At 45.1% G+C, this 144,179-nt stretch overlaps 1 protein-coding gene across 1 annotated transcript; it reads right to left on the minus strand.

Annotated features, from left to right (window-relative positions):
- Nucleotides 1-1,401: 1,401 nt before the first annotated feature.
- On the minus strand, nt 1,402-85,187 carry FA2H (fatty acid 2-hydroxylase). The gene is made up of 7 exons (XM_070952964.1): nt 84,900-85,187; nt 36,160-36,252; nt 18,121-18,263; nt 15,952-16,058; nt 13,812-13,984; nt 3,808-4,060; nt 1,402-1,870 (listed from the first exon to the last, which is right to left on the minus strand). The coding sequence occupies exons 1-7, from the start codon at nt 85,173-85,175 to the stop codon at nt 1,794-1,796; spliced, it is 1,122 nt and encodes a 373-aa protein (XP_070809065.1). The 5' UTR covers nt 85,176-85,187; the 3' UTR covers nt 1,402-1,793.
- Between the last annotated feature and the right edge of the window lie 58,992 nt (nt 85,188-144,179).

A 144,179-nucleotide genomic window follows, 5' to 3' on the forward strand; every position in this document is an offset into this window, starting at 1 on the left:
ATAGACCACTCTCACCGGAAAAAGACTTTACCTGTCAGGAAATTTCTCCTTACTTCTAGGTAGCTTTACTCCTTGATTAGTTTTCAGCCATCATTTCTTGTCCTGTCCTCAGGTACTTTGAAGAATAGGCTGACTCCTCTGTGACAGCTCCTCAAAATTGGAAGACCTGCTATCATGTCACCCGTGTCTCTTTTTTTGTGTGACTAAACATACCGAATTCCCACAATTCATGTAGTTTCACCTCCAGCCCTCTAATCCTCTTGGTTGCTCTTCTCTGCACTCTTTCTAGAGTCTCAATATCTTGTTTGCATTGTGGTGACCAAAGCAGTATAAAGTGGTGCTATCACTTCATGTGACCGATTATTCTATATTCTCCAAAGAGCAATCAAGAGCTTCCAAAGTGTATCCATGTAGGTCAGGGGTGAAATGCTCCCGGTTCGGATCGGATCACTCGATCCGGTAACGATGAAGGCGGGTGGTTCAGAGAACCGGTGGCAAAAATCTCTGCCCCCCCATGCCCAGCTGAGCCACACAATCATCAGAGGCTTCTTTTTTTACTTTTAAAAGCATTTTTTCTACAACCTGTTCGGCCCAAAAATGCTTTTAAAAGTAAAAAAAAGAAAAGAAAGCCTCTGATGATCGTGCGGTTCAGCTGGGATCATCAGAGGCTTTTAAAAGCATTTTTTTACAACCTCTTCGCCAAAGAGGTTGTAGAAAAAATGGTTTTAAAAGTAAAAAATAAATAAAATTGGCCATGCCCACCATCACATTACCCCCCACCCCCACCAAGCCACGCCCACAGAACCGGTAGTAACAAGTTTTAGATTTCACCACTGATGTAGGTGGTTAAATCACAATCAGCCCTGAGGTTGACAAAGAGTTCCTCGTTTTCACCGGAAACCAGAACCTCTAAGAGCCAGGAGCCCCTGGCAAGACATGTTCTCCCACAAGATCTGCTTAGATGTCCTATGGATAAATTCAATCATTTAGGTTACAAAATAAGATTTTGGTGCTTGGAAAGGGAGCTGAGCAGTAGCTCAGCGAAAGTGGAAAGATTTGGCACAATCCGTAATGGGGGAATGGCTGGTGACGATGATGATGATGATGGAACTTGCTGAGATGTCTAAATTAATTTCTTTGATCACAGATTATCTATGTTTATTGCTAAGTGGAAAGCCCTTAGGGACTTTTTCTGTAAAATAGAAAAAAAATGAACTAACAATTTATGGTTTGGATGATTAGGATTTATATTTAACTTATAGGATTATAAGTTTTATAATTGTACTTATAACTGCTGCAAAATAGATCAGAAACTACTTCTTTGTATCTTATTTTTTTCTATTTTTCTATTCCCCCCCCCCTTTTCTTGCACTTTTAGCTTTCTCTTTGGTTTCTTCTTCGCTCTTTCCTTGCTCTCACTTTATATTAGTTTGCATTAGCTTTCATGTTCTTTCGTTTAAGAAAAATCTTTAATAAAATTATACTTAAATAGAAGGAAATAAAGCTGAGCAGGATTTCTGCTCTGACATCCGTCCCTGACTATGACGCTAAGATGCAACTGGCCCTTTCCCCACCATTTGCTTCTTCACAGCTGCAGGGTGTCTTAAGGCACTCTTCATCCCTGAGAACCTCCCAAAATAAGGCCACAAAGCAGCAGGAAAAGGGGACTCAGTTCTCTCCCCAGTCCAAGTCCAAGTCCAACTAAGGGTTGTTCCAGGCCCTGCAAAGTTCCATCAACGACAGCCGCTGAGACTCTGGTCGCAGCACCAGGGGCCAAGCAGGAACGCTGGACGCTAATCGTTCTTATTCTTTTCTTCTGGAATCAGCGTGTGGAAGGGACGGTCCCAGAATCGGCTGGAAATCCCAAAGCCTGCAGAGGGCAGAGGGGAAAAAAAGAACATACAGGGTGATAACACAAAATACAGAATAACAGAGTTGGAAGGGACTTTGGAGGTCTTCTAGTCCAGCCCCCTGCTCGGGCAGGAAACCCTATACTATTTCAGACAAAAGGTTATCCAGCCTCTTCTTAAAAACTTCCAGTGTTGGAGCATTTACAACTTCTGGAGGCAAGTCGTTCCACTGATTCATTGTTTTAACTGTCAGGAAATTTCTCCTTAGTTCTAAATTGCTTCTCCCCTTGATTAGTTTCCACCCATTGCTTCTTGTCCTGCCCTCAGGGGCTTTGGAGAATAGCTGTACTCCCTCTTCTTTGTGGCAGCCCCTGAGATATTGGAAGACTGCCCTCGTGTCTCCCCTAGTCCTTCTTTTCATTAAACTAGACATACCCAATTCCTGCAACCGTTCTTCATATGTTTTAGCCTCCAGTCCTCTAATCATCTTTCTTGCTCTTCTCTGCACTCTTTCTAGAGTCTCCAAGATCCATTTCACAGTTACTGCTATTGAGCCAGGTACCACCTATACTATGCCTGTGTATTTGGGGGTTTTTCAGCATTTGACTTTTTCCCCCTTTTCCACAAGTACCAGGCCCTTTCCCCCCCTGATCAATGAACAAAACTGATCCATTGGTTATAACATTGTGGGCTGAGAGAGACTGTCTGGCCCAAAGCACCAGTGGAGTTTATGCTGCTAAGTGAGAAATTTTTTTAATGGATTGTGCCCGATTTTACGACTTTCCGTGCCACTTTAAGTGAATCACTGCAGTTGTTAAGTTAGGGACAAGATTGTTAAGTGAACTTGGCTTCCCCATTGATTTTACTTGTCAGAAGGCCGCAAAAGTGGATCACATGACCCAGGGACACTGCAACCGTCATAAATATGAATCAGTTGCCAAGAGTCTGAATTTCAATCACGTGACCATGGCGATGCTGCAAAGGTTGTACATGTGAAAAAGGGCCATATGTCTCTTTTTTCAGTGCCGTTGTCACTTCAAACCAGGGGTGAAATCCAGCAGGTTCTGACAGGTTCTGGAGAGCTGGTAGCGGAAATTTTGAGCAGTTCGGAGAAACGGCAAATACCACCTCTGGCTGGCGCCGGTGTGGGGTGGGAATGGAGATTTTGCAATATCCTTCCCCCAGGAGTGAGGAGGGAATGGGGATTTTGCAGTATCCTTCCTCTGGAGCGGGGGGTGGGGAAATGGAGATTTTGCAGTATCCTTCCTCTGGAGCGGGGTGGGAATGGAGATTTTGCAGTATCCTTCCTCTGAAGTGGGGTGGGAATGGGGATTTTGCAATATCCTTCCTCTGGAGTGGAGTGGGAATGGGGATTTTGCAATAGCTTTCCCCTGGAGTGGGGTGGGAATGGAGATTTTGCAGTATCCTTCCCCTGCCACGCCCACCAAGCCACGCCCACAGAACCAGTAGGAAAAATTTTGGATTTCACCCCTGCTTCAAACAGTCAGTAAGTGAACTGTTGTAAGTCAAGGACTACCTGTATAGCCCACAGCAGGATAACAAGCAGAGCAAAAGCTCAGAATTGTATTTTTAATATTTGGGAGATTCTGTTCACGAAGCCTTCCAATTAAGCCGAATTAGCTCAACTGATTTCAAATTCTTATGTTAATGTTAGTCACTGCAAATGTCAAAAAATGCCAAGCGTCTGAATTTCAATCCTGCCACCACAGGGATGCTGCAAGGGTCGTAACTGTGAAAAACGGTCATTAGCCACATTTTTCGGTCCCGTTGCAACTTCAAACGGTCCCTAAGTGGACGGTTGTAAGTCAAAAACTACCTGTACTGACTTAGCTCGGCCCCTGGAAGCCAAGATGCTTGAAAGCAAAGACAGGGACCTCAATGCCCAGCTGCACCTTTCGCCCCCCCTCCCCTCCCCCTCCCCAGTGCCCTCCCTCACCTGCTTTCTGGTGTTCGAAGTGGTGTTTGATGTGGTAGCTCTTCAGACCGGAGAGGTAGGTGCCTTCTTCGGGCGAGCCATAGTGCAAGTAGTAATGCATCATGTCGTAAATAATGTAGCCAAGGATTCCTCCGCACAGGATGGAGAGTCCAAATTCTCCAGGGAAAACCACTTGAGCAAGAAAGTAGAAGAAGAAGAAGAGCAAGGAGGCCGGCACAGGTGGGAAGACCAGGCGGGAGCTGTCGAACGGGGACTGCGAGAGAGGAGAGGGGACAAAATGGGATCTCAGTCTCAGAGAGAACGGTGGGTTTCTCCGCTTCTGCAACTTTAAGCTCTGTGGACTTCAACTCCCAGAATTCCCCCAGCCAGCAGTTCTGAGAGTTGAAGTCAGAATAACAACAGTTGGAAGGGACCTTGGAGGTCTTCTAGTCCAACCCCCTGCTCAAGCAGGAAGCCCTTTGCCATTTCATATAAATTGTTCACCAGTCTCTTCTTTAAAACTTCCAGTGTTGGAGCACCCAGAACTTCTGAAGGCAACTTCTGTTCCACCAGTTGATTGTTCTCACTGTTAGGAAGTTTCTCCTTAATTCCAGATTCCTTCTCTCCTTGATTAGCTTCCATCCATGCTTCTGGTTCTGCCTTCAGGTCCTTTGGAGAATAAATTGACCCTTTCCTCTCTGGGGCAGCCCCTCAAATATTGGAAGACTGCTATCATGTCTCCCCTGGTCCTTCTTTGCATTAAACTAGACATACCCAGTTCCTGCAACCGTTCTTCATATGTTTTAGCCTCAAGTTGGCTTGGAACCCTGACACCAGTCCCCTAATCATCAATTCCCTTACAGGCTACATCCAGTATTTTAAGGGCATCTGTTAAGATGGCAGCCACTGGGCATGACTGAAGCTCACCTCAGCCCTTTTGTTCACATCAGGGGTGAAATGCTCCCGGTTCAGACCGGATCGCCCGATCCAGTAGCGATGGCGGCAGGTAGTTCAGAGAACCGGTAGCAAAAATCCCTGGGCCCCCCCATGCCCAGCTGAGCCGTGTGATCATCAGAGGCTTTTTTTTTTCCTTTTAAAAGCAATTTTTTAAAAAAGCATTTTTTCTACAACCTCTTCGGCAGAAAAAAATGCTTTTAAAAGTAAAAAAAAAAAGCCTCTGATGATCCGCGGCTCAGCTGGGATCGTCAGAGGCTTTTAAAAGCATTTTTTTCTGCAACTTTTACTTTTACTTTACTTTTATTGAATTTCTATACCGCCCTACTCCCGAAGGACTCAGGGCGGTGTACAGCCATGAAATAAAACACATAAATATACAAAATTTAAAATCGAATAAAATAGATTAAATAAATTTGGCTGAATTTCTACCCATAATTTAAAATACCCATAATTTTAAAATACAATTAAAAATTTAAAATTTTCATTTAAAAGGGAGAAAATTTAGGCGAGGCCCGCTTGATGAAATAAAAGCGTCTTCAACTCGCGGTGGAAGGTGCGCAGATCCGGGATCCTCCGTATCTCTGGGGGGAGCTCATTCCAGATCGTCGGTGCCCCCACAGAGAAGGCTCTCCCCCTAGGGGCCGACAGCCGACATTGTTTGGCCGACGGCACCTGGAGGAGCCCCTCTCTGTGGGAGCGTACTGGTCGGTGGGAGGCTGTTGGTGGTAGTAGGCGGTCCCGTAGATAACCAGGTCCTAAGCCATGGAGCGCTTTAAAGGTGGTAACCAGAACCTTGAAGCGCACCCGGAAGACCACCGGGAGCCAGTGCAGCTCGCGCAGGAGAGGTGTTACATGGGAGCTCCATGTTGCTCCCATAACCACCCGCGCGGCGGCACTCTGCGCCAGTTGGAGCCTCCGGGTGCACCTCAAGGGGAGCCCCATGTAGAGAGCATTACAATAGTAACCTCTTAAGGTTGTAGAAAAAATGCTTTTAAAAGTAAAAAAAAAAAAGTTGGCCATGCCCACCCAGTCACATTACCCCCCCCAAGCCACGCCCACGGAACTGGTAGTAACAAATTTTATATTAACCCCTGGTTCACATGATGCACATCAAAAGGCTTTTGATCCCACAGACCATCAGCTTGATTTTTGGGGCACCCCCACTCCCCCACTGAACATCTGGCACTAATAACCTTGCAGTAACTCCATTGGGGCGGGAATTGTGACAAATTCTACTTCTCTTCTGGATCTTGGCTTTCTCTAAAATGGAAACCCCCATCCTCAGCTGAGGTGGTAACATCAGGGCTGGGGAAGATCCAAAATTCTTTCAGCTTCTTCCTGCTTTGAGGATTAAAATGCCAAGCAAGGGTGTTGAACTTTGTGGAGAGTTGAGTGGCACGGAATGGCAGAGCCTTAACACGCCTAAATTGCAGAGAGGCTGGCCAAATATGATAGAAGACTGAGTCATAAGCAAAGCTAATTCCAATGATGTGATTTCACAAAAAGCGTGGGCCTTTGGATAAAATTAGGTGGGTGGAAGGTGCGACCGGATCCCTCTAGGACAGAGGGGGTCCCCTGTGAAGGGACAGCAGGTGCTGGTAGATCCCTACCTCCAGGGGCCACTTGGTGCATCTTGCTCTCCCCATACAGATCCAACTGGTCCAGAATGCGGCCGCGCGGGTGATTATGGGAGCGACATGGTGCTCCCATGTAATACCTCTCCTGCACGAACTGCACTGGCTTCCGGTGGTCTTCCGGGTGCGATTCAAGGTGTTGGTTACTATCTTCAGAGCGCTCCATGGCTTAGGACTTTGGGTACTTACAAGATCGCCTTCTGCTACCGATAGCCTCCCACCGGCCAGTACGTTCCCACAGAGAGGGACTCCTCGGGGTGCTGTCAGTCAGACAATGTCGACTGGCGACTCCCAGGGGGAGATCCTTCTCTGTGGGGGCACCTGCCATCTGGAACGAACTGCCCCGGGATTTACGGATGATCCCTGACCTACGCACCTTTCGTCGTGCCCTCAAAACGCTGTTCTTTCAACAAGCTGGGCTGGCCTGAATACCAAGATCAATTTTAAGTTATATGGGTTGTCTTTGTCTTAATTGAAATGGGCCAAATTATTTAATTCCTTTTAAACTGTTTTAAATTTTATATGTGTTCGTTTTTAATTTTGGCTGTGCACCACCCTGAGTCCTTCGGGAGAAGGGCAGTATAAAAATTAAATAAATAAATAAATAAATACAGGTAGAAAGGCAATTAATGGGAACAATGACCCAGCCCTGTCAAATCCAGCCGGGCATCCCTTAAATCAGTGGTTCTCAACCTTCCTAATGCCGCGACCCTTTAATACAGTTCCTCATGTTGTGGTGACCCCCAACCAGGGGTGGGTTCTAAATTTCTTTTACTACCGGTTCTGTGGGCATGGCTTATTTTCTGGGCATGGCTTGGAGGCCATGTGACCGAGTGGGCGTGGCTAGCTGGTCATGTGACCGGGTGGCCATGGCTATGTGTATAGGGACTACTCAGAGGGCTGAAAAAAAATCATTTCTGACAGGTCCTCACACTTTTGACTGGTCCTCACACTTATGACCATCCTCACATTTATGCCTGTGCAGCATTCTTAACAACCATGTCACTCATTTCACAACTGCTTCTCTTCAACATGGTATAAGATAGGGCAAAAAACGTAAAATGTGAGGACAGTCGTAAATTCGAGGACTGGTCAAAAGTGCGAGGACCAGTCAAAAATAACTTTTTCAGCCCTCTGAGTAGTCCCTGTGCACAAAAGGACTACCCAGAGGGCTGAAAAATGTGATTTCTGACAGGTCCTCGCACTTTTGACCGGTCTTCGCACTTATGACTGGTCATCATTTATGTCCATTGTAGCATTCTTAACAACCATGTCACTCATTTCACAACTGCTTCTCTTCACCATGGTGACAAGATAGGGCAAAAACGTAAAATGTGAGGACAGTCGTAAGTTCGAGGACTGGTCAAAAGTGCGAGGACCAGTCAAAAATAACTTTTTCAGCCCTCTGAGTAGTCCATATGCATAAAAGGATACAGCAATAGAGAGGGATGAAGGAAGGGAAGGGAAATTAGAATAGGAGTGAAGGTAAGAGACGGAGGAAGAGAGGAGGAGAAGGAGAAAGAGGAAGTAGGGAGAAGAAGAAGAGGGGGGGAAGAGAAAGTAAGTAAGAAAGAAAAGACAAAGGTGGTAGGTTTGAGGAGAAAGATTGCTGTACAATAAAAAAGATGAAAGGGAAGAAAGCCAACCTCAAACAAATATAAAGATATTAAGATAAAGAATGAATTGTTAAACTTTAAAGAATAAAAGAGAACAAATAGGAATAAATAGCAATAATTAGAAACACACATACAAACATACAACATATTTTCTTTGAACAGAGTATTTGGCCGGTCCACAAATTTAAACAGTTGTAGGAGGTTAGCAGCCACCCCTTTCCTAGAAGAATGAAATATTTTGGGAAATATTAAAAAGGCAGAATATTATATTTCCCTGGATTTAATTTAATTTAATTTAATTTCGAATTTATATACCGCCCTTCTCCCTGAGGACTCAGGGCGGTGTACAGCCAAGATAAAAAACATAAAATACAAATATTAAAACATTTAAAAATATATATAAAATTTGGCCCAAAAAATTAAGAATCGCAGACTAATTAAAAGAATTTAAAAATTTTAAAAATTTCTTCTTAAGCCAACCCGGCTTGATGAAAAAGATAGGTTTTCAGGGAACGACGGAAGGCATTGAGGTCCTGGATTCTTCTTATCTCCAGGGGCAACTGATTCCAGAGGGTGGGAGCCCCCACAGAGAAGGCCCTCCCCCTGGGGGCCACCAGCCTACATTGTTTGGCTGATGGCACCCTGAGGAGGCCCTCTCTGTGGGAGCGCACGGGTCGATGGGAGGTCATTGGTAGCAGCAGGCGGTCTCGGAGATAGCTAGGCCCTATGCCATGGAGCGCTTTAAAGGTGATAACCAACACCTTGAAGCGCACCCGGAAGACCACCGGAAGCCAGTGCAGCTCGCGCAGGAGCGGTGTTACATGGGAGCGCCATGTTGCTCCCATCACTACCCGCGCTGCTGCATTCTGGACCAGCTGGAGCCTCCGGGTGCTCTTCAAGGGGAGCCCCATGTAGAGAGCGTTACAGTAGTCAAGGCGAGAGGTGACGAGGGCGTGAGTGACTGTGCACAAGGAATCCCGATCAAGAAAGGGCCGCAACTGGCGAATCAGGCGAACCTGATAAAAGGTCCCCCTGGTAACAGCCGTCAGATGTTCCTCCAAAGACAGCTGCCTATCCAGGAGGACTCCCAGATTGCGAGCCCCTTCAGTGGGGGCCAAAGACTCGCCCCCAATAGTCAGTGATGGAGTCAACTGACTATATCGGGATGCCGGGAGCCACAGCCACTCAGTCTTGGAAGGGTTGAGCCTGAGCCTGTTCCTCCCCATCCAGATCCGCACAGCCTCCAGGCACTAGGACATCACTTCAAGGGCATCGTTGGGGTGGCCTGGGGTGGAGATGTACAGCTGGGTGTCATCAGCGTACTGGTGGTATCTCACCCCAAAGCCACGGATGATCTCGCCCAGTGGCTTCACATAAATGTTGAACAGAAGGGGCGAGAGGACCGATCCCTGCGGCACTCCACAAATGAGAGGCCTCGAGGTCGACCTCTGCCCCCCTGCCAACACAAACTGCGACCGGTCGGAGAGAAAGGAGGAGAACCACCGTAACACGGTGCCTCCCACCCCCAACTCTTCCAGCCGGTGCAGCATGATACCATGGTCGATGGTATCAAAAGCCTCTGAGAGATCTAATAGGACCAGAACAGAGGAATAACCCCTGTCCCGAGCCCTCCAGAGATCATCAACCAACGCGACCAATGCCGTTTCCGTGCTGTGCCCAGACCTGAAACCCGACTGGAACGGATCTAGATAGGATGTTTCCTCCAGGAATTGTGGAAACTGTTGCGCGACCACACTCTCAACAACCTTCGCAATGAAGCGAAGGTTGGAGACAGGACGATAGTTAGCCAATATTGCTGGATCCAGGGACGGCTTCTTGAGGAGAGGCCTCACCACCGCCTCTTTCAGGGCAGCGGGGAAGTGACCCTCACTCAAGGAAGCATTAATGACGCCCTGGAGCCAGCCTCGTGTAACCTCCCGGGAAGCCAGTACCAACCAGGAGGGACACGGGTCCAGTAAACATGTGGCCGCACTAAGTCTCCCCAAAATCCTGTCCACATCATCGGGAGTCACAGCATCAAACTCCTCCCAGATAACATTCTCAAGACTGTTCCTCGTCACCCTGCCCTGATCTACCCAGTCAGAGTCCAAATCCCCCCGGATCTGAGCGATTTTGTCATACAGGTATTGTCCGAAATCCTCCGCCCTGCCTTCTAAGGGATCCTCCCGCACTCCCAGATGGAGCAGGGCGCGGGTCACCCTAAACAGGGCGGCCGGACGATTCCCTGATGACGCAATAGAGGCGGAAAAGTAGTTAGACTTTGCCGTCTTTATCGCCACTAGGTAGGCCTTAATATGCGACCTTACCAGTGTTCGATCAGATTCAGCGAGACTGGCCCTCCAACCGCTCTCCAGGCGTCTTTTCCGGCGCTTCATTTCCCTCAGCTCCTCAGTAAACCAAGGAGCCACCCGGGATCGGCATCGGGTCAGAGGCCGCAAAGGCACAACTCGGTCCAAGGCCCCACCAGCCGCCCGATCCCAGGCGGCTACCAGGTCCTCGGCCGAGTCATGTGCTAGATCCTCAGGAAATGGCCCAAGCTCCGTCTGGAACCTATCAGGATCCATCAGGCGCCTGGGGCGGATCCATCTAATTGGGTCCGCCTCCCTGCGGCGAGGGGTCGCGGTTCGAAGATCTAGGCGAAGGAGTGAGTGGTCAGTCCATGACAAGGGTTCCATGTCTATATCCCCTATAACAAGACCACTCAACCACTGGCCAGAGACAAAAATCAGATCCAGAGTGTGACCTCCCCTGTGAGTAGGGCCATGAACTAACTGGGTCAGGTCCATGGCCGTCATGGAAGCCATGAACTCCCGAGCCACCTCAGACGTTTCACCGACAGATGGCAAGTTGAAATCACCCATGACTAAAAGCCTGGGTGTATCTACTGCCACCGTGGCTATCACGTCGAGTAGCTCAGGAAGGGCTGTTGCCACGCGGCAGGGAGCCAGGTACGTAAGCAACAAGCCCATCTGAACCCCACGGCCCCACCTCACAAGGAGGGACTCACATCCGGCTATCTGAGGCACAGTGGTCTCCCTCGGATCCAGATCCTCGTTAATAATAACCGCCACCCCCCCCGCCCCTCCCCTGGGCCCTCGGCTGATGGAATGCTCTGAAGCCTGGTGGGCACATTTCAACCAGAGGGACGCCACCCTCCGGGCCCAACCAGGTCTCCGTAATACCCGCCAGGTCCGCTCCTCCCTCTTGTATAAGATCGTGAATGAGGGGGGCCTTATTAACCACGGACCTGGCATTGCATAACATCAGCCGAAGGCCCAGATCCTGAGTATCTAAGCCACCTAGTCTCCAAGAGGAGCCATGGGGACCGGGGCAAGCAATTGCTCTCAAACAGCGAGTGCGAGCCCCCAACACATGATATGGTCCCCTGGATGAGAAATGGAGAAGCATATTTTACAGACAAAGCAGCTCCCACCTTCCTGCCCCCCACCCTTTGTTAATGGGCCAGAGGCAGAAAGTCAATCCTTTGTCAAAGGACATTTGCAACACAATAGCAACAGAAACTAACACAATGGGCCCCATCAAGCCATGTGATCCTGTCCACTATTAAAACATCTTTCCAAACAGTCTCCATGTTTCCAGTGTCTTTTTCCCCACTTGGAGCAGAACCCAGAAGGATATTTCTTCCAACACAGTATTTAGTCATTTCAATTAAATTTACAATTTCTATATTTCCTTTTTACCATATTTATTCCTCAACTATTTTTAAAAAAAAACAATATTACCCTTCATCCTCATCTCTAATCTTAATCAAATTCAATTTTTCCCTTCTATTCTATATTATACCCCTTTGCATTGTCATCTATTTTTATATCCATCCTCACATTGGTTAATTATGTAATACAGTTGTTTAATACAAATTCAACATTTTAATATAAATCAATTAGTTATATAACTATCTTTTTTGTATATTTATCAATATGAACATGAATATTCCAATTATTTCCATGCAATCCAATTTCTTACAAATCAATTAATTATATTTACCAATAATAACAAACCAAATAATTTCCCCCATATATTCCTCCAACCACAACTTAACCATTTCTGCTTTCAACACAATATACAATTAATAGTATCTCAATTATTACAATTCCCTAGTTAAATAGAGCTTTTTTTCTTTTGTGTTTTAAAATCTTGAACCTCCTCTTGCCCTAAATTTCCCATTGTTTGCAGTTTTGTACCTACCTTTTTTGGTGAGGAAAAAGAAAAAGAAACCTCTCTGCCTCATTTTGTCACGTTGCAGCTAAGACCCTGCTTTCGCTTTCTCTTTTCAGTATAGCTAGGGGGAAAAAAACTTGCTCCAGGAATTTACCTCTTTGCAGCTAGCTCTTTGAAGCCCGGGCAAGAATTTAAAGTTTTTTTCCCTCTAGCCATCAGCTGGGACTCCGGAGCAGCAATAGATTGGGAGTGGGCGGGGTAAGCGATCCAGCAGAGGCAGAGGGTGAGTGAAGGCGTGGGGGGGGGCGAGAGAGGGCTTTGGCGACCCCTGGGAAATGGCCATTCGACCCCCAAAGGGGTCGCGACCCCCAGGTTGAGAACTGCTGCCTTAAATAAACTTCAGGAACAGACTGGGAGAGAACAAGCTGAGGATATTGTACAGAATTGTCCTAAGTTGGGCAACAACTTAACCTGACACAGAACATTTTGAGACGCATCATGCCATTGACTTCCAACTCCCTTTGGTGCAGTAGAATAGGGTAATAACATCAAACAGTGACTTTTTATTTTTATCTAGTACGGGGGTCTGCAACCTTAAACACTCAAAGAGCCATTTGGACCCGTTTCCCGCAGAAAAGAAAACACCGGGAGCCACAAAACCCTTCCAGTTCCTGACTATTTCTTGAGCGGCCACAAAACTAGCATACATAGTTGAATTAAACGTTCTGTTTTTCTTCTGAAACTTTTCTTTTCTTGGATTTATACATGGTGGGCCCACCAGTGGTTGAAAAGCTCAATAAATCGCGTGCCGGTGGGAGTTGCACATTGCCAGTTGTGACGCATATTTTGAATGACAAGGAGCCACAGCAGAGGGGTGAAAGAGCCACATGCGGCTCCAGAGCCGCAGGTTGCTGACCCCTGGCCTAGTAGATTAAACTAGCCATTTCCGTAACACCACATCTATCTAATCGGTAAAGCCCAAAATCGAAGTTTCCTTGTTTTCTAACCTCAAGCACAAAGTCCAGAAGCGGTTTCCAAGTAGAAACAAAGGTATTTGTATTTTCCCTTCCCTATTTCTCCTTCTTTTTGTTTTTGCATATTTTTTTTGTTACTCCAAACTTTTATTGAGTTATAAGATAAAATAAGATAGAAAATAGGGAAGAAAATAGGAAAACAACAGAGAGGAAGGTGGGCGGGGGGAGAGAAGAGTGAGGAAGGATTAGGAAAAAGAAAAAGAAGCATTGGCTTCCGACTCTCTCTGTTGCAGTAAAATAAGGCATTAATCACAACTTTTTTGTTTTTTCATAATAATATAAAGTAGCCATTTCTATCAGGATCCATCAGTCTAATCGGTAAAACCCAAAATCAAATCAATTTTTTTGGTATGTTATATCATAAATTAATACAATTGTTATAAACTGTCAAGTTGACCCATCAAGTCAGCCTTGACTTTTCCACGGCTGACAGTTTTCCAATATTGGAAGTCCTCTTCAATGCACGAAATTGCTGAGCTAAGCCTCCCTTTGGGCTGCCCTTGAGCTGGTCATGTTGTTGAGACAGGCCCAGATGTTATCTCACCCCAAGCTGCCATCACCCCAGTTTCCCAGGGCTCACCTACCTTGTGATGCTGGCCATGCATCAGAAAATGCAACGTGATCAAGTAGTAGTTGCTGGCTGGAGGGTTCATGTGGAAGAGGAAGCGATGGATGAGATACTCCACCAGGGACCAGATGAATATGCCCAAGACAAAGAGCGGTGGGAACCAGTACTTGTGAACAGGAACGGCATAGGCTATGCAGAGAAAGGGAAAGCGACAATGGATGAGAACAGAAATGGTCCCCTGGAGCAGAACCATATTCAGCAGGTTCTGACAGGTTCCAGAGAACCGGTAGTGGAAATTTTGAGTAGTTCGGAGAACCGGCAAATACCACCTCTGGCTGGCCCGAGAGTGGGGTGGGAATGGGGATTTTGCAATATCCTTCCCCCAGGAGTGGGGAGGGAATGGAGCTTTTGCAGTATCCTTCCCGTGGAGTGGGGTGGGAATGGGGATTTTCCAATATCCTTCCCGTGGAGTGGGGTGGGAATGGGGATTTTCCAATATCCTTCCCCCAGGAGTGGGGAGGGAATGAAGATTTTGCAGTATCCTTCCCTTGGAGTGGGGAGGGAATGGAGCTTTTGCAGTATCCTTCCCCCTGCCACGCCCACCAAGCCACACCCACAGAACCGATAGTAAAAAAATTTGAATTCTACTCTGTTTTCCCCCCAAAATAAGATATCGCCTGATAATAAGCCCAATCGGGCTTTTGAGCACATGGTAATAAGGCCAAGCGTTTATTTCAGGGTTCAAAAAAAATAAGACCCTGTCATTTTTTTCGGAGAAACACGGTACCACTGAGCAGAACCACAAGCCAATGAAGGCTTATTTCCAACAACAGCCAGCCAGCAAGGGGCTCTTCTGGGAAGTCCAGAAACAGGACATGAATGCAATGCTCTGCTTGCCCCCAGCCTCTGGTAGGCAGAGGTAGACGGCTCGTAGAGAAGGAGGTTCAACTGAGCTACCACACATCTCAGAGCGGTGGAGAGGGCCCTCTCGGCTTCAAATTCCCAGCCATGCTGCCTTCAAGAGGGTCTGGCTGGGCTCTCCTTCAGCCTTCGAGTTGAGTCCCACCATGCAGGGGGGTCTCCAAATTGATTTGGCCTTTTTCCCTTCCCAGGAGGAGAGCCAAGGATGCTGGCTCTCTCCACTGCCAAAAGGCCTATTTGTTGCTAGGGATCGGAAAAGGCTGGTGTTTGGGGGCTTGGGAATCTGGACCTTCATCAAGGAGCTTCCAAGGCACAAGCGGAAAGGGGTGTGTGGCCCCCCCCGGTCCCCTCTTCTTTTCTCTCCAAAGTCTTTCTTTCCCCAATGGGGGCAAAAGGATGGAGGGCTCCTCCAATCTGGGAAATCAGCCAGGGCAACGTAGGTAGGACATAGAATAACGGGGTTGGAAGGGACCTTGGAGGTCTTCTAGTCCAACCCCCTGCTCAAGCACTTTTGAGACTTTATCCCATTCTGGAGAGATGGCTGTCCAGCCTCTTCTTGAAAACTTCCAGTGATGGAGCATCCACAATTTCTGAAGGCACCGATTAATTGTTCTCACTGCCAGGAGATTCTCTTTAGTTCTGGCTTGGGTCCCCCTTTAACTACCCTGTTTGTGCTTTGGAGAATGTCGACTGCAGAAAATACATCTTCGGCAACACAGTGGTCAATGCCTAGATTGCTCTATTCCAGGAGTCCGGTGGGACCAGAAGTCGGCAAACGGGCCATTTCCGGCCTCCAGAGGCCCTCCGGGTGTGTGTGTGGAAGGCTGTTTTCGCCCTCCCCAGACTCCTAGAGAGGCTCTGGAGCCTGGAGAAAGCAAAAAACGGGCCTACCGTGCCATTGTGTGCCAACAGTGGGGGGAGCGTGGGGGGGTCGTGTGCACATGGGCAGGGTGTATAGAATTATGGGTGTGGGCACCCCCCCCACGCTTTTGGCACGCGATGGCAAAAAGGCTAGCCATCACTGCTCTAGGCCAAACTGGCTGTTTGCTGACTCTCAGCTGCATCCATCCCCATCAGTTCCTAGATATTTGCCAACAGGGATTCCAAAGCTACTGGCTGAAAGGGGTTGGAGTAAGAGCCTACTTCCCAGGCCCTCTGCTGTCACCATTCTTGGTCCCCTCGAGTGCGGAGGGAGTTTTGTGTGAAAAAGGTCCTGGCTTGCACGGAAGCCTCACCTGATGTGAAGGAGGAAAACAGCTGGGTTTTGCCTTGGGCAAGGGTGGTGTAGCAGTGCCAGCTGAGGAAGAAGACCACTGGTAGCCAGACTATGCAGACAATGTGCCTGGAAGGGAAAAAAACAAGGGTCAAACTGGTTTTTGATTTGTGACGCATCCTGCAGTCGACATTTGGCTTTAGAATGGGGCTGAAGCAGCTTTTTCAGATTCTGCACTGAATCTCTCTCTACCCCAGGGGTGTCAAACTCGAGGCCCGTGGGCTGGATCTTAGATCTGGCGCACTGGGCTGCCCTGGAAACAACGAAGGACCAACTCACGGTGCCTCTGCCAGTGAAAACAGAGCTCAGGAAGGCCTGAGTCCTGGAGCTCCATCTCCCACCCGGAAAAGGGTCTCCAACGTTCCTCTCTCCTTTGGAAGCAAATCCTCTTTACAGCTGCTTGAAGGAAAAGTGGGACGGGAAAAAAAAAGGCACGAGACTTTCTCTACCCAATCAGGTAGAAAACTTTCTTGGCAAGTTTTTTGAGACCTGACCTGAAGAGGAAGTGACTGGTGACCAAGATCATCCAGCTGGCTTTGTGCCCAGAACAGGACTTTTAGGAAGTAAGAACTGTCACAGAAGGCAGCAGCAAGCAATCCAACCTCAGCTGATCTTGGAAATGCTAAACAGAGTTTGAAGTGGAGACCAACAGGAGATCTCAAGACAAATGAACAAGACTGGGAAATAGGAAAAGAGCAGCCTGATGGGGGTCCAGGCAGTCCAAGGAACCAAGTTTGCCTATGCTCTCCCTAAATCAGGGATGGAGAACGATGGGCTACTTCTGCTGACTGCTGGCTGCTTGCGATTTGGCAGTTCGAATCTCATCAGGCTCAGGGTTGACCCAGCCTTCCATCCTTACGAGGTGGGTAAAATGAGGACCCAAATTGTTGGGGGCAAGAGGCTGACTCTGTAAACTGCTTAGAGAGGGCTGTAAAGCACTGTGAAGCAGTATATAAGTCTAAGTGCTACTGCTATTGCTCTCACACTTTTGACTGGACCATGATCTCCAGTGACTCCCAATGATCATGGCAGCAGGATTAAAATACTCTGTCTTCTTCTGGCTTTTTAAGAACTTCTAAGTCTAGTTCTGCAGCCCATGTGGTCCTCATCCAAATATCAGCCAAAACCAAGTCTGCTTGCCATCTGAGATCAGCCATGGCCAGCTCAGTAGCCAGAAATGAAACTCAGCTTTATAGCAATAGCAATCACACTTAGACTCATATACCGCTTCATAATGCTTTACAGCACTCTCTAAGCGGTTTACAGAGTCAGCCGATTGCCTCGGATGTCCGGCTGTGGTATACAGCTTAGCATGAGCTACTTTCAAGACAGATGCAGCTCTGAAGATCTCCCTGAATTTTCAAGTTTTCAAGTCCATGGGAAATAGCAATCGCAATAGCACTTAGACTTATATATCACAGTGCTTTACAGCTCTCTCTAAGCGGTTTAAATTATCAGCCTATTGCCCCCAACGATCTGGGTCCTCAGTTTACTGACTTTGGAAGGACGGAAAGCTGAGTCAACCTTAAGCCAGTGAGAATCAAACTGCTGGCAGTTGGCAGAATTAGCCTGCAATTCTGCATTCTAACCACTGCACCACCACGGCTCTGCCATTGTTGAAGGCACTGAGTAATCCAATAAGAAAATATTTCTGAAACAATGACCCAAAGGATCATTGGTTGTCTAATTTTTACTCTAAATTCATTTTTATTTTGTCCTAGCCTTGGGCATCCAAGCAGAGTGGTAGTGGAGATAAAAAAGATTGCAACTGTGATCAAGGAATTGAAAACATGTTCCTCATTGCAATGCTCCCCAACCACATAGCAATAGCACTTAGACTTATATACCACTTCACAGTGTTTTCTCCAGCTCTCTCTAAACGGTTCACAGAGTCAGCCTCTGGCCCCCAACAATCTGGGTCCTCATTTTACCAACCTCAGAAGGATGGAAGGCTGAGTCAACCTTGAGCTGGTCAGGATCGACTGCCTGGCAGTGAGCAGAGTCAGCCTGCAATGCTGCATCACCACGGCTCTTTATCTTGGCCAGATCTGTTTTCTTGAGACACTGCTTGCATCACTGTGCCTTTTGGTCTGCACCCATCGCATACTCCTGCCCCACATCTGGCGCTTACCATGTTGCCCTGGAGAGGGATTCCAGGAGATCCGAATGGAAGAGGCGAATCGGCCGATCCACTGGCTGGTGCACCCATTCATCGTATTTCTCCCGCAGATGGCCCACTTGCCAGAGTAGAGGCTTTCCCCAGTCCACCAGGTCCTGGAAGGAGAGATTCCACAGCAAAGATCCCGTGATCTTTACAACTGCATTCTCAACAGTCAGAGTTATAACAGAGTTATTCCGACAACCTAGCATGTCAGAAAATTTGATGAATGACACTGCAAAGAATGAGACTCTAGAAAGAGTGCAGAGAAGAGCAACCAGGATGATTAGGGGACTGGAGGCTAAAACATACGATGAACGGTTGCAGGAACTGGGCATGGCTAGTCTAGTGAAGAGAAGGACCAAGGGAGACATGATAGCAGTCTTCCAATATTTGAGGGGCTGCCACAGAGAGGAGGAAGGGGATCAAGCTATTTTCCAAAGCACCTGAAGGCCAGACAAGGAATAACGGGTGGAAACTGATCAAGGAGAGTTTCAACCTAGAAATAAGGATGAATTTTCTGACAGTGAGAACAATTAACCAACGGAACAGAAGTTGCCTTCGGAAATTGTGGGAGCTTCATCAGTGGAAGCTTTCAAGAAGATACTGGACTGCCATCAGTCGGAAATGGTGTAGGGTCTCCTGCTTGGACTAAATGACCTACAAGGTCCCTTCCAACTCTATTAGTCTGTTAAGAAGCAGAACGGTGGGATGCTAAATTCAGGTTTCTAAAAATCCCATCTTTTGTAGAAAGACACAGATTTTCTAACAATTAGGCAATAAAGAGTTGATTTTTTTCCCTTTTAACTTCTTATTTATTTGCTAAATTTATTTGTCCCCATTTTGCTGTGGGGCTTCTCTGGGTGGCTCAAATAAGCACTTGAACCCTCGTGTCTCAGCTTAAGGAAACCAGATTTTATTTACCTGGATTTGTGGGCAAATATAAATTACACAGTCCAATAATATGTGGCCACCCTGTCTCACTCACACATTTAAATGTATATAATTAGCTTTGATTAGTATGTGAGAGAGAGGGGTGTAGCAATGCCAATTAAAAAAATATCCATCCCAAGTTTTTAAGTCCTTGAATTGCAAACAACTGATAGTTGTCAACCTGAGTTCTGTTTCCACAATGGGGTGTAGCCAGAGGGCCCAACACATAATTTTTATTTCGTTCTGCCCACAAGTTAAGACAACCCAGAGGAAAGGAAGCATCTTTTATAGTTTATAGCAGTGTTTCTCAACCTTGGAAGCTTGAAGATGGGTGGACTTCAACTCCCAGAATCCCCCAGCCAGCACTGCTGTTCCAACTGTTACTGTTACCTATCAATATCACTGCGTGTATTTGTGCCAGGCAGAAGATTTCACAGGAATCCTGGCTTCAAAAACCTGGAGCACCACTGAATGGCAGCAGAGAGCTGCGAATTTCTTCATCACTCTTTCTAAATTCTGGATGGCTGAAAGATGGCGGCTCTCATCTTTGCACCACAATGGAGTGGTTAAAATTAACCTCAGCTCCAATACTGGAACGGAAGACTGCTTACCACATTCATTCTTTCACAGGGGGAGGGCCTTCTCTGTGGGGGCACCTACCCTCTGGAATCAGCTGCCCCCAGAGATAAGGAGAATCCAAGACCTCGGTGCCTTCCGCCGTGCCCTTAAAACTTTCTTTTTTCAGCAAGCCGGGCTGGCTTAATATATATTTTAAATATTTTTAATTGGTTTGTTATTTTAAATTGGGGCCAAATTAATATATATCTTTTTAATTGTTTTTAATGTTTATATTGTATGTTTTTATCTGGCTGTACACCACCCTGAGTCCCTCGGGAGAAGATGCGGTATATAAATTCGAAATAAAATAAAATAAAATAAATATTTCAGGAGCAAAACTGCCAGAAGTCATATTTACTAAAGCTTCCTGTTTATCAAATCATATGAACATGTCATAATACACATACAGTAAGAAGGAGCTGGGTTTCAGTTGCACAATATGCACTTTTGTGAACCAACCTCCCACAGATGCCACCTAAAATAACGGAAAGTTCAAGATGCAGAATTGTCATGCAAGGAATTTGATCCCTGCCAGCTGTCTTGCCTTTGTGGATGAACTGGGCAAACTTTTCTGGTTATTTATCTTTTCCTCTGCAGATCCCAGTCCATTTCCAGCTCAATTGTCTTTTGCTGGCTTCTTCTCCCCATCACCTCCTTTGCACAATCCTGGTAGATGGACTTCCTAGCCCCTTCTTCCTGGCATTGCATTGGGGTAGAAAGGCCAACGAGGCTAAGCAAAATGGAAACTGCTGAAGAATAGTTGTGGTTCCCATCGCCAGGGGAAGGAAGAAGAAGGAGCTGCCAGCAGCATCTGAGCCGCTCCCCCTTTGGGGTATTTTAGGGAAAATGTTTTGTGGGTGTTATCCTGATAATGGATGAACAAACAGACAGACAGACAGACAGTCTGGAGGCCCTTAGCTTAATTCCTTTCCAACATTCTGTATGCATTGCATTCTACATGCAAGGTGGCAAAATGTATTACAACAAATTATGTATTCTGTGTCAGCAGAACAACAAAGACGGTGAACCTATCCTGCTCATGAATTTGGATAGCGAGATGGGCAGCCTGTAGACATAATAAATAAATAAAAGCAATAAATGTGTGAGTTCAGCAACTGAGGCATTCAAGATTCCTGCAATCTCACCATCTCTTTGCCAACTCTGGAGAAACTGCCAGTGAGGTGCCCGTGAAGTCACCAAGAATTGAATCCTCCCAACAAGAGACTTTCCCTTCCCCAGCTAAAATGAGATTTATTCCACGTTACACACACATGAAACAAATTCCTAATTTGCAAGAAGCTACAATTTAATGTAATGGAAAACACACTGTTATTTGATCAAAAGAGCCTTGATAGTACAGTGGTTTAGTGCACCCTGTCATTAACACAGCTGCCTGCAATTTCTGCTGGTTCGAATCTCTCCAAGGCTCAAGGTTGACTCAGCCTTCCATCCTTTCTAAGGTAGGTGAAATGAGGACCCAGTTTGTGGGGGCAATAAGCTGACTTTGTATAAAATATACAAAAGAATGAAGGCTATTGCTTAGCGCATTGTAAGCCGCCCTGAGTCTCCGGAGAAGGGCGGCATATAAATCAAATTAAAAAAAAAAAAAGGTTTTTTTTTTTTTTTTTTTTTGCTGGGGTGTCATATCCGCCTGCCATTAGATTTGTACTTGGAAGCAGTGGTGAAATCCAAATTTTTTTCCTACCAGTTTTGTGGGTGTGGCTTGGTGGGCGTGGCAGGGAAAGGATACTGCGAAATCTCCATTCCCACCCCACTCTGGGGCCAGCCAGAGGTGGTATTTGCTGGTTCTCCGAACTACTCAAAATTTCCGCTACCGGTTCTCCAGAACTTGTCAGAACCTTCCGGATTTCACCCCTGCTTGGAAGTCCCCTAAAACTGGCTTACCCAAGAAAACTACCAGAACTAACTTTATTAAATTCGCAGATCAAGTGATAGAGATGATCTGTGCGGACCCAGCCCTGGGGGCATTTTCCAGCTGAATCAGGATTGATCAGCTGTGTCTTTATTTCCTCGCTGTTTATGTACTCTTTCCCCCTATTTAAATGGTGTGTCATTACTATAAACTTCCTGGTGTGCCCTGCAAAATGCATCTTGCGACAGAGTTTTTAAAGAGCAGAGTTCGCATGGCTGTTTGTGCACATGGGATGCCGAGTGAGAAAGAGCTGGGAAGACGCATTTCTAGCCTCTTAAGATGTCATGCCCAGATAAAGCTCCCACTTCATTGGCACAGGGACCTAATACAAAGCTTGTTTGTCAATCCAGAGGGATAAAAATTGGTTTCTGCCAGGTCACTGCCCTGCTGATTCAGGGAGAGATGTTGTAAGAACTGCACAGTCAAGAGGCAACTAACTGATGACTAGCTCCCTTTTCAGAAATAGAGGGTGAAGTGTTTTTGTCCGGTGGGACTGGTTTACCAGGGCAACCTGGTCTACCCAATTATGGGACGGAGCCAGTGGTGGGTTGCCCCCGGTTCAGACCGGTTCGCAAGAACCGGTAGTAAAACTGGCGAGAGGCTCCGCCCACTGCTCCGGATGTCATCATCGACGATCTGTGCATGCGATCCCGTTGTGAATCGGTAGTAAAGGTAAGTAGAACCCACCCCTGGACGGAGCATACTGCTTCCGCTTCCGCCTTTCAGCCCCAATCCAGGAGCCTTCGCAGGCAGTCGCTTTCATGACAAACTATTTCTGTGTTGAATGTACGTTTTACCGATAAAGAATTTATTTATTTCTTTGAAGGTAAAACATAAATTCAATATCCTAGAGCAGGGGTGTCAAACTCGACTTCATTGAGGGCCGCATCAGGGTTGCGTTTGGGGCAGGGGGGCTGGGGGTGGCATGGCCAGGGTAGGCGTGGCCAACTTGACATCACCTGTCAAGGTGATGTCAGGGGCGCCTGTGATGGCCCGAGTGCTCTGCCAGCAAACGCAGGTTTCCCAATCTCCGTTTTCGGCTGGGCTGGCCTCCTGCAACCCTCTGCCAGCGAGCTCCATTTTCACTGGCAGAGGGTTGCAGGAGGCCAGCCCAGCTGAAAACAGAGATTGGGAACCTGTTTTCCCTGGCAGAGGCACCACAAGCTGGTCCTTTGCTATTTCCAGATCTAAGCACCCCACGGGCCAGATCCTGCCTGCTGGCCTTGAGTTTGACACCCTTGTGATTCACCAAGGTCAATTATCTTTTGGCTGATTGCAAAAGTTGAACTTCCAAAGATCCACTGGGGTGCTTCGAGGCTACAGAAAATTATCACCATGGTTTTCCTGCTTCTTTTGTCTTTAATAAACCCAAATTACTTGGTGTACTTTTCTGCCCAAAACAAAGCAGCAATTGGCCAAACAGAATGAGGCGGTGAGGACGTCAAGAATTGCACATTCATTTCCATATTTACAGGCAGTACAGGTAAGGAAAGAGAATGGCGAGAAAGAAGTCTCTCAAACCATTTGCAAACCATTTGAGTTGGGAGGGTTTCCAGCTGCAGGAGTGTGGCCCAATAATCAGAAAAAACTGATAATTTAGTCATTTGTTTAAATTAATAGTTTAGAAAATTAAGAATTTAGGGGCTGCCAGAAAGAAGAGGGGGGTCAACCTATTCTCCAAAGCACCTGAAGGCAGGACAAGAAGAAAAGGATGGAAACTAATCAAGGAGAGAGAAACTTTCTAACAGTGAGGACAATTAACCAGTGGAACATCTTGGCACCAGAAATCGTGGGCGCTCCATCACTGGAGGTTTTTAAGAAGAGAATAGACAGTCATTTGTCTGAAATTGTATGGGTTCTCCTGCTTGAGCAGGGGGCTGGACTAGAAGACCTCCAAGGTCCCTCCCAACTCTATACTATTCTATTCTAATCAAGGAGAGAAGCAACCTAGAACTAAGGAGAAAGTTCCTAACAGTGAGGTCAATTAACCAGTGCAATGTCTTGCCTTCAGAAGTTGTGGATCCTCCATCAGTGGAGGTTTTTAAGAAGAGACTGGACCAGCCACTTGTCTGAAATGATATAGGTGGGGGGTTTACATCCAGGCTCCTGGCCCTTTTACACGAGTTCCTGTCTTGCATCGTGAAACATTGCCTGCAGAGATGAATTAAGAATATCCCACACACTGTTGCTAAACCTAAGTGACTTTACCTGGTCTTGGAAGCAAAGCAGAGTGTGATTGGTAGATACCTGAGTGGAAGTGCTGCAGGTATGTTACGAGGTTGAAAAATATTCTCTGGAAAAAAGCATTGTCAAATCTCACCATGCTGCTATCACTTCCCTGGAGCCACTCAGGGGTAAGGTAACCAGATACCTGAACAGATGAAGGAGGGCATGGAAAATTGGACAGGAACAGAGGGGGTCGGGGAAGGAAGATACACTATAGATAGTCCTCCACTTATGCGATCTGGAGCGATTTGCAACCCAGATTCAAAGTTCCAATGTCTTCTCTCACAGGGTCACACGGCCACATTTTGGGCAGATTTACACCCGTCTGCAATGCCCCATGATCATGTGACTACAATTTACAATGCTTTTACTGGAAACTAATGATTACATTTGGTTTCTGGCCAAAACTGCTCCATAGCAAAGAATTATGTAGGTCAGGGGTGGGGAAATGTGGCTCTTTTACAACCTGTGGACTTCAACTCCCAGAATTCTTGAGACAGTCAAGCTTGGCTGTCTCAGGAATTCTGGGAGTTGAAGTCCACAGGTTGTAAAAGAGCCACATTTCCCCACCCCTGATGTAGGTGAAAGACAGGTAGAACCTTGGTAATGGTGGAGTCAAGAGAGGAGTAAGTCTAGAGTCATTACATATCCACAGTTTAAGTCCAACCCCTCTTGAATTCCATTGATTCTTATCTACTGTCAATTTAGTATTCAGCATTGGTTGGTTAAATTCTTGTGTACATGCGTAATAAATTATCTTAACTGGAACTTTATGTCTGGTGTTGATTCTTCTGCCTGACAAATAGCTTTATTTAACGACTGCAGAGTTTGCTTAACAACCACTCAAAAAAGGTCTTAAAATCAGGTCTGGTCATGTGGTCAACCGTGTTACAGCCGTTACTGAAACTGTGGGCTCAGTTAACGTGCTCACAGTGGTAAGTGGAGGATTTCCTGTAATCGTTTAATTTTCTTGGCAAACCATGACGAAATATTCAACGGAGCAACGGCAAAAAAAAAAAATGTACTTAGAGGTTCATGCCTATGAAATTCTTTTTTCAGCCTCAAAAAAACCAGTTTTTCCATCTCAGGAATGTGCCGGAGTCCTTAGGAGGCAAAAGCCTTCTGGCACCACTAAGAGCAGAACTCATTAATTTGCCTTTAGTGCTTATTGGTCAACCTGTGTTCTGCAAAAAAAAAAAAAACAGCTGCTCAGGAAGCTTTTTTGTTTTGCTAGATATATTTTTGTTAGATATTCAAAAAGCTGCGGAATGATTTTGCCTTCAGTGACATGGGCAGCTGTATTATGGTAATTAATTAATTAATTAAAGCAAGCAAGCTACACGAGCAGGACAGAAGACACAAAGAAGGATATGCCCTTCTTCAGTTGGATGTCTGTAACTCTTCAGCTCCAAGTGGCATTTATGACTGATGTCTCTCCTGGCAGTCTAGACCAAAAGCTTCCAAACTTGGCAACTTTAAGATTTGTGGACTTCAACTCCCAAAATTCCTCAGCGAGCTGTGTGTTTCTAAGTCTACAAGTCTTAAAGCTGCTAAATTTGGAGACCCTGTCCTGGTCTAGGCCAGAAGCAGTTACTGTAATCCAAGAACATGGAGTATTGGGTTCTACTAGGAGCAAGGTTGGGATTTACAACCCAAGAGCTTCAGCCAGTACCTTCCTTTCAAACTGGACACCAAGAGATACAGTTGTGCTCGTAAGTTTACATACCCTGGCAGAATTTATGATTTCCTGGCCGTTTTTCAGAGAAGATGAATAATAACACAAAAACTTTCCTTTCACTCATGGTTAGTGTTTGGCTGAAGGCATTTATTATCAATCAACTCTTGTATTTACTCTTTTTCAATCTTAATGACAACAGAAAACGACCCAAATGACCCTGATCAAAAGTTTACATACCCTGGTGTTTGTGGCCTGATAACATGCACTCAGGTTGACACAAAGGGGTGTGAATGGCTATTAAAGGTAACCATCCTCACCTGTGAACTGTTTGCATGTAATTAGTGTGTGTGTATAAAAGGTCAGTGAGTTTCTGGCCTCCTGACAGACCCTTGCATCCTTCATTCAATGCTGCATTGACTTTTTTGGATTCTGAGTCATGGGACTCAAATCAAAAGAATTGTCAAAGGATCTGCGGGAAAAGGTAGTTGAACCAGGGGTGAAATGCTCCTGGTTCGGACCGGATCGCCAGATCCGGTAACGATGGAGGCAGGTGGTTCAAAGAACAGATAGCAAAAATCCCTCCCCCCCTCACATGCCCAGCTGAGCCGCACAATCATCAGAGGCTTTTTTTTTTACTTTTAAAAGCATTTTTTCTACAACCTCTTCGGCGGAAAAAATGCTTTTAAAAGTAAAAAAAAAAAAGCCTCTGATGATCGCGCGGCTCAGCTGGGATCGTCAAAGGCTTTTAAAAGAAAAAAACCCTTTTTTTCTTTTAAATGCCTCTAAGGATCAGGCAACTCAGCTTGGATCGTCAGAGGCATTTAAAAGAAAAAAGTCTCTGCCGATCAGGCAACTCAGCTGGGATCGTCAGAGCCTTTTGAAAGCATTTTTTTACAACCTCTTCACCGAAGAGGTTGTAGAAAAAATGGTTTTAAAAGTAAAAAAAAAAAAAATGGCCATGCCCACCCAGTCACATTACCCCCACAAGACATGCCCACAGAACCCACAGTAACAAATTTTAAGATTTCACCACTGAGTTGAACTGTATAAAACAGGAAAGGGACATAAAAAGATATCCAAGGAATTGAGAATGCCAATCAGCAGTGTTCAAACTCTAATCAAGAAGTGGAAAATGAGGGGTTCTGTTGAAACCAAACCACGGTCAGGTAGACCAACTAAACTTTCAGCCACAACTGCCAGGAAAGTTGTTCGGGATGCAAAGAAAACCCCACAAATAACTTCAGGTGAAATACAGGACTCTCCGAAAACATGTGGTGTGGCTGTTGCAAGAGGCACAATAAGGAGGCACTGGAGGAAAGATGGGCTGCATGGTCGAGTCGCCAGAAGAAAGCCATTACTACCCAAACGCCACAAAGTATCCCGCTTACAGTACGCCAAACAGCACAGAGACAAGCCTCAAACCTTCTGGCACAAAGTCCTTTGGAGAGATGAGACCAAAATTGAGCTTTTAGGCCACAACCATAAACGCTACGTTTGGAGAGGAGTCAACAAGGCCTATGATGAAAAGTGCACCATTCCTACTGTGAAACACGGAGGTGGATCGCTGATGTTTTGGGGATGCGTGAGCTACAAAGGCACAAGGCATGTGGTCAGAATTGATGGCACGATGAATGCAGTATGTTATCAAAAGATACTGGAGGACAATTTGCATTCATCAGCCCGGAAGCTGCACATGGGACGTACTTGGACATTAGGACATGACAATGATCCTAAACACAAGGCCAAGTCGACCTGTCATTGGCTACAGCAGAATGAAGTGAAGATTCTGGAGTGGCCATCTCAGTCTCCTGACCTCAATATCATTGAGCCACTCTGGGGAGATCTCAAACATGCAGTTCATGCAAGACAGCCCAAGAATTTACAGGACCTGGAGGCTTTTTGCCAGGAAGCTTTATCATCTGAGCAGCTTTATCATCTGAGAAGATAAAGAGCCTCATCCACACATACCACAAAAGACTTCAAGCTGTCATTGATGTTAAAGGGGGCAATACACTGTATTAAGATTATGTAAACTTATGATCAGGGTCATTTGGGTAGTTTCTATTGTCATTATGATTGAAAAAGAGTAAACACGGTTGATTGATAATAAATGGCTTCAGCCAAACACTAACCATGAAAGGAAAGTTTTCGTGTTATCATTCATATTCTCTGAAAAATGGCCAAGAAATCATAAATTCTGCCAGGGTATGTAAACTTATGAGCACAACTGTACCAACGCATGGCCAAAAATTTGTTTCCTTTTGCTTCCTGGCCCTAGTTGGGAGGGGTAATAGTAGGAGAAACATCTGACTTTCTCAGGGAAACACAGGTTCCATGGGATGGCAACGGTTGCTCCCAGGTTCCACGAAAGTCTAAGTCGCTTTCTGGTTTCTATACATTGATTATTTATTTATGTATTTATTTATTAACTAGCGGAGTACCTGTGATCCACTACGAAATTATGTGATCAGGCTTGATAAATCGACACTTACAGCTCGAAAATAAATGAGTAGTTATGATCAGCCTCTCCTCTCCCCTTCTCTCTCCCAGCCTTGCCTCACAGAGGCCTTCCCTATCCTATCCCCCTTCTCTCCCTCAGGCTTTCCTCATAGAAATCTCTCCTATCCTATCCCCTTTCTCTCCCTGAGGCTTGCCTCATAGAAGCCTCCCCTATCCTATCCCATGCTTGCTGCTGTGAAAGTAAAACTGAAACTCGTCTCCTCTGCTTGTGTTTTGCATATGGAACAGATTTTTTTCAGGTGGGGAGGGGGGAGTAGGACTCTTTAGCATTAGAGCGTGTTAATAATAATATAGGAAATACTAATGCTTTGATGGTCATTTCGAAAAATCCTTTCTTAGTGAGCACCTAGAAGCCAAGAGGAACATATGTGGCAAATTTCAAGTTTGTAGGCTTTATTGTACTGAAGATTTTGTTATGATGTGTGAGTGATATCTTGCTTTTATGTACAGTATATATATAGATTAATGTTAAACTAAAGCTTCTTTTGGCAGCTTGTTCAAAGTAACATTTCCAAAAGAACTTGAGATAAAGGTACTTAGACCCAACATACTTTATTGGATTACAGATAGTCCTAATTTATGACCATTCATTTAATGAACATTCAAAGTTACGACAGTGCTGAAAAAAGTGACTTATGACTAATCCTTGCACCATCAACCTTCGGGCATCCCTGCTTTCACATGATCAAAATGTTGAGCACTTGACACTGGAATGTATTTACAACGGTTGCAACATCCTAGGGCATCATGCGTTTGCCACTGGTGTCCTTCCCAGGGGAGCTTCCAACAAGCAAAGTCAATGGGGGAAGTCTGATTCACTTAAGAACTGTCACATGCTTTATTTAATGACAGGTTGATTTGCTTAACAACCACAGCAATAAATAAATAAATAAATAAATAAATAAATAAATAAATAAATAAATAGGATTTTAAAAAACTAGGCACAACTCAAAATGGCTGCCTTGTTTACCAGAGGAAGTTCTGGTTCCATTTGCAATCTTAAATTGTTGAGTAGTATTACCTGTAGGAAGTGAGTTGTTGTGTAAGTTTGCACAACACTCAGCAAACCAAGTAACTGGATTGTATTTGCACAATAGATTCTTGTATATCTTGAGAAAGTTTGAGAAATCACTCTTCCTGACCGGAATTTTACTTGTGGTTTTGGGTTTTTGCACTTGAGGTTATGTTAACGTTAAATTCCTGTTAAGAAAATTTATTGCTCAAGTCTATTCATGTGAATCTAGTCAACCAACAGCCAATGCTCAACTGGTACTAGATAAGAGTTAATGGAACTGAATTGGGGCTGGACTTTGATAGCTTGCTGGACTCTAGGCTGCTTCCTCTCTTGACTCCAACCTCAGGCCCTGCCTCGTCTTCTCCTACATGGGCTTATGACAGTTGCAGAGTCCCAGGGTCCTGTGATGGCCACTTGCGACCTTCCCGGCCGGTTTCCAAAAACAAAGTCATTGGGGGGAAACTGGATTGGCTTAATGACCACGTGTTCACTTAACAATTGCAGTGATTTAACAACCATGGCCAAAAAAAGGTCATAAAATCAGGCATCTCACGGAACAACATTGCTTAGGAATGAAAATTCTATCATATCATAAGGGTCATAAGTCAAGGAGTACCTGTACACTTTTATTATGTCAATGTTTATACTATTACCTATTACAATCACCGACATGCTCTGCTCTGCTCTATGCTATTACTGTTATGCCTCAATGTTTCTTTCTTAAGCCTGTTCTGCCTTAAGTCCCCCCTCTCTCTTCTTCTTTCTCTGTTAATGGCCAGCATGTAGCACTCTTGAATCTTTTGTCCAGCTGGCCTCTCCACTTCTTTTCCTCTCTTATGGACCCTCCACTCCTTCTGAAGGAATAATGCCTTTTGTTTGTGTGCTGCCCCCTTCCCCCCTCTCACACAGACACATGCACACACACACAGCAAGAGTTCTACAGGTGTTTATTTAATGCCTCCCCACCATTCCCCCCAAACAGGTCCTCAGAAAGCCCCCCGGCTGTGCAGGTCCGGATTCCGAGTTCAGCACAGCAAGGGTCACTGGGTAACTGAGTCCAACGGGCAACACACAAAGTCCAGGAAAGGAATCCACAAGTCAAAATGGGTCAGGATACACAGCACAAGCACACAAGGCACAAAACTGGGCATGTTGCTCCAGCACATGTTGCTCAAGTCCTCAGGGCAGGATGGCAATGCCAGGGCAGCCCATCACGAGAGGCGAGGTTGCCTCCTGATGTGTAGCTTAGCTGGTCGGCATTGTGCCTGTCTCCTCTCTGGACTACTGTAATGCTCTCTACATAGGGTTCCCCTTGAAGAGCACTCGGAGGCTCCAACTGGTCCAGAATGCGGCCGCGTGGGTGATTATGGGGGCGACATGGCGCACCTATGTAACACCTCTCCTGCGCGAGCTGCACTGGCTCCCGGTGGTCTTCCGGGTACGATTCAAGGTGTTGGTTACCACCTTTAAAGCACTCCATGGCTTAGGACCGGGGTATATACGAGATTGCCTTCTGCCACCAATGGCCTCCTACCGGCCAATACGCTCCCACAGGGAGGGGCTCCTCAGGCTGCCGTTAGCCAAACAATGTTGGCTGGCGACACCCAGGGTGAGAGCCTTCTCTGTGGGGGCACCAGCCCTCTGGAATGAGCTGCCCCTAGAGGTCCGTATGATCCCCAACCTGCGTACCTTTTGCCGCACCCTGAAGACTCTCTTATTCCAACAAGCTGGGCTGGCCTAATAGGAATTTTTAAATTGGGTGTTTGTTAGTTTTTAAATTTTATGGGCCAAATTTTATATATTTGTTTTTTAAATTGTTCTTAAATTTTGTGGTTTATATGTGTTTTAATATGGCTGTCCTTTGGGAGAAGGGCGGTATAGAAGTGCAATAAATCTAATCTAATCTAATCTCTCTGCCCTACGTGTCCTTGGATCGGGAAGGTGTGTGGACTCTACCTCCTCATTGCTAATGGGTGGCAGACGCTCCCATCCTTGCCTGGAACTTCTTGGCTGACTTTGCTGCAGCTGTATCTCGCCTTGCTCGGTCTCAGCCTGTCACTCATCTGATTGACCCAGCTGAGGCTGCTCGTCAGGCTAGCCATTCTCTGAGCCCCGATCCTGACCCACACTTGGCTCCACACTTTCCTCTGCCAACGCATACTCACCCTCCTCCTCCGAATTGGCGTCCAGAGAGGAACCCGGGGGTTGGATCCATGACAGTTTTGACTGCTATAATCTGTTTGAAGGCGGCTGCAGAATTCCAAAACTCGCCTCTCCTCTGTTCCCCTCCCACACCCGTCTCAAAGTGGCAGTTTTACTGACCACTCTGCCCTGGAAAGGCAGCTCAAATGGGTGGGAGGGAAGGCAGGTAGGCAGCTGCAGTTTGGTTAAGCAGCCTGCTCTTCCAGACTCACTAACCACAATAGTGAAAAAAAAAAAAAACGACTCCCACTCAGTGCCTTGGCTTTTCTTCACGTACACACACACACCCCATTCCTAATTTGATAATTTGCAAAATGGAAATCTGTCCTAGGACAAGGGCATGATATGCATTTTCATGGACCTACAGCGACGGCTTGAGCACCAGGTGCCAACTGGGCCCAGACACATCTTGGGGGCCTTCTGAATTGCCACTCACCCCTTTGGTTGTCTCATGTGTGGACTACTATAATGTGTTCTACATGGAGCTGCCCTTGAAGCCCACTCAGATGCTCTGGTTGGTCCAGGATGCAATGCCCAGCAGTTCAGTTATGGGCATGCCTCACTATGCCCATCTGCAATGAGACTTCTGGATGCACTTAGGAGGTTAACTTAACTTCCCATTTTACGACCTTTATTTATTTATTTATTTACTTACTTATTTATTTATTTATTTATTACAGGTATTTATGTGCCGCCATTCTCCCGAAGGACTCAGGGCGGTGAACACAAGTTAAGAAACAAGTACAATAAAATCATAATTTAATCCAAATAATTAATTAGTAGTAAATAATAAAGCCCGGAATCAGTCTCAGCCTATTTGTTTGAAAAGCCAAGTCTTCAAGTCCCGACAGAAGGAGCGGAGATCAGGAGCTTGCCACAGTTGTTAAGTGAATCACTGCAGGTTAAGTTAGTAACAAGGTTGTTAAGTGAATCTGCCTTTCCCATTGACTTTGCTTGTCAGAAGGTCGCAAAAGGGGATCATGTGACCCCGGGACATTGCAATGGTCATAAAAATGAACCAGTTGCCAAGTATATGAATATTGGTCATAAGTGTAAAAAATAGTCATAAGTCACTTTTTTCAGTGCCACGGCAATTTTGAATGGTCACTTAATGAACTTTTGCAAGTCGAGGACTACTAATGTATTATATCTAATATATAATCAATATTGCATTATATTACATTGCATTCACAGTATAGAGTCTGTTTTATTATATTCTAAACTAGTCTAGAAGGCCTTAGAAAGTCCCTAGAGGGAACCTAGAACCTCACTCCTTTCAAGGAAATTTTTAGAAATGGATTATTCTGGTTGCGAATAGCTTTTGTTTTCCTGCCAATAAGAGTGTATGCAGCATTGTGCTTGTGTCAGTTATTTGGTGTTTTCTCTAGCGGCATTTGAATTTGAGTGTCGGTCATTTTGACCGCAGATCTTTGTTAATATATATTTTTTTTATAATGTTGGGAGCAGGTTTTCTGCCAAAAAGAGTGTGATTTGGTGATCCAAACTTCGAAGAAACTGTTCTAAAATGGTATGGAGAAGCAGAGAGAGATCTGAGTGAAGTGGAATCGGATTGTGACGATTTGTAATGAACGATGAGGAGCCCATCGCCGCTGCTGTTTCTGACATCAGCGATGATGAAGCTCCCAATGAAATTGATGACCAGTACAATCTATGTCGTGCAATAATTTGTATGGCAAGAAAACATTCAAATAGTCTTCTGCACCTTTTGGAAACAATAGATCCAGAACTGCTAGTCACAATATTATTGTGCAATGACCTGAATTATGGCCAGCAGCTAGAAATCTCGGAAATTCGCCTACTCCTCTAGAGATTTGGAAATTATTATTTTCTAAAGAAATTATTAGTGTCAATGTTAGGATATGGTTTGAGCTTAACAAGTTGTCCAGGCAATATATGTGTTCTGTGACTTTAATATGAATATGTATTGTGTGACTTTAAAGTTTTCCTGCTGATTCATTGTAATGCTGAGTCATGCTGTAATTAGTTGTGAATGTATTTAAGAAAGGTACTGTAAAGTATTCAGTTGATGATAAGCTACCATTGTGTGTGGAGTTGCAACCATTGTGCTATCATCGGTTGGATGGATCTGCTACCATCGTGGTTTGTTACCAGAGCGAGTTTGTTATTTTAACCAACTACTGTTTGTGTGGTAAGAAGATTTTGTATCACTGGACTGATTTAACTGGCAAAGACTTGGATTGATTTAAAGACTATGAGATTGTTTTTTTCACTATAAAGTAAACTTTTGATAAACCAGTTTGCACATCTCTTATTCATTGCTCTCAGCAACGTTTCTCTGTGCTCTACACTCTGCTGGTTGGTAACACAACAACAATATCCTTAACAGTCATCATTCAGTGGACCAATGTAAAAATTAGAGTAGAAAGATTGAAGTTCAAGGATGGAGAAACAAAAAGTGGCCTGCACAATGTGGATTTGATAAAGATCAATACATTTTTTTTGGTTTACGGCTTTATACATCAATTTTTAGATCCAACCATGAAAACATTGAATGTCTTTTTGCTACTGAGGTCATTATGACTTTTGTCTGTAGTAGCTTAGCCAAAATAGTACGTCTGTGGTTAAGGTTATGCCTTTGTAGATCTGTGGCACTTTTCAATGGACTCCCAAACAACTATGATTGCATTGTGTATTTCCATAAACAAACTTTGGACTCAGCCAGATACAAAGGGCCTGAAGATGGCTTTCCACCTCCTCACTAGAGAAGCTTCCAAGAAAGTATGTCAGCCACCCACAAAGAGGAATGCCAGCCCCATCCTACCAGTTCTTGTGTTATTTTGCAGGAGAGATTGAAAGGTGATGACTCAAGTAATGACTCACAGTGGGAAGGGAAGGGAAGGTCTCCTGATTTGGCCAGGTAGTGCACTTCAATCTGAAGAACCTGCTCCTCTTTCCCCATGACCTCCTTCCTGTAGGCTAGTCTATGATATGGCTAGTCTAGAGAACAGAAGGACTACTAGGAGGTGACATGATAGCTGTGTTCCAATATTTGGGGGGGGGGTTCACAAGGAAGAGAGGGTCAATTTATTTTCCAAAGCACCTGAAGGCAGGACAAGGAACAATGGATGGAAACTAATCCAAGAGAGAGGGCAACCTGGAACTAAGGAGAAACTTCCTAACAGTGAGGACAATTAACCAGTGGAATGGAAGTTGCCTTCAGAAGTCGTGGGCGCTCCATCACTGAAAGTTTTTAAGAAGAGACTGGACAACCACTTGTCTCAAATGTAGAGGGTCTCCTGCTTGAGCACGGGGCTGGATTAGAAGACCTCCAAGGTCCCTTCCAACTCTATTCTGTAACTAACTAAGGACTTGGCTAGACAGACTAGCATCCAGGTTTTTTGCTTTGCCCCATCTACCTTCTCCCCAACAGCTTCCTTGTCAGCTACCCTATTCATCTCTAGCTCCTTTTGTGTAGTGACCACCTGGATATGGGCCACACAGCAGGAGGCTGATTTAATTAGCTGAGATCACAACAGGATTCAGCAACAATCCAGAAGATCTCAGCCCCAACTGCAGAAAGGAAGGGCAATTATGCCAAATTGGACACTGCCATAAGGGGGGGGGAAATCAGCATCAGACTAAAAAAAACCCAAAAATAGAAACAGGGAAGGCATGGAAACACTATTATTGGCCAATTTTTTTCCCTTTTCCACAATGCGGAGCACCTTACTCAGCAAGGAAAGTCAGACAGAGATCCATCAAACATATTTATACAATTTATTTTAGAGAAAAGTTGCTGAGGTTTTATGAAAAGGATCAACAAAGTCAAGTTCCATGATCAAAGCCTCACCCCTTTAACCTGTGCTACAGGTGCCATTTTGACTTTTTGGGACACCCACCCTGTAAAATCACTTGCTGAATGGAGTACTGCAGGCGAACTCACTGCTCACTCCAGGAGTTTGATTATGACGGGGCTCAAGGTTGATTCAGCCTTCCGTCTTTCCGAGGTGAGTAAAATGAGGACCCAGATTGTTGGGGGCAAGAGGCTGACTCTGTAAACCACTTAGAGAGGGCTGGAAAGCACTGTGAAGCGGTATATAAGCCTAAGTGCTATTGCTATGGCTATCCCTCTCCAGTTATTGCTGTTCATCCAGTTTCACCTCTTTTGTAACTGTACATTTGGTTTTTCTTGCCTAAGTGTAAAACCTCACTTTTCTCACCACTGAATTTCATTTTGTCAGATAGGGCCGTGTTCATAATAGGGCCCGGTATAAGCCTAAGGGATATTGCTATTCTCCTCCCTCCCTTCTTCCCTCCCTCCCTTCTTTCCTGTGCACAATGATTAAAATCAGTGGTGGGTTTCAAAAATTTTTACTACCCGTTCTGTGGGCGTGGCTTGGTGGGTGTGGCTTGGTGGGCGTGGCAGGGGAAGGATACTGTAAAATCTCCATTCCCACCCCAAACCAGGAGAAAGTTACTGCAAAATCCTCGTTTCCTCCCAATCAGCTGGGACTTGGGAAGCAGAGAATAGATGGGGGCGGGGCCAGTCAGAATTTTTACTAGCAGTTCTCTGAATTACTCAAAATTTCCACTACCGGTTCTCCAGAACTGGTCAGAACCTGCTGAAACCCACCTCTGATTAGAATGCAGTATTGCCAATAGTTTGAATCTCACTAGGTTCAAGGGTGTATAACTATACGTCCAGGGTAAAAGGGTAATAGCCAGGGAGCCTATTTAAATCTGACATGGAGGAATGAAGCAGAAAGGAAATCATTTAATCTTTTTTCACTCTTGCCACTTTAATCGTTAATCTTTCTCACATTCTGCGATGATGTTAACAGGTTCTGCAGCTTGGCTTTCAATTGTCAGTGGAATTCCCCTTTGTCTTTCCATCAAGTCTCTTACCTTATCTTCATTGACTGATGCCAATCTAGGTTTCCCGGACACGACAGGAGCTGAGGCTTCAGAGGAGGTAGAGTTCGATGTCTTTGCACAAGTCTGCAAGAAAAAGCATAGGAACCAATTCAGTCCATTTTTGTGGTTGGCAACTTCAGTTTGTGATAGGACAATGAGTCTCAAAAATAGCCTTGAAGACCTTTTGCTTCTCATCCAAAAAGTTTCTTCAGTTCTGCTGAAGAAGTTTCTTGAATGAGACATGAAACATCTCAACCATGACCTGGATGACGAAGAATCTCCATAGACTTTGGAGTCCAGAATTTTTTCTCTTCCATTGATTCTTTTAAATTCAATCTTTCTATCTATGAAGAAAGGCTGCAATGCAATTCAAGTGGGCATCTCAGCTGCATCCAGAAACAAACCAGTGTACAGAGTCAAGGACCTACCAGTTGTATAGGAAATGGCTTGCACTGATCCTCAGTTGTATTCTGGAATTCCTAACAATAACGGTAGTTTGATCATGGTTACCCAGAGTTATACAGAGTGGTGGAAGCCTTCTTCTGTTGATGTTCTACGTTCAACCAGAAGACAGATGTCTATTTGTTGGACCAGCTTTCATTTAAACTTCACAGTGAGCGCTGCCTCTTTCAATTTTGAAATTCTATCACTCAAGATTTCCACTGTAACTTTAAAAGTCTTCAGCTATCTAAGGCTGTCTCCCTGAGGGGCCACATCGCATTACAAAGTTGCTCAGATGTGAAGTTCTACAGCAGAGGCCCTTCTGAAGATACCTCGCAAAGGTCTTCCCTTAGGAGTGATGATTGGTCCCCAGTCCTTCCAATTTTAGATGCACGCTTTTAATCAAGCTGTATTATTATTGGGTGTAACCCAATCAATCAATTTTATTATGGCCTTCAGCCAGCAAATTCTGCTTGTAATTTACAGCTCTGTACTAGCAATATTTTCAGTCTCTTTTCAATGCCTCCCACCCAACAGGCTTCCCCACCCCACCAAAAAATTCCAAAATCTAAATTCCCAGAAATAAAGAAAAAGAGTGAACCTTTCCAAAAAAAGCACAGCACAATCAGTTCACAGTCAGGTGCTGTTTGTACAGTTATGCGAGGAAAGGAAATCTTACAGATAGACCTCGACTTACGACCAGTTTCATGAATTGCTGAAGTTGGAACCCTACGGACCCTCCTCAGGTTTTAGAGCAGTGTTTCTCAACCTTGGAAGCTTGAAGATGGGTGGACTTCAACTCCCAGAATCCCCCAGCCAGCGCTGAAACCTGGGGAATTCTGGGAGTTGAAGTCCACCCATCTTCAAGCTACCAAGGTTGAGAAACACTGTTTTAGAGGAAGCCTGAAAGACTGCCAGGAAAAGGACTGTCAAAACAAGAAGGAAGCATTCACTTGTTCTCAACCACTTCATCATCCCTCAGATGGCAAACCTTTTCAGGACCGAGTGCCCAAACTGGCATGCACTGGAGCCCCGGAAACTCGAAGACCAGCTGGACGGTGGACATGAATGTGCTGGCTACCTGGTCTTTGGGTTGCCGGGGCTCCAGCACACATGAAGATCAGCTGGCAACGGCATGCGTGCCCACAGAGAGGGCTCTCCGTGCCACCTTTGGCATGTGTGCCATAGACTTGCCATCACGGCCTCAGGCTGTTTCCCCAAAAAAACTGGATTGGCGGACACTGGATAGTGAGTGGCCCAGAGAGAAAAGGGGGATTTTAATTTTGCAGCTTTTCACGCGAAAACTTCAGAACTGGCTTTGCTTTCTACTGTGCCTATATGGCTCTATCAGTAAAGTTAGATTCTTGGTAAAATGATGTTCCAGGAGTTTCCTCTGCTGCATGTTCCAACAGGACAGTTGAGAAATCCTGTTGCGGGATCACGTCCCATCCCCTCTGATTGCTTCCATCGGCCTATGTGTAGATGAATATCTTCTCCCTCCAGGAAATGGAGATATTGTATATTTAGGACATATACCTGCTCCATGCTCTGAGGGCCTGGAATGAAAGGTGAGCCAAGGGAATAAAAGAACTGGTTCTTTGCACTCTGTAAGAGTATCACCTCTAGAGCAGAAGGAACATCCAGTTCTGGGATCATGTCCGAAATATACCATAACTCAGTGGTGGGATTCAGCCAGTTCGCACCTATTCTGGAGAACCAATTGTTAACTTTCTAAGCAGTTCAGAGAACCGGTTGTTGGAAGAAATCTTATTTTGTTTTTTTTTTCCACTTTACATGGCTAATCCTGTAAGGAAGGCAGGAAGGAAACATTCTGGTGTTGTTTCTAGCCTAATCTTTATTGCCCTGCTTACAGAAACTGCCTCTGGTTAACCCTTATTACATTGTAACAGCTAAAGTGAAGCACTCATCGACGTGAGTGACGTTGAGTTGGCCACGCCCACAAGGTCACATGACCACCGAGCCACGCCTACCCAGCTGGTCATTAGGTCAGAGAACCGGTTGTTAAATTATTTGAATCCCGTAACTGCCATAACTCCATTCCCCGGACTGGAGGGAGAAAACTTCTCCCAGCTTCCTGAAGCAACCTTCAAACCATTCTTTGCTCAAAGCAGTGGCTGAGGCATTATTTCCACGAAGATCTGCAACACAGCTAAGTGTTTGAAAGGTAGAAGTTGTCCCTGTTCATTCCAGATGTTTGGCATCCTCCCACCAATGCACCGGTCGCCAAAGTCCTTTGGCAGCCCCTCCCAGTTTGCACCTCAGCATTGATGTTTGGTGGGGACAGGAGACAGGATATCTCTGGCTATCATCCCAGGCTGTGTTGTGGCTCCGTTACTTAAGCCTGTGTCATCAGCAGGAGAGGACTCCGAGAGTGAAGGAGAGGAGTTGGCAAGGCCTCCCTCTCCAGGACCCTCCTCTCTGGCAATGCCTTCGGTGTCCGCCGAAGGGCAAGAGATAGGGCCGGGGCCAAGCAAGTCCACGCAGCCACAGGTGGACAGAGATGAGGGTAATGAATCTTGGCTGGATCCTCGGCAGCATCGCAGAGATAAGCGCGCGCAACAGAAGAAGAGGCGTGCCAGAGATTAGGCTGAGTCACTGGACCACACCCCACAGGGTATAAAAGGGGGTGAGGTGGCCATTCAGACTCTGTGACGGACAAAACTAACTACTATCGAGTCACATTGCATCTTTGGAAACAACATTATCGGCCTTGGATTTATTTTATGAAATGGACAATTCTTGACTGTGTGTATTTTGTTTATTGAGTAAAAGTTCTTGGCAAGCAGATACTGGGTTGCTGCCAAGCATCTTATTGGAAGAATTGGTTGTCTGCCAGTTTATTTAACCCCTGGCTGTCTGTTTGTGTGCATGTGTGAGACGGGGACAGAACAAACTGGTCCAAACTCTTGCCTGGGTTCTCGACCATAGGGATTCACCTCTGCAAAGCTAGATGTACCACATGGCTCCCCCTAAGTCACATTTTCCCACTTTTAGTAGACTAGATTGGAAGCACTGGAAGCTCTCAGGTTGACAGCTTAATGCCTGGAGGGATACCTAGGCAGCAAAGGTTGCTGGGCTGCATCTGTGAACCCACCCCACCAAGGTGAGACGTCAGCATTCCTTCTAGGAAGCTGATCGGAAACCACAGTTCCTGGTAGCCCCAAGCTGATCCATGAAAAAAGATTCAAGATCCACAGCTGCAAAGTATGACAGAAGGTACCAGCTTTGGAGTCCTACAAAACTATTCCATCAGGCTGGATTTGAAATTTTGCTCTGGATCACATGACCAGGAAGGAAGAGATGGGGATGGGACGGAGGGAGGGAGGAGCCACAGACTGGAGAACTCATCTATATTTCCAGCACAACTTTCCCAACTGGGATGCAATTTCCTGATTTTTGCCTTCTTGGCAGCTGTGGTTGGATCCGGCCCATTTTTAAAGTTCAACTTTCTTTTGCCCACTTCTCTCCATATAGAGAATTTAGAACACAGAATAACAGAGTTGGAAGGAACTTTGGAGGTCATCTTATCCAATCCCCTCCTCAAGCAGAAGACCCTAGACCAGTGTTTCTCAACCTTGGAAGCTGCTGGCTGGGGGATTCTGGGAGTTGAAGTCCACCCATCTTCAAGCTACCAAGGTTGAGAAACACTGCCCCAGATCATTCCAGGCAAATGGCTGTCCAGTCTCTTCTTCAAAACCTCCAGTGATGGAGGACCCACAACTTCTGAAGGGAAGCCATTCCACCGGCTGATTGTTCTCACTGTCAAGAAATTTCTCCTTATTTCTACGATGCTTTTCTCCTTGATTAGTTTTCATCCATTATTTGTTGTCCTGCCTTCAGATGCTTTGGACAATAGGTTGACCCCCTCTTCTTTGTGGCAGCCCCTCAGATATTGTCCATCATGTCACCCCCCTAGTCCTTGTCTGTTTAATTTAATTAATTAACAATTTAATTTAATTTAGTCCCTGTCTGTTCAATTTTAGAAGCATTATCCTGCTGACAGCCAGCATTCTGAGCCCTTTCACCCAACTGTTTTGCAATATTTGGAATATTGTTTGGGGAAAAAAAAAGAATGAGGAAGAAGCAAAAAACAGCCAAGAGGTCGCCAGCTAATAGTGCAAGGAAAAGTGCAAGGAAAAGGAAAAGGAAAAGAAAAGCAGGGGGAAAATACAACAAAGTATCTTCTGGTTTTCTTTACAGAAGTTATAAATACAATTATAAATTTACCTGTTACTTTATGGTTACAATATAACGCTCTTTTTTCTATGACCTATCCTATCTATTCATCAAGCCATAAATCATAAGTTCATTTTTTTCCTATTTTATATAAAAAGTCCATAAATTGTTTCCAGTCAGCAGTAAACATATTGTCTTTTTTCTAATACAACGTGTCAATTTTTTTCTCCCTAGCAAGTTCCTTAGCAAGTTCCATATTTCTGGTCACGATTATATATAAATCTTTAAACTCCTTTGAATCAGGGTTTGCTTTCGAGTCCAGAATTTTTTTTACAAATCCACCAAAGATGATAAAATGACCCTTCTTGTTTACATTTCATTGTTGACCCCAATGGGTGTGTGTGTGTCAAGTTACACCTGGAATTTATGGGCAAGGCTGTTCCCTTGGCTATGAAAGCACAAAGTCCATGAATCCTTCCTTCTGTCTTGGCAAAGTTCACAAGAATTGAGCTCAGGAGCAAGGAGAGCTGGCTGTCTTTCTATCCAGAGACCGACAAATATTTTGGGGTGGTGTAGAAAGAAAAATCAGGTCAAATAGTCTGCAATGGCCTCTTTTCAACCACAGGAAAAGGGGTTTTTGAAAGCTCAATCAATCAATCAGATTGATTATCAATCAATCAATCAATCAGAACAGAGCTGGAAGGGACCTTGGAGATCTTCTAGTCCAACTCCCTGCTCAAGCACCATTTCAGACAAGTGGCTGTCCGGTCTTTTCTTAAAAACCACCAGTGATGAAGCACCTACAACTTCTGAAGGCCAGCTGTCCCACCGGTTCATTGTTCTCACTCAACCTTCTGACTATGAGCTAAGATGGAGGAAGCTCCTCCAGATACACCTGATGAATTCCAGCCTCAGGGGAGTCTCGTGGATCAAAGAATATTTCGGACAGCTGGAGACAGCAGAAAATGCGGGTTGGCTTCGTAATCTCCTCCCAACCCTAGATTACATAAGGCTGAGCGCAGAATAGGACAGAGGAAGTCTGCAGGGCTTCATACATGAAGGCCAAGCCTGGCCTTGGTTGCCTTCCCTGGGGCAGGCTCCATTTAAGAGCCACCGAGACCCAGCAATTTGCCTGACCCCCTTCGGGGCTGATATTCCTCTTGAGCATCTCCTCCATCTCAGCATCCCAGGATCTTCTCTTCTGGCCAGCCTGTGCTCAGAGGACTGAGCCTTCAAAATGCATGTCCCTCATCAATGTTGTGGAAAATCAATCAGAATAGAGCTGAAAGGGACCTTGGAGGTCTTCTAGTCCAGCCCCCTGCTCAAGCAGGAGAACCTATACCTGGCCAGACAAGTGGCGGTCCAGTCCCTTAAAGACCTCCAGTGATGAAGCATCACTGATCAAACTTCTGAAGGCAAAGCTGTTCCACTGGTTAATTGTCCTCACTGTTAGGAAGTTTCTCCTTAATTCCAGGTTACTTCTCTCCTTGATTAGTTTCCATCCATTGTTTCTTGTCTTCACTAGTCTAGACCAGGGTTGACATGATAGCTGTGTTCCAATATTCGAGGGTATGCCATAGAGAGGAGGGGATCAAGCTATTTTCCAAAGCACCCGAAGGCCAGACAAGGAATAATGGGTGGAAACCGAACAAGGAGACATTCAACCTGGAAATAAGGAGTAATTTTCTGACAGTGAGAACAATCAACCAATGGAACAGAAGTTGCCTTCGGAAGTTGTGGGAGCTTCATCATTGGAGGATTTCAAGAAGAGACTGGATTGCCAACTGTCAGAAATGGTGTAGGGTCTCCTGCTTGGGTGGGGGGTTGGACTAGATGACCTACAAGGTCCCTTCCAACTCTGTTAATCTGTTAAAAAGATGTCTTGCCTTCTGCAGCTTTGCAAAATAAATTGAACCCCTCCTCTTTGTGACAGCCCTCAAATACTGGAACACTGCTATCATGTCTCCTCTAGTCCTTCTTTTCTCTGGGTAGTGTTAAAGTCTAAAGGTATTGTTAGGCTTGGTTTCCTGCTCTGGACTACCTCGAAGGGCTGACAAAGCGGACAGAGGTTTCCAGAGAGAAGGAACATCCAAAGCTGCCTCAGTACTGAGAAGGAGAGAAGTACAGCCCTGCCCAGAAGAAAATGAGATGTTCCTCAACTCCTGACCTTTCTACATTATTCAAATTCTTTACCTTCAGCACTTTGACCTTGAGCAAGTAATTAATTCCTCAAAAGATTTCATTCCAGGTTTACGGGAAGCCCCAAGGCATCCATCAGAAAAAGCGGACAGCAGATTTTCTTGGCTGGCAATGTAAGAAATGAGATGATACGTTGACCCAAATGATTTGGTCTTCTTTGTTATTGATTTTTTAAAATACTATTAATATTTTGTGGTGTATTAGCACCATAGATTCCTGGGTAAACATTTTCATGTTAAAGGTGTGAATTATTTTCAAAACTGTGGAATTTGACCGTTTTCTAAGCAACCTGGTCATATGGTGAAGTTATATGGAGAAACTGGAAAAATCCGAACATAAAGGACTAGATACAATAAAGGTATAATTTATCAATTTTTGAAAAGGCCTTTTTTAAACCAATAAGAATTATATGGATGTCATGATATTTTACAAGAATAAACCCATTTTCATGATTAATATATTTGTCATAAAATACAGTATATATACTATATTTAGATGATTTATAGGTAACATGTTATTTCTAGGGAGGGGTTGCATTAGCTTGTTCTTTTGATTTTTTTTCTTTTGTTTTGCTAAAGTTAAAGTTTTCATAAAATTTAATAATATAGTTTAATAATTAGATTATTTTATGGGAAGGTGCATATTAATAATTTCATTTCATGGCTAATTGTTTCTAATATAAGTTTTCTATGCAAGCTTGAAGAAGCCATCAGCCAATTTTTCAGAAGCAAAAACAAGCCAGAATTCTAAGCTACAGTCTTGGAAACCAAACCTGACCACCAAACATTGCTCCATCCCTTTCTAGTGGCCATGATGGCTGGGCATTTTGGGAGTTCAGCCACATTAAGAGGGCTGTATATCCATATGCTAAACCATAGGTTTAAAAACTTAACTTGCCTTGGGCAAGGGGTTGGACTAGAAGACCTCCAAGGTCCCTTCCAGACCTATGATTCTATGATTTGTTATTGCATACCCAAAGATTAAATCCACACATTACAAAAATCCAAAAAAGTGGTGGGACTCAAATTTTTTTATTACCCATTCTGTGGGCATGGCTTGGTGGGTGTGGCATGGTGGGCGCGGCAGGGGAAGGTTACTGTAAAATCCCCATTTCCTCCCGATCAGTTAAGAAAAGAAGAAGCAGGTTTTGCAAAACTAAAAAAAATTAAACTACAATTCTTTCTTAACCAACAGATTAATGCCAGTTATTTAAGAGACAATTAAATATAATAAGCGGGATTTATAGAAGGCTGATACATGAAAATATAGCTGAGGCAAATTACAGACTTATACTATTTTGAGAAGAATAACAGATCTCTGCAGTGCTGGTGTTTTTGGGATGTGGAAGATGGCCTGTGGCCATCTTTGATTTAATTTGATGGCCTACTCTTCTATTCTTATTCTTATTCTTATTCTTATTCTTATTCTTATTCTTATTCTTATTCTTATTCTTATTCTTATTCTTATTCTTATTCTTATTCTTATTCTTATTCTTATTCTTATTCTTATTCTTATTCTTATTCTATTATTTATCAATGAGAGAAGCAACCTGGAATTAAGGAGGAACTTCCTAACAGTGAAGACAATCAACCAATGGAACAGAAGTTGCCTCCAGAAATTGTGGGCGCTCCATCACTGGAGTCCATGTGCGTTTTGCTAGAAAAAAAGTTAGGGACATCCTGTATAATATAGCTCGGGAGGAAAAAATTACCTATGGGGGAAAAGAAATTAATATTCTGAAACAAATTCCGAGAAGAGTGAGGGAAAGGAGGAGAAATTATAGGTTTTTGACAAATCATCTAAACAGGAGAAATATAATTTTTAGGTGGCTTCTGCCAGAAGGATTGCAAATTTCCTGGCAAGGGAGGAAAATAAGAATTGATTGTCTAAGTGATGCTCAAGACTTTCTAGAACAACTAAGGGGTGGAGAGGAGGAACAAACCAGTAAGGAGGATAACGAGATAGTAAATACGGAAGAAGAGATATCCCAAGAGCAAATTACTAGGGAAGACATAGAAGAGGAGAAGAAAAAGGAGGATACTGAGGAAAGAGGGAAAAAATCAAGACCAGTGAGAGCAGTAACTTTAAAAGGTAAATAAGAACAAGAGACTAGAAACCAATTTCAGGAATGAATGATACCAAGATCATATCGGTAAATGCGAACGGCTTAAATGATTACAAAAAAAGAAAGATAATATTGTCGAAATTGGTGAAACAAAATCCCGATATTATCTGCATCCAAGAGGTCCATATAAAAAAAGATGAAGCTGACTATTTAAATTACTGTAAATTTGGTAAAGTATTTTCCTCACTAGCTGAGAAAAGGAAAAGGGGGGTTGCCATCTATGTTAAGAAAGGAATAATGGCAGAATGTAAATATAAAGATGGAAAAGGGAGAATACTCATAGTTGAAATAATGAAAGGTAACTCTAGGCTGCTATTAGTAGGGGTTTATGCACCGAATAAAAAACAAGGGAAATTCTATAGGAAACTGTAGGAACAGTTGGCAAATTGGGCACATCTTGAAATATGTATGCTAGGGGATTTTAATGGAATTGTAGATCCAAAGCTTGATTATAAGTGTGATATAACCAAAAAGAATAAAAGATCTCCCTTACCAAAGACTTTCTTTGATTTGGTGGATGAGATAAATCTAATTGACATGTGGCGTACCTTACACCCCCAGGACAGACAATTTACATTTTATTCCATCCCACAGAACTCCTGGTCCAGAATCGATATGGTTTGGGTTTATTTATTTATTTTATTTTTATTTTATTTTTGAATTTGTATACCGCCCTTCTCCCTGAGGACTCAGGGCGGTGAACAGCCAAATAAAAACATCAAATACAAATATTAAAATACAGTTAAAAAATATATATAAATTTGGCCCCATTAATTAAAACAATAAACAAAACAATTAAAAACACTTAAAAAGAATTAGGCCAGCCCGGCTTGTTGGAAAAGGAAGGTTTTAAGGGCACGGCGGAAGGCACTGAGGTCTTGGATTCTCCTTATCTCTGGAGGCAATTGATTCCAGAGGGTGGGAGCCCCCACAGAGAAGGCCCTCCCCCTGGGGGTCACCAGCCTGCATTGTTTGGCTGATGGCACCCCGAGGAGGCCCTCTCTGTGGGAGCGCACGGGTTGATGGGAGGTCGTCGGTGGCAGCAGGCGGTCTCGGAGATAGCTAGGCCCTATGCCATGGAGCACTTTAAAGGTGATAACCAACACCTTGAAGCGCACCCGGAAGACCACTGGGAGCCAGTGCAGCTCGCGCAGGAGCGGTGTTACATGGGAGCGCCAGGCTGCTCCCGTCACTACCCGCGCTGCTGCGTTCTGGACCAGTTGGAGCCTCCGGGTGCTCTTCAAGGGGAGCCCCATGTAGAGAGCGTTACAGTAATCAAGGCGAGAGGTCACGAGGGCATGAGTGACTGTGCACAGGGAATCCCGATCAAGAAAGGGCCGCAACTGGCGGATCAGGCGAACCTGATAAAAGGTCCCCCTGGTTACAGCCGTCAGATGTTCCTCCAAGGACAGCTGCGTATCCAGGAGGACTCCCAGATTGCGAGCCCTCTCTGTGGGGGCCAAAGACTCGCCCCCAATAGTCAGTGATGGAGTCAACTGACTATATCGGGATGCCGGGAACCACAGCCACTCAGTCTTGGAAGGGTTGAGCTTGAGCCTGTTCCTCCCCATCCAGATCCGTACAGCCTCCAGGCACTGGGACATCACTTCAAGGGAATCATTGGGGTGGCCTGGGGTGGAGATGTACAGCTGAGTATCATCAGCGTACTGATGGTATCTCACCCCAAAGCCACGGATGATCTCGCCCAGCGGCTTCACATAAATGTTGAACAGGAGGGGCGAGAGGACCGACCCCTGAGGCACTCCACATATAAGAGGCCTCGAGGTCGACCTCTGCCCCCCTGCCAACACGAACTGCGACCGGTCGGAGAGAAAGGAGGAGAACCACCATAGCACGGTGCCCCCCATCCCCAACTCTTCCAACCGGTGCAGCATGATACCATGGTCGATGGTATCAAAAGCCGCTGAGAGGTCTAACAGGACCAGAACAGAGGAGCAACCCCTGTCCCGAGCCCTCCAGAGATCATCAACCAACGCGACCAATGCCGTTTCCGTGCTGTGCCCAGGCCTGAAACCAGACTGGAACGGATCCAGATAGGATGTTTCCTCCAGGAATTGCGGAAACTGTCGCGCGACCACACTCTCAACAACCTTCGCCAGAAAGCGAAGGTTGGAGACAGGACGATAGTTAGCCAATATTGCCGGATCCAGGGACGGCTTCTTGAGGAGAGGCCTCACCACCGCCTCTTTCAAGGCCGCGGGGAAGTGACCCTCACTCAATGAAGCGTTGATAACACCCTGGAGCCAGCCTCGTGTAACCTCCCGGGAGGCCAGTACCAACCAGGAGGGACACGGGTCCAGTAAACATGTGGCCGCACTAAGTCTCCCCAAAATCCTGTCCACATCATCGGGAGTCACAGCATCAAACTCCTCCCAGATAACATTCTCAAGACTATTCCTCGTCACCCTGCCCTGATCTACCCAGTCAGAGTCCAAGTCCCCCCAGATCTGAGCGATTTTGTCATACAGGTATTGTCCGAAATCCTCCGCCCTGCCTTCCAAGGGATCCTCCCGCGCTCCCAGATGGAGCAGGGAGCAGGTTACCCTGAACAGGGCTGCCGGACGATTCCCTGATGACGCAATAGAGGCGGAAAAGTAATTAAACTTTGCCGTCTTTATCGCCACTAGGTAGGTCTTAATATGCGACCTTACCAGTGTTCGGTCAGATTCAGCGCGACTGGCCCTCCAACCGCTCTCTAGGCGTCTTTTCCGGCGTTTCATCTCCCTCAGCTCCTCGGTGAACCAAGGAGCCGCGAGGGATCGACAGCGGGTCAGAGGCCGCAAAGGCACGACTCGATCCAAGGCCCCACCAGCCGCCCGATCCCAGGCAGCTACCAGGTCCTCGGCCGAGTCGTGTGCCAGATCATCAGGAATTGGCCCAAGCTCCGTCTGGAACCTATCAGGATCCATCAGGCGCCTGGGGCGGACCCATCTAATTGGGACCGCCTCCCTGCGGCGGGGTGTAGCGGTACGAAGGTCCAGATGAAGGAGTGAGTGATCTGACCATGACAAGGGTTCCATGTCTATATCCCCTATAACAAGATCACTCAACCACTGGCCAGAGACAAAAATCAAGTCTAGAGTGTGTCCCCCCCCCGTGAGTGGGGCCGTGAACTAACTGGGTCAGGTCCATGGCCGTCATGGAAGCCATGAACTCCCGAGCCATCCCAGACGTTTCACCAACGGATGGCAAGTTGAAATCACCCATGACCATAAGCCTGGGTGTATCAACTGCCACCGTGGCTATCACATCGAGTAGCTCAGGCAGGGCTGCTGCCACGCGGCAGGGAGCCAGGTACGCAAGCAGCAAGCCCATCTGAACCCCATGACCCCATCTCACGAAGAGGGACTCACATCCGGCAGTCTGAGGCACAGTGGTCTCCCTCGGACCAAGACCTTCTTTAATAATAACCGCCACCCCCCCCGCCCCTCCCCTGGGCTCTCGGCTGATGGAATGCTCTGAAACCTGGTGGGCACATCTCGACCAGAGGGACTCCTCCCTCCAGTCCCAACCAGGTCTCCGTAATACCAGCCAGGTCCGCTCCCCCCTCCTGGATAAGATCATGAATGAGGGGGGCCTTATTTACCACAGACCTAGCGTTGCACAGCATCAGCCGCAGGCCCAGGTCCTGAGTATCTAAGCCACCTAGTATCCGAGGGGAGCTTTGGGGGCCGAGGCGCGCAATTGCTCTCAAACAGCAAGTGCGCGTCCCCAACACATGATGTGGCCCCCTGCTCCCGCCATATCTGCCCCTCCCAACCACCGTGCTGATGGTATTTCCCTCATTGGGATAGCCCTCCGCCCCCTCCCCATTCCCTCATCCAGTGTCCTCCAAACCGTTACCCCGTGCCGGGCTCGGCTCTGACCTTGGTGGATTACCCCCCCCCCCATCCCCTTTGGTCGTCCTCCCGGTTCCCCTTAAAAAATTATTAAAAACCCTAATTAAGAAACCCCTTAATCCCCGCTTTGAAACATGCCACCTCTCAGGACTCCAAAACCCGTCCTTAAGGTAGGCCTTTGATAACATGGAAGGCCATCGCCGCGAGAGGGGGGCATCTCGCAGCACAAGCAGGTCTGCTGAGGTATAAGCCATACATAGATGAGAGTCTGGTCAGGAGTTTGATGAATAGTCTAAGGTATTGGAGCAAGATGGACCTCAAAGCCGGTGGGCTGGACTCCACTGCCCTCTCACTGCAGTGGGAGGAGTCCCGTGTCAGTTCATCAAAATTGGAGGTAAGGATCCAAGCCACCCTCTCATGGTGGCTAGCCCAGATGGAAAGGGTTACTAGAAAATTGGTGTTAGAAATTAAGAAAGTTAACATGGGCACCAATACTTGGGCAGATCATAAGCTCCTTGAAATCAGTTGGTCCCATGATACGAAGAAAATACAACAGAGATGGAGCTTAAGGACCAATCTCCTAAATGAAAAAGAGTTCACACTCAAATTGAATGAAGAAATCAAACGCTTCTTCTTAGAAAACGGGAATCGAGAGACAGCCAAAGAAATTGTGTGGGACACCATGAAGGCCTATGTCAGAGGAGTAGCTATTTCATATACTGCCTTTAAAAATAAGGAAAAAAGAAAGAGTAGAGAAGAACTTACTCAAAAATTATTACAAACTGAGGTTGAACTACAGCAACGACCGGGAGATGAGGCGACGAAACAACAGTGGTTGATGATGAGACATAGATTGAATCTATTGGACCAGGAGGAGATGGCTCAAAAAATAAGAAGATCTAAGCACTATTGTTTCGAGAACGCTAACAAGTCGGGGAGATGGTTGGCGTATAAACTAAAAAAAGAGAAGGAAAAAAACCAAATACTAGCTTTAGAAGACCCACAGGGCATCCTGTTGACGAAGGAAGAAGACAAATTAGAAAGCATAAGAAAATTTTATGAATGTCTTTACAAAAATGAAGGAATTGAGTTAAATAAGGTAGAACAGTATTTGTTGGAAGCCAACCTTCCTCAAATTTCGGAAGAAGAAAAGGAAATGTTAAATGAAAAGATCACCATAGGGGAGTTAAGAACCGCCTTATCCAAAATAAAGAAGAATAAAACTCCAGGCCCTGATGGTCTCCCCGGGGAACTATATCAAAAATTTGATGATGCCCTGAAACTGGAACTGTTAGAAATTCTAAATGATGTTATTGCTGGCATAACAATCCCAGACTCCTGGAGGGAAGCCTACCTGACGATCATTCTGAAAGAAGGTGCCGACCCGAAGCAGATCTCCAACTATAGACCCATCTCACTGCTTAACGCAGATTACAAATTATTTATGACTATAATAGCGGAGAGATTCAAGAAAATTCTAAACCGATGGATACATAAGGATCAAAATGGTTTTCTCCCAGGGAGACAGATTAGAGACAACTTGAGAACAGTCCTAAATACCATTGAATATTATGAACAACACCCTGAAAAACAGATGGCTTTAATGTTTGTCGATGCCCAAAAGGCATTTGACAATTTGAATTGGACTTTCATGATAAACCAAATAGATTTAATGGGATTTGGGACTAATTTTAGGAGGATGATAGAGAATATCTACCAAAATCAGAGGGCAAATATATTAGTAAACGGAGACAGAACCCAGACATTTCAGATCCAAAGAGGAGTCAGGCAGGGATGTCCCCTATCCCCCTTACTTTACATTCTAGCATTAGAGGTCTTACTTAGAAGGATTAGAGCTAATGAAGATATCAAAGGCTTGAAGATTAGGAAGGAAATATTTAAAACACAGGCTTTTGCGGACGACGTTGCCTTCATAATAGAAGACCCATTAGACACCGGCTCAAAATTAATGCAGGAAGTACAGACTTATGGAGAAGTCGCGGGCCTTAAACTTAATAAGAACAAAACTAAAATAATTGTGAAAAATATGACAAACCTACAAATGAAAGAATTAGAAGATTTATTAGGCCTCCAGGCAGTTAAGAAGATAAAATATCTGTGAATATGGATTACGGCGAGACTCTCTTCATTAAAAGATGATAATTATATCCCCTTATTGCAGAAAATTAATCAAGACCTCGATAGGTGGAGGAGGCTTAAATTGTCCCTGACTGGTAAAATTGCGGCGATCAAAATGAATATCTTACCGAAATTTCTATTTCTATTTCAAAATATACCGATATCACTAGATAAAAATTTTTTTTTGGATTTGAATAAACATATCAGGAATTTTTTGTGGGAGGGCAAGAAATCGAGGATTTCTCTCAAGACACTTCAAGGGAAAAGAAATTTGGGAGGGTTCGGGCTCCCTGACTGGGAATTATATCAAAAGGCGGCAAAAATAATTTGGATAAAGGAGTGGATCAAATTACAAGAAGGGAGAATTTTGACACTAGAAGGACACGATCTCCTTGAAGGATGGCACGCTTACCTCTGGGATACAAAGGATAGGAGGAAAACTCATTTTTATAAACATAAAATTAGAGAGACACTGATTCGTACGTGGCTGGAAATTAGACAGAAGATATATACCAAGGTTCCTAGCTGGTTGTCGATTATGGATGCTCTAGTGGCCCCAAATAGGAGAGGGAACTATAAATTGGGCACATATAAGGATATCTTGGATGAAGAAGGGAAGCTCAAACCCTTGGAAGTATTGAGGGACCAGGGGTTTAATCTGGATTGGTGGAAATATCTCCAGATTAAGTCTAGATTTCAAGAAGATAGAGATAAATGTATTGAAATGAAATATGGATATTTCGATAAAATTATTTGGGGAGCAGATAAGAAAATGTTATCGAAAATCTATAACTTTATATTAGATGAGGATAGAGCCGAGACGATAGCTAAAAATCAGCTAAGCATTTGGGAGAAAAACTTAGGATATGGCCTTAATTTCAATGACTGGGAGATAGCTTGGAACAGGAATTTCAAAATAACGAAATCGGTAACATTCAGGGAAAATCACTACAAAATGTTGCATAGGTGGTACTTAGCCCCGGACAGGCTGGCCAAAATATTTCCAAATTCCTCTGCTTTATGTTGGAAATGTGGAAAGACGGTCGGCACCTTTTATCATCTGTGATGGACTTGCCCTGAGACCAAAAAGTTTTGGTTAAAGATTCGACTCTGGCTCTCTGAAATAACGGGACAGGAGATAGCCCTGGCCCCGGAATCTTTTCTCTTAGGTATGACTGAAGATGGTCTCGACAACAACAAAACCCAACTGGCAATTCAAATTATTACTGCGGCTAGATTAGCCTTTGCGAAACTCTGGAAATCTAACTCTACCCCCTCTGAGGAAACATTAATAAATAAAATTCTAGAGTGCGCAGAGATGGCTAAATTGACGAGCGAGCTAAAAAATGAAGAGAACTCTAAGTACTACGAAGTATGGGGAATTTGGTATAACTGGTTAAAGAATAGGATAAAAATATGATAATAGGCTATGATTTGTTAGACACCCGATATGGACTTAATTGTATAGAAATGTAGAGAATTGTATAGAATTGTATATCGTATAGTTATGGATGGAATTCACCCAATGTTTGATTTATGAAATGTGTAAACACTGCACCTCGGATCAAGATTGTGATTGTACATTGTCTTTTTAAAATTGGAAAATTCAATAAAGTATTTAAAAAAAAAAAGAAAAGAAAATATAGCTGAGGCAAATTACAGACTTATACTATTTTGAGAAGAATAACAGATCTCTGCAGTGCTGGTGTTTTTGGGATGTGGAAGATGGCCTGTGATTGACCGGATTGGAACTTTCTATTTTGGACTCTCTGAAAAATGGATTACGTATATGTTGGGCTACAAGGCAAGAGAACTATGGAATTGGGGCATGCAGATGATCTGGCTGTTACCCTAACGTGGTTGTTGGAATTAATAATCTAGACAAAAGACATTACAGAAGATACCATATGGAATATAAATATAAAGTCACTCGGGTTTTTTTTTTTTTTCATATACAGAAATACTTATTAATGATGGGGGCAGATGGTAATTGAAGATACTGAATATGCTGTTGGAAGCAGGACTTGATGTTACCCTAACATGGTCGATGAAAGTAACAATCTAGTTGAAAGACATTACAGAAGATACTATATGGAATACAAATTTAAAGTCATTTGAGGGTTTTATTTATATATGGAAATATCTTTTAGGGATATGGGCAGAAGAATAAAGATATTAAATATATTATGTATGGTAGACCTGTAGGATAGTGGGTGAAATAAAACTTATATGGTACAAGGTGATAGGTAATGTTACTGATTGCTTAGTTCAGGAAAAGGGATGTTATGTTTAGATATTAATATACTTAAAAGATTTGAGTTAAGAGATATACGTATGGGGATGGATTATGAGTAGAATAAATGCCAAATTAGGATTTATTATATAGTTTCATAGCTGAATGTTGTTTGAAACGTATAGTATGCGGGGGATATAATAATAATGTTAGAAAGAAATGTTTAGCACATAGGGGGTGGTGTAAAAGGGTGGTAAAGTATTATATAATGTGATATAATGCACCCCCCCCATGCCCAGATGAGTCGCACGATCATCAGAGGCTTTTTTTTTTTTACTTTTAAAAGCATTTTTTCTACAACCTCTTCCGACGAAAAAATGCTTTTAAAAGTAAAAAAAAAAAGCCTCTGATGATCACACGACTCAGCTGGGATCCTCAGAGGCTTTTCAAAGCATTTTTTTTCTGCAACCTCTTGGCCGAAGAGGTGGTAAAAAAAAATGCTTTGAAAAATCTCTGACGATCCCAGCTGAGTTGCTTGATCGGCAGAGGCTTTTCAAAGCATTAGAAAAAATGCTTTCAAAAGTTTTTTAAAAAATTGGCCACGCCCACCCAGTCACATTAACCCCCCCCCACTAAGCCATGCCCACAGAACCAGTAGTAACACAATTTTACATTTCACCCCTGGGGCCAATTATTTTCCAAAACACCAGAAGGAAAGACAAGAAACAGTGGATGAAAACTAATCAAGGAGAAGAACAACCTAGAACTAAAGAGAAAATTCCTAATAGTCAGAACAATTTGCCCCGGAAATTGTGAGTGCCCCAACACTGGAAACTTTTAAGAAAAGAGGAGACAGCCATCTATCAGAAATAGTATAGGTCTCCTGTGACAACAGGGTTGGATTAGATTACCTCTATGATCCCTTCCAACTCTGTTACTGTGTGGTAAGATTGTTGGTTCGCAGTGGCAATGTTCCTCAAAAGAATGTAGATCCAAAGAGAATCTGGATGGATTTGAGTCCAAATCAGTGCGGGTTAATGTCCTGTAGAAAGTTAGCACCCACCCCTCTCCTAGAAGAATGAAATATTTTGAGAAATACTAAAGAGGCAGATTATTATATTTTCCTGGATGAGAAATGGAGAAACATGCCCTTGGAAAGCAGACCCCGCTTTCCTTAACAGCCCCAGCAGTTGTCAGCACTTAAGAGATAAAGAGATAGCTAGCTCTATTCATAAGCAAATTCCCTGCAGCAAGGTCTGAGCAAAGGTAGGATTAGCCCTCAGCCACAACAGGAATTGCCCAACAAGCCCCTTCATTGCATCAGCCAAACTTCAACCAAGCTTAGCTCAGACAAACTCCTAGGATTTTTATATGGCACCAAGGGAGTCTGACAACAACCAATAGAATACATGTTCTTGCACAGGAACAGGAAGCTCAAGTGCAAAACTCGAGAGAAGGTATAAAAACCCCTCACTCTCAACTCCATGTGGTCAGCTGCACTAGGACCATGTACTTAGTGGTTCTGCTTCATTAAACCTTCTTTCCAATCAGCCTCCTTGTTTCCAGTGTCTTTCTCCCAGCTTGGAACTGAACCAGATGGATATTTCTTCTAACAGTACCTTCATAGGGGTATAATCTTCAAATTCTCAAATGGTACAGAGCTAACTGGAAAATACTTTGCACGTTGCATTTTATGGTAATAGATACAGGCGCACACTCCCATCAAACTATTCCCTTCTAGGTATTATTCATTCATTTATATTTCATATTTCTAAGACTCCTTAGTGACAGAGTGAGCTCCCGTTACTTGTCCCAACTTCTGCCAACCTAGCAGTTCGAAAGACATTTGTTAAGTGAGTTTTTGCCTCATTGTACGACCTTTCTTGCCACGGTTGTTAAGTGAATCACTGCAGCGGATAAGTTAGTAACACGGTTGTTAAGTGAAACCAGCTTCCCCATTGACTTTGCTTGTCAGAAGGTCGCAAAAGGGGATCACGTGTCCTTGGGACACTGTGACCGTCATAAAGATGAGACCATTGCCAAGATCACGTGGCCATAAGGTTACTGCAACAGTCATAACCATGAAAAATATTCATAGGTCACATTTTTCAGTGCTGTTGTAACTTTGAACGGTCACTAAATGAACTGTTGTAAGTCAAGAACTACTTGTAGTTTGGGCTAATCCTTTTTTTTAAATCTCATGCCTATAATGCAGTGTTTCTCAACCTTGTCATCTTTTAAGTTGTGTGAACTTCCAACTCCCAGAACACTGGTGATACAGGTAATCCTTGATATATGACGACAATTGGGACCACAATTTGTGTTGCTAACCAAAGTGATTATTAAGTGAGCCGTGCCCGATTTTACAATATTTTTGCCACAGCGGTTAAGCAAATAATCAATGCAGTTGTTCAATGAATCACATGGTAGGTTAAGGAAATCTGGCTTCCCTCATTAATTTGGTTATCAGAAGGCAGCTGAGACAGTCGCAAATAGCGATCCCATCACCACAGCATGCTGCCACTCTGGTACATGCATGCCCATTGCCAAGCACCCAAATTTTTATTGCGTGACCTTGGGGATGCGGACAAGAAACAATGGATGGAAACTAATCAAGGAGAGAAGCAACCTGGAATTGAGGATAAACTTCCTAACAGTAAAGACAATCAACCAGCGGAACAGCTTGCCACCAGAAATCGTGGGCGCTCCATCACTGGAGGTTTTAATAAGAGACTAGACCCATGATGGCGAACCTATGGCACGCGTGCCACAAGTGGCACATGGAGCCATATCTGTGGGCACGTGAGCATTGCCCTAGTTCAGCTCCAATGTGCATGCGCACACTGGCCAGCTGATTTTTGGGCCTTCCAGGCCCACCGGAAGTTGGGAAACAAGGCCATTTGTGGCTTCTGAAGGGCCTCTGGGGGGTGGGGGGGAAGGCTGTTTTCACTCTCCCCAGGCTCCAAGAAAGCCTCTGGACTCTGGGGAGGATGAAAAATAGGCCTACCGGGCCCACCGGTGGACGGTGCACGGTGCATTCTGCATTCTGCTCTACTCTACTGTACTCTACTGTACTCTACTATTCTTATTCTTATTCTTATTCTTATTCTTATATTATTTATCAATGAGAGAAGCAACCTGGAATTAAGGAGAAACTTCCTAGCAGTCAGGACAATCAACCAATGGAACAGCTTGCCACCAGAAATTGTGGGCGCTCCATCACTGGAGGTTTTTAAGAAGAGACTGGACAGTTGCTTATCTGATGTGGTCTAGGTTCTCCTGCTTGAGCACGGGGCTGGACTACAAGACCTCCAAGGTCCCTTCCAGCTCTCTTCTATTCTGATTCAGTGCCTACTTTGCTTCTTCTTGTCACCGGAACCTCTGATGAAGTTTTTTCTTCAGATGTGTGTGTGTTTCCTTCCTTGAGGAGGGTATGAAGCTGACTGCTCCATTCCATGAGCCATTGCTCTTGTCCTTCCTCTTCACCTCCCTTGCTGGGCACTCTTTGGATGGAGACATCTGATGTTAATAAGTGTCCCAAATGTACTTCATATTCACTATTGAAACTCCTGGTGTGTGGGTGTCCGGAATCTTAATGACTCGGCTTGCCTCTCCCCTTTTTATTTCAAGCAATCAAACCGGTTTACATTTATCACAAGAGTAATTCGAGTCCTCCATAGATAGTAGGAATATGAACATCACACGCTCTTTGCCTGTTAGTCATGTTGGACTCTTCCCCACATGGTTTTCTTTTTCTTCGTACAATAACTTTGTTTATAACTCTACAAGAAGCAGACAAGCAATGATTTTTCCCCCTCTTGTGGCACTCTTTATAGCTCGTCAAATGAGTCACTAAATGAACTGTTGTAAACCGAGGACTACCTGCATTAAGATCCTATTGGGATTCCCACAAAATACAACAAACTTCCAAAGCTTCATTTTGGCTATTCCGCACGCCGTGTCTCTTTCCTCAGCTTCGAGCACAAAATTCTTGACCTTAAGACTCCTCATCTATGCTAACCACTTTCCTTCACCGTTATTTCCCCCCCCCCCCCCCGAAGATGTGACGCCTAATTGCTGTGATAATAGTCTTGTCTGGCTGGCCATGTGGCTACCCTTTTCACATCCAAAGCAGCCGGAGACTGACTGAATGTTTAATCCATGAGCCTGCTAGCTCAATGGTTAGAATGCAGTACTGCAGGCTGCTTGCAGTTTGGCAGTTCGATTCTGAATAGCTCATGGTTGACTCAGCCTCTGTCCTTCTGAGGTGGGTAAAATGAGGACCCAGATTTTTGGGGGCAAGAGGCTGACTCTGTAAACCGCTTAGAGAGGGCTGGAAAGCACTGTGAAGTGGTATATAAGTCTAAGTGCTATTGCTATCTTTCTGTCTGTCTGTCTGTCTGTCTATCTATCTGTCTGTCTGTCTGTCTGTCTGTCTCCATCCATCCCTCCATCCCTCCATCCAATCTATCCTATATCTATATTTACAGTAAGAGCTGTGGTGGCGCAGTGGTTAAGAATACAGTATTGCAGGCTAATTCTGCCCACTACCCGGAGTTTGATCCTGAGTGGCTCAAGATTGACTCAGCCTTCTGTCCTTCCAAGGTCGGTAAAACGAGGACCCAGATTGTTGCGGGGCAGTAGTCTAACTTTGTAAACTGCTTAGAGAGGGTTGCAAAGCACTGTGAAGCGGTCTATAAGACTAAGTGCTTTTGCCATTAATCAGTTTTCTTCCCCGGAAGCTCTTGAGTAAGGTGTTACTCAGATGTATGGCACTACGATTCTGCAAGCCACAGCTAATGGGGCCAAACCGAGATCTACGAGATGCTGCATATTAGGTGAACTGTGTTTAGCCTATGAAGAACTTGCCCTCTTTTTGATACAGAAGACTTTAGGAAACCCAGAGGTTGAAGCAGGGGTGAAATGTAAAATTTGTTACTACTGGTTCTGTGTGTGTGGCTTGGTGGGGGGAGTGTAATGTGATTGGGTGGGCGTGGCCAACTTTTTTTTTTCTTTTAACTTTTCAAAGCATTTTTTCTAATGCTTTGAAAAGCCTCTGATGATCCCAGCTGAGCCGCGTGATCATCAGTGGCTTTTTTTTTTAACTTTTAAAAGCATTTTTTCGTCGGAAGAGGTTGTAGAAAAAATGCTTTTAAAAGTAAAAAGAAAAAAAGCCTCTGATGATTGTGCGGCTCAGCTGGGCATGGTGGTGGTGGGGGGGCGCAGGGATTTTTGCTACTGTTCTCCGAACCACCCGCCACCATCGCTACCAGATCAGGCGATCCGGTCCGAACCAGGAGCATTTCATCCCTGGGCTGAAGCCTTGCCCACATTTTTTTTTTTTGTTTGCTTTAATTTATATGCCGCCCTTCTCCAGAGACTCAGGGCAGCTTACAATGCGTTAAGCAATAGCCTTCATACTTTTGTATATTTATACAAAGTCAGCTTATTGCCCCCACAATCTGGGTCCTCATTTCACCTACCTTTGAAAGGATGGAAGGCTGAGTCAACCTTGAGCCTGGTGAGATTTGAACTTGCAGTAATTTGAAGCAGCAGTTAATAACAGTGCTTTAGTCCACTGTACTACAGGCTCTTGAGGAACCTGGAGTTCCTCAATAAAGCACATCTCCTGCAGGCATCATATGTCATAACCAAACCAAACAATCCAACATAATGTGCTGCATCTCCACTAAAGTATCCAGCACCATCTGAGCGCAGAGGATCATGCAAATTCAGCCAAAACTTTGCGATAGTAGGCTCTGATAGGGACAGATGTTTCAGCTTTTCTCTAAAGAGACTATGCAGTTTATCCTCATCTTCGGGGTTAATTTATCTAGCAAGGAGAACATAAAAATAAGGCTTTGATACAGGGGTGAAATCCAGCAGATTCTAACAGGTTCTGGAGAACCGGTAGTGGAAATTTTGAGCAGTTCGGAGAACCACCAAATACCACCTCTGGCTAGCCTCAGAGTGGGGTGGGAATGGAGATTTTGAAATATCCTTACCCTGCCACGCCCACCAAGCCACGCCCACAGAACCGTAGGGGAAAAAATTGGATATCACCCCTGCATTATCCGATGAGTTTGTACATTATGGGAGAACGTACTTACCAGACCTTGGCTGTACTAATAGGTTAGGGATGAATTAGGATTCACTGGCTCCCAATTTTATTGATATAAAGTGTGCCATCCATTGTGCTCTCTGAGCTTGGCTGTGCAACAACACACTGGTAATTTATTTATTTATTTATTTTATTTATTTTATTAGATTTCTATACCACCTTACTCCCGAAGGACTCAGGGCGGTGCACAGCCAAACAATAAAAACACATACATACAAAATTTAAAAATAGAATAAAATCAAATTAAATAATTTTGGCCCCGACAAATTTAAAACCCCAAACTTTTAAAACCAATTTAAAATTGAATATATAAAATACTAAAAGATATTTAAAATTTTAAAAATCTTTTATAAAAGAGGGGGAAAATTAGGCCAGGCCGGCCTGGTGAAATAGTAAGGTCTTTAAGGCGTGGCGGAAGGTGCGCAGATCCGGGATCCTCCATATCTCTGGGGGGAGCTCGTTCCAGATAGTAGGTGCCCCCACAGAGAAGGCTCTCCCCCTGGGGGCCGCCAGTCGGCATTGTTTGACTGATGGCACCCGGAGGAGCCCCTCTCTATGGGAGCGTACCGGCCGGTGGGAGGCTATTGGTGGTAGTAGGTGGTCCAGCAAGTACCCAGGTCCTAAGCCATGGAGCGCTTTAAAGGTGGTAACCAAAACCTTGAAGCGCACCCGGAAGACCACCGGGAGCCAGTGCAGCTCGCGCAGGAGAGCTGTTACATGGGAACGCCATGTCGCTCCCATAACCACCCGCGCGGCCGCACTCTGCGCCAGTTGGAGCCTCCGGGTGCTCCTCAAGGGGAGCCCCATGTAGAGAGCGTTGCAATAGTCCAGGCGGGAGGTGACAAGGGCATGAGTGATCGTGCGTAACGAGTCCCGATCCAGAAAGGGACGCAACTGGCGAATCAGGCGAACCTGATGAACAATCCTCCCGATCACGGCCGTCAAGTGCTCTTCTAAAGACAGCCATGAATCCAGGAGGACGCCCAAGTTGCGAGCCCTCTCCGTGGGGGCCAATGATTCACCCCCAATAGTCAGTGATGGCGTCAACTGACTATATCGGGACGTCGGAAACCACAGCCACTCGGTCTTGGATGGGTTGAGCCGGAGCCTGTTCCTCCCCATCCAGATCCGTACAGCCTCCAGGCACCGGGACATCACTTCAAGGGCATCATTGGGGTGATCCGGGGTGGAGATGTACAGCTGGGTGTCATCAGCGTACTGATGGTACTCCACCCCGAAACCACAGATGATCTCGCCCAGCGGCTTCACATAAATGTTGAACAGGAGAGGCGAGAGGACCGACCCTTGCGGCACCCCACATATGAGGGGCCTCGGGGTCGACCTCTGTCCCCCTGTCAACACAGACTGCGACCGGTCAGAGAGAAAGGAGGAGAACCACCGCAACACAGTACCTCCCACCCCCAACTCTTCCAACCGGTGCAGCATGATATCATGGTCGATGGTATCAAAAGCCGCTGAGAGATCTAACAGGACCAGGACAGAGGAGCACCCCCTGTCCCGAGCCCTCCAGAGATCATCAACCAACACGACCAATGCCATTTCCGTGCTGTACCCGGGCCTGAAGCCCGACTGGAATGGATCCAGATACGTCGTTTCATCCAGGTGCTGGGGGAGCTGTTGCGCGACCACACTCTCAACAACCTTCACAACAAAGCGAAGGTTGGAGACCAGACGATAATTTACCAACATTGCTGGGTCCAGGGAAGGCTTCTTGAGGAGAGGCCTCACCACCGCCTCTTTCAAGGCGGCGGGAAAGTCACCCTCACCCAGCGAAGCGTTTATAATCCCCTGGAGCCAGCCTCGTGTCACTTCCCGGGAAGCCAGTACTAACCAGGAAGGACACGGGTCCAATAAACAAGTGGTCGCGTTCAGTCTACCCAGAATCCTGTCCACGTCCTCAGGGGTCACAGGATCAAACTCATCCCAGATAACATTCTCAAGACCTGCCCCTGTCTCTCCCCCTGAGACTACCCAGTCGGAGTCCAAATCTTCCCGAATCTGAGTGATTTTGTCATACAGATACTGAACAAAATCCTCGGCTCTACCCTCCAAGGGGTCCTCCCGCACTTCCTGGTGGAGCAGGGAGCGGGTCACCCTAAAGAGGGCAGCCAGGCGATTATCTGATGATGCAATAAGAGCAGCAAAATAACTACATTTCGCTGCTTTTATCGCCACTAAGTAATTCCTAATGTGGGATCTTACTAGTGTCCGGTCAGATTCAGAAAGACTGGCCCTCCAACTACTCTCTAGGCATCTTTTCCGGCGCTTCAACTCCCTCAGCTCCTCTGTAAACCAAGGAGCCAATTGAGATTGGCGCCGGGTCAGAGGTAATATTACCTAACTGGGCAATAAACCGCCTATAAGTAAATAGCTGAGCTCAGAAAACACCAAGAACTCCAGAGTTTGATGATGAGGTACAGTCACTCTCTTCTACTGATATGGGGGCTCTAGCTTCCTGGTTGACTCTGGTGCCTTGCTGAGCAAAAGCCTAGATATTCTGAGCTGAGCAGAGGACACATCTGGGAAAGTGCTAGATTTCATTTTCTCAAAATATGAAGGAATAGGCAGATGCAGATGTCTTGCATCTATTAGAGGCTAATCCCATTAAGTCTGCAGAACACATCCTGACTGCCTGACAGAAATGCAAATCCAATGCAGACTCTGGGACTCCATAAGGGTGCATTCAGCCCGTTTTACATGCAGAAGATCCCATATTCACATTCACAGACAGGGTTGGAGGTGCCAGTCAGCATGGCACTTCAACCATGAGACAATGGTCAAACTCAGCATAAAGGACATTCCAACTTCTCCCATCTCCTGTTTCCCATCACATCCTTGCTGGAAAAACAGCTCTTAGAGACTTTGAAACAAGCTCGACGAGCCACAACATTACCATCTTTACCCTAGGGAAGTCACCCCAGGCATATATGGAACTCCCCAAAATCCACAAAGCAGCGAACCCCCCTCAGACCAATTGCCAGCAGCATCAACTCTGTCACCACCTTATTAGCTCTTCTAGTTGGCAACAACACCCGTCACATCAACGATTCACAGGATTTTGCCAGCAAGGTTTGGAAACTAAAACTGGCTCCGGATGAGACCAGGGTTTTTCCTATGATGTGACTTCCCTCTTCACCTGCAACCAGGAAGTCCAGTTGCCTCTTGAAAAAAGTACCTTTGGCACAACCATGACATGGATCTCCATAAGCCCATAAGTATTTTTACATTCTTGTCATTGGTCCTCATTGGCCCTGTTTAACTTACCAAGATTTTGTCAACTTCCATTCTAGAAATGCACAAGCTGTCCCGGGGCCCTTGCAAACCCTCTCCCCCAAATCCCCAAGAACTCCAAAATTTCTTTCCAAAATGAGCTGCTGGCACCAGATTCACTTAACAACCAGGTTACTAACTTATCCACTGCAATGTTTCACTGAACAACTGTGGCAAGAAGGATCGTAAATGGGGCAACATTCACTTACAAACGCTTAGCAACATAAATTTTGGGCCCTATTGTGCTCGTAAGTCGAGGACTATCTGTACCCTGGGCTAGCCTTAAGTGAGATGGGAGCATTCGAGGCTGAGTGTACTATAGAAACTCAACGATCATCTTAGCCTGTTGGGAGAACCAGGCCGGCATGTGAAGCTGTCGTATGGCTGATTTCCTTGACTGCCGAACTCAGCAACCCAGAACCTGGGTTTATTACGTAACAGAAATTCAGTCAGCATTTATGCAGGGGAAGGGAAGGAAACAATGCCCTGTTGATGCAGCTGATTCTGCGAATTGCAAACGTGTACAAAGGACCAAGGCAAGCATTTCTTCCCGATCCTACATAGGATGAAACTATGGTTCATAGTTGGCTCAGCAACTATGGTTTATGAACCTGGGTTTATTACGTAACAGAAATTCAGTCAGCATTTATGCAGGGGAAGGGAAGGAAACAATGCCCTGTTGATGCAGCTGATTCTGCGAATTGCAAACGTGTACAAAGGACCAAGGCAAGCATTTCTTCCCGATCCTACATAGGATGAAACTATGGTTCATAGTTGGCTCAGCAACTATGGTTTATGAACCTGGGTTTATTACGTAACAGAAATTCAGTCAGCATTTATGCAGGGGAAGGGAAGGAAACAATGCCCTGTTGATGCAGCTGATTCTGCGAATTGCAAACGTGTACAAAGGACCAAGGCAAGCATTTCTTCCCGATCCTACATAGGATGAATGGGAGGGAGTGGGCCCCACTGACGTAATAACAATAAAGCCTTCAGTGTTCTGGATGGCAGCCTTTGAATTTCAAGTCAGTAAATTTCACTCTCCCCATGCTTACTGCAAGGCATTTCTGCTCCCTTGAATATCTTATCTGGCGATTAAATGCCTGGGCTAGAATGCAGCCAAGCGAGTAGGTCAGGATGGCTGGGCATAAACCATTACTTCGTGGTGGGAGAACTTCTCCAACCTTCCTCCTCATTTCATCCCGGATCCCCAGGAAATAATCTGAGTAACACCACGGAATTTCCTCCTCCCACTCCTCCCCCGAGGGACTATCAAAGGGAGGATGACTTCACTGTCGCTACCTGGAGGGCAGTTTTTGGATCTATTTGGTAGGGACATCTCTGTTCCTGAAGAACATCTCTGCAGGATTTTAATGGGGGGGGGGGGGGAATCTCCAGGCCTTTTGATCTTGAAGCTATTTGCATTTTTAGCAGGCCGGTCCTGAAACTGGTGGGACTCAGCAATCCTATCTGTTTAGCACAGGGGCCTCCAACCTTGGTAACTTTAAGCCTGGCGGATTTCAACTCCCAGAATTCCCCAGCCAGCTTTGCTTTGCTTTGCTTTGCTTTGCTTTGCTTTGCTTTGCTTTGCTTCACTTTTGCTTTTGCTTTTGCTTTTGCTTTTGCTTTTGCTTTTGCTTTTGCTTTTGCTTCGCTTGCTTTGCTTTGCAGGGAGTTGAAATCCACCAGGTTTAAGGTTGCTAAGGTTGCCATGTCCCGGGTCTGCCAGGATGGCACTCTCCTCATGCCCTGGGTAAAGGGAAGGCCCCTACTACTGCCTGTGTTTACTTGGGCCTTAGTGTAATGTGTGAACCCAGATTATAACCCAAAAAAGGGGGCGTCTTAGGTTTCCTCCTCTTTTCTCTATGCCTTTGCAGATGCAAACAGCTTCTCGCTCACACAGAACCAACTTTCCACTTGGATTCATTCGTTTTTCCGCTTCCCCCGCCAGAAAGGAGTCTTGCAATATCTTAAATACAGTACAGATCAGGGTGGATAAAAATCAATGATATTTTTTAAAAAATCAAAAAAATCGGATTTTTTTTTATTTAAATCGGATTTTTTTTAATTTAAATCAGATTTTTTTTTATTTTTATTGAATTTATTTTAATAAAAAACTTTTGGGGTAAAAATCTACCGTAAGATAGTTTTCTATTTAAGATACATAAATAATTTAGTTTCTTCAGCATGAAATGGAGCTTAGTTATGTAGCAGGAGGCTGTATATTCTGCAAAACTGGGACTATCGGTGAGTCAACAGCGGGTCAAAGGAGTAGCAGAGATGACAGTTGCTCTTTAAAAATTATGATTTAAATCAAGTTGATTTAAATCAAGCCTTTTTACTAGTGACTTAAATCATGATTTAAATCAAATCCACCCTGGTACAGCTAGTCCTCAACTTATAATCATTCGTTTAGTGACCGTTCAAAGTTACAATAATACTGAGGAAAAGTGACTTATAACTTACACATCTCCATGGTCACATGATCAAAATTTGGATGCTTGGCAGCTGGTTCACATTTATGACGGTGGCTGTTTCCCCAGGGTCAAGTGATCACTTTTTGTGACCTTCTGACAAGCAAAGTCAATGTGGAAGTCGGATTCACTTAACAACCATGTGACTAACTTAACAACTGCAGGGATTCACTAAAGCAAGGGGGGGTCTCAGCCTTCCTCTTGCCACTGTCCTGGGTCCCTTCCCTTGTCAGCCACCGGACGTAAAGGATCCAGTGATGGGATTCAGCTGGTTTGGGCGAATCAGTTGTTAAATTGCTGGCTGGCCCCTCCCCTCCCCTTCCAAGAGTCCCCACATGCCCCATTTTAGCTCCCAAGTGCAGGGAGTCCTCCTAGGCCCAAAACGGGGTGCGGGGGGGGGGTGCGGCACCCCCCCTGTGGCTCATTTTTGCTCCCAGGGGGGTGCAGGAGGCCAAGTGCTGCCTGTCACACTCCCTGGCCACGCCCACCATGGTTATACCTACCCAGCCGGTCATTAGGGCAGAGAACCAGTTGTTAAATCATTTGAATCCCACCACCGAAAGGATGTCTTCAGCCTCCTTCAACACCCTGAGATGACCTGGCTCGCATCAGGAAGCAAAATGGACAGGTGGTATAATTTTGCTGCTCTCCAGCACAGGAATGGGAACAAAAGAGAGCCAGTTTGACCAAAGTGGTTAAAGATATTGGATTGGAATCTGGGAGACTCCAGAGGTGTAATTTCACCTTAAGCGCAGAGCTTTTGCCACAATCTCTCCCTTTCAGCCCTAGCAAGAAGGCCAGGATAAACGGCTTGAAAAATGTCACTGAGAAAATTGCAGGGACCTGCCCAGGTAGTTATCAGGAGTTAGGACTGACTCAAACAAGAGAGCCAGTTTGGTGTCGTGATTAAAGGTTCCTGACCAGGGGTCTCCAACCTTGGCAACAAGTCACATTTTGGCTGAGTGCAATGTGTGAATTGGCAGGTGCACCACTGACCAGCTTCTCAAAAGACCAGATAAAACACCTGCCCTTCTCTCCAGCCAGAGAAGGTTAAATGTGCCAACCCAGCCAGGTTCTGTTACAAGGAATGGTGGATCAGGCCCAATAAAGAGACTTGAGTCATTAAGTAAAACATATCTCTTTTATTCGCAGGTTCATCACATCATCAGTAGAGTGCATCAGGAACTGGGGCATGGAGAAGTGTGCCCACCTTATATAGCTGTGGGCGGGGATTCAGGTAAGGAGGGGTCTATGGGAGGAGCTGACCAGGTGGGAGTCTGGGTTAACCCCTGCACTGCTGCGCTATAGCTGATCCCTGGCACGGGCAGAGCATTTATACCTGACAAATCCCCCTCTAAATGCTTGACCCGTGTCTGTAGGCCTGACTGGCTAGTTGGTACTCTGGGGTGAATGTTGAGCTTGGAAACTAAGTGTGAGTGTTGCTTGCCCTGCAAGGGTTTCGTGAGTATGTCTGCGGTCTGTTCTTCTGTATCGCAGTGTATTGCCTTTATGAAACCAATTCTGGAGAGCTGTCTAACGTGTTTATACTTTATGTCTATGTGTCTCGATCTTTGCCCTACAGCGTCGGACATAGATATCTCTATGGCGGCTTTGTTATCTTCATAGATATTTATTGGGTAAGCTGGTTCTCTCCACACGCTGGCAAGTAGGTCGTCGAACCAGATGAGGTTGTTGGCGGCTTTGGAGAGGCATATGTATTCGGCTTCAGTAGTCGAGGTTGCCACCAAGATTTGTTTGCCTGAGTACCAATGCACTGGGCAGTTGTTTAAGTAGAATATGTACCCAGATGTGCTTTTGCGGCCTTTGGCGTCTCCGGCCCAGTCAGCGTCAGCGTAGCATGAGAGGATGGGTTCTTCGGATTTTTCAGGCTCTAGGGTTAGGCATGCATTGACACTCTGTTTCAGGTATCTTAGCACCCTTTTCACTGCGTCCCAGTGGTATGTGGTGGGTTTGCTCACGTGCCTGGATAGCAAATTAACGGATAGAGCAATGTCCGGTCTGGTCCAGTTAGCGATATACAGGAGGGAGCCTATGATTGACCTGTACAGCGTGTTGTCTCCAAATTCGGGTGATTCATCATGCATGTTTTTTAGGAAGTCCGCCTGCATGGGTGAATCACATCCCTTGGCGTCTGCCATGTTGCACTTATGGAGTAATTCTTCTATCTTCTCTTTCTGTGATAGTTGGAAACCTTTTGGCGTCTGGTTGACTTGTACTCCCAGGTACCGGTTTATCCTCCCAAGGTACTTTAGGGTGAAATGCTCACTCAGCTTGCTGGCGAAGGTGTTGCGGTTGGCTTCGTGTCTGCTGATGTATAGAATGTCATCCACGTAAACTAGGATGTATTCTGGTGAGTCCCCCTCTTTTCTGGTGAAGAAACAGTTGTCAGCTATGGTTGCCGTGAATCCCATAGATTTCAGGGCCTCTACCAGGCATTCGTACCATCGTTTGCCTGATTGTTTTAGTCCATACAGGCTCTTATGAAGTAACCAGGTGTCCCCTCTGTTGGTTTCTTTGCTGTGGGGGGCTCTGATGTATATCTCTTTGTCTAGTTTGGCGTGCAGGTAGGCGGTCTGCACGTCGAACTGGTGTACTTCCAACCCTAGCAAGGACGCAATGACCAAGGCGCTTTTGACACTCTCTGTTCTTACGGTGGGCGAATAGGTGTCAGTGTAGTCCTCCGGAAACCTTTGAGCAAACCCCTGGGCAACTAGTCTTGCCTTGTATAGGCTTTGGCCCCCCTCTAAGTTCTTGACTTTGAATATCCACCGGGTGCCTATTGTGTTCTTGCCCTCTGGGACTTTGGTGGGGGTGTATACCTCCAGCTTCCTCAGGCTGTCCAGTTCCTTGGCCATGGCTAACTCCCACTTTGCCCTCTCTCCCTGGGGTAGTCTCAGTACCTCTTCGTAGGAGTTTGGCGTAACGTGGTTTGTGTGTACGTGCATCACGTAATCATTCAACCTTTTTGGCAGCTGGTTTCTGGTTGACCTGACCAGCCTGGTTGCTGCCTGCTCAGTGTCATGCAGATATCTGGCCTCTCTTTGTGTCAGTGATTCGACACTTATCTTGGGATGATTCTCTTTCCATCCCTCAACCTTGATGCCTTGGAGGTCGGGCTTGGGCCTGCTCCCTTCCTGTCTACTCACTGTCTCGTTTTTGTTTTGGGTTTGCTCGATTGGACTATCCTCCCGCTTGGTGGGTACCTCATTTAGGTGTAACCTGGACCAGTTGGCTTGCTCATGGAATGCCGCTGTTCTGGAGATCACAAACCTATTATTATTGTCCACAAACCTGAAGCCCTTGGTTCCTGGCTCGTATCCCATAAACCTGAGCCTTCTGGACACCTTATCCCCTTTCTTGCGCAACTGCTTGGGTATGTGTACATCAGCCGTTACACCGAACACATGTAGGTGTGCTATCTGCGGCTTCTTGTTATACATGACCTCGTAGGGTGTTTTGTCTATCACACTGGACCATGTTCTATTTAATGTATAGTTGGAGTAGACCAGGGCTTCAGACCAGAAGTGTTGGCCAATGCCCGCGTCCTCTAGGGCGCACCTGACCATCGTTTGCAGCGTGGAGTTCCGTCGTTCTGCGACCCCGTTCTGAAAGGCGGAAAACGGGGACGACGTAAAGTGAATCACGCCTTTGGACCTGAGCCAATGTGAGAAGTCCTTAGATAGAAACTCAGACCCTCTGTCGGTCATGATCTGTTTGATCTGTTTGTTGTTTTGGGTTTCTACTCTTTTATAAAACTCTTTGAATTTTTGGAAGGCCTCATCCTTTTTTCTTAAGGTGTAGACGAAGCCATATCGACTATGGTCATCCACTATGGTGAGGAAGTACCTTTTTTTATAAGTTATGGATGGCCTTAGGGGCCCTACCAAGTCCATGTGTACTAGGTCGAATATTTGGTTGGCGGCGCGTAATGACTTCTTGGGTCTGGGTTTTACTTTCAGTTTTGAACACTTGCACACTGAGCACTCGAGGTAGTTTTCACAGTTTTTTATTATGGCACCCTCGGTACAATTGGCCATTTTTTGTATCACGGGAAAACTGGCGTGTCCAAGTTTGCGATGCAGCAGGTGGGCACAGTTGTCGTGCATTGGTTTGCCTATTGAGGGTCTCCTTTGGGTGTATTTGTTGTGTTGTGTCTCTGGTGTCGTGTTGTCATCGTTATCTACCTCTCTCCCGTCTACCTGTTCACCCTCAGCCCTGCCTTGGTCAGTGTCTTCTGTGTTCTCTGAGCTGGTGTTTATGCTGTGGGCGTAATCCTCACAGAAAGTTATGTATGGTAACCCTTGGTTAATGGTTACTCTCCCTATATCCTTCCTGTCCTTGCTAACCTTCACGTTGCCTTTTGAGAATATCATCTCAACCCCTGATTCCCTGCTAAGCTTTACTGCGGCCAGGATGTTGTGGGGTATCTCCGGGACTAGTAGTACCCCCTCTATTTTCCCTACGCCTGGTAATGTAATTGTCCCTTTGCCTGTTACTCTAACCTGGTTTTGATCTGCAACTTTGATAGAAAAATCCTCTCTCTTGAACGATGAGAGTAGTTTCTGATTGTATGTGGTGTGGTTGGAGGCCCCCGAGTCCAGGAGCCAAGAGCTGGTGTCTTTGTTTTGGTGTGTGGTGTGTGTGTGCTCCCCTATCCCATATAGGGACCCTGTCCTGCTGTCGCGTGAGCTGTCCCTGTTTCCCTTCCTATCCCTGGGGATGGGTGCGTCTCTACGCCTATACCTATCTTCGGATGTGTGCCTTTCTGTTTGTCTGTACCTATGCTCTGGCCTGCCTCTCTCCCTATAGTTCTTGGGGCAGTCCCTTTTGATGTGTCCCCTCGACCCGCAGATGTAGCACTCGGGCGTGTTGTGTTGTTTCTCTTGGAAGACTACTCTCTTCTCACTCTTGTGTTCTCTGGGAGGGCCGGGGCGGCCCCTCCTCAGATTATCTTCTGCAATAAGCCTGTTGGATAGCCTCTCCACAGACAGCATCCCTAGGCTGACGGTGTCTAAGTGTGTCAGGAAGTTATTCCATGAGTGATCTAAAGAGTTGATTATCACACTCTTCATGATTTGGTCGGAAATAACTTCTCCCCTAAGGTGTAGCTCTGCTCTGGTACCGCTTAAGGACACTAGGTGCTCACTCATGGGGGTCCCTGGCTTAAGTCTGGCGGAAAAGAATTCCTTGGAAATTTGTGTGGTAGTGGACACGCTCTCACTATAAAACAACCCAAACATTTTCCCTATAATTTCGGATACTGTGAGGTTGTGGCCAATACAGTGGTAAATGGTGGGGGAAATACTGGCAATTAAAAGGTAGAATGCCTTATGGTGCATGCAATCCAGCTCTAAAGTCCATGGTCTCTCAGGGGGGTCATTAATAAAATGAGACATGTTTTCTTTCAGAAACACCACCTGGAGCTGCTGTGACCACTCTAGGATATTGCCCCCATCCATCCTCAACTTGGGAAAGTCAACAGGTAAGTTCCCAGCACTAGTAGTAAAATTACTTACTGCTGGCTGCTGTCCATGGTTCCTTATGTCTCTATAGCAGCAATAGGGCATAGGAACGCTTGCCGGTAATTTAAAAGTCCCGCTTTGTAATTTTTTTCTTTTTTCTTCTTCTAGACGGAAGAGCGCATGCGCGAAGTCCATTTCAGCTCCGCCGTCGCCGAGGAAGGACCTGTTCATCGCGGCTCCACTGTGGAGGCCTCTGCCGGTCGGGTAGGCCTCGGCTTCGGACTTGGGGGTCCAGGTGTGCTCCTGGGGGCGTCGTCCGGCGGCTGCTTCTCCCGAGTGAAGATCCTGGCGGCGTTGGGGCTCCGGTGATGGCTGTAAGTAGCTGCCCCAGTCTGCGCGGTCCAGGGTGTGCGGCCTGGGCGATCGGAGGCGCGGTGTCCCTGGGGTGCGTAGGTGGGCTGACGGGCTGGCACGGGCGTCGGTGGCTCTCTGGTGGGTGCTTCGTTGCCCCTCTCCTCGCCTTCCTTTCTGTTTTGGCCTCTCCGGCCTCTCTTTTGTAATTTTGAGGCCTGGGCCGAAGGCGGCGGCAAGGGTCTTCATGGCCCTATCTACTTGCCGCTCGCTGGGGGTGTACCAGGGGTCAGAGTCGGATTCGGTCCCCTCTCCCCGGTCACTTTCATCGTTGTTTATGGCCCGGCATTTTTCGCGCGCCGGCCATTTTGAATTCTCTTCGCCGATTGGTTGAGGGTCGGCCATCTTGTCCGACCACGTGGACAAAGATGGCCGCCGTTTCAAACTTAGAGCGGGGCTTTGGGGCTCGGTGACCGTTGGAAGTGCCCTTTTGGGCGATCCACTCACCGAGTCCAGCTCCTCGAGTTCTGAGTCCGAGCCTTCTTCGCTCCTTGCCGCCTCGCGATCGAGTATGAAGCTCCGCAGGTCGGCAAGGAGGTTTTTGTCGCCGGCTCTCTCTCTCAACAGCTGCAGGACATCGAGTCGCAGCTCCTCTCCTTCTTGGTCGTCGTGGTGGCCACTTTTCCCTTTCTGGATCTCCCCCTTTTCTTCCGTTGCGGTGGTTTTGGGGGTGGTTGAGGATCCTGCTTTCCCCGGCGTGTCCGGTGGGTTGCCTTCCCGTTGCTTCGGGGGTGTCGCCATTCCGCAGGTAGGTATGGGTCCTTGTCTTGTGGCTTGGGATTTTTGGGCTTTACCAACCATCCTCTGCTACCATTTTGTTACAAGGAATGGTGGATCAGGCCCAATAAAGAGACTTGAGTCATTAAGTAAAACATATCTCTTTTATTCGCAGGTTCATCACATCATCAGTAGAGTGCATCAGGAACTGGGGCATGGAGAAGTGTGCCCACCTTATATAGCTGTGGGCGGGGATTCAGGTAAGGAGGGGTCTATGGGAGGAGCTGACCAGGTGGGAGTCTGGGTTAACCCCTGCACTGCTGCGCTATAGCTGATCCCTGGCACGGGCAGAGCATTTATACCTGACAGGTTCAATGACGCATTTCCATAGCACATTTAATCTAGCTACTGAATCAACCTATTTCCTGGTTCATACCATACAATGGTCCAAAAGGGGCTGATTTGCATAAGACGAACAACCACAACTCCACAAACTTCACCTATTGTGGGTAACTTTAATCACCCAGAAGCTACGTTATGTGGACTGAACTTAGTCATTTCTGAACAGGGTAGATAAAAATCAATGATTTTTTAAAAATTTTTTAAAAAAATCAGATTTTTTTGATTTAAATCGGATTTTTTTTTAATAAAAAACTTTTGGGGTAAAAATCTATGGTAAGATAGTTTTCTATTTAAGATATATAAATAATTTAGTTTATTCAGCATGAAATGGAGCTTAGTTATGTAGCATGGGGCTGTATATTCTGCAACACTGGGACTATCGGTGAGTCAACAATAGGTCAAAGGAGTAGCAGAGATGACAGTTGCTCTTTAAAAATTATTATTTAAATCGAGTTGATTTAAATCAAGCCTTTTTACTAGTGATTTAAATCATGATTTAAATTGTGTTTTAAATCAACTTGATTTAAATCAAATCCACCCTGTTTCTGAATACATTTTGTTCTTCTTTCTGATTTCTTGAGTTTTTCTTGAGTTAAGTGATTATGATTCAGCCCTGTTACCTTCCTGTAGTAGCAAACTCTCACTAATGGCAGCAGCTGCAATTGCAAACATTTTTTGAGGCTTTCATCTAGCTTTTTTATTTCATAAACAAAATAAATGTTAAAAATATTTATATATATTTCCCATGTAATTTCAGGAAAGATGCACTTTTCCCATAATTCCCTCCCAGGTTTCTGAAATTTGTTGGGTAATATGTTTGAATCCAGTGGTGGGTTTCAAATTTTTTTTACTACCGGTTCTGTGGGTGTGGCTTGGGGGGCGTGGCATGGTTTTGTGGGCGTGGCAGGGGAAGGATACTGTAAAATCCCCATTTCCTCCCCATCAGCTGGGACTCGGGAGGCAGAGAATAGATGGGGGTGGAGGTGGTATTTACCGGTTCTCAGAACTACTCAAAATTTCCGTTACCGGTTCTCCAGAACTGGTCAGAACCTGCTGAAACCCACCTCTGTTTGAATCGTTTCAGAAGAGATATGTTCGTACTGGTCTGCATAACATGGCTCTTTTCATTACATTTATTTAACTATTTTCAGTTATAAATTAGATTTTCCTAACTGTTTTAATAAACCTTGAATGAGAACAGAGGTGACGGTCACACACTGTAACAACTGTTTCACCCAGCGCCAGAAATGTGAGGGCTCGCGCTCGGTCGCTTCGCTTGCACACAGTCTACGCATGCGTGCGGCATCACAGAACATGCCAATTTGCTTGCATGTGCCATCCACACATATGTGCAGCATCAAAAACCACGGCAATTCGCTCACACGCGGCTTCTGCGCATGCGTGCGGCGTCAATAACACAGCAATATAGGATGGGATTGTGCATGGGTCACAACTACCGGTTCACCCAAACTAGTCCAAACCGGCAGCAGCCTCCCACTCAATGAGAACCCTTTCGTGTTGAAAGGGAAACAATAATAAGGATGTAATAAATAATACTAGAATATGATATACTGGTACACTAGATTCTGTAACCATTAGGTTCCTGTAATACATATATGCCTTTGTATTTGTATCACATATATTATGTCTTTCTATTTGTATCTCCTGTGACAAACATATTCTATTATTAGGCCTCTGTAATGTATCTGGTATTTGTCAAACATATGTCCCTGCCATTTAACCTGAACCCATATCAATCTTCTCCCTGTTTTTCTTGTGCCATCTAAAAGCACGGTAGGTATCTCTGTTGAAACTACAGCCATCAACAAAGGGATAATTTACACCTCAGCCTAATTTATGTTTGATCTGGATAAACTCCTGTCTTCCAGAGCCAGGGGGCTAAGTGGCCAATTGAGTAAACAAAGAAATGCTTAAGATAATACTAATTGGGAAGTTTCTATTCCCCCTTGCAGGGCAACAAGGAATACACAAACCTAAATTAGGAGGCCAGAATTGGGTACTAAGCTGACGTCTCTGAGGGTATAAAAGGACGCCATACCTTCCCCAAGGTGTGGCTATTTCCTCGCATGCATTGTATCTGTATGTTCTGGATATAATTCCACCCAGTATTTTGTTTTTGGCCATAAATAAAATCTGCTTTTTTGCAAGCCTCGTCTTGAGTCTCTCTTTGGCATTCTGGTGACTTAAGTATATTTTGGGACCTTACAGTGTATTTCTGGTGTGGAGCTGTATTTTGACTTTCCTGCTGTAAATTGGAATCTTGGAGTCCTAATGGACAGCCACTTACCATATTTTTCGGAGTATAAGATGCGCCTTTTTCCCCCTAAAAAGAGGTCAAAAATTAGGTGCGTCTTATATACTGAATGTAGCCCCTCCCACCCACTGGCCCCCACCCTTTGGCCTCTGCCTCTCAGCAATTTACCTTCTTGTAGCAAGCAAGAAGAAACAGTCCCTTTCAGTTTCAGCACAGCCTCATTAGCACAAACTGTTAAGAGGCAAAATTGCTGGGAGGGAGAGGCAGATTTCTTTTTCTTTTCCTCACCAAAAAAGGTATAGTCTTCTTATAGTCTGGAGCGTCTTATACTCTGAAAAATACGGTAAGTGTGAGCCAGCCGTGTGCTGCAACTGCCAAAAAAGCCAACACAGTTCTAGGCTGCATCAATGGAGGGATAGAATCAAGATCACATGAAGGGTTAATACCACTTTATAAGGCCTTGGTAAGGCCACACTTGGAATATTGCATCCAGTTTTGGTCACCATGACACAAAAAAGATCTGAGTAAGAGTGCAGAGAATAGCAGCAGCAACAGTGATAAGGAGTCAGGGGGCTAAACCGCATGAGCAATGCTTCAGCCTAATGAAGAGAAGGATTAGGGGGAAAATGATAGCAGTTTTCCAGCCCTTGGGGGACTGTCACAAAGAAGAGGGAATCAAGCTGTCCTCCAAAGAACCTGAGGGCAGGACAAGAAGTAACAGTTGGAAACTTATCAAGGAGAGAAACAACCTAGAACCGTGATGGCAAACCTATGGCACACGTGCCTCAGGTGGCACGTGGAGCCATATCGATGGGCACCCGAGCTCAACTCTGGCGGCCAGCTGATTTTGGGGCCTTTTGGGCCTATCGGAAGTCAGGAAAAAGGCTGTTTCCGGGCTCCAGAGGGCCTCCGGGGGAGGGAGGGAAGGCCATTTTTGCCCTCCCCAGCCTCCTAGAAAGGCTCTGGAGTCTGGGGAGAGTGAAAAACGGGCCTTCCAGTGGGACTGGAAGTTGGCAAATGGGTCATTTCCGGCCTCCAGAAGGCCTTCCGGGGAGGGGGGGTGTTTCGGAAGGCCGTTTTCACCCTCTCCAGACTCCTAGAAAGGCTCTGGAGCCTGGGGAGAGCGAGAAATGGGCCTACCTTGCCATCACATGCCAAAAGTGGGGGGAGTGCGGGGGGATCGCGCACTTCCCCCACTTTTGGCACGTGATGGCAAAAAGGTTAGCCATCACTGACCTAGAACTAAGGAGAAATTTCTGTAGAGGGAGAAGAATTAACCACTGGTTTCCCTTCAGAAGTTGTGGGTGCTCTCCATCACTAGAAGCTTTGAAGAAGAGACTGGACAGCCATTTGTCTGAAATGGTCTACAGTCTCCTGCTTGAACAGGGGGCTGGACTAGAAGATCTTAAAGCCCATTCCAGCCCTATGATTTTATGATTCTTGCTGGTTTAGATTTGGGGACTTGTTCTGCAAAGAAGTATTTTAATTTTCAAAGGGGGGGGGAGGAAGGTAATTTGGAAACAATTCAACTTGTCCTTAAGAGCCGGACAGTTCTAGTGGTTAAGGCATTGGGTTAGAAATATGAAGCTGATTTCTCATCCTTATCTTATGCCTGGATGTCAGCTGGATGACTTTGGACCAGTCCTTTTCTCTACAAAAGAAGGCCCCAATGAGAATCCATTTCCAAAAGGCTCCCAAGAAAACCACAGGGACCTGACTATGAAGCTCACTGCTTCTTCAGCTTTGGCAACTTAAGAGATGGGTGGACTTCAGCTCCCAGAATTCCCAGCAGAGCTGAGAATTCTGGGAGTTGAAATCCACACATCTTCTAAGTTGCTGAGCTGGAGAAACACGGGTGTAGCTGTGAGGAGCTCTGTCCTCCCGACCACCGAATAAGGGATGGGTAAGTAAGAAAACCTGCTCCGTTGGTCAGCCTTTGCCAAGGGCAGGAGAAAGTCAGTCTCCAAGAAGGAAACGCAAGCACAACAACGAGGAGCACCAGCTTGAGCTGGAGGCAGACAAGCCGCCCCTTTGGTGCCAGGCGGCAATTGTGTGCTTGAGATGCCTCGTCAACTGGCTCGTAGATTTGCACCACCGCTGGCATTTCAAAGGAAGCAGAATAAGAACCCGTTTGTTGAGTTCAGCCGGTTCCTGGGAACTGGCTGGACTTGTTCTGCCAGAGCAGGGACGAGGGGAGATGCGGGATTCCAGAGAGGGCACAGAGAGGAAGAAGAAGAGGAGGGGAAAGGTGCCGGTTAGGCACAGGGAGTATGGCCACGAACATGGAATGTGGCACTCGCTGACAAGCAGAGATGGGGATGGGGGAGGCTCATGGCAGAATACAGAATAAAAGAGTTGGAAGGGACCTTGTAGGTCATCTAGTCCAACCCCCCGCCCAAGCAGGAGACCCTACACCATTTCTGACAGATGGCAGTCCAGTCTCTTCTTAAAAGCTTGCAGTGATGAAGCTCCCACAACTTCCGAAGGCAACTTCTGTTCCATTGGTTGATTGCTCTGTCAGAAAATTTCTCTTTCTTTCTAAGTTGATTCTCTCCTTGATCAGTTTCCATCCATTATTCTTTGTCTGGCCTTCAGGTGCCTTGGAAAATAGCTTGACCCCCCCCCTCTCTGTGGCAGCCCCTCAAATATTGGAAGATACTCTCATCTCCCCTGGTCCTTTTCTTCACTAGACTAGCCATGCCCAGTTCCTGTAACTGTTCATCGTATGTTTTAGCCTCGTCCCCTAATCATGTTTTTTGCCATTCTCTGCATTCTTTCTAGAGTCTCAACATCTTTTTATAGTGTGGCGACCAAAACTGGATGCGGTATTCTATGTGTGGCCTTACTAAGGCTTTATAGATTGGTATTAGTATCTCACTTGATCTTGATTGCATTCCTATGTTAATGCAATTTAGGATTGCATTGGCTTTTTTGGCTGCCGCCGCACTGTTGGCTCATATTTAGCTGATTGTCCACTAAGACTCCAAGATCCCTCTCACACTTACTGCTATTAAACCTGGTTCCACCCGGTCGATATGTGTACTTTTGGTTTTTCTTGCCTAAGTGTAAGACTTTACTTTTCTCTACATTGAATTTCATTTTGTTTGATAAAGCCCCGTGTTCGAGTTTGTCAAGATAGTTGATGCTCTGTGTTTTATACAGTTCCCTCTTCGTCCATCCTCAGCTCTTTTCCAGTCCTCTGGTAGTTCCATGGTGCTCCAGGATCTTCTGGCCTAACTCCCTGTCCAAGCAGGAGACCCTATACCAGTGATAGTTAACCTTTTTGGCACCACATGCCATAGATTCGCCATCACGGCCCTATACCATTCCAGACAATTGGTTCTCCAGTCTCTTCTTGAAAACCTCCAGTGATGGAGCATCTACGTCTGGCAGCAAGCCAGCTAATTCTGGTTAAAACTGGCTAATTCTTCTCACTACCAAAAAAAATTCTCCTTGGTTTTAAATGGTGTCTCCCTCTGAGCTTCTACCTCTTCCTTCTTGTCCTGCCCTCTGACGCTTTGGAGAGTTTGTGGCAGTCCCCCAAATATTGGAAGGATAAGGATAAGGGTAATTTTATTTCTATACCGCCCCTCTCCCGAAGGACTCGGGGCGGTGTACAGCCAGGTAAAAACACAATACAAATATCACAATTTATATTTAAAAATTATTTAAAATATTACATTTAAGGCCAATTAAATAAAAAAACCCAAACATTTAAGAATTCCAAATTTAAAACTCAATTTATGAAGCTAGCCCTGCCTGTCGGAAGAGCAGGGTCTTAAGAGCACAGCGGAAAACTCAAGAGGTCAGAGATCTTGCGTATGTCTGGGGGCAGTTCATTCCAAAGGGCAGGGGCTCCCACAGAGAAGGCTCTCCCCCTGGGTGTCGCCAGCCAACATAATTTGGCCGACGGCACCCCGAGGAGTCCCTCTCTGTGGGAGCGAACTGGACGGTGGGAAGACTGCTATCATGTCACCCCCTAATCGTTCTCTTTGTTAGACTGGACATACTGAATTGGCCAAGGGCCCCAGGATGGCCCCACATAGCTGCAACCATCTCTAGTTATTCAATTCCAGAGGTTGCTCCTTCTCCTTCCAAACCTCAGCTCATCTGCAGCAAACAACGACGTCTCACACATTTCTGGCAACAAGGTTGCTGCTCACCCAGAAAAGCAGCTTCTAAGTTCAGCCCCCCACAATCAAGAGCCCTCCAGATGTGTGGCAGCCTACAGTTCCAAGAATGCTGAGCCAGACTGATGAGGTTGGGTTGGATTGGGGACAAGGGGTGTTAGGCTGGTTTCTGATTGCAAGTTTATCTGCTCTGGTAGACATAACTTAGAGAGTCTATCCGTCTCCATTTCATTAATTTACAGCCAGTAATTATAAGTTCTAATTTTAGACAGTGCATGAATTGTGTAAAATCCCAATTCTGCTCTGATTGCTGCAGCAGATATCTTAGGGTCCACGCCCACAATACATCTCAGGCGCTGAGACTGTGTTTGTTTCAAAACCCCCACCTCAGCTCAGGGTGAGTTTCAAATTTTTTTACTACCGGTTCTGTAGGCGTGCCTTGGTGGGCGTGGCGTGCCTTGGTTGGAGTGGCTTGGTGGGCATGGCAGGGGAAGGATACTGTAAAAACTCCACTCCCTCCCCAATCCAGTGGAAGATTACTGCAAAATCCCCATTTCCTCCCAATCAGCTGGAACTCGGGAGGCAGAGAATAGATGGGGGCGGGGCCAGTCAGAATTTTTACTACCGGTTCTCTGACTGAACTACTCAAAATTTCCGCTACCGGTTCTCCAGAACTGGTCAGAACCTGCTGAAACCCACCTCTGCCTCAGCTCCATATAGGAGCATGGGGATTACCTTAGCTTTATATACTTTTGATTAGTGGTGTGTAACTGCTTACAAAAAGCTGTAAAGCCCTGTGAAGCGACATACAGGTCTAAGCGCTATTGCTATCACCTGATCTTGACTACTAGACCGCATGGGGATAATATGACTGTGACTCTGTGCCAATATGTTTCTTTCAACCCAGGAGCTTCCTGGCATGCTGCTTTTCTCTTCCCCCCCATGCAGAATTAATCCTAAATGCAGAGGAGAAGGAAGCCATCCAGCAGTCAAGGATCCAACTTCCACCAGCTTGAAGGCTCCCCGTTACCTTTGGGGAAAGCCTCCAATGTCTTTCCTAAATAAAAGTCATCATAAGGATCTCTGCTCCTGTGTCAATGAGAATTGATGGAAAAGTGGGGGGAAACACAGTATTCTTAGGACCGGTCAAGATCGAAGCAATGTAGTTTATACCCATGAAGCTCTCCAAGGGTTAACCTTTGTCTGGTCCTCTTCGCACCTGTGTCTCCAAAGGTTGCATGAGCCCCTCTCAGCTGACTTGTTTAAAGTCAGGGGCATTGGGCATTACCCTGAAAATGCCTCAACTCATCAGATTATTTGGTTAAAAAAAAAATCTCTTCCTCACTTCAATCAAATCCTATTTCTGTTTGATTGGGCCTTTTTCCCCGACTGGAAAAATCATGATTTATCAGCTAGCAGAGGTGGCCTCAACAAATTTAAAAAAAAATAAACCCTGAGAGCCTGTTTGGTCCAATGATTAAGGCACCAGCTAGAAGCCGGGAGACCTAGTCACACCTTAGCTATGAATACCAACTGGATGACTTTGGGCCAATCACCAGGAGACAGTGAGTTCTAGTCCTGCTTTAGGCTTGAAAACCAGCTGGGTCACGTGGGGCCAGTCCCTCTCTCTCTCTCTCAGCTCAATCCACCCTACAGGGTTGTTTTATGAGGCAAATAGGAGGAGCAAGGCAGTGGTGGGTTGCCCCCGGTTCACACCAGTTCTATAGAACCAGTAGTAAAACCGCCAGGAGGCCCCGCCCACCGACCCCGACGTCATCAAAACGCTTCTGCGCATGCGCAGAAGAGCGCGCAAGCGAAGCAAGCACACACGCGCGGCCCCGCTGTGAACAGGTAGTAAAGGTAAGTAGAATCCACCCCTGGAGCAAGGTACTCGCCATCTTGAGTTACTGTGTTTCCCCCAAAATAAGACCCTGTCTTATATTTTTTTGAACCCCGAAATAAGTGTTTGGCCTTATTTTGGGGGGTGTCTTATTATTTTGGGGCACATGGAGCAAGACGGGGCTCCTCTTGCCATCTTACCTGATTTCCAGCTCTGTCTCCCTAACCCTAACCAGAGGAAATGGCAGGGACCAACTGCGTACGTGGTTAAATATTTTTTGGGGGGGGTTTACTTTAGCGCATGCGCTCAAAAGCCCAATTGGGCTTATTATCAGGGGATGTCTTATTTTAGGGGAAACAGGGTTTGTGTACAAATAATAAAGGCGAGATGGAAATGAATAAATAATCAATCTATCTATCATGACATGCTAACCCAAACAATTTAGGGGAAGGGGGCAGATGAAAAGGGCAGAAAAATCACACAGTAAGGCAGGAACTTACTTCCTGCCTTACTGGCAAGCCAGGCAGCGAGGAAGCTAATCATTAGTGAACCAAGTTTACTGCCGCCACCGCCGCCGATGTCACGCACAAGCCTTTCCATGTTTGCCCTGGCACAGATCGGCCTCCACCCCACCCAGCTCTACCTTTTACCTGAACCCTTAAACAAATCAATTCTGAACTAAACAGATAGTCTGATAGGTCCCTCGGCTAGAAGCAGAAGCATATAATGTTGTGGCCATGCCTCTGTGTGTGTACACAGCACATACATACAACAAGGAAAGGGCTGCAGGTTAGACAGCAAAGTCAAAAGAACGCATTAGGAGAAGCCACGAAAAGCCACGTACGTGATGCCATGCCAAGGCGATGGCAATGCACCAGGAGTCGAGCGTCAGCTTTTTTCCCCCTCCTTATTGTGCAGTCTCTCATCATCTCAAAAATGACTGCAGCACGGTGCAGAACAAATATCAAACCAGGAAGTATCAGATAGCTTTTAACTGAAAGTATTATATAAAGATAGAAATATTTGAATTTTGTGAAGATGAAAAAATATATTGGGGGTGGCGGGGTTCAAGTTTTATAAAAAAGGGGATTTTGATTTGGATTATATTCTGTGGAAGTCCGGGGGGGAGGGGTGGGTTAGGGAAGGTTAGGGGGGGTTAGGGAGGTTAGGGAGGTTTGGGGGGGGGAGAAAATGGGGAGAAAATGTAATTGTAAAACTTTTTCAATTAAAAAAAAAATGACTGCAGCACCAACTTTCATGGACTACACCCACGCTACAGATAAATAAAGTATTGCTTTGGGAAGCATCTGCCACTCTACCTACCTAGTGATGGATCTATCCCTGAGATCCTTAAATGAATTTCGTTGTATGGATATACTGTGTATACACATACAATGACAATAAAGTTGTTGTTGTTATTATTATCTCTTTTATTCATTAAACATGAAACTCAGTCAGCTGAACATTTATAAATGTGTCACAAATATGACTGAATGGTGCTAATGGTTGATACGGGTTGCTGCTAATGTCCTAGGTATCGACCAAGTATCTTCCTAAATATATTATTATTATTATTATTATTATTATTATTATTATTATTATATTGTACTTTGAAAGCAAGTGAATGAAAAAGAGCACAAAGGGTTTCTAAGAAATTCAGGCACTAAAACTTTGCTTTCAGGTTTTTCCATGCATAAACTAACTTTGGGTGTGACACTCATATCCTCTCATATCCTTTCACTGACATGCAACAGGGTAAGAACTGCTGATTTTACATGCACCTTTTTTTTTTTGTTCTTCTTCTTCCAAACTATCTGCCATCATAACCTTCCCCTTAAGCTTTTAATTTCTTCTCATCCAAACTTCCTTTTTATCTCCCCTCTCTCCTTGGCAGCTGAGGATGGAGTAGAAAAGTCACCACAAATGAATTCTACTAAACTGGAGGGTTTTGTTTTTTTTCCATCCCAGCCTTCTGACTAGGAGAAGTCTCCAGCACAATCTTCATGGCCAAAACTGGCTCAGTGTCCCATGAAGCTCCCCAGAAAATAGAAATCCTAGATTGGGATTAGCAGCCCCTCTTTAGCAGAAACAGAACAAAACTGCTGGGATTGCCTGGACACTTTGAACTGCTTCTGGGACTGAAATGAGAAACCCTTGAAATGAACGGGCGTCTACGCTCACCTACCACGGCACTCCAGATAAACTCTTCAAATTGTACAGGTACCACCCCTAGCACCCATGGTGCACAGACAATCCTGACTGGGGGAGTGGATGGAATCTGGAGTTGTTGTTTTTTCTCTTGGAGAGCGCTTCTCACCAGGCTCAAGGTTGACTCATCCTTCCATCCTTCCAAGGTTCATAAAACGAGGACCCAGATTATTGGGGGCAATAGGCTGATTTTGTAAACTGCTTAAAGAGGGCTGTAAAGCACTATGCAGTGGTATATAAGTCTAAGTGCTATTGCTATCTATCTCTATGTCTGACTGTCCTTCCCACATAAAGCAGTATATAAGTCTAAGTGCTATTGCTATTCTTTCCCACATAAAGCAACATATAAGTCTAAGTGTTATTGCTATGCTTTCCCACATAAAGCAACATATAAGTCTAAGTGTTATTGCTATACTTTCCCACATAAAGCGACATATAAGTCTAAGTGCTATTGCTATACTTTCCCACATAAAGCGACATATAAGTCTAAGTGCTATTGCTATTCTTTCCCACATAAAGTGACATATAAGTCTAAGTGTTATTGCTATACTTTTCCACATAAAGCAACATATAAGTCTAAGTGTTATTGCTATGCTTTCCCACATAAAGCAACATATAAGTCTAAGTGCTATTGCTATACTTTCCCACATAAAGCGACATATAAGTCTAAGTGTTATTGCTATACTTTCCCACATAAAGCGACATATAAGTCTAAGTGCTATTGCTATACTTTCCCACATAAAGCGACATATAAGTCTAAGTGCTATTGCTATTCTTTCCCACATAAAGTGACATATAAGTCTAAGTGTTATTGCTATACTTTTCCACATAAAGCAACATATAAGTCTAAGTGTTATTGCTATGCTTTCCCACATAAAGCAACATATAAGTCTAAGTGCTATTGCTATACTTTCCCACATAAAGCGACATATAAGTCTAAGTGCTATTGCTATACTTTCCCACATAAAGCGACATATAAGTCTAAGTGCTATTGCTATTCTTTCCCACATAAAGTGACATATAAGTCTAAGTGTTATTGCTATACTTTTCCACATAAAGCGACATATAACTCTAAGTGCTATTGCTATACTTTCCCACATAAAGCGACATATAAGTCTAAGTGCTATTGCTATTCTTTCCCACATAAAGCGACATATAAGTCTAAGTGCTATTGCTATTCTTTCCCACATAAAGCGACATATAAGTCTAAGTGCTATTGCTATTCTTTCCCCCATAAAGCGACATATAAATCTAAGTGCTATTGCTATACTTTCCCACATAAAGCAACATATAAATCTAAGTGCTATTGCTATACTTTCCCACATAAACAGACATATAAGTCTAAGTGTTATTGCTATGCTTTCCCACATAAAGCAACATATAAGTCTAAGTGCTATTGCTATACTTTCCCACATAAAGCGACATATAAGTCTAAGTGCTATTGCTATTCTTTCCCCCATAAAGCAACATATAAGTCTAAGTGCTATTGCTATACTTTCCCACATAAAGCGACATATAAGTCTAAGTGCTATTGCTATTCTTTCCCCCATAAAGCAACATATAAGTCTAAGTGCTATTGCTATTCTTTCCCCCATAAAGCAACATATAAGTCTAAGTGCTATTGCTATACTTTCCCACATAAAGCAACATATAAGTCTAAGTGCTATTGCTATTCTTTCCCACATAAAGCGACATACACGTTGAAGTGCCATTGCTAGTGCTTCCAAGCTATCAGCAGCTACTTCAAGCATCGGCTTTGGTTAACGGCTTCATTACGGCTCTGAGTTCAAGAAACGCCTTACAGGGGTGGAGGAAGTATGATGGGACCCTCCCAAAGCGGGGTGCCCCTGTAAGCCGTGGACTTCAACTCCCAGCATCCCCCCGGGCATCTTGGCCCCTGCAGAGAAGGCCGGGGGGGAGGGAGGAAGCCCCAAAAAGGCCGAAGCGGCGGGTCAGGTCGCCACCAGACTCGGGCGGGCCGGAGGGAGGGCGAGGCGGCGGGGACTGAGGGACGCTCTTTCGCCCGCGGTCCTTCCCCGCTGACGGCAGGTTGTTAGCTCCCGCCCGCAGCCGAAAGACGAGCCGGGTTCGGCATCCTGAGGGGCCCCGCGGCGGGACAGCCCTTGGCCCAGCACCCCTCAGGGGAGTTGACTCCGCGGCCCTCGCCCCGCCCGGCACCCGTTACCTGCTCGGCGTCCTCGTCGGGTTCCAGCTCCCCCAGGTAGTACTGCTGGAGCCAGCGGCGCGCGTTGGCCGAGTGCCGGTGCGGCGGGCCATCCAGCGCGGCGCTCACGTCGGTGCCGGCCCGCTCCAGCAGCACCTGCTGCCCGCCCGGATGGAGACGCACGAAGGCGCTGAGGTCGTAGAGGCGGCTGCCGGTCAGCACCAGGCAAGCGCCCTGGGCGCAGCCGGCGCGCAGCTCGGCGCGGCTGAAGGAGCGGCTGGTTGACGGGGCGGCCATCGGGGAGCGTCTGGCGGGGCACCTGCCGGCCTCATGCTTATGCGGCCGCCTGGCCTGCTCCGCCCCCGACGGCGCCGCCCCTCCGCCGAGGCATCGCGCCCGCGGCCAGCCCGCCCACGCTCCCGCAGCCACTAGCGGGGAAAGGGGACCTCTGAGCGCACGCGGAGTGTCGCTTCCCTCCCTTGGCGGGAGCATCTCGGAGACGGCGAGAGGATACAAACGGACCCTCCTTGAGACCCGACCGCGTCCTTCCCCTCCCCTCAGGCGCCCTTGTCTCGTGTTTTAGAATAGACTAGTGTTATGGAAGGAAGGAAGGAATTAAGAGATATCCCTCCGGGCAGACAGTCAGCTTTATTATTGCAATAAGGTTGAGACAGGTATTGCTACCTAAAGAATCTGAGCAAAGTAATGAACATGAGAGTCCAACTTTATAACAGCTTCCAACAAAGGATTCTGTTAACTCAGCAATTCATATGGTCATATACATTTGTCATTTTTAATTAACACTTCCTAATTTCTGTTTCATTTTATTCTCTGCCAACATTCATAATTCTTCATGTAGATTACTGAAGCATAGATTCAAATTATCTCTTGTTGATACAACAATATGGTCATCCTTGTCTCTCTGACCTTCAAAGTGTAAATCACCAAAATGTCTTTATCTGTGACAACTGAGGGGCAACTGAGGGGCCTCTCCTCACTGGTTCTACATGAGAGAAGGAATGTGTCTGCCTTTTATTTCAACTGGATACATTTGCAAGCACAATTTCTCTTCTACAATACTATGAACAAAGAGGGCCCTTCAGTGATCATCCAGCTGGACCCTCTTTTCCTACTTTATTAGAGCTGGAAGGGACCCTGGAGGTCTTCTAGTCCAGCCCCCTGCTCAAGCAGGAGAATCTACACCATTTCACACAAGTGACTGCCCGGTCTCTTCTTCAAAGCCTCCAGGGATGGAGCGCGCCCACAATTTCTAGTGGCAAGCCGTTCCACTGGTTAATTGTCCTCACTATTTAGGAAGTTTCTCCCTAATTACAGGTTGCTTCTCTCCTTAATTAGTTTCCATCCACTGTTTTCTTGGCCTGCCCTCGGGGGCTTTGGAGAATCGCTTGACTCCTTCCTCTTTGTGGCAGCCCCTCAAATGCTGGAATGCTGTTATGCAGCGTTTCTCAACCTTGGAAGCTTGAAGATGGGTAGACTTCAACTCCCAGAATCACCCAGTCAGCAGCGCAGAAAGGAAATATAGAAATTGTAAATTTAATTGAAATGACTAAACACTGTTTAAATTTGTGAACCAGCCAAATACTCTGTTCAAAGAAAATACATTGTATGTTTGTATGTGTGTTTCTAATTATTGCTATTTATTCATATTTGTTCTCTTTTATTCTTTAAAGTTTAACCATTCATTCTTTATCTTAATATCTTTATATTTGTTGGGGGTTGGCTTTCTTCCCTTTCATCTTTTTTATTGTACAGCAATCTTTCTCCTCAAACCTACCACCTCTCTCTTTTCTTTCCTTCTTACTTTCTCTTCCTCCCCCTCTTCTTCTCCTCCCTACTTCCTCTTCCTTTCTCCTTCTCCTCCTCTCTTCCTCCCTCTCTTAACCGTCACTCCTACTCTAATTTCCCTTCCCTTCCTTCATCCCTCTCTATTGCTGTATCCTTTTATGCATATGGACTACTCAGAGGGCTGAAAAAGTTATTTTTGACTGGTCCTCGCACTTTTGACCAGTCCTTGAACTTACGGCTGTCTTCACATTTTACGTTTTTTGCCCTATCTTATCACCATGGTGAAGAGAAGCAGTTGTGAAATGAGTGACATGGTTGTTAAGGATGCTGCATGGGCATAAATGTGAGGATGGTCATAAGTGTGAGGACCAGTCAAAAGTGCGAGGACCTGTCAGAAATGACTTTTTCAGCCCTCTGGTTAGTCCTTTTGTGTATATGGACTACTCAGAGGGCTGAAAAAGTTATTTTTGATTGGTCCTCGCACTTTTGTCCAGTCCTCAAACTTACGACTGTCCTCACATTTTACATTTTTTGCCCAGTCTTATCACCATGGTGAAGAGAAGCAGTTGTGAAATGAGTGACATGGTTGTTAAGAATGCTGCATGGGCATAAATGTGAGGATGGTCATAAGTGTGAAGACCAGTCAAAAGTGTGAGGACCTGTCAGAAATGACTTTCCAGCCCTCTGAGTAGTCCCTATACACATAGCCATGGCCACCCGGTCACATGACCAGCTAGCCACGCCCACCCAGTCACATGGCCTCCAAGCCACACCCACACAATAAGCCACGCCCATAATGGTGTCCCTCTTACCAATGTTAAAATCTGTTCACCTTACCCTATACACATAGCCATGGCCACCCGGTCACATGACCAGCTAGCCACGCCCACCCAGTCACATGACCAGCTAGCCACGCCCACAAAATAAGCCACGCCCACAATGTCCCTCTTTACCAATGTTAAAATCTGGTCACCTTATTTTAAGTTTATATTAGTTTTTACTATTGTAATAAAATCTTTAATAAAATTATATCTATTCATCCATTTCTCTCCTTCTCCCTCTCTCCCTCCCTCTCTCTCTGTCTCTCACCCTCCCTCCCTCCCTCTCTCTCCCTCCCCCTCTCTCTCTCCTCTCTCCCTCTCTCCCTCTCTCCCTCTCCCCTCTTTCTCTTTCTCTCCCTCCGTCTCTCTCTCTCTCTCTCTGTCTCAACAGCCTCCTGCCGCCCTCTGCGAGCAACAACAGAGCTCAGGGGGGCTGTGTGTGGCCCTCCTGGGCTCCATTTTCAATTGTGATGGCCTCCTGCCATCCTCTGCCAGCGAAAATGGAGTTGGGGGGGGCGTGCATAGCCCCACCTCCGAGCTCCATTTTCACTGGCAGAGGGCAGCAGCAGGCCGTCATGGACGGAAACGGTGTCTGGGAGGGCCATGTGCCAGGTCTAAGCACCCCACAGGCTGGATCTGGCCCGCGGGCCTTGAGTTTGACACTCCTGATCTAGATGAATCTATCTATCTATCTATCTATCTATCTATCTATCTATCTATCTATCTATCTATCTATATCTATCTCTGTCTCTATCTCTATCTATTTGTTGTGAGCTGCCCTGAGTCCTACGGAGATAGGGCGGCATACAAATTATATTAAATAAATAAATATCTGATTTTGGCTTAAAGCGATAGCCTAGTTCACTCTATTTGTGGCGATAGCCTGATTCACTCTATAAGTGTGGGGTCCCCACAGCATATTGAAGAGTATAGAACCCAACCTATTTGCAGACGATCCAGTGGGTTGTGTAAATCCAGGCATTCTGTGACCAGCGGGCATCAAGGGAGCTTCCTCCTCCTCCTCCTCCTCCTCCTCCTCCTCCTCCTCCTCCCCCTCCCGGCACCCTTGGGCAGCTGCTGGAGTCCTTCAAGATCTCTCCCCTCCCCACCCCAGTGCAGACCTTGCCTGCTGGTTTCCTGCTGGGCTTTGAAGAGGCCTCCTGAGACTGCCCCAACCAAGCAAGGTTCTCTTCTAACCACAGACCTCCCTCGTCCTTTTTACTCCTGTCCCAAGCAGCAGAAAGGAATGCAATGTTTCTGCAGCAAGCCAGATCCAAACGCCCCGTTTCGTGATGGCCTGATGTGATAACCCTGATTCACACAGCAGGCTTATAACCAGGGCCACCTTCCCAAGCATGCCTAAGTACCCTTTTATCCATCTTCATCTAAAGTTCAGTGCATAGCAATTAATTGCAATTAATTGTGAGCTCAGCTGTAATTAATTCAATATCTTTGTGCACACTTCCCGTATCCATATCTGTCCCTCCTTGCCTCATATTTTATAGGATTATTATTTCATTTGCGGGCCATAAGTAGGATTTAGGGTGCAATGTGGAGACAAACAAAGCAATTGGGGACACCCTGTTCAGCCTGCTGCAGCTTTTCAGAGCAAAAGACAAATGTTGTATGGGGGTTGTGGAAAACCAGGCGTGTCACAGAAGGAAGGAATAAGCAGGTGTCAACACCTCACACATACTATGATCTTACCCAGGCATGTCCCCCCAAAAATTGTGAAGAGTAGCAATGCTTATATAACAATGGAAGCCACTTCGAGTCCCAGCAGATAAATCTTCAGGAAATGCTCCGACAGCAACTCCCAAGCTTGGTCAAATTGTGCCGGAAACGGCATTGGTCGCGTTGGTTGATGATCTCTGGAGGGCTCGGGACAGGGGGTGCTCCTCTGTCCTGGTCCTGTTAGATCTCTCAGTGGCTTTTGATACCATCGACCATGGTATCATGCTGCACCGGTTAGAAGAGTTAGGGGTGGGAGGCACTGTGTTGCGGTGGTTCTCCTCCTTTCTCTCTGACCGGTCGCAGTCTGTGTTGAGAGGGGGACAGAGGTCGACCCCGAGGCCCCTCATATGTGGGGTGCCGCAGGGGTCGGTCCTCTCTCCCCTCCTGTTCAACATTTATGTGAAGCCGCTGGGCGAGATCATCCGTGGTTTCGGGGTGGAGTATCATCAGTACGCTGACGACACCCAGCTGTACATCTCCACCCCGGATCACCCCAACGATGCCCTTGAAGTGATGTCCCGGTGCCTGGAGGCCGTACGGATCTGGATGGGGAGGAACAGGCTCAGGCTCAACCCATCCAAGACCGAGTGGCTGTGGTTTCCGTTGTCCCGATATAGTCAGTTGACGCTATCACTGACTATTGGGTGCGAATCATTGGCCCCCACGGAGAGGGCTCGCAATTTTATTTTTTTATTTTATTTTAATTTTGATTTATATGCCGCCCTTCTCCGAAGACTCAGGGCGGCTTACAATGTGCTCAGCAATTTGGGCGTCCTCCTGGATTCACGGCTGTCTTTAGAAGAGCACCTGACGGCCGTGACCGGGAGGATTTTTTATCAGGTTCACCTGATTCACCAGTTGCGTCCCTTTCTGGATCGGGACTCGTTACGCATGGTCACTCATGCCCTCGTCACCTCCCGCCTGGACTATTGTAATGCTCTCTACATGGGGCTCCCCTTGAGGAGCACCCGGAGGCTCCAACTGGAACAGAGTGCGGCCGCGCGGGTGGTAATGGGAGCGTCATGGCGCTCCCATGTGACACCTCTCCTGCGCGAGCTGCACTGGCTCCCGGTGGTCTTCCAGGTGCGCTTCAAGGTTTTGGTTACCACCTTTAAAGCGCTCCATGGCTTAGGACCTGGTTATCTACGGGACCGCCTACTACCACCAATAGCCTCCCACCGGCCAGTACGCTCTCATAGAGAGGGACTCCTCCGGGTGCCGTCAGCCAAACAGTGTCGGCTGGCGGCCCCTAGGGGGAGAGCCTTCTCTGTGGGGGCACCTACCGTCTGGAATGAGCTCCCCCCAGAGATACGGAGGATCCCGGATCTGCGCACCTTCCGCCGCACTGTGAAGACCTTTTTATTCCATCAAGCGGGCTTGGCCTAATCTCCTCCCTCTTTTAATATGTAAATTTTAATCTGTTTTTAAATTATTGGGGTGTTTTAATCTGTCTGGGCCAAAATGATTTAATTTGATTTTATCTGGTTTTAAATTTTGTGTATTTATGTATTTTATTGCTTGGCTGTTCACCGCCCTGAGTCCTTCGGGAGTAGGGCAGTATACAAATCAAATATACTAAACTAAAACTAAACTAAACTAAACTAAACTAAACTAAAGTAATGTAATGTAATGTAATGCAATGCAATGCAATGCAATGCAATGTAATGTAATGTAATGTAATGTAATGTAATGTAATGTAATGTAATGTAATGTAATTTAATTAATTCAATTTGTATGCTGCCTTTCTCCGAAGACTCAGGGTGGCTTACAATGCATTTTTAAAAAAAACATTATAAAAACATTTAAAAATTAAAACATTAAAACCTATTCATGCCATTCATGGCCGGATCTCGCAAGATTGTAACAGTGAGATCAACGGCCCCAGGCCTGCCAGAAAAGCCAGGTCTTCACCACTTTCCAGAAGGCCAATAGGGTGGGAGTGGTCCGGATCTCAGGAGGTAACTGGTTCCAGAGAGCTGGGGCAGCCACAGAGAAGGCCCTCCCCCGCGGGCCTGCCAGCCGGCATTGTTTAGCTGACAGGACCCGGAGGAGACCAACTCTGTGGGATCTTACCGGTCGCTGGGAGCTATGCAGTAGAAGGTCTTGAAGATAGCTTGGCCCTGAGCCATGTAGGGCTTTAAAGGTAATAACCAACACCTTTGTTATGTATGTATCTATTTTGTACGGGAAATTCAAATGTACAATGAATTCTGATTGGTTCTTGGTCACCCCTGAAAAGTATATAAAGAGGGCTGTTACCTGTGTTCCTTTGCTGAAGTCTCACCCTGAATTAAAGAGCTGTTGTTACTAGCCTGCTTGTGCCTCTCGTTATTCCCGCGCTACAACATTGGCGACGAGGATGGGATAGAGGACACAAGAGGCGATTCAAAAGAGCTTGGAGTTTCAGCCAGGGTGACTAGCGAACACCGAGACATGGCATGTCTGCCTATGTTCCACCAAAACCCTTCGACCTGACCCGAGAGATGTGGGGATCGTATCTGACCAGGTTCGAGTGCTCCCTGGAAGCGAGCAAAATGCAAGGGCTCTCTGCGAACAGAAAAAGGGCTCTGTTCTTAAGCCACTGTGGGCCAGACGTATTCGAGATAGCCGAATCTCTCTGCGAGCCAACCCCAGTCCAGACGGTTCCCTGGGACGTCCTTCAGGCCAACCTGAGAGCCCACTACGCTCCAGTTCCGTCTAAATTCGTTCAGTGCTACGAACTCCGGCAATGAGTTCAAAAAGAAGGAGAGCCAGTCAGTGCTTATGTGGCCGCGCTTCGAAAAGCCGCAACACATTGTGACTACAGAGACTTAGACGACGCGTTGCTTGAACAACTGATTTGTGGGGTTCGAGATAACCGGTTACAAAGGCGTCTTCTAGCCAAGCCAGACCTAACGCTAGCCGGCGCGCTAGACGAAGCCCGAGCACATGAGGCATCAACGAAAGCTTCGGAAGCGCTGCAGCAACACAGTTCAAGCAAAGACGGGCCGAAAACAGCCGCCGTCCACAGAAAAGAGGTGCGAACCAGCACTGAGAAAGAGTCGGACGAGGACTTCTTCCATACAGAAAAGAAATCGAGCAAACAAACCCGCCGCCACGAGAATTGCCCTAGCTGTGGCGGGGATCACGAGAGACATTCGTGTAAATACAGAGAAGCCATTTGCAGGCGTTGCAATAGAAAAGGCCACCTAGCACGAGTTTGCAGAGCTCAATTTCTGCGTAGTCGAAAGCCATGTGACTACCGCGACCAACCAGAACCGGCTCGTTCAAAACAGCCAATCAAAGATGACGGCGTGAGAAAACAGCACGAACCTCAAAAGCGGGAGACCTACAGCACGAGAATTGGCCAAGCCAGCACAACCGACGATGAGAAAGTCTACACAAAAGTAAAAATCGAGGGCAAATCGTGCGAAATGGAAATCGACACCAGGTCTACATTATCAATCATGTCCTGGTCAACACTCAAGGCACTCCTGCCCAAGTTTCAGAAGAACCAGCTGTCCCATCAGAAAATCCGCCTACTCGACTACCAGGGAAACCGAGTTCTCGTTGAAGGCGTGGGCACGTTCCGGGTCACCTACGGCGGGTTCCAGAAAGAGCTGCCCCTGACTGTCGTTAGCAAGCCCCTACCAAGTCTACTGGGCATGAAATGGTTCCGGGCCCTCGGCATGGGCTTCACGGGCGTTCACAGCATCAGCGGATCATCACTTAAAGAAACCCTGCTCCACGAGTTTCGGGATGTTTTCGAAGAGACTCTAGGCAAGTACGTGGGGACCCCTATATCTTTCAATTTAGACCCCAACGTAGCGCCTATCAGACTGAAAGCAAGACGAGTTCCATTTGCTTTAAAGCCAAAAATTGATGCAGAGCTCGACAAGCTCATTAAGCAAGGGGTGCTAGTTCCCGTAGATCACGCTAAGTGGGAAACCCCAATAGTCACGCCCGTAAAATCTGATGGCTCAATTAGAATTTGCGCCGACTATAAATGTTCGATTAACAAGGCGTTGCAGCAGAGCGCCTATCCGGTTCCGATAGTCCACCATCTACTACATTCCCTGGGGCCTGGCAAGCTATTCGCAAAACTAAACCTTGCGCAGGCATACCAGCAACTGCCAGTAGATGACGCTACGGCAGAATCACAGACAATAGTAACTCACAGAGGTGCCTTTAAATGCACCAGGCTTCAGTTTGGGGTCAGCATCGCCCCAGGACTCTTTTAAAGCACAGTGGAGCGCCTTCTACAAGGCCTCCCAGGTGTCGTCCCGTATTTCGACGACGTTTTGATTAGTGGCCAAGACGAGACTCAGTTAGGCCAGAGGGTTAGACAAGTCCTAACGAGGTTCAGAGAAGCAGGACTTAAACTCAAGCGAACAAAATGCAAGATAGCGGTTCCATCAGTGGAATTCTTAGGCTACAGAATCGACGGCATGGGCATTCACCCCACAGAAAGCAAAGTTAGGGCCATCCAAAGTGCGCCCACCCCCAAATCAAAATCCGAACTGCAGGCTTTCCTGGGCCTTCTCAATTTCTATACGATGTTTCTGAAACACAAAGCCACCGTTGCGGAGTCTCTGCACAAGCTCCTTGGAAAAAACGTTCCGTGGGTTTGGGGCCAGCGAGAAGTGGCCGCATTCAACGCAGTAAAGAGACTTTTGTCTGAGGACAGTTTCCTCATCCAATACAATTCCGAACTACCTCTAGTATTGGTCTGTGATGCTTCCCCCTTTGGTGTAGGCACGGTTTTAAGCCATAGACTGCCGAATGGGTTAGAGGTGCCCATCGCCTATTACTCTCGCACTTTGTCTAGTGCTGAAAGAAACTATAGCCAGCTAGATAGGGAGGCACTAGCGGCTGTAGCTGGGGTCAAAAAGTTTCACGAGTATTTGTTTGGCTGCACTTTTGAACTTATTACGGACCACCAGCCTCTTTTGGGACTTTTGGCTGGAGATAAACTGACCCCGGCTGCCCTTTCCCTCTGGATGACCAGATGGTCCATTTTCTTAGCCGCGTACTCATACAGACTGCTCCACCGGCCGGGCAAAACTTTAGGACATGCTGACGCCCTCAGCCGATGCCCCTTGCCCGAATTGTTGGACAACCCAACCCCGGAAGCCCCGGTTTTACTGCTTGACATTGTTTCCCCGGGCCCCATTTCTTCAAACGAGGTGGCGAGGGTTTCTGCCAGAGACTCTGTTTTGCGCACTGTAATGGGCTGGGTAACGAGGGGTTGGCCTACCAAGGTGGACGGTGATGACTTGCAATTGTACTTTAACAAGAAAAATGAACTGTCAATGTTGGGGGGTTGCTTGTTGTGGGGAGACAAGGTGGTCATTCCTTCGCAGTTAAGGCACAGAGTTCTGGATATGTTGCATGAGGGACACCCTGGTATCGTTCGCATGAAAGGCCTTGCTCGTAGTTATGTTTGGTGGCCACATCTCGACCAAGATGTCACTGAGTGGGTGGGGAAGTGCAGGCCCTGCCAGGAGTCCCGCCCAGATCTGCCCATAGCTCCCGTTTGTGAATGGGAAAAACCAAAAGGGCCATGGGGGAGGATTCACATTGATTTCGCTAGCCAGAACTTTCTTATTATTGTAGATGCATATTCTAAGTGGCTCGAAATTGCCCTAATGCCATCTACCACTTCTGAGGCTGTAATCAAAGTACTCAGAAAACTATTCGCAACACACGGGTTGCCTGACACCCTGGTATCCGACAATGGGCCCCAATTCACGGCAACTCAATTTGAAGGCTACCTAGTCGAATTAGGCATAAGACATGCATTATCCGCTCCTTTTCATCCGGCTTCTAATGGCCTTGCAGAGAGATTTGTAAGAACGGCCAAAGAAGCTCTTTCCCGGCTTGATGCAGGGGACTGGCAGGCTAGAATAGATGAGTTCTTAGCGGTACAGCACGCCACCCCGTGCCCCACCTCGGGCCGCAGCCCAGCCAAGCTCTTAATGGGCCGAAAGCTAAGATGCGTTCTCAACCAACTGCATCCCAATTACTCCCCCGATAGCTTCAAGGGGGAAGGGGGAGGACTAAGACAATTCCAAGTAGGAACACCAGTTTTTGCTAGAAGTTACACCAATGGGCCCTTATGGGTAGAGGGAACTATCGTAGGAATTACCGGCCCAAAGTCATACACAGTGGATATAGGGCATGGTAAAATCTGGAGGAGGCATATAGATCAATTGCGTAAACGTTTACAAAACGAAAACTCATGTCCTAACTTTCAAGGTCTTCCTGACACAGCTACCTCAAGCCCGAGTAAGCCGGAATACTTATCTGGCAACCCTGAGTTCCAGCGCCGCCCCAGCGAGCCGACACTCCCAGCCAGAGATAGCCACACCTCCGGAGAAATCCAGGAGGTTCCATTGGCGGAGCCGGGAGAGACGGGAGGTCCCTCCAACCAGCTCGACGCCTCGCCAACAACTGAACTGCTCAGGTCAACCAGGATTAAGACACGCCCTGGTCACCTGCGTGATTTTGTATGTAAATATGTAAATAGATAGAATAAGTGCCTTCTGGGAGTGGAGGGGTGTTATGTATGTATCTATTTTGTGCGGGAAATTCAAATGTACAGTGAATTCTGATTGGTTCTTGGTCGCCCCTGAAAAGTATATAAAGAGGGCTGTTACCTGTGTTCCTTTGCTGAAGTCTCACCCTGAATTAAAGAGCTGTTGTTACTAGCCTGCTTGTGCCTCTCATTATTCCCGTGCTACAACAACCTTGAATTATGCCCGGAGACCAATAGGGAGCCAGTGCAGCTCGCGGAGAATTGGTGTAATGTGGGTGTACCTAGGTGCACTCACGACAGCTCACATGGCTGCGTTCTGGACCAACTGTAGTCTCCGAACACTTTCCAAGGGTAGCCCCATGTAGAGCGCGTTGCAATAATCTAACCAAGGGCATGAGTGACTGTGGGGAGAGCCTCCCGATCCAAGTAGAGTCGCAATTGGTGCACCAGGCAAACCTGTGCAAAGATCCCCCTAGCCACAGCTGTCAGATGTTGCTCTAATCTTAGCTGTGAGTCTAGGAGGACACCTAAATTGCGAGCCCGTTCTGAGGGGGACAATTTCTCCCCCCCCCAGAACCAAGGATGGACAATCAACATAGTCTTTAGGAGGCAATACCCACAGCCACTCGGTCTTGTCTGGGTTAAGTCTGAGCCTGTTGACTCCCATCCAGACCCTCACAGCCTCCAGACACCAGCACATCACATCCACCAATCACTGAATTGATGTAGATTTGATCCCAATGCAAAGAGGAAGTGATGCACAGCTCACTTGGACAGATTAACAGAGTTCAAAGGGACCTTGTAGGTCATCTAGTCCACCATCCCCCCGCCCAAGCAGGAAATCCTACACCGGTGATGGTGAACCTTTTAGAGGCTGAGTGCCCAAACTGCAACCCAAAACCCACTTATTTACCACAAAGCGCCAACATGGCAATTTAATCTGAATAACAATTCAGCTAATTGTTGTAAGAAAAATGTGAAAAAATGCACTTTTATGCCCCTTCATTTTTGTTTCTGCTTTTGAAATATTACATTTAGCAACAATAAAAAAGGAAAACTTTTGTAATATAATTTCTCTTTCCCTCCCTCTCTCTCTTTCCCTCCCCCTCTCTTTCCCTCCCCCTCTCCCTCCCTCTCTCTATTTCTCTTTCCCTCCGTTTCTCTCTCTTTCCCTCCCTCCCTCTCTTTCCCTCCCTCTGTCTTTCTCTTTCCCTCCCTCTCTTTCCCTCCCTCTCTCTTTCCCTCCCTCTCTCTCTGTTTCTCTTTCCCTCCCTGTTTCTCTCTCTCTCTTTCCCTCCCTCCCTCTCTTTCCCTCCCTCTGTCTTTCTCTTTCCTTCCCTCTCTCTCTTTCCCTCCCTCTCTCTTTCCCTCCCTCTGTTTCTCTCTTTCCCTCCGTTTCTCTCTCTCTCTCTTTCCCTCCCTCCCTCTCTCTCTTTCCCTCCCCCTCTCTCTGTTTCTCTCTCTCTCCCCCCTGCCTCCCCCTATTTCTCTCTCTCTCCATCCCCCCCTCTGAACTGGTGCTGGGTGGTGGGAATCTGACGTCCTTAGGCCGATGAGCCCAGGAGCAGCATGCCAAATCTCAGCTGTCTGGGGGCGGGGGGTGCATCCCAACACAAGCAGCTCTGCTTTTTTTTGCCAAGCCAAGCTGATGCAGGGTCGCATTCTGGCTCCACATTGTAGGAGCTCTGGTGGCTCAGCAGACTAAAGTATTGTTATTAACATCCAGTTACATCAGCTGCCTGCAATTACTGTAAGTTCAAATCTCACCAGGCTCAAGGTTGACTCAGCCTTCCATCCTTTCTAAGGTAGGTGAAATGAGGACCCAGTTTGTGGGAGCAATAAGCTGACTTTGTATAAATATACTGTCACAAGTAAATGCCTTATTCTCCAATATGTAAATAGTATATGAACGGGATATCAGGGGTTAATTTACTCTTCACTCCTTAATGTATTCATATTTTCACCACTCCCATATCTAGCTCCACCCATTGTATATATAAGGAGCTGCACGCACCCATTCCTTGCTTCTATCTGTGAATATTCAGTGAATATAGAATGCCTCATGTAAATAAAGAGAGATATATTTGAACTCTTAATTCTTAAATGCTTTATTGAGTCTGATCCTGAAAATATTGCAACAAGCTGGTAGCAGAGGATGGTTGAATTGACTCAATAAAAAAACTTAAATATGTCTAAGAGAGATAGGCCCAACACCTCTCGGTCCTCTCGCCCCTCCTGTTCAACATTTATGTGAAGCCGCTGGGCGAGATCATCCGTGGCTTTGGGGTGAGATACCATCAGTACGCTGATGATACTCAGCTGTACATCTCCACCCCAGGCCACCCCAATGATTCCCTTGAAGTGATGTCCCAGTGCCTGGAGGCTGTACGGATCTGGATGGGGAGGAACAGGCTCAAGCTCAACCCTTCCAAGACTGAGTGGCTGTGGCTCCCGGCATCCCGATATAGTCAGTTGACTCCATCACTGACTATTGGGGGCGAGTCATTGGCCCCCACAGAGAGGGCTCGCAATCTGGGAGTCCTCCTGGATATGCAGCTGTCCTTGGAGGAACATCTGACGGCTGTAACCAGGGGGACCTTTTGTCAGGTTCGCCTGATTCGCCAGTTGCGGCCCTTTCTTGATCGGGATTCCCTGTGCACAGTCACTCACGCCCTCGTCACCTCTCGCCTTGACTATTGCAACGCTCTCTACATGGGGCTCCCCTTGAGGAGCACCCGGAGGCTCCAGCTGGTCCAGAACGCAGCAGCGCGGGTAGTGACGGGAGCAGCATGGCGCTCCCATGTAACACCGCTCCTGCGCGAGCTGCACTGGCTCCCAGTTGTCTTCCGGGTGCGCTTCAAGGTGTTGGTTATCACCTTTAAAGCGCTCCATGGCATAGGGCCTAGCTATCTTCGAGACCGCCTGCTGCTACCAACGACCTCCCATCGACCCGTGCGCTCCCACAGAGAGGGCCTCCTCGGGGTGCCATCAGCCAGACAGTGTAGGCTGGTGACCCCCAGGGGGAAAGCCTTCTCTGTGGGGGCACCTACCCTCTGGAATCAGCTCCCCCCAGAGATAAGGAGAATCCAAGACCTCAGTGCCTTCCGTCGCGCCCTTAAAACCCATTTATTTAAACAAGCCGGGCTGGCTTAAGATGAAATTTTTAACTGTTTTTTAAATGTTTTAAACGTTTTTAATTGGTAAATGAGTTTTAATTGGGCCAAATTTATATATCTTTTAATTGTTTTTAATATTTGTTCTGCATGTTTTTTAATCTGGCTGTACACCGCCCTGAGTCCTCAGGGAGAAGGGCGGTATAGAAATCCAATATAAAAAAAAAAAAAAAAAATTGTAGAAGATAAATTTGTAATAAAGGTAGCTAACCAAGAAAAAGTCCAAGTAATAGGTAGAGGGAATGTAACCTTACCTGGCCTAGGAAAAATAGAGGGGGTATTACTAATACCTGAAATACCTCATAACATACTAAGTGCCATAAAACTAAGCAGAGATTCTGATATTAATATTGTGTTTTCAAAAGGAAAAGCGACTTTGGAGAAAAATAAAATAGATATAGGTACAGTAATGATTAAAGGAGGCCTACCTTATTTAATAACTAAAGAGAAATGGTTACACAACATTGATTCAAATATGGAAGATTATATTGAACTAGATAATGGGAACATTAGTAACAGTGACAATGATGAATGTAAAGTAGCTCATAATCACAAGGATACTCATAATGAGAAAAAACCAAAAATAGGCAAGCCAATTCATGATGAGTGTGCTCATGTTTTACATAGGAAGTTAGGACATGCCAGTTTTCCTGTAGTACAAAAGATGACTGAACACGCAGAAGGTGTTAAAATAAAAAATTGTGAAAACTATTTGGAATGCTCAGTATGTAAGTCTACAAAACTAAAAACTAGTCCCAGGCCTAGAAAATCAACTAGGTCAACCAACAAAATTTTTGATTTAGTACACATGGACCTGGTTGGTCCACTAACTCCATCAATCACTTATAAAAAACGTTACTTCTTAACCATTGTGGACGATTATAGTCGTTATGGATTTGTTTACACATTAAAACATAAAGATGAAACTTTTCAGAAATTTAAAGAATTTTACAAACGCGTAGAAACACAACACAATATCAAAATAAAACAAATCATGACAGATAGGGGATGTGAATTCATGTCTAAGGAATTCTCCCAATGGCTGAAGGACAAAGGAATGTTACATTACACATCTAGCCCATTTTCTGCATTCCAGAACGGAGTTGTAGAGAGAAAGAACTCAACATTACAAACCATGATTAGATGCACATTAGAAGATGCTGGCTTAAGCAAACAATTCTGGTCAGAAGCCCTACAATATTCCAATTACACACAAAATAGAACTTGGTCCAGCATAGTAAATAAGACACCATATGAAGTGATGTATAATAGGAAACCAAAATTAGCACACATGCACATATTTGGAGTCACTGCAGACGTACACATACCTAAACAATTAAGAAGAAAAGGAGAAAATGTGTCTAGAAGACTTAGATTTATGGGATATGAGACAGGTACAAAAGGATACAGATTCATTGATAATAATAACAAATTTATAGTTTCCAGAACAGCTGTGTTCCATGAACAGGCCAACTGGTCTAAAATACATCTTAATGAAATATTCCCAAGCAACAACACAGGTACAAAACCCCAAGAGAATAGAACTATAGAAAAGCAAAATGACTACAAACATAGAAACAAAACCAAAACATGGACAAACAGTCAACACAAAATAAAGACAGATACATTAACAAAAAAGGAAGCAAGATATTTGCATGATAATAATAGTAAACCTGAAAAAACAATTAGAAATACCAGAAATCAAATGCCAAATAAGTACAAGGATTATATAATGCATATGAATGGAGAACCAACGACACCTAATACATATGAGGAAGTGTTAAAACTTCCTCCCAAAGAAAAAGAAAAATGGGAATCAGCAATGACAAAAGAGATGGAAAGTTTACAAGGATTAGATGTATTTACACCCGCAATTGCACCAAAGGACAAAACCATCATTGGCACTAGATGGATATATAAAATTAAAAATTTAGAGGGAGGCAATACTCTATACAAGGCTAGATTAGTTGCACAAGGTTATGCACAGAAATATCCCGAGGATTATACTGACACATACTCCCCCACAGTAAGAACTGAGAGTGTCAAAACAGCTCTAGTTGTAGCATCAGCACTCAATCTCGATGTATTCCAATATGACATACAGACTGCGTATTTACACGCTAAATTAGATAAGGAAATATATGTAAGAGCACCTCACAGTCAATACACAAACAAGAATGAGACTTGGTTATTAAACAAAAGTTTATGCGGGTTAAAACAATCTGGTAAACGATGGTATGATTGTTTAGTAAAAGTACTTAAAACTATGGATTTCAGTGCTACCACTGCTGATAACTGTTTCTTTGTTAAAAAGGGTGATGATTCCATAGAATTTGTATTGATCTATGTGGATGACATTTTGTATATAGGTAAACATAAAGAAAGAAGAGAAACATTTGTAACAAAACTAAATGAACATTTTTCACTGAAATCTTTGGGCAAAGTAAATAAGTATCTTGGTGTTCAAATTAGTAAAACTAGAAAAGGATTCAAGCTTTCTCAGAGAGATAAGATCATAGAGCTCTTGAACAAATGTAATCTAAGCGATGCTAAGCCCTGTGACACTCCTATGCAGACTGATTTTTTAAGGAATGCAGATGAATCATCCCCTGAGTTCAAAGATAACACATTCTATAGATCTATCATAGGTTCCCTTCTTTACATTTCCAATTGGACCAGACCTGATATCGCTTTACCCCTCAATTTATTGTCCAGACATGTCAGCAAACCAACAATGTACCATTGGGAAGCTGTCAAAAGGATATTAAGATATTTAAAGAATACCTTAGATTTTTGTTTGATATTAGAGCCTAATAATGTCAAGGAGCCAAACCTCACATGTTACGCAGATGCGGATTGGGCTGGAGACACTTCATGCAGAAAAAGTACATCTGGTTATATATTCCTCCTTAACGGTTGTCCAGTTTACTGGTACACTGGCAAACAAGATTTAGTGGCCACTTCAACAACAGAAGCAGAATATGTTTGTCTATCTAAAGCAGCAAATAACCTTGTATGGTTTAATGACTTAATTTCTGACATTTGGAAAAAACCCACCTTGCCTTTTATCATGCATGAAGATAATAAAGCGGCTATCGAAATATCTAGGTCTGACGCCATTGGACAAAGATCCAGACATATAGATATAAAATTTAAACATGTGAGACAGTTATCTCAGGATGGATTTATTAAAGCGGTGCATTGTGAGACATCAGAGCAATTAGCTGACATATTAACAAAACCTTTGCCATCTTAACAACACAAATACCTGACTTCTAAGTTATATGTTTTGTATTGTTCTGAATCTGAATGTAATTGGTGTAGCATATCGAATCGGCATTTAGAGGGGGATTTGTCACAAGTAAATGCCTTATTCTCCAATATGTAAATAGTATATGAACGGGATATCAGGGGTTAATTTACTCTTCACTCCTTAATGTATTCATATTTTCACCACTCCCATATCTAGCTCCACCCATTGTATATATAAGGAGCTGCACGCACCCATTCCTTGCTTCTATCTGTGAATATTCAGTGAATATAGAATGCCTCATGTAAATAAAGAGAGATATATTTGAACTCTTAATTCTTAAATGCTTTATTGAGTCTGATCCTGAAAATATTGCAACATATACAAAAGGATGAAGGCTATTGCTTAACGCATTGTAAGCCGCCCTGAGTCTCCGGAGAAGGGCGGCATATAAATCAAATTAAAAAAAAATGGGCTTCAGGACAAGGATGGGACCCTGTCTCCCCCATTGTGAAGCACGCAAGTGCAAAAGTTCACTCAATCAATTCCAACTTCACGAGATCTTTTTCTTTCGCGAAAAGTTGGAATTGAGTGAAACGTGATGGAGAAACGCGATTGGAGCTGGGCTGGGTCGACTGCGCATGTGCCCACAGAGAGGGCTCTGTGTGCCACATCTGGCACCCGTGCCATAGGTTTGCCATGACGGCTCTACACCATTTCCGACAGATGACAGTCCAGTGTCTTTTTTTTTTTAATTGAAAAAGTTTTACAAATACAATTTTTTCCCCCTTTCCCCCCCCTTTCCCTCCCTAGCCCTCCCTTATCCTCCCCTTCCCCCATGGCTTCCCCAGGATGAAATCCAGATCCAAATCATATTATGTGGTATACATTTCTTCCTAACATTCTAGTATACTATCCCCTGTAAACTATACATTTCTACACAACATTCAACTGAAAATTATCTAGTACTTCCTAGTTTAGTATTTATTCTGCACATAATCTATCCATGTCCTCCACTCCCTTACATAGATCTCTTGTGTCTGGTCTTTTACATATGCTGATAACTTCACCATTTCTGCAAAACTGGCCACCTTCAGAGTCCATTCTTCAGTAATAAACATAACATCCCTTTCAGTATTGAACAATCAGTAACCTAGCCTATCACCATATACCATATCAATTTTGTTTCACCCACTTTCCTGCAGGTCCGCCATATGTAATAATTTATAAAATCTAAACAATCACATCAAGTCCTTCTTCCAACAGTGTATTTAGTGTCTTTAGTTGTCATCTGCCCCCATCATATATAACCCCCCCCCGAGTGACTTTATATTTATATTCCATATGATATCTTCTGTAAAGTCTTTCATCTAGATTATTAATAGTCCAGTGCCTTCTTGAAAGCTTCCGGTGATGAAGCTCCCACAACTTCTAAAGGCAACCTCTGTTCCATTGGTTGATTGTTCTCACTGTCAATTTCTCCTTATTTCCAGGTTGAATCTCTCTGTGTTTAGTTTCCATCCATTATTTCTTGTCTGCCCTTTGGGTGCCTTGGAAAACAGCTTGACCCCCTTCCTCCTCTCTGTGGCAGCCCCTCAGATATTGGAAGGCGGCTCTCCTGTCTCCCCTGGTCCTTCTCTTCGCTAGACTATCCATGCCCAGTTCCTGCAACTGTTCATCCTATGTTTTAGCCTCCAGTACCCTAATCATCCCGGTTGCTCTTCTCTGCACTCTTTTTAGAGTCTCAGCATCATTTTTATGGTGTGGTGACCAAAACTGGATGCAGGACTCTAGGTGAGGTCTTACTAAGGCTTTACAGAGTGGTATTAGTACCTCTCTTGATCTTGACTGTATCCCTCTGTTAATGCATTGCATTGGTTTTTTTGGCTGCCATCACACATTGTTGACTCATATTTAATTTGTTTTCCACTAAGCCTCCAAGATCCCTTTCACAGTCACTGCTGTTAAGCCTGGTTTCACCCAGTTTATATGTGTCCTTTTGGTTTTTTCTTGCGTAAGTGTAAGACTTGACTTTTCTCTACATTGGATTTCATTTTGTTCAATAGGGCCCAGGGTTCAGTCTGTCAAGATCCATCTGGCTCTTGAGCCTAGGGTGTTAACTATTCCTGCCAGCTGAGTATCATTTATTTATTTATTTATTTATTTATTTATTTATTTATTTATTTATTTATTTATTTAATTCAATTTGTATACCGCCCTTCTCCTAGTGGACTCAGGGCAGTGCACAGCCAGAACTAAAACACATGCCAATACAAAATTTATTTATTTTTTTAAAAAAGAATTACATGACTTTGGCCCAAAAGAAAGGGACGCAACTGGCGAATCAGGCGAACCTGATAAATTTCATGTGTAAATTTGTTAAGTTCTATGCCAGGTTGTAGATGTTTTAGAATGAGAGCCGTGTTAATGTGACAAAAAATTATCACAAAAGCTGACCTCTTTTGAGACAGCATGTTAATTGGAACAGATGCAATCAGACTCTTTCACTTTCCCAAATTAACTCTGGAGGGCAGTCATGGCTTGGTTTGTAAACACTGTCAAGCAAGAAGTCATGATCAACAATATACGTTCCTCATTTTGGCCAGTTCTGTGTAAAATGATGTGGTCCAAATATGACTTTACAGTGCAATGTTTAAAATTTTTTACCGATGGAGGTTTATTGCCCAGCAATTAGAAAATATGGGCGTGATTTTCACCTGCATACCTTTGTTAAGAAAAGGAAATGTTTCTGAGATTGGCTTCATCTGGAATTCACAGTCCAACAGAATAACACAGTTGGAAGGGACCTTAGAGGTCTTCTAGTCCAGCCCTCTGCTCAAGCAGGAGACAAGATACATAGCTGGGCATTTTCCAGGATTTTTACCGGTGGTGCGTTTTTCCTCCTTGCCAATTCTTCATTTTTTGGAGGAGCTGGGGAAAATTATCTTAAGTTCGGGACTGTTCTCCTTTTGCAGTAACACAATATATCAAATGTATGAAGTTCATCTCTATACAGCTAGTCCTCAACTTACGACCATGGTTGTTAAGCGAAGCAGGTTTCCCCTTTGACTTTGTTTGTCCGAAAGTTGCAAAAGGGGATTACATGACCCCGGGATTCTGCAGCGGTCATAAATATGAGTCAGTTGCCAAGCATCTGAACAGTTGTAAGTGTGAAAAACTTGTCATGTCACTTTTTTTTAGTGCTGTTGTAACTTTGGACAGTCACCAGACAAACTCTTGTCAATCAACCTGTATTTTGCTACCAGAATTCTTGTTGCAAGATAATTTAAAAAAACCTTTCTTGACCTCATTCTTAATTGACCTATCAATCCATCCGTTTTATTTTTGACCAAAAGATCCCGAAGCAAGTATAAAATGTAACTAAAAACAATTTAACAAAATATCTAATAAATATTACATTACAGTGTTTCTCAACCTTGGTAGTTTGAAGATGGGTGGACTTCAACTCCCAGAATACCCCAGCCAGCAGCGCTGGCTGGGGGATTCTGGGAGTTGAAGTCCACCCATCTTCAAGCTTCCAAGGTTGAGAAACATTGCATTACACACTTAAAACCAAAACTTACTAATTTTTTTTTTTTTTACTAAAAGCAGTATTAAAAATCTGGCTGTTGCCACTGTAATTATAGGATTTTCATCAGCGAGTACAATTTGTACATGCTCAGAAATCTGTCTTCCTGGTTTAGCTTTTAAAATAGTCTGGATAAGTTCCTGCCGAAGACTTACAATTTCGCTGTGGTAAGACTTTAAATCAAAATTGAATTTAATCCTGCACTGTCTCTGATATTTTATTTAATGATTAATACTGTATGATCATCAAGCAGAGTCAATATAATGTTGGAAAGGTTCCTGGACGATTTCTTCTGCTGATAACTGACAGTCAGGCTGAAAATGAGTAATAGTAAACACAATACAAACTTTCCTGAGCATACAGAGGTGGCCCTTAGAGTCACATCAAAGAAGATTTTACATTCAATAAAAATCAAATAAAATGTTTGCCCATCACAACAGCAAGTTGTGTAAACATTACCCTGGGCACATTCACACATACATAAAAGTCCATCTCTTCTGTAAATATTACCAATTTCTTCTGTACCTTAAACTGTAGCCTATCTTCCTGTGTTGTCTTCATGCTCTCAAATAAAAATATCTCCCTTCTAAATCAGCGTGCCCAACTTCCTTCGTGCTAAACCTGTGCTTAGATCGTGACCTTACTTCCTTCTGAGCTGGCTAGGTGGCTCAGTGGCTAAGATGCTGAGCTTGTCGATCAGAAAGGTTTATTGATTGATTGATTGATTGGTTGGTTTAATTTATATGCCGCCCTTCTCCGGAGACTCAGGGCGGCTTACAGTGCGTTAAGCAATAGCCTTCATACTTTTGTATATTTTATACAAAGTCAGCTTATTGCCCCAACAATCCGGGTCCTCATTTTACCTACCTCGAAAGGATGGAAGGCTGAGTCAACCTTGAGCCTGGTGAGATTTGAACTTGCAGTAATTGCAGGCGGCTGGTGTTACTTAACAGTACTTTAGTCTGCTGCAGCACCAAGGTTGGCAGTTTGGCGGTTTGAATCCCTAGTAGAGGTCTCCTGCATGAGCAGGGGGTTGGCCTAGATGACCTCTAAGGCCCCTTCCAACTCTGTTACCTGACATCGCAAAGGTGATGTTTTTTTTCTCCCAAAAGGCAACTGGATTTTCTTCGGGGTTTTTTTTTCCTTTTAAAACATTTCGCTTCTCATCCAAGAAGCTTCTTCATTTCTAACTAACTGGTGGGGAATGGAAGAGGTGTCAAACTCAATTTCATTGAGGGACGCATCAGGGTTGTGTTTGACCCCGGGGGGGCTGGGGGGAGGGCATGGTGAGGGTGGGCCTGGCCAGCTCGACGTCATTCGTGTCAGGGTCACTTGTGTGGCCTGAGCACTCTGCCAGTGAGAATGGGCTCCTGAGCTCCATTTTCAGCTGCAACGGCCTCCTGCAACCCTCTGCCAATGAAAATAGAGCTCCATTTTCGGCAGTGGGCGGCCCTCCCGAGCTCCATTTTCACTGGCAGAGGCACTGCAGGCCAGTCCTCCGCTGTTTTCAGGGCAGCCCTGCGGGCTGGATCCATCCTGCGGCCCTTGAGTTTGACACCCATGATTCAGTGGTGAAATCCAAAATTTTTTACTACCGGTTCTGTGGACGTGGCTTGGTGGGCATGGCAGGGGAAGGTTACTGCAAAATCCCCATTCCCCATTCTATTAACAAAACTAATCAGTAAAACTCTAGTATCTGGAGCACCCAGTGTATCAAATCAAAGAAATACTCCATTGAGTATTTTGAGTAGTATTTTGAGTAGTCCATTGACTTCCGGTTGGTTGGATGCAGATTGGTTCACAGCTGAGAAAAACTTAAGAACTCTACAGAGATAGCTTACGGCCACAATTGAGCCCAAAATTTATGTTGTTAAGTGAGACATTTGTTAAATTGGTTTTGCCCCATTTTACGACCTTTCTTGCCTCAGTTGTTAAGTGAATTACGGCAGTTGATAAATTAGTAACTCGGTTGTGAAGTGAATCTGGCTTCCCCATCAGCCTTGCTTGTCAGGAGGTCCCAAAAGGGGATCATGTGACCTTGGGACATTGCAACCGTCATAAATACGAACCAGTTGCCAAGCATCTGAGTTTTGATCACATGACCATGGGAATGCTGCAAAGGTTGTAACTGCGAAAAATGGTCATAAGTCACTTTTTTCCTGTGCCGTTGCAAATTTGAGTGGTCACTAAATGAACTTTTGTAAGTCAAAGACTACTGTATTTAGCATACAGGAAGTCTAACTTTCCACAGCCTTCTTTAGGAAATTATGAGTGGAAGAAAAATTATAACAAGACACAAAAAAGTGAGAGTTTTCTGGTCATCAGCAATGCTTCCCTGTACAAAGATTCTTAAATGACTTGAAGGTTAATAATGAAACTGTGAAATATTACATGACCATATATATTAGTGCAGGAGTGAAATGCTACCAGTTCGGACCAGTTGTTCTGCCCCAGCTACGGACCCCAAAGAACGCAGCGCACACAAACTCTATACAAAGCTTATTTTACTCAAATAACTTAGTCTTTATCAACCACAGGCTGTTAACAAACTGTCTTAACAGCCTACCAGAATTCTAAGATAAGGTAATCACAGTCTTACTAGAGTTGGCAGAAAGCCCAGAAACAATTTTGCAGAGAATCCAGACATGAAGGAGATTGAACCAAAGTTGTTCCCTACAGCTTGCTGCAAGCAGCGTTCCTCCTTAAATAGGCTAAGGGAGTGGCCAATTAGTCCCAAGTCTTACTCTCGAGGAGACCTCCTTCTGAGGAGCCACTCCTGCCTTTTGGCAGTTCTGCGTGCCCGTGCATTGAGAAGAGGCTCCTCCTCTTCGTCCTCTTCACTTAAAGGAACTTCTGGAGGTTCTGAAGGCCCCTGGCTGAATCCCCACCTCTGGCACCGCATCTTCTCCAGGCTCCTCACTGTCCGACTCAAGCGCCAGCTGCACAGGCTGCTGATGCAGCACCACACCAGCCTCCTCGTTGTCGGAATCAGCTACAATCTGCACAGGCTGCTGACGGGCCACTACACCGGTTCTGCAGTCCAGGTAGGGAAAATTTTGACTGGTTCGGAGAACCGGTAGGGATAATTTTGATTGGCTCTGCCCTCCCCGTCCTCTCACCTGTCCTATATTCTGTTGTTTATTAGCTCAGCTGATTCATGCAGCAGAGCGATTGCCGCCTCAGCTGAGCTAAGAAACAGCAAATCAGTCTTAGTCTCATTTGCCCTCAGCTAGAACAATAAAGGGACACTTTCTGCCGCTTCCCCCCCCTCCCCCGCAAGCAGGGAAAGGAATACTAGCTTTAGCCAAGAGCAATTATCACCTCCTTAAAATGTTGTGAAATTGCAAATCACCTTGCCTGAATTGAGAAACTGCCTCAAAAGAAACTGCCTTTTGCTTCCTCTGGAGCAAAAGCAGAGAGCCTCCTCCAGGGTAGATTTCTCTGTGTCTTCTATTTTTCTTCCACAGCAGAACAAAAAAGCCACTTCCTGTGAAGGCTTTTCCAGTTCTTTATTCTGATTTTCTCCTGGAGCAAAAGAAGGCCCTTTCTAGTGAAGCAATTCCACTGGTCAATTGTGCTCACTGTCAGGAAGTTTCTCCTTAGTTTTAGGTTGCTTCTCTCTTTGTTCAGTTTCCATCCGTTGCTTCTTGTTTTGCCTTCTGGTGCTTTGGAAAATACATTGTCCCCCGGGTTGCTACCGGTTCAGCTCGGTTCTACCGAATAGGTAGTAACTTTAGGAAATAGTTCTCCGAACCGGTAGTAACGGCAGCCAAGCCACGCCCCCAAACCGGTTCCCCAGTCGCTGCTTGCTCGCCCACCTGAAGCTGACCGGAGCAAAGAAGCCTTTTAGCCGCCTGGCCACAGGGTGCCGAAAAGTCCTTCAGCCGGTGAGAAGAAAGCTGCGCATGCGCGAAGATGGTGGCAGCGACTGGAGGTCTTTCTGGCATTGTGCGCTAGTGGCTGGGTGGAAAAGAAGCCGGCTCAGTCCCTTCACACAGGGTCACTTTTCTCTGTGCCCGAGAAAGATCAAAAGGCGCGGAGCAGCCTTTAATGACAAAGTCGCCTAGACGAGGTAAAAGAAAACGAACCACTGAGGGAAGGAGCCCACCGAAGCTGCTGGTGTTGCAGCTGCCCCCCCTCCCCGCAGCTTGGAGCTCCAAGTGGAAGAGGTCCTCGGCTGTTGCGAAGAAGCGGTAGCTCTGGGTGTGCCACGCCCGCTTCTTTCTCTTTGAGAGCCGCTTTGCAAGCAAAGCTCCAAGGTGCAAAGCGGCTCTCAAAGAGAAAGAAGCGGGCATGGCGCACCCAGAGCTGCCTCTTCTTCGCAATAGCCGAGGACGGAAGAGTTCGCTCAAGAGCGACGCCAGCAAGGAAGGCGGCTAGGTCGGAGGGAGGCATAGCCCGAGCTCTCTGGGATGGGTAAACAAGTGTAGAGAGGGGAAGGGGAGAGGACTTGGTCCTCCACATGTTGCACCCCCCTCCCAGCCTTCGCCCACGCCTCCGTGCTACCAGCATCTCCCGAAGCCGCCGCCGTTGGAGCCGCGATAGGGACTGGGGCAGTCGGGTAGCAGCCATGAACCGTGCTTTCCTCTAAGCACTGTGGGCAGCAGAGAGAAACAGGTGCTTCTCTCTGTGAGACTTGGAGGCAAACGCAGCTCATGGCTGCTAAAGCACCTTAATCAGCTACAGCCCAGACAAGCTGAGGAACTGCGGGGAGCCTCCCATATGTTGCCTCCGCTCGTGCCTCCGTGCCGCCAGCATCTCCCGAAGCCGCCGCCGTTGGAGTCGCGACAGGGATGGGGATAGCCCAGTAAGCTGGGTGCCCAAAAATGGTGTGGAGGCATGGGGGGAAGGCTGGGAGGGGGTGCAACATGCAGGGGGCTTCCCGCAGTTCCTTGGCTCATCTGGGTTGCAGCTGAGTCCACTGTCCTGAGCTGGTGGAGTGGGTTGCTCCGGCTGCAACCATGAGGAAGGCCCATCAGAGGCAAGAAGTGGCACTTTTCGGCCAGGAAGGGCAACGGAGGGAAAGCCGAGACGACCACTGCCTCCCCACGCATCCCAACCTGGATATGGGGCTGGAGTGTAAAAAAAAAAAAGTTTCAAAAAGTCCCAAAAATTTTAGCCACCTTTTGGGTGGGCGTGGCCCTTTGTCTAAAGCTACTTAGGTCAAAAGCTGGAATGTCAAAGCAGACAGGTTAGTAAAACAATTTCATGATAAGTTTCCTGACAAGTCAAAGGGACCCCAGGGGGAGGGAGAGATAGTTAGTATCAGGGGTGAAATCCAGCAGGTTCTGACGAACCGGTAGCAGAAATTTTGAGTAGTTTGGAGACCCGACTCTGACTGGCCCCGCCCCCATCTATTCTCTGCCTCCCAAATCCCAGCTGATCAGGAGGGAATGGAGATTTTGCAGTAACCTTCCCCTGCCACGCCCACCAAGCCACGCCCACAGAACCGGTAGTGAAAAAAATTGGATTTCACCACTGGTTAGTAAGCTGAATTAACCACTCTGCTACTCTTGTTTCAGGACACGCTTTTCTGACTGGGGGTGGGGGGGGCAGCCTGTCAGGCCTAGAAGCCATCTTTTTCATTGGATCTTCAGACCTGCCACATTTACTACTGTAGGAAACTGGGAGGGGGGATTGTATGGAGAATGGGTGATATATATATAGTCCACAGGTGAAATTCAGCCAGTTCTCACTGGTTCATTTGAACCGTTAGTAAATTGCTTAGGCAGTTCGGAGAACCTGTTAAAAATAAAGTGCAAGAGAGATTTCTCTCTTCCTCTCTCTCTCTCTCCCTCTCTCTCTTCAGTTAATAGCTCCACTTAACAGTTGCAGCTGGAATGCAGCTGATACACGCTGAATCAAGTCAATAGATAGCTCAGCAGACTAATGCATTGTAATTTAACTCCAGCTGTCTGCGATTAGTAAGTTCGAATCTTGCCAGGCTCAAGGTTGACTCAGCCTTCCATCCTTTCTTTTTTTTTTTTATTGCAAAAGTTTTACAATTACATTTTCACCCCTTTTTTCACCCCCCCACCTCCCTCCCCAAACCCTCCCTAACCCTCCCTAACCCTCCCCCCCCAGACTTCCCTATTATGTACTCATAACTAGTAACACTAATATATAAGCTTGAACCCATCCCTCCCCCTGTATAATTTTTCCTCTTTGTCTCTTTACATTAAAATATTTCTAATACATTATTTTCAAATAAAAGCTATTTGATACTTTCTAGTTTGGTATTTGTTCTGAACATATTCTATCCACCTTTTCCATTCCCATTCATAAGTCTCTTGTGAACAGTCTTTTAAATATGCTGAAATCTTCGCCATCTCTGCAAAACTAGCCATCTTCAAAGTCCATTCCTCGATAGTGGGTAAAGCTTCATTCTTCCAATATTTACCTATCAACAATCTTGCTGCTGTTATCATATACAATATCAGTTTTATTTCACCCCGTGTAAAACCCTTAACTATACCCAATAAAAACAACTGTGGAGAAAATTGAATTTTTTTCCTCAAAACATTCTGCATGACCCACCAAATTTTTATCCAAAAAGCCTTAACTTTCCTGCAGGTCCACCAAACATGATAATACGTAGCATCTAAACATTCACATCTCCAACATTTTGGCTGAACATTAGGGTACATACATGACAACTTTTTAGGATCTAAATGCCATCTATAAAACATTTTATAAAAATTTTCTCTCAGGTTTTGCGACTGTGTAAATTTAACATTCTGAACCCAAATTTTTTCCCAAGTTTCCAGCATCACTGGTTCTTCAAAATTCTGTGCCCACTTAATCATACAATCTTTAACTAATTCCGTTTCTGAATCTCTTTCTAACAATACATTATAAAGCCTTTTAATATGCATTGGACCTTTCTCTCTTATATGTCTAACCAATTCTTCCTCATGCAACATAATACCAGTTTTTTGGTCCTCTTTCCATCTCAGTTGTAATTGATTATATTGTAACCAAGTTAAATTAAACCCTTCATCCAACAGTGTCTGTAATGTCTTCAGCTGCCATCTGCCCGCATCTGTGAAAAGAACCTCTTTATATAAAACCCCCCCGAGTGACATTATATTTGTATTCCACAAAGTATGACCAAGATCCAGCCATAGCGGTATTTTATAATCCCATTTGAATCGGTGCTTCTTCCAAACTCTCATCAAAGAGTCTCTAAGTATATGACTTTTAAATACTTTATCTACTTTGTCGTCATAAAATAAATAAGCATGCCATCCAAATTCAAGATCAAAACTTTCTGCATTCAATATTCCAGTCTTTTTACTTCCAAACCAATCACTTGTTAAAGTTAAAGCTGCTGCATCATAATATAACTGTAGGTTTGGGAGTTTAAGACCTCCTCTTTCTGGAACATCTTGCATAATTTTCAGTTTCACTCTCGGCTTCTTCTCGTTCCAGACAAACTTATTCACACCAGACTGCCAAACTTTCAGTTGTTTATCACTTTTAAGCACCGGAATCATTTGAAACAAAAACAGAAATCTTGGCAAAATGTTCATCTTAACTGCTGCTATTCTTCCAAGTAAAGACAGTTGCAGCTTTTTCCAAGTCTCCATGTCTTTCTGAACCTCTCGCCACAACACCTCATAATTATTTTGAAACAATTTCATGTTTGATTCTGCAACCTGAACTCCAAGATATTTTACCTTAGGTACAATTTCAAAACCTGCCCTCCTTTCAAGCTCATGTTTACGATCTTGTGTCATATTTTTAACTATCATTTTAGTCTTTTTTGAATTCAGTCTAAAACCTGAAACTCTACCATAGTCTTGTATAATGTCCTTCATCAGGATTGTTGATTCCATTGGTTGTGATAGGGTAACAACCAGATCATCTGCAAATGCCTTTATTCTATAATCCTCTTGCCTTATCATTATGCCTTTCAAAATTTTAGAGTCCCGTATTGTGTTTAGCAAGACTTCCAATGTTAAAATAAATAAAAGTGGGGACAACGGACATCCCTGTCTTGTTCCTTTTTCAATTTTAAGCTCTGTCATCAGACTTCCATTAATAATAATCTGTGCCTTTTGCTCTTGATAAATTGCTGAAATCGCCTGTATAAATTGGTCCCCAAAGTCCATCTTTTTTAAAGTCTTTAGTAGAAAATTCCAATCCACTCTATCAAAGGCCTTCTCTGCATCCAAAAAAACCAGCACTGCAGGAATCTGTTTATTCTTATCAAGATATTCCAATAAATCTATTACTTGCCTTACATTGTCCTTCATATATCTGCCCTCAATAAATCCCGCTTGATCCTCATGAATCACCTTTTGGATTACTGGCATCAACCTGTTGGCTAATACTTTCGCATAGATTTTATAGTCTGTATTCAAAAGAGATATTGGTCTATAATTCTCTGGTTTTTTAGGACCAACTTGTTCTTTTGGTATCAAAGATATATAAGCAGTTGTCCATGATGGGGGTATTTTACCCCCTTGTTGAATATTGCAAAATAAATCTCTAAGTTGTCCCACCATTTCAGCTTGTAAAGTTTTGTAATACACTGCGGTCAAACCATCCGTGCCAGGAGCTTTGGCTGTTTTTAACTGTTTAATTGCTGCTATTATCTCCTCCTCTGTTATAGGATAATTCATTCTTTCCTTTTGTTGATCAGTAATTTTTGTAACTCTCTTATCATTTAAATATTTTTCTATAAGTCCATTCTGCACCTCCTCTTTGGCATATAGTTTGGTATAATAGTCCACAAAAGCTTCTTTAATTAATTTTTGTTGAAAAATTTCTTTCCCTCCAATATCAATACTATCAATAGTCCGTATACTTTGTTTTTTCCTCAATGTGTAAGCCAACCATCTGCCCGGTTTGTTAGCGTTGCAAAATGTATTATGCTTCGCATATTGTAAATTTGTTGCAACTTGTTCCGCCATAAGCATTTGAAATTGGTCTTTCAAAAGTTTTATAGCACTTCGTATTCTTTCATCTGTTGGGTTTTTAATAAATAACTGTTCTTTATTCTTTATTTCCGTTTCCAATTCAGATCTTTTCTTTTGTCGGAACAGTCTATGTTTAGAGTTCATGTAGATAAGTACCCCTCTCATATAAGCTTTACTTGCGTCCCAAACAATTTCAATTGGGGTACCTTTATTCAAATTTATTTCAAAAAATTCTTTCAAATGCTTTTTAAGTTCTATTGTATTTTTTTCATATCTAAACAAGTTCTCATTTAATCTCCAAGAACGTCTCTCAACCTTATCCATCTCAATTTCTATCCATACAGGGCTATGGTCAGTCAAAGTTCTTGGAAAAATCTTTGTTCTTTTTGTCTTAACAAGTAGATCATTTGACAACAGGATAAAATCAATCCTAGAAAAAGATCTATGTCTATCAGAAAAGAAAGTATAATCCAATTCTTTTGGGTTATGTATTCTCCAAACATCTTTTAGTTCCATATCTTCTTTCATATCAAAAAAAGTCTGTGGTAGTCTAATTCTAGACTTTGCCAAACTCTTTTTATCTAGTTTAGAATCAATTACTCCGTTCCAGTCTCCCATAATTAAAATAGATCTATAGTCCCATTGCAATATTTTAGTATATAACATCTTGTAAAAATAGTCCTGTTGTTGATTGGGAGCATAAATTCCAATCAAAAGAATTTGGCCTTTTACTGTAAACAGTTCAATTGCTACAAACCTACCATCTTGATCTACTTCTATAACTTTAGCTGTTAACTTTTTATTTACATAAATAACCACACCATTCTTTTTCTGCGAAGTTGAAGATATAAAATGTGCTCCTAGTTTTGAGTTTATCAAATATTTTTGATCTTGAGTTGTGATATGCGTTTCTTGTAAACATATTATATCATTATTAAATTGTTTCAAATATGTAAATATTTTCTTCCTTTTCTGTGCTGAATTCAACCCATTGACATTCCAAGATAAACACTTAAAGGTCATCAGCCTCTTTCTGGAGCACAGAGCAAAATACTTGAAGATCATCCGAAAGCTTCGATCTCGCTCCTCCCATAGCTCCACTCTCTTGTACAGTACTCTTAACTGCCTTCTTGTCTTGTCTTTCCTGTTGTTGTTGTTGCTTTTGTTTAAGTAGCTTAGATTGAGCTCTGGTTATACGTTGATCTTTAACTTCAGTCAACTGAATCAAGTCCAAAATTGGAGAAGAATCAAACAAGGGCTCACTCAGAAAACCTCCTTCTGCACCTTGCACTACTTCTGATTCCTGCTTGGACTGTTCTTGCAATTGCCTCTCTTCACTCTCTTTAATCTCCAAAACTGTAGATGTACGTGGAGATGGTGTTCTTTCCTTAAGAATAGTAGTGTAAAAGTGTTGTGCCTTCTCCACGGTATTCAACCGATATCCTTCTCCCTTATATCTGAAAATTATCCCAGCTGGTGCGTCCCACCGGAAGGGTATCTGTAGATTTTTCAATTCCTTAACAAGAAAACCAAATTCTTTTCTGGCTTTCAACATTTTAGGAGGTAATTCTTTAAAAATTTCAAGTCGTGAACCCCCCACTTGTACAGAAGTATGAAAAGATTTTTGCAGGATATCATTTCTAATTTCTCTCTCTGTAAAGTATATGACCACATCTCTAGGCAGTTGTCTTTGTCTGGCCACCCAAGAGTTCACTCTGTAGATTTTATCTATTTTGTGAAATACCACATCAGGATTAACTTGTAGAATCTTGGCCAAGGCTTCAGAACAAACTTGTCTCAAATCCTGTCTCTCCCCCTCTCGAATTCCCCGAAGCCGTATGGCGAATTCCATCGCCCGGAATTGTATCATAACAATCTCATCTTCAATTCTCTGCATTTTATTGTCAACTTCACCAATTTTATAATCATTGTCTTTCATCTTGACATTAACTTCTGATTTAAATTCTTCAACTTTAAAATCAACTTTCCCAATAAATTCTGCCAGGCCAGACGCCACTTCTGATATTTTTTTGGTCACCTTATTTTGATTCTGTTTCACCATATCTTTAACTTCATTAATTTCCTGCATAAATTCCTGATGTGATTTTTGAAGTTTGTCATCTATCTCCTGTTGAGATTTTAAAAATTTATCATCCAGAGTTTTAGAAATAAATTGTTTTAAATCTCCCACATCAAATTCTTTTTTCTGGGTCTGTAACTGCTGTGCAGAGGGAAGCTGCGTTTCTTGTTTATGTGTGGGGGATCCCCCCCCTGCTGCCTTCCCTTCCTGCTTCTTTGAAGCCATCCTGCCACGTAATCTGGATTTTCTAAAAAGGGAAGTTCCTTTTCCTTTCCCTCCTGCACAAAGACTTCTAAAAAAGTCCCCCAGATTTAATCAATTAAAAGCTAAAGTAGAACAAAGTCCAATATTAGAAAGGGAGAAATTTTCCACTTGCTTCTCTTATAGCAAACAAGGCAACTTTGCAACAACTTGGAAACTTGTAACACAAAATAACTTCACCAATCCACACTCATTGGCTCATTAACTTTAAGGCTAAGCGCCATGTTTTTTTTCAAAGCACTTTCACTCACTCAAATTTGTCTCAGTTTGAAAAATCAACAAAGCACTGATACTTGCGTTTCCAAATTTCAGGGTTCAGATAGGTTCGCTGTTTGTTAAAGCTGATTCTTTTCAAATTACGTTTCCTGCAGCCGGCTTGTTTTGCGGAAGCAAAATCGTCCCACGTCGCCCGGAGTTTCCGCAGGTTGGGAGGGAGCCACACCCGTTCTCTCCCCAGAAACAATTCCCTGGGGGACAACGGGGGCTCAACCTGTACCCTGCGATCTCTACTTCTTCAATCCTTAGGATTTTGAAGCTTTCAAGCCGCTTCTGAGTAGCGAAGCGGCTCTACGGGCGGCGGGGCTGGCGGAGCTCCGAAAGGCACCGCCGTCGCCGAAGGCAGAGAAACCGGAAGTCCCAGCCTTCCATCCTTTCTAAGGTAGGTAAATTGAGGACCAAGTTTGTGGGGGCAATAAACTGACTTTGTATAAATATACAAAAGGATGAAGGCTATTGCTTAACGCATCGTAAGCCGCCCTGAGTCTCCGGAGAAGGACGGCATATACATCAAATTAAAAATAAAAAAAATAAAAAAAATAAACAACAGAAACTAACAGGATTAGGGCAGGGAAACCCATTAATCACCCATCTGGGGATGGGATTAACCTCTTCCCTTCAGGAAGAAGGACAAGATTACAAACATTTTAATTATAAAGATTATTAAGTAACACTTCTGTGATCAGCTGATATTCCGTGGAGTTTCCCAAGACCTTTTATAGCTGCTGCAGTGTTGGCTGCTTCTTGTTTCTTCCTGAGGGAAAAGATACAGGAGGGGACAATGAGGCAGCTTGAATTTAATGCAAGTGTGGTCCAACCAGCTGTATTGCTGTGAAGCACCCAATTTAGACCATAGAATAATAGAATTGGAAGGGTTAATAGCTTTTGGCAGCATGCCCAGGCTTTCAATTAGCCTGAGCAACTGCTCTTAGTTTCCCTCTCAGCTGCTGCATTTGCTTTGGGGCTGACTTTTTTTAAAAAGGGGAATGGCTGTTTTAAGTTTTCTGCATTGTTTTAGTGGTTCCTGGCCCTGTCCTTTTGGGGTGTACTTCCCTCACTCTTTTTGAAAACCTCTAGTGATGGAGCAAGCTATTCTGAAGGCAAGTTATTCGATTGGTTGATTGGTCTCACCCTTAGGAAATTTCTCCTTAGTCCTAGGTTGCTTCTCTCTTTGCTTAGTTTCCATCCATTGTTTTTTGTTATTCCTATTGGTGCTTTGGAAAATAGATTGACTCCCTCATTTTTGTAGGAGCCACTCAAATTTCCTGACAGAACAATTAATCAGTGGAACAACCTGCCTCCAGAAGTTTTAAATGCTCCAACGCTGGAAGTTTTTAAGAAGAGATTGGATAACCATTTAACTGAAGTGGTGTAGGGTTTCCTGCCTAAGCAGGGGGCTGGACTAGAAGACCTCCAAGGTCCCTTCCAACTCTGTTATTCTATTCTATTCTAAATATTGGAACAGTGCTATTTTATTGTGCTATTTTATTGTGCTATTTTATTGTGCTATTTTATTGTGAGTTGGACTAAGGAGAATTTTCCTAAGGGTGAGACCAGTCAAGTTGGCCACGCCCACCCAGTCACATGACCCATTTTTCACAGAAAACACCAGGAGCCACAAAACCTGAGCAGGTGGGGCTGGAGGGGTGTCATGTGACTGGGTGGGAGTGACATTGAGTTGGCCAAGCCACACCCACCCAGTCACATGACCAAGCCACACCCACCAAGCCACGCCCACAGAACCAGTAGGGAAAAATTTTGACCCCTGATATAGTCATAATAACATTCCTTTCTCAGAGAGTCAAGGACATCTTGCCCTGCACTGGAGGGCTGGAACTAGGAGGCATCTCCAATTGGGATGGTGCTTGGATTGGACCATGTGATGGACATGTGGGTGTTAGGCAGGGACTTGAACTTTCCTTTTGGTGGGGAAAACCTGGAGGCTTTCAGATTCGGGTTTTTCCAGGTGTGCCAATATGATATCTCTAATAAAAGAGAACTTGGAACTCTGACATGACCTAGTGAGATGGAAAAGGCATTATGCTCCCTGTTTTTCATTGTGAAACCTTGGACAAGGCATTGGAAGTCAACAATAGACTGCAAACTCTTATCAGTGGAAACAATCGGAATATAATCAGACAGGAATGAAAATGTCTTGATTAGGTGAATACACCGCTAAGTTAAAATAAGATTAGGCAATTTGCAGTTATGTGTGTGCTGAGAATGCAGCTATGCAAAACCAGCCTATTCATCAAGCCATTGCATCACGAATTGGCTTGGGCTTGGTGGCAATGCCAGTGAGCAAACGGGTTTCCTCTTCTTCTCACGTGCCCAGATTGAAGCTCATTGGGGTGCAAATTGGCCTGCCCTCCCTTATTTTAATTGATGAATTTCAGTCCAATTGAAAAAAGGCTACAGAGGAACGATGATGCAAGTTTTCCCCAGAATCTTCATTTTTTTTCTGGAATATGAATGAATGAGGTTATTTTTTTTTCCAAGAATGCTTTTTAAATGCCCCAAAGAACTAGGTAGGACTTTGTACATCTAATGATACTAAATAAAATACTTTGTTATTTTGTGTACTGCGCAACAAATACAGGTAGTCCTTGACTTACAACATTTCGTTTAGTGACTGTTCAAAGTTACAACGGCATGGAAAAAAGTGACTTATGACCGTTTTTCACACTTACAACCGTTGCAGCATTCCTGGGGTTATGTGATCAAAATTCAGATGCTTGGCCACTGACTCATATTTATGACGGTTGCCATGTCCCGGGGTCACGCGATCCCCTTTTGCAATCTTCTGACAAGCAAAGTCAATGGAGAAACCAGATTCACTTAACAACCAAACAACTGCAGTGATTCGAATGTTTCACTTACCAAGAGAAAGTTTGAGCTCAATTGTGGTCATAAGTGGAGGACTACTTGTATGTTATGAAGTGTTTGCCCCTGTCATTCAAGGATTGTGGATTTGCACCTTTTTGTAGAGATTCTGAAATAACACTAACTCATTTGTCAGCAAAGATTTTTCTGGTTGTGCCTTACAAGGCACTGTAAGAATAGAATAGAATAGAATAGAATAGAATAGAATAGAATAGAATAGAATAGAATAGAATAGAATAGAATAGAATAGAATAGAATAGAATAGAATGATATTGAATGGGACTTCTGGAGGCAAGTTGTTCCATGGATCCACTGATTCATCGTTCTCACTGTCAGGAAATTTCTCCTTAGTTCTAAGTTGCTTCTTTTCTTGATTAGTTTCCACCCGTTGCTTCTTGTCCTGCCCTCAGGTGCTTTGGAGAATAGTTTGACTCTCTGTTCTTTGTGGCAGCCCCTGATATATTGGAAGACTGCTATCATATCCCCCCGAGTCCTTCTCTTCATTAAACTAGACATGCCCAGTTCCTGCAACCGTTCTTCATATGTTTTAGCCTCCTGTCTCCGAATCATCTTTGTTGCTCTTCTCTGCACTCTTTCTAGAGCCTCCACATCTTTTTTACATCGTGGCGACCAAAACTGGATGCAATATTCCAAGTGTGGCCTTCCCAAGGCCTTATAAAGTAAGGTGAACAGATTTTAACATTGGTAAGAAGGACACCATTGTGGGCGTGGCTTATTGTGTGGGCGTGGCTTGGAGGCCATGTGACTGGGTGGGCGTGGCTAGCTGGTCATGTGACCGGGTGGCCATGGCTATGTGTATAGGGACTACTCAGAGGGCTGAAAAAAGTCATTTCTGACAGGTCCTCGCACTTTTGACTTGTCCTCACACTTATGACCATCCTCACATTTATGCCCATGCAGCATTCTTAACAACCATGTCACTCATTTCACAACTGCTTCTCTTCACCATGGTGATAAGACTGGGCAAAAAATGTAAAATGTGAGGACAGTCGTAAGTTTGAGGACTGGACAAAAGTGCGAGGACCAATCAAAAATAACTTTTTCAGCCCTCTGAGTAGTCCATATACACAAAAGGACTAACCAGAGGGCTGAAAAAAGTCATTTCTGACAGGTCCTCGCACTTTTGACCGGTCCTCACACTTATGACCATCCTCACATTTATGCCCATGCAGCTTTCTTAACAACCATGTCACTCATTTCACAACTGCTTCTCTTCACCATGGTGACAAGATAAGGCAAAAACGTAAAATGTGAAGACAGCCGTAAGTTCAAGGACTGGTCAAAAGTGCGAGGACCAGTCAGAAATAACTTTTTCAGTCCTCTGAGTAGTCCATATGCATAAAAGGATACAGCAATAGAGAGGGATGAAGGAAGGGAAGGGAAATTAGAGTAGGAGGGAGGGTAAGAGAGGGAGGAAGAGAGGAGGAGAAGGAGAAAGGAAGAGGAAGTAGGGAGGAGAAGAAGAGGGGGAGGAAGAGAAAGTAAGAAGGAAAGAAAAGAGAGAGGTGGTAGGTTTGAGGAGAAAGATTGCTGTACAATAAAAAAGATGAAAGGGAAGAAAGCCAACCCCAAACAAATATAAAGATATTAAAATAAAGAATGAATGGTTAAACTTTAAAGAATAAAAGAGAACAAATAGGAATAAATAGCAATAATTAGAAACACACATACAAACATACAATGTACTTTCTTTGAACAGAATATTTGGCCGGTTCACAAATTTAAACAGTGTTTAGTCATTTCAATTAAATTTACAATTTCTATATTTCCTTTCTGCGCTGCTGACTGGGTGATTCTGGGAGTTGAAGTCTACCCATCTTCAAGCTTCCAAGGTTGAGAAACGCTGCATAACAGCATTCCAGCATTTGAGGGGCTGCCACAAAGAGGAAGGAGTCAAGCGATTCTCCAAAGCCCCCGAGGGCAGGCCAAGAAAACAGTGGATGGAAACTAATTAAGGAGAGAAGCAACCTGTAATTAGGGAGAAACTTCCTAAATAGTGAGGACAATTAACCAGTGGAACGGCTTGCCACTAGAAATTGTGGGCGCGCTCCATCCCTGGAGGCTTTGAAGAAGAGACCGGGCAGTCACTTGTGTGAAATGGTGTAGATTCTCCTGCTTGAGCAGGGGGCTGGACTAGAAGACCTCCAGGGTCCCTTCCAGCTCTAATAAAGTAGGAAAAGAGGGTCCAGCTGGATGATCACTGAAGGGCCCTCTTTGTTCATAGTATTGTAGAAGAGAAATTGTGCTTGCAAATGTATCCAGTTGAAATAAAAGGCAGACACATTCCTTCTCTCATGTAGAACCAGTGAGGAGAGGCCCCTCAGTTGTCCCTCAGTTGTCACAGATAAAGACATTTTGGTGATTTACACTTTGAAGGTCAGAGAGACAAGGATGACCATATTGTTGTATCAACAAGAGATAATTTGAATCTATGCTTCAGTAATCTACATGAAGAATTATGAATGTTGGCAGAGAATAAAATGAAACAGAAATTAGGAAGTGTTAATTAAAAATGACAAATGTATATGACCATATGAATTGCTGAGTTAACAGAATCCTTTGTTGGAAGCTGTTATAAAGTTGGACTCTCATGTTCATTACTTTGCTCAGATTCTTTAGGTAGCAATACCTGTCTCAACCTTATTGCAATAATAAAGCTGACTGTCTGCCCGGAGGGATATCTCTTAATTCCTTCCTTCCTTCCATAACACTAGTCTATTCTAAAACACGAGACAAGGGCGCCTGAGGGGAGGGGAAGGACGCGGTCGGGTCTCAAGGAGGGTCCGTTTGTATCCTCTCGCCGTCTCCGAGATGCTCCCGCCAAGGGAGGGAAGCGGCACTCCGCGTGCGCTCAGAGGTCCCCTTTCCCCGCTAGTGGCTGCGGGAGCGTGGGCGGGCTGGCCGCGGGCGCGATGCCTCGGCGGAGGGGCGCCGCCGTCGGGGGCGGAGCAGGCCGGGCGGCCGCATAAGCATGAGGCCGGCAGGTGCCCCGCCAGACGCTCCCCGATGGCCGCCCCGTCAACCAGCCGCTCCTTCAGCCACGCCGAGCTGCGCGCCGGCTGCGCCCAGGGCGCTTGCCTGGTGCTGACCGGCAGCCACCTCTACGACCTCAGCGCCTTCGTGCGTCTCCATCCGGGCGGGCAGCAGGTGCTGCTGGAGCGGGCCGGCACCGACGTGAGCGCCGCGCTGGATGGCCCGCCGCACCGGCACTCGGCCAACGCGCGCCGCTGGCTCCAGCAGTACTACCTGGGGGAGCTGGAACCCGACGAGGACGCCGAGCAGGTAACGGGTGCCGGGCGGGGCGAGGGCCGCGGAGTCAACTCCCCTGAGGGGTGCTGGGCCAAGGGCTGTCCTGCCGCGGGGCCCCTCAGGATGCCGAACCCGGCTCGTCTTTCGGCTGCGGGCGGGAGCTAACAACCTGCCGTCAGCGGGGAAGGACCGCGGGTGAAAGAGCGGCCGAAAAGAACCGGGCTATCTCGTCCCTCAGTCCCCGCCGCCTCGCCCTCCCTCCGGCCCGCCCGAGTCTGTTGGCGACCTGACCCGCCGCTTGAACTCTCCTCCTAAATTTCCCATTGTTTGCAGTTTTTCACCTACCTTTTTTGGGGAGGAAAAATAAAAATAAATCTCTCTCTGCCTCATTTTGTCACGTTGCACCAAAGATCCTGGTTTCGGTTTCGTTTCTGCAGCTTAGCTGGGGGAAAAAAAAACTGTTTCAGGAACTCTTTACACTGGTTGCCTGTAGGGCGGCCCTTTGAAGCCCCGGGCAAGAGTTTAAACAGTTTTTTTTTCTTCTAGCCATCAGCTGGGGCTCAAGAGGCAGCGGGACTCAGGAGGCAGAATGAAAAATCGGGACTTTTTTGAAACGCCGCGGGACGCGGGACAAATTGCTAAAAATCGGGACTGTCCCACCAAAAGCGGGATGTCTGGTCACCTTATTATAAAGTGGTCTTAACATTTCACATGATCTTGATTCTATCCCTCTGTTTATGCAGCCTAGAACTGTGTTGGCTTTTTTGGCAGCTGCTGCAAACGGTTGGCTCATATCTAAATGGTTGTCCACTAGGACTCCAAGATCCCTCTCACAGTCACCACTATTCAGCAAGGTACCACATATATGGTACCTGTGCATTTAGTTTTTCTTCCCTAAATGTAGAACCTTAATTTTTTCACTGCTGAATTTCATTTTGTTAGATAGCGCCCAATGTTCAAGTCTGTCAAGATCCTTCTGTATCTTGAGCCTATCTTCTGGAGTGTTGGCTATTCCTGCCAGCTTGGTGTCATCTGCAAATTTGATGAGTTCCCCATCTATCCCTCATCCAAGTCATTGACGAAGATGTTGAAGAGTACTGGGCCTAAAACAGAGCCTTGGGGTAGGAGTGCGGTTGGTCAGCCAGTTACGAATCCATCTGGTAGTGATGCTTTCTAACCCATATTTTTCTACTTTATCTAGAGTGGGTTATGGTCTACTTTATCAAATGCTTTACTGAAGTGCAAGTAAATTATATCGACAGCATTAGTATAAGTACATTTATTATGTTGGTCCCATAGTCAGCCAGATGCTTAGACTGGATTTGGCATTTTTTAATCCACAAATCCTTCCAATGTCTGCCAGATTTAGGACTGGCAGACATTATGGTTTTATGGTGTTAAAAGTATCATTGCAGAGTGTCTCCTGTTCCAAGTTCAGTCTTTGTGTATTTGCAACAGGTGAACAACTTTGCTTTTAGTAGTCCTACAGCTGCTGGCCCTGGTTGCCAACAGGCCTGAGTTCTGTAGACTGATTTTCTACCAGATGTCCAAGAACTCCAACATCTAGCTCAGTCTTTGTTGACAGTGAGGACAATCAACCAGTGGAATGGCTTCCCTTCAGAGAAGTTGTGGAGGCATCACTGGAGGCTTTTAAGAAGAGACTGGACGGCCACTTGTCTGTAATGGTTTAGGCTCTCCTGCTTGAGCAGGGAAATTGACTAGAAGACCTCCAAGGTCCCTTCCAAAGCTCTTATTTCTGATCCAGGTAACAATGGATCAGGTTTGGGTTTCTGGAGTTTATGTATCACCATATTTATTGTGAGAGAGACCCTCTTTGTCTGACTCCTCTGATGAGACCTGCCCAGTATGGTTGAACCTCTGGCATAGATAGCTCTCATCTTCCTCAGAGCACATAAGACCCAGAACCAGGTCACAGTTTATTTGAGGGTGACCGGGTTGACTTTGGGCCACAGTTCTTCTTTCTCAGTTCAATCCAACTCCCAAGCTTATTGTTATAGGGGGAAAAAAGAGGAGAGAGTAGTATTAATTCATGCTCACCACCTTGAGATACTTATACTGTAATCAAGGCATCAATAAAGGAGAATGTTTATTTATATTTATGAATCAAGGCAGGATTTTTAAAAAAATATTTTAAAAATTAAAGGCAGACTTGCGTTGATTCTCTTTTGTGTAAAAAGGAGGAAAAAGGAAATGCTGTCAGGTTCTCAAACTTTTGTTGTACAACAGGAGACTCCAAACTTGGCAACTTTAAGACTTGTGGACTTCAAGTCCCAGAATCCTCCAGCCAGTCATGTTTGAAGTTTGAAACCCATCTTCTAGAGCAGGGGTCTCCAACCTTTGGCCACTTTAAGACTTGTGGACTTCAACTCCCAGAGTTCTAGGAGTTGAAGTCCACAAGTCTTAAAGTTGCCAAGGATGGAGACCCCTGTTCTACCACACTAAAACAGGATTCTAGCATGGCTTGTGGAAGCCATTTCCTGATCTGGTCTACCTTATTTATTTTATTTTATTTATTTATTTATTAATTGAATTTGTATACCGCCCTACTCCCGAAGGACTCAGGGCGGTGAACAGCCAAATAAAATATATATAATACAAATGTTAAAAAACCATTAAAATACAATTAAATAATTGGCCCGGAAAACAAAATTTAAAACACCCCAAATTCATAAGACAAATTTAGAATTTAAAAATTTTAAAAGTTTTAAAAAAACAGTTTAAAAGGGAGGTTAGGCCAGGCCGGCCTGCTGGAAAAGAAATGTTTTGATGGCATGGCGGAAAGCACGCAGGTCCGGGATCCTCCGTATCTCTGGGGAGAGCTCGTTCCAGATGGCGGGTGCCCCCACAGAGAAGGCTCTTCCCCTGGGGGCCGCCAGTCAACATTGTTTGGCTGACGGCACCCTGAGGAGCCCCTCTCTGTGGGAGCGGATTGGTCAGTGAGAGGCTACTGGTGGCAGAAGGCGGTCTCGTAGATACCCCGGTCCTAAGCCATGGAGCGCTCTAAAGGTGGTAACCAAAACCTTGAAGCGCACCCAGAAGACCACCGGGAGCCAGTGCAGGAGGGGGGTCACATGGGAGTGCCCCGTCGCTCCCATAACCACCCACGCAGCCGCATTCTGGACCAGCTGGAGCCTCCGGGTGCTCCTCATGGGGAGCCTCATGTAGAGAGCATTGCAATGCTGACAGGGTGGGAGTAATGTAAATGAAGCGGGCTCTGATAGATGACCACTGGATAACTTTCTATTCACTCTATTCTAAAAAGCAATGCATCCGGTTGGAAAAAGTACAAACTCAGCCAAAATCCTTTTGGTTCCTCTAGGAGGCCTCTAAGTTGTCAGAAGAAAGAAACATTCTAATGACATACAGTTTAAAGGTTGGTTAGGTCAAGGGGATCCACATGAGTTAAAAGTTGTCTATCGTCAGAAGATGATTTGAGTCTATGCTTCAGTAATCTACAAAAAGAATTATAATGTCGAGCCTAGCAACCTGCTCAACATCGCTAACGCGTGCTGAAAGCATCGAGGGAGATATACATACTTGGTGGTGGTGGCACTGGGTGAAGGCGGCCGTATGCGGGGTGTGGGGTGGTGGTATCGGGTGCGACGGGATTAGGGCCATTCCGGAGGACACAGCGGCAGCACCTTCCAGAACACGCTGAAGACCAATTACGCCCCTAGAAGAGGGGCGTGGTAATAAACAAGGGCGCGATCTACGCCCCTAAAAGAGGGGCGTGGTAACAAACAAGGGCACGGTCCTAATGAGTTAATGGAAAGATGGGCTATATAAACGCCCCATTCTTGGTGTAATGTAGCGCCGATTTCAATCGTGTTTACGAATCACAGTGTGTAGCCGGATGCGGATGCGAATAAACCAGCATGCCAAAAGAGCTGAATAAGGCTGTAGCTGTGTTTTGATTGCGTCTCGCACGGCATTCCTGAGAGGAAATCGGTGCTTCCCTTTGCAAGCCTACGGAATGGCAGAGGGAGTGGATATGACTGTTGCAACGCCGCCCTTGGAGGAGGAGGGGCTGCCTGCAGCTAAGGAAAGCCCGGCTGAAGCTCAGCCCTCGGTACGTCTGAAAGAACGCTGTCAAAGCCAGGAAGTGGATGGTAAGGACACTGTTGCAGCAAGGGGGGGGCCACCCCGGCATTGCTAGGAGAGTGGTGGCAGAGCCCCACTTTGGCTGCTCCAGCAAGGGCCCCGAAGGACCAGGTATCACCCCCTTACAGCGAACGTTTCCACGGCTGGAGAGAAAGGCGCTGGGCGGAAGATGATGACGGGGAGTGGAGCTATTCAACAGGTTTGGGCCACTCCACCATAGAAGTCCTTCGGGAGCGTTTTTGGTGAAGCCAGCTTCAGGGGTGCACAATCATGGCAACCGTGGATGATGGGGACGGAACCTAACCCTGGCTGGCCAACATCCTCCGCAGGGACAGAGACCCGGTTCCGCCTGGCTAGCCCCAAATTACGGGTGGGTCCCTCCCAAAGCAATCCCTGACCACCGGCCACACAATATGCTGCAACCCAATCGCTTGGATCATTGGCGGGCGTGGCTACAGGGACAGCATCTGGGTCGCTTCGCCCCCCCTCCAGGGCAGGGGCCAAGTCAGGTCTCAGGACAGATAGCTTATCCTCCAGTACCGGCTGGACAACCTGGGGTATGGGGATCCCAACCAGTCTGGGGACCACCCCCCTTGCAGACCACGTTTGATGGCAACCCAGACCATGTAGCCCTGTTCCTGAGCCAGGTACTCAGTTATATTGATTTATATGGGCGCTTATATCCAACTCAGTGGTCCATGGTAGTGGCCATTACAATGACTTTAACAGGTGAAGCTGCGGATTGTGTAGCGGACTTGCATAACGACCACGCTCGAGAGCTCACTGATGTTGGCTTATTCCTGGAAGGCCTCAGGGTACGATTTGAAGATGACACACGAACACAAGTAGCTGAGGGGGAGCTTGTGGCCTTGAAACAACGGGGCCGTTCGGCAAAGGAATACGTAAAAGAGTTTCGTCGGCTAGCGGGGAGAGTTAGGGGTTGGCCCAAACGCATGCTTGTTCATCAATTCCATCTTGGACTGGATCGTGACCTAAGACAAGCCTGTGTATATCGGGGCATGCCACCCCGTTTGTCTGAGTGGTGTAAAGCAGCTATTGACCTGGACATGGGACTAAGAGAGTTCCGGGTTAGGGGAGGTGTGAGTACGATCCCCATCCGACGCCAACCAGATCGGCTGGGTCCTGTCAGAGCAGCGTGGCGAGGGGAGCCTGATCCTCGAGTAGCTGATTCCACACGGCAGCTGTTACGCTGTTTCCGGTGTAATCAACCTGGCCATAGGGCTCTGGAATGCCCGCTACCACCGGCTCAACCACCTGGACCGAACGCCCTGACAGCTAGTGGAAAGTCTCGTGGGCGACCAACCCCGGAAAAGACCAGAGGTCTATCGCAACCAGGACAGAGCCCCAATGGAACCACAACAAAGGAACCGGGTCCTGCTGTACATCCTGGGATAGTTCCTGTGGTGCTAGCTGATAGTGATGAGGAAGAGGACACCAATGACCCAATGGTAAGTGAACCCATCCGTCCCTTCCTCATACCCATAACCCTGACACCATTACAGGGGCCAACACGAGTACAGCATGAAGCCCTTATTGATTCTGGGTGTACAAGGTGTTTGATAAGGCGAACTGTAGCCACCCGTTTGGGTATACGGTTACGGTCGTTAAAAACCCCAATAACATTCGAACAGATGGATGGATCTACCTTAGGGGGAGCCCCAGCAACCCAAGTGACAGAATTAGTAAAAATGGAGATAGGAGCTCACTGGGAAAACATACGGTTTGTGGTGGTGGACACAATGATCGAACCCGTGTTTTTGGGATTGGCTTGGTTGGATAAATGGAAGCCCACGATCTGGTGGGAGGGGGGTTTCAGGAAACTCCGTCTGTCGATAGGACCAGATCCAGGTAGCTCACAGAAGGTTCCGAAAGAGCAAGGAGTTTCATTGGGGCTGGATAGCGATATATGTCCCGTTGGAGTACCAGCAGTATATGCAGATCTAGCGGCAGTGTTTGATGAAGGGGAATGTGATACGTTACCACCACACCGTCCCACTGACTGCGCTATTGAACTAATACCTGGGGTAAAGCTGCCAAAACCACGCATGTATGCCATGACCCCACGTGAGGTGGAAGAATTACGTAGATACATTGACAAAAACCTAGCCCGTGGGTTTATACAACCTAGTCGGTCACGTATGGCCGCTCCAGTGTTGTTCTGTGAGAAAAAGGATGGAGGGCTTTGTTTATGTGTGGACTATCGAGGTTTGAACGCAGTAAGCGTAGAACCATTATACCCATTACCCTTAATGAAGGACCTGTTAGCTGCATTGGCGACCGGAAAGTATTTTACAAAATTGGACTTACGGGAGGCCTACTATAGGGTACGTGTAAAACAAGGAGACGAGTGGAAAACCACCTTTAACTGCCCATTGGGCAGTTATAAGTTTTGTGTTATGCCATTTGGATTGCAGGGCACTCCCGCAGTCTTTATGCAATTGATTAATGAGGTATTACACGATTATCTATACCAAGGAGTTCTAGTGTATCTAGACGATATCTTAATATACACTGAGTCTATGGAGGAACATATTAGTTTAGTCCGTCAGGTACTGGAACGGTTGTTAAAAGCCCGCCTGTATGTTAAGGTGTCCAAGTGCGAATTCCATCGCACAAAACTAGACTATCTCGGATATAGGATATCCAAGGACGGTATAGCGATGGATCCAACAAAAGTAAATACTGTGTTGGAATGGCTGGCCCCTACAACAAGGAAACAGTTACAAAGCTTCCTTGGGTTCGCTAACTTCTATCGTCAGTTCATCCCAACATTCGCACATATTGCTCTGCCATTAACAAACCTGCTACACACAAAAGGGGAGGGGCCTCCGCGACCTGGACAGCGCTTGGATTGGACGATGGAGTGCCAGACAGCTTTTGAAACCCTGAAACGTTGTTTTGCTGAGGCACCCATACTACAACATCCTGATGAATCGAAACCATTCATAGTACAAGTGGATGCAAGTGACGTTGCGGTAGGGGCCGTGTTGTTACAAACCGATGTCCAAGGTCAGTTACACCCGTGTGCGTACACCTCCAAAAAATTCAGTCCCACAGAAAGGGGTTGGGCTATCTGGGAAAAGGAGGCGTTTGCTGTTCGTTGGGCTCTTCTCACCTGGAGGCATCTTTTGGAAGGAGCACAGGTACCATTTGAGGTGTGGACGGATCACCGCAACCTTATAGCATTACAAACTCCCAGACGACTGTCTCCTAAACAAGTCCGGTGGGCACATTATTTTCAGCGTTTCCGGTTCACGCTAAAACACATGCCCGGTGGCAAGAACTTCTTGGCCGACGCTCTCTCTCGGATGCCTCAATTCCAGAGCAAACGGGATGAGATAGTACAAGCTATGGTGCCCAACGGTGGTAGGACTGCAGCAGCCGTAACCACAGAGACTACAATAGACTGGAAAGAGCAGGTGCAAAGGGAGTTAAACACTGATAGCTGGTTTAAGGAAAACAAACACCTGCTCACGCATAGGGACGGGTTTTCTTGGAAAGGGGACAAAATGTATGTACCGGAAGGGGTCCGGGGCCTGGTGTTACACCGATGCCATGATAATAAATCGGCTGGGCATTACAGTTTCCTTAAAACCCTGCATTTAACACGGCGTCAGTTTTGGTGGCCACATATGAGGAAAGATATAGAAACATACACACAAGACTGTTCCATATGCACCAAGGCCAAATCCCGCCCTGGAAAACCTTTGGGAGTACTACAGACTGTAGCCACACCTACCCAACCGTGGGAGGAGATAGGGATGGACTTTATAGTCGATTTGCCAGACAGCAATGGGAACACAGTTATTTGGACTGTTATCGATTTGTTTTCTAAACAAGCTCATTTCATTCCGTGCCAAGGATTACCCTCAGCTCGTAAGCTATCTAAGCTATTTATACAACACATTTATAGGTTACACGGGGTACCTCGTCATATTATTTCTGATAGAGGGGTGCAATTTACAGCCCGATTTTGGAGAAACTTCCTCTCGGCAAGGCCTCAGTTCGGCATTCCACCCTAGTACCAATGGGGCTGCAGAGAGAGCAAATGCAATGATAGAGCGATACCTTCGTTGCTATGTTTCATATCAACAGACCGATTGGTCTTCACTGCTACCGTTTGCGGAGGTCGCCTATAACAATGCAGTTCATAGCAGTACGGGTCTCACTCCTTTTCGGGTGGCAATGGGACGAGACTTTGTAGCGATACCCGAGTTAGATCAACCACCGACAACATCGCCAGTGCCCCATGAGTGGGCCAATAAGGTGAATACGGTATGGCCCCAGGTCAGAGAGGCATTAGATAAAGCAGCCTTCGCATATAAAAGCCAGGCGAATAAGAAACGAGCACCGTTTCAACCATTCAAGGTAGGGGACATGGTATTTCTCTCTACCAAATACATCAAATTAAGGCTTCCTAGTAGGAAACTGGGACCGAAATATCTGGGCCCGTTTCCGGTGATACGAGTAGTAAATCCTGTGACTGTAGTACTAAAGTTACCTCCGTTATTGGGGAAGATCCACCCCGTATTTCATAGTAGTCTTCTCAAACCCGCCAAACATATCCAAGTATTCGACCGTCCTGGTCCGGTCACGGAGGGCCATTACGAGATTGATGAAGTCCTAGATTCTAGATGGACAAGGGGGGTCCTCTCTTACCTTGTTAAATGGAAGGGTTATCCAGTAGAAGAGGCTTCTTGGATACCGCATAGTAATGTAAAAGCAAACCGATTGATTCGACGGTTTCATAGAATGTATCCTCACAAACCACGGTTATCTACTAATACGTGTAACTTATCTCTTACAGAAGGACACGTGGTGAAAGGGGAGCCGCCTGTCGAGCCTAGCAACCTGCTCGACATCGCTAACGTGTGCTGAAAGCATCGAGGGACATATACATACTTGGTGGTGGTGGCACTGGGTGAAGGCGGCCGTATGCGGGGTGTGGGGTGGTGGTATCGGGTGCGACGGGATTAGGGCCATTCCGGAGGACACAGCGGCAGCACCTTCCAGAACACGCTGAAGACCAATTACGCCCCTAGAAGAGGGGTGTGGTAATAAACAAGGGCGCGATCTACGCCCCTAAAAGAGGGGCGTGGTAACAAACAAGGGCGCGGTCCTAATGAGTTAATGGAAAGATGGGCTATATAAACGCCCCATTCTTGGTGTAATGTAGCGCCGATTTCAATCGTGTTTACGAATCACAGTGTGTAGCCGGATGCGGCTAAATAATAAACCAGCGTGCCAAAAGAGCTGAATAAGGCTGTAGCTGTGTTTTGATTGCGTCTCACACGGCATTCCTGAGATATAACTGTTTTGCAAAGAAACTCAGTAATTAGGAAATGTCAATTAAAAATGACAAAGGTATATGACCATATGAATTGCTGAGTTAACAGAATCCTTTGTCTAGAAGGGTATAAAACCATTGTACCTAATTTCTGTCTTTGTTCAACGCTTCATGGACAGAGCTTTGAACCTATTGCACAATATATAAATTGTCTCTGATTAATCCAAAAGTTGTGTTTGTCTTATTAAATCCATAACATTTATGGCACCCTGCAGATGGGACTAAAAGGAGGAACTTTTGTTCTACCAGACAGCCTGCCTCAGTGGGAATCGACGCCTCTCCAAGGAAAATCCACTGGCTGGCCTTTAGGACTCCTTTGAAGTCCACGGAGATTCAGTGAGGAGGTGCCGTAAACCCGCTGACGAAAACAGGCCAGTCAAGAATCCTTGAAGGTTAATCAGACACAGAGACTCAACATAAATACATAAAAAAGAAAGAAAGAAAGAAAAAGGAAAAGAAAACAGGTAAGTATAAATCAGAGAGTTAAAGTCTCTCTGTTTAGAGGTGCCTACTCTTTAAAGGGTAGAAGAGTGGGGCTTGATCAACCCCCTTAGGGACCAGGTGGCATCTTGAAGTCTCTGGAATTACGTATTTAAGTATTGGAATTAAGGAACTAAGTATTGTGTGTAATCTTATGTGTGGTAAGAGAAGAACTAATTGCAGTGTTATAAAATTTCTGATAAACTGACATTCTTAAACAGCCAGAGAACTCTGAAAGAACTAATAATAAATAAGACATTGTTTACTGTTCTTCCCACCCGGGGTTTAGCAGGCAGTAAAAAGGTAAAAGCCTGTCTAAATGGGAAAACAGATAATATGACTTGATCAATTTGGTGTGGTTTCTGTTAAATATATATGTATATATATAATGATAGTGTGTAAAATTGAATGGAATTCAATTGATTGTGATATGTGTGGCTGCCAGCAAAGTGAGTAGATTTGTGCTTGAGGCTGTGGGAGATGTTTGAGATGATTGTAATGGTGGGATTTTTTTTGTATGTGAAATTGGTTTAAACAAGAAGTCTGATTGCAGTACAAATATGAAAAGCCTGTGTGTTGATAAAGTGAGAAATTAAAGAAATACTGAATGTGTTGCTTTGTTGTAAGAATGCTGAATGGAGGAGGGAAGCGAGGCGTGCTTCCTTGCATGCTGTAAAACATTTTTTTCCTCTCCCCCCCTTTTCCTTTGTAAGAGAGAAACAGTTCCTTTTAACTTTTTTCTCCTTTCTCTCACCCCCCACCCCTCCTCCTCTTTCTGCGAAGCCTCTTTCATTAACATATGAAAGCTATGCAGATACATTCTGATTTTATTTTTACTTTTTTCTTTTCTGGCAATTTTTGGAGGTTTAATACGCTTAATTAAACCTGTTGTTCCGCCAGGCTGGGTTAGCAGCATAATTTTAAATTGGATGTTTTAAATTTCTGGGGTTTTAAATTGAGCCGAATCCATTTAATATTTTTAATTATTTTAAATTGGTATTTGTCTTGTTTTTTTAAACAAAATAGGCTGTACACCGCCTTGAGTCCTTCGGGAGAAGGGTGGTATAGAAATAAAATTATTTTTATTCTTATTTTTATTCTATCTCAAAGAAATGATTTTGAAAGATTTTTTGAATCTGACTTGCATTTTCCGGAGGCAGAGAATTACATTTTGCAGCTAAAGTTACTGCCCTTTTAGGAATTGTTGCAGTGATGAGTTAGAAATTACAATATGTAGTAAGAGAGATTCAGTGGCATTTTTGTCTAAAATGTTAGATTCTGCCTCAAGGGTATGCTTGTTTTTGTTCACTTCAGTTTACAAGGAGATTAGATATTGGTGCTGAGGAGCTAATTTGTTTATAGAGGGATATACAATAGTTGAAGGAAGAGAGGAAGTTTTAAGGGAAGTCAGAAAGTTGCCTTTAAGTTTGTCTACACAGACTTGTGCTGACAGTGGTAGGAGAATTGTATAAGAAGGAGTTAGAGAAAGTAGAATTGATGGACGGGAGAAGGTATGTGATTGTTTTTGGAAGGTTATGGATGTTGTATAATCTTTGGACGGGGAAGGAAGAAAGGAATGTGAGAGTGGAACCAAGTGATAATGGGAAGAAGTGGTGATATGGGCAGGGAAGACAGCGTTAAAGATTGCCCGATCCAAAGAAGAGGAAGTGGTGTTTTTAATTGACAGAGATCAGATTAAGTGGACAAAGCATTTGAATACACTTAATCAGTGAAGGGAGTGTTGGAAGATTTGAGAAGCTCAATATTAAAAGCACAAGAAAATTCCCCTAAAGAAAATAAGCAGAAACTCAGGCAGAGTTCAGCCCCCACCTTTACCAATGGGCCATTAAGAAACTGAGACGCCACCTTATTTTCCACAACAAAGGAAGAATAAAAGATGTGTTTGTTTGTTTGTTTCTTGCTTGCCTTACTAGGAACAATAAACTGATTCCAGGAGTTTTGAATTCAGGAAGGGAAAGCTCTGCCTTTCAGCAATCTTTAAAGGGAAAGATTTTTTTTCCCCGACAGGAGTAGTAAAAAAAAAAAAAATCACTCCTGATAGAAAGTAGGGGTGGCGTCTCCGCCTCCATCTATAAACAAGCAAGAATTAAGATAATTCTATGCAAAATTAATTGAATCTGGACCTTGGAGTTTGAAATGGGAGGGACATGAAAGAGGAAGCCTTGAAAATTTGAAACAGGCTTTAACCAGGGCTCCTGTATTGGGTTTGCCAAATTTGGAAAAGCCATTTGGTCTCTTTGTAGGCACACACACACACACACACACACACACACACACACACACATTGAATTGCACGAGGGGTGTTGGCTCAGAAAGTAGGAAATTGACCTTTGGGGGAGCCCTCATTGTAAGCACCCCACATCAAGTCAGAACTATCCTTCAGTGGTGGTTATCTGATTCAAGATTCTAAACAAAAATGAAACAATTTTAATGCAGCAGACAGATTTGATTTTACCTACAGATCACAATTTGAATCAAGCACAGTTCTTAACCAACACCAGATCAATGGATCACCTTGGATGAGAACATTATGGTGTTGAAATAATTGGTTTCCATACAAAAACAAGACCTGATTTGGAGGGACACCCCCTGGAGACAAATTGCCTCGAAATTGGTCTGCTCAAACCTTTGAATTGTATTCATTAAATTAAGCTCTATGGACAGGGAGCCTGGATAGCTCAGTAGACAAATGCGTTGTAAGTTAACACCAGCTGTCTGCAATTACTGTAAATTCGAATCTCACCAGGCTCAAGGTTGATTCAGCCTTCCATCCTTTCTAAGGTAGGTGAATTGAGGACCCAGTTTGTGGGGGGCAATAAGCTGACTTTATGACGGCTATTGCTTAATGCATTGTAACCCTTAGTCTCTGGACATCATTTGGCAAAATATGGGTGGAGTCATTGGGGACTTCAGGCTATTGTAGATGAACTTTTAAACTAAGCTATGGTTGTATTGGGATATATCCTTTAGTAACATCACTTATAAACAAATGTTTGGTTTGTAAAAAGGTGAATGAACATGCTGTCAGAAAACAACAGATGGGTAAGAGGTACCACCAGCTTTAAGACCATTTCAATGTATTCATGTGGATTTTACAGAATTACCAAAAGTGGGGAGTGTAAAATATTTATTAGTCATAGTGAACCACCTCACAGGGTGGGTTGCATCTTTTATCTGCAGTAATGCTACAGCAACAGTGGTGTCAAGAGTTTTACCCAACCTAGACAGATTATCATCATATGAACTGTTGTTTGGAGTAGTTTTCACTAAAGGAAGCATATGCATTAATTCCCTGGAAACCAGAGACAAAGTATTGAAACAATATGTGTATAACCTGTCCAGATATTTTGAAGTTTTTAGGAAACAAGGACTATTAGCCCAAACACCAACTTTGAAGTTTCCAGTCCACAAATTCCACCACGATGATTGGATGTTAATCCAAACTGGACGGAAGTTAGACCCCAAGTGAATGGGCCCAATCTCATCAAGAAGGTCCAGTGAAGTTGATGATCCAAAGGATCCAAGGGACTGGTAGGCAGCCATCAGTGGGAATAGCGTTCTTCATCATCTGGACTATTTTTGTATTTTTTCTTTCTTAGGATTCAGTGGTTGCCTATGCTGTTCCCAACTGAAAAGGACTACAACTGCTCAGATTCCTTTGCGCACTCGCCCAGATGTATTGGTTTTGTAATTGTGCTTTTAAGATCTTAGGAGGACGATCCTGGATCCACTGGATGAGACTGATACCAGGTAACAAAAACCGACAGGCCATTGGCGCGGAAGTTTAAGAAGAATACACCCTGCTGAGTTCTACCGGGAACAAACTCTCAACGCACGGTGGTGATCATCAGCCTTGCTGAATCACTCCGGAAGCTGATTCTCAACGCACGGCGGAAGATTTGTAAAGAGGACAACTGCCTTCACATTGTACATATACATATTATTAGCTGTAATATAACACTTTCTTACACATACTAATGTTAGAGGGAGTTTGGGTGTGGGTTCTGTGGGTAGTTGCTTTTCTAGCCTTACTAATACTCTTGTTTTACATATATAAGAAACGGTTTTGTGGTAGACCTAGGATTTTTATTGCTACTCCTGTTTCCCAAACCACACACACCACTAACCCTTTCCCTGACGTAGTGAGCTTCACACCATAGTTGATTATGATTTGTTTATGGCTTTGGACATTATTCGCACTAGGACTCTCAAGTGAACATAAGATGAACATTGATTCCCCAAGTAGAGACACTTTAGGTCAAGTTCGCTCCTGCCAAAAACGCATTGTCTATGCACGAGGTTCTTACTTTAGACCTAAGTCAACTCCACCACCTAAGGTTGCACTATTGACATTCCCAGCTGAGGGGGGGGGAATAGATAAGGAAAATGGGCCTCTACAACAATTGCATAGAGGAGACTATATATCACGGATTTTGGAATAAAGTCAAGATCTTGTTAAACAGTATGACCCTACCCTAGGTCAGAAATGCTGCTTATGTTTATCTGCTAGCCCTGCATCTATCATGCTGTTCCTGTCAAACCACAACTCTGGGTTAGAACAAAGGCTACCAGAAATAAACTTTAAGAAGAGAAAGTGGGGTGGATGGAATCTGTCCAAGACCATTTCAACCTCCAGAATTTCCGCTCTGGTTCAACTTAAAGTCCAAATCAGGTTTGTGTATCCTTTTTCCACCTGGAAATACTACCTCTCGATATGTTTTTGAAGGACCAATTCTCAGAGATAAACAGAAGGACCCCTCACTGGAAGTCCCATTGCAACCACTGGCAGGAATGTTTGTGGCAGGGACTTAGGGGTCTGGACTATTGCAAGGAACTACTGAGTGCATGCCTTTTCCATAAATCTTCTTATGTGGAAAGGATGCATATTTGTGTTTACCAACAAACTGGACAGGAACATGTAACAAATCAGGTGTGGTCAGAGAAATTGCCAAGGAATTGCAGGATAGGGCTTCCAAGATAGGTCAGAGGTTATAAACAACTGACATGTGGTTTTCTTGGTTGCCTGGATCCGGGTGGATTAATATGGCTGTGGCAGGCCTAGCTTTTATTCCTTGTGCAATCCCTATGCTGAAACATCTATCAATAAGAGCAGTAAAGGAGATTCAAGTTGAAAAGGAACTAGCTTTGACAGAACATTTTCTTAATCAATTTGGTCCATATCTTGTGGAAGAACATAAAGATTCTGAGGCAGACCCATATGAGGAAATGGAACCTGTAGAAAGAGGTAGAGAATCTCCCCAAGAATCAAGAGAGTAAAAAAACAATCAAGAACTACCTATCCTTTACTTTTATTAATTATCTTTTCTTAGACCCTATATATGGTAGATTTGTTTATTGGAACCTTGTATACTCAGAAGTTAAACTTATATGAGAATAGTGAAAGTTTCTGCATTGAAAAACTTTCAGAGGGGGGAATAATGTAAATGAAGCGGGCTCTGATAGATGACCACTGGATAACTTTCTATTCACTCTATTCTAAAAAGCAATGCATCCGGTTGGAAAAAGTACAAACTCAGCCAAAATCCTTTTGGTTCCTCTAGGAGGCCTCTAAGTTGTCAGAAGAAAGGAACATTCTAATGACATACAGCTTAAAGGTTGGTTAGGTCAAGGGGATCCACATGAGTTAAAAGTTGTCTATCATCAGAAGATGATTTGAGTCTATGCTTCAGTAATCTACAAAAAGAATTATAACTGTTTTGCAAAGAAACTCAGTAATTAGGAAATGTCAATTAAAAATGACAAATGTATATGACCATATGAATTGCTGAGTTAACAGAATCCTTTGTCTAGAAGGGTATAAAACCATTGTACATAATTTCTGTCTTTGTTCAACGCTTCATGGACAGAGCTTTGAACCTATTGCGCAATATATAAATTGTCTCTGATTAATCCAAAAGTTGTGTTTGTCTTATTAAATCCACAACAGGAGGGATTAGGAAGGAGGATAAATCAGTATAGAATGCCATATCATTAAGGTGACCAACTTTTTTACAATGAGAAGGAGGACACAAATAAATTGAAGAAAAAAAATATCGTAAATAAAAGAAACATTTTACTCATTGCAACAATGAGTCTAATGCGTGCCTGTGTGCCGTGTCGTGTTTCGGTAAGAAGTAGACAAAGCCACTTGTGCGTGGTGCACTCTCTCAAAACAATTCTCCTGTGTGTAGTGCAGGCGTCTCACAATCGCGTCTCGCCGCACTGTACCGAGTCTTGATGAATCGTCATGTCAAATACAAATACGTCACATCACACGCAACTGATCGGATCGGCATCAATCAAATTCGGAGATTTACAGATTAGTCTTCAAATATCGAAAAGGAGGACATGTAGGAGGACACTTTTCGAGAGAGGACAGAACTTACAAAAGAAGGTCTGTCCTCCCTAAAGGAGGACGATTGGTCACCGTAGTATCATGGAAACCTGAGCGTAGCACTATGCATCAGGATGTCAGGATGCAAATAATAGATTTGCATCAGATGCTATAACATCACTGCATCATTGTACAGTGATATGTCTGTTACTGTGTGTTTGAATTTCTAATGCTTGCTACAGACACCTAGCCTTAAAATGTCCTGTGGCAAGAGGAAATGGAGAACAATGTGAAAGCACTTTGCGTGTGTCAGGGCTTATGTGTGTGCTGTCTTGAACCTCTTGGGGAAATTGTGAAATTACTCAGCAAATAAATGAAAATTAGTGCCCTGGAATCCAGAAATCAAATAAAGGGAAGAAAGAAAATAAATAAATAAATAGGTTGTAACTGTACAGAGCAGGTTGGAATTAAAAGAAATGGGCTTTATTCACAACCTTAGGCTTAGGACCTGGGTACTTGCGGGACTGCCTACTACCACCAATAGCCTCCCACCGGCCGGTACGCTCCCATAGAGAGGGGCTCCTCCGGGTGCCGTCAGCCAAACAATGCTGACTGGCGGCCCCCAGGGGGAGAGCCTTCTCTGTGGGGGCACCTACTATCTGGAACGAGCTCCCCCCAGAGATACGGAGGATCCCGGATCTGCGCACCTTCCGCCACGCCTTAAAGACCTTACTATTTCACCAGGCTGGCCTGGCCTAATTTTCCCCCTCTTTTATAAAAGATTTTTAATTTTTAAATATCTTTTAGTATTTTATACATTCAATTTTAAATTGGTTTTAAAAGTTTGGGGTTTTAAATTTGTCGGGGCCAAAATTATTTAATTTGATTTTATTCTACTTTTAAATTTTGTATGTATGTGTTTTTATTGTTTGGCTGTGCACCGCCCTGAGTCCTTCGGGAGTAGGGCGGTATAGAAATCAAATAAAATAAATAAATAAAATAAAACCTCTAGAACAGGATTCTCCAGTCTTGGCTGCATCCAGTTCTGGCCACCACAATATAAAAAAGATGATGGAAAGCATGCAGAGAAGAGCAATAAAAATTATTAGGAGACTGGAGGCTAAAACGAGTGATGGCATTCAGCCAGTTCTATCCGGTTTGGGCAAACCGGTAGCGGCAGCTGTGGGAGCCGCCCACCTGCCCGGACATCATCACGTCCCATTTTTGACGCTCTGGCATGCACAGAAGGTTCTGTGCATGCGCAGAGGTGTTGCGCGTGAGCGAAGTGAGCGCACACGCACTCACATATGCAAACCGGTAACAAAGGTAAGTCAATACCATCCCTGGCTAAAACATATGAAGGAATTGGGTATGTCTAGTCTGATGAAAATAAGAACTCAGGGAGACATGATAGCAGTCTTCCAAAGTTTGAGGGGCTCCTATAAAGACGAGGGGTATCAAACTATTTTCCAAAGCAGTGGGAGGAGGAGGAGGAGGAGGAGGAGGAGGGTGGGGTCCTTGGTGCTTTCTGAAGTTGAGTGTATTTTTTTTTTTTTGCAGACATTTCATGACCCAACTAGGTAACAGAATCCAAGCTCTGGAAGAGATACTGGAGCAGTGGTGGAATTCAAATTTTTCTACTACCAGTTCTGTAGTGGGTGTGGTTTGATGGGTGTGGCTTGGTAGGCATGGCAGGGGAAGGATATTGCAAAATCCCCATTCCCTCCCCATTCCTGGGGGAAGGATGTTGCAAAATCTCCACTCTCTCCCCACTCTGGGGCCAGCCAGAGGTGGTATTTGCCGGTTCTCCAAACTACTCAAAATTTCCGCTACCGGTTCTCTAGAACCTGTCAGAACCTGCTGAATAGCACCTCTGCACTGGAGGTCTTTTAGTCCCTCCCCCTGCCCAAGGTAGGAGTCCTTATACTGGAGGCTGGCAATTAATTAATTTTCCAAAGGGGCCACATATGAAACTGGGACTGTTGTGGAGGGCCGAAGCAAGAGGGCTGTACCACTGCCACCATTGCAGCCTCTGCCATCCTTGTTGCTGCCAGCACAGGTTGGACAGGGACAGTCAAAGGGCCAAAAATGCCCAGCTTTGCTTTATACCAGTGATGGTTAACCTTTTTGCCATCATGTGCTAGGAAGGGGGGGATGGGGGTGGTTCGCGCATGTGTGTGTCCACACCCATAATTCTATGCGCCCCGCCCCACGCATGTGAGCGTGACCCCTCCCTCCCCCCTGCTCCTGCCACATGATGGCCTGGTAAGCCCATTTTTCTTTCTCACCTGGCTCCAGATCCTCTCTATGCATCTGGGGAGGGCAAAAACAGCCTTCCCCACCCCCTCGGAGACCCTCCGGAGGCCTGAAACGGCCCATTTCCCAACTTCTGGTTCGACAGGAAGGAGGCTGCTGTCCCCAGCCTCCAGAGACTCCTAGCGCCAGAGCTGAGCTGGCGTGTCAGGAGACATGTCTCCGGGTGCCACCTGTGGCACGCATGCCATAGATTCGCCATCACTGCTTTATACCATCCCAGATAAATGGATGCCTGATCTTTTCTTGAAAATCTCCATAACTGTTCCCTGATGATGTTGCCTAGCTGGGTCACGAAACGTCTGCAAGAAAACAACCCAGCTCCCTCAGAGCGTACCAAAGAACCCACAGCTCAACCCTGAGCTACAAATATTCTCTTCTGTTGGCAATATCAGTACAGGTAGCCCTCGACTTACAACGGTTCATTTAGTGACCGTTCGAAGTTAGAACGGCACTGAAAAAAGGGACTTATGGCCATTTTTCACAGTTACGGCCTTTGCAGCATCCCAGAGATCACAGGATTAAAATTCAGATGTTTGGCGACTGACTCATATTTATGACGGTTGCAGTGTCTTGGGGTTGTGTGATCTCCCTTGTGACCTTCTGACAAGCAAGATTCACTTAACAATCGGGTTACTAACTTATCAACTGCAGTGATACACTTAACAACTGAGGCAAGAAAGGTCGTAAAATGGGGCAAAACTCACTTAAGACATGTCTCACTTAACAACAGAAATGTTGGGCTCAATTGTGGTCGTAAGTTGAGGCATGTAAGTGTAAAAGGCAGCAATCTTGCAAGTGTCCCCTTGTGTCTTCTCACTTATCCAAGATATCCCTTCTTCCTATTTCCTCTTCCTTACATTTTTGGAGAATACAGTTGCAGCAGGGGTGAAATCCAGCAGGGTCTGACAGGTTCTGGAGAATCGGTAGCGGAAAGTTTGAGCAGTTTGGAGAACCGGCAAATACCACCTCTGGCTGGCCCAGAGTGGGGAGGGAATGGAGATTTTGCAGTATTCTTCCCCTGGAGTGGGGTGGGAATGGAGATTTTGCAGTATCCTTCTCCTGAAGTGGGGAGGGAATGGAGATTTTGCAGTATCCTTCCCCTGGAGTGGGGTGGGAATGGAGATTTTGCAGTATCCTTCCCCTGGAGTCGGGTGGGAATGGAGATTTTGCAGTATCCTTCTCCTGGAGTGGGGTGAGAATGGAGATTTTGCAGTATCCTTCCCCTGGAGTGGGGTGGGAATGGAGATTTTGCAGTATCCTTCCCCTGGAGTGGGGTGGGAATGGGGATTTTGCAGTATCCTTCCCCTGGAGTAGGGTGGGAATGGAGATTTTGCAGTAATCTTCCCCTGGAGTGGGGATGGAGATTTTGCAGTATCCTTCCCCTGCCACGCCCATAGAACCGGTAGTAAAAAAATGTGGATTTCACCACTGAGTTGTAGATTGCAGTCTTAGAACCTCTTCAGTCAGCTGAGTGACAGACCGAGGATGAAGAGATGAGCAGAGCGGGACTCTCGACCGAACAGTAATCTCCTCATGGCGTTGAAGAGGAACTTTTCTGCAGCCGTTGGCAGATCACGATGTGCTCATTTTAAGCTCACAAATTGCTTCCTTGTCCCTTTGGGGCATATCTTTCACCTGGTCTTTCTTTTCCATAGTCAAGAGAACCGCAAGGAACTCCTTCTGAGGGTTAGAGGGATGAAATTAGCCTGCTTCAAAATCCTGTGTGGACTGGACCTTTATCTCTCAGATTACCATATATACTCAAGTAATCTTCCCCTGGAGTGGGGATGGAGATTTTGCAGTATCCTTCCCCTGCCACGCCCATAGAACCGGTAGTAGGTAGGATTGTTACGTGTTTCCAAGGATCTAGCCCAATAACTCCAACACAAGTTAGGTTTGATTCAAAAGCATTTATTTATATCTTACTTATCTCTTGCAGATGAACATCTGGAATGGCACTGGACTCTTGGACAATACCTTATATACGTGGGAGGTGGAGTCAAGGTGAGGAGGGGTCAAGGGAAGGATTAGGTGGGATGGATAGTGTTAACCCTTGCCCTGCCATGGGTACACAGT

The sequence above is a fragment of the Pituophis catenifer genome, unplaced genomic scaffold, assembly GCF_029215685.1.
Source record: "Pituophis catenifer annectens isolate HBS135680 unplaced genomic scaffold, rPitCat1.0.hap2 SCAF_13, whole genome shotgun sequence".
Lineage (NCBI taxonomy): Eukaryota > Metazoa > Chordata > Lepidosauria > Squamata > Colubridae > Pituophis > Pituophis catenifer.

Coding starts and splice junctions, on each gene's coding strand:
- FA2H (XM_070952964.1), bottom strand. CDS start 85,175: ATGGCCGCCCCGTCAACCAGCCGCTCCTTCAGCCGCGCCGAGCTGCGC. Junction 36,253..84,899: donor CCGACGAGGACGCCGAGCAG/GTAACGGGTGCC, acceptor TTTTTCTTGCAG/ACTTGTGCAAAGACATCGAA. Junction 1,871..3,807: donor CTTCGAACACCAGAAAGCAG/GTGAGGGAGGGC, acceptor TGCCCTCTGCAG/GCTTTGGGATTTCCAGCCGA.